At 51.0% G+C, this 139,618-nt stretch overlaps 6 protein-coding genes, 1 long non-coding RNA gene, 2 other non-coding genes and 1 pseudogene across 13 annotated transcripts; 5 read left to right on the top strand and 5 right to left on the bottom strand.

The window, feature by feature from the left end:
* The first annotated feature begins 6,359 nt into the window (after window positions 1-6,359).
* HAP1 (huntingtin associated protein 1) lies at window positions 6,360-16,425 on the top strand. Its single transcript, XM_059878542.1, is given in 12 exon segments — window positions 6,360-8,498; window positions 9,625-9,704; window positions 10,024-10,212; window positions 10,331-10,543; window positions 10,915-10,995; window positions 11,074-11,140; window positions 12,423-12,553; window positions 12,932-13,006; window positions 13,289-13,444; window positions 13,578-13,669; window positions 13,962-14,000; window positions 14,718-16,425. Coding segments are annotated over 12 exon segments (2,019 nt in total). The 5' UTR covers window positions 6,360-8,038; the 3' UTR covers window positions 15,154-16,425.
* Window positions 11,727-15,039, bottom strand: HAPP (huntingtin-associated-like protein pseudogene; annotated as a pseudogene).
* Window positions 16,426-24,477: 8,052 nt separating the features above from the next.
* On the bottom strand, window positions 24,478-26,790 carry GAST (gastrin). Its single transcript, NM_173915.2, is given in 3 exon segments — window positions 24,478-24,663; window positions 24,807-25,022; window positions 26,746-26,790. Coding segments are annotated over 2 exon segments (315 nt in total). The 5' UTR covers window positions 25,018-25,022; window positions 26,746-26,790; the 3' UTR covers window positions 24,478-24,559.
* Window positions 26,791-43,800: 17,010 nt separating this feature from the next.
* On the bottom strand, window positions 43,801-46,358 carry EIF1 (eukaryotic translation initiation factor 1). The gene is given in 4 exon segments (NM_001014884.1): window positions 43,801-44,649; window positions 45,081-45,182; window positions 45,327-45,490; window positions 46,195-46,358. Coding segments are annotated over 4 exon segments (342 nt in total). The 5' UTR covers window positions 46,226-46,358; the 3' UTR covers window positions 43,801-44,604.
* A 22,068-nt stretch (window positions 46,359-68,426) lies between these two features.
* Window positions 68,427-79,074, bottom strand: LOC104975084 (uncharacterized). The gene is made up of 3 exons (XR_813384.3): window positions 78,580-79,074; window positions 75,258-75,352; window positions 68,427-69,321 (listed from the first exon to the last, which is right to left on the bottom strand). It is a non-coding gene; the product is annotated as an uncharacterized lncRNA (long non-coding RNA).
* Window positions 74,363-74,482, bottom strand: LOC112442825 (small nucleolar RNA SNORA26). The gene has a single exon (XR_003031115.1). It is a non-coding gene; the product is annotated as a small nucleolar RNA SNORA26 (small nucleolar RNA).
* Window positions 79,075-93,497: 14,423 nt separating the features above from the next.
* Window positions 93,498-93,601, top strand: LOC112442771 (U6 spliceosomal RNA). The gene has a single exon (XR_003031066.1). It is a non-coding gene; the product is annotated as a U6 spliceosomal RNA (small nuclear RNA).
* A 6,277-nt stretch (window positions 93,602-99,878) lies between these two features.
* On the top strand, window positions 99,879-111,623 carry KRT42 (keratin 42). 4 transcript variants are annotated; one of them, XM_059878538.1, is made up of 10 exons: window positions 99,879-100,161; window positions 101,111-103,526; window positions 104,284-104,778; window positions 107,101-107,183; window positions 107,309-107,465; window positions 108,606-108,767; window positions 109,345-109,470; window positions 109,718-109,938; window positions 111,140-111,189; window positions 111,313-111,623. In XM_059878538.1, exons 3-10 carry the CDS (start codon window positions 104,314-104,316, stop codon window positions 111,408-111,410), a joined length of 1,362 nt encoding a protein of 453 aa, XP_059734521.1. In that variant the 5' UTR covers window positions 99,879-100,161; window positions 101,111-103,526; window positions 104,284-104,313; the 3' UTR covers window positions 111,411-111,623. The 4 variants fall into 4 exon arrangements, with proteins under 4 accessions (XP_059734521.1, XP_059734520.1, XP_024836640.1 ...); XM_059878537.1 differs by lacking the exon at window positions 99,879-100,161 and having other exon boundaries at window positions 100,918-101,370; window positions 101,541-103,526; XM_024980872.2 differs by lacking the exon at window positions 99,879-100,161 and having other exon boundaries at window positions 103,387-103,526; window positions 104,650-104,778.
* Window positions 107,417-118,963, top strand: KRT17 (keratin 17). Of its 2 annotated transcripts, NM_001105322.1 has the most exons (9): window positions 107,417-107,443; window positions 113,483-113,975; window positions 115,036-115,118; window positions 115,712-115,868; window positions 116,675-116,836; window positions 117,456-117,581; window positions 117,677-117,897; window positions 117,986-118,011; window positions 118,730-118,956. In NM_001105322.1, the coding sequence occupies exons 2-9, from the start codon at window positions 113,520-113,522 to the stop codon at window positions 118,822-118,824; spliced, it is 1,326 nt and encodes a 441-aa protein (NP_001098792.1). In that variant the 5' UTR covers window positions 107,417-107,443; window positions 113,483-113,519; the 3' UTR covers window positions 118,825-118,956. The 2 variants fall into 2 exon arrangements, with proteins under 2 accessions (NP_001098792.1, XP_005220728.1); XM_005220671.4 differs by lacking the exon at window positions 107,417-107,443 and having other exon boundaries at window positions 113,444-113,975; window positions 118,730-118,963.
* Window positions 118,964-125,616: 6,653 nt separating this feature from the next.
* KRT16 (keratin 16) lies at window positions 125,617-127,988 on the top strand. Its single transcript, XM_059878541.1, is given in 7 exon segments — window positions 125,617-126,031; window positions 126,034-126,125; window positions 126,596-126,696; window positions 126,785-126,941; window positions 127,044-127,205; window positions 127,295-127,420; window positions 127,736-127,988. Coding segments are annotated over 7 exon segments (1,263 nt in total). The 5' UTR covers window positions 125,617-125,631; the 3' UTR covers window positions 127,961-127,988.
* Window positions 127,989-139,618: the final 11,630 nt, after the last annotated feature.

Raw genomic sequence — 139,618 nt, 5'->3', positions numbered from 1 at the left:
ATGCAGGAGTCCTGGGCTCAATCTCTGGGTTAGGAAGATCCCCTGGAGGAGGGCATGGCAACCCACTCCAAGAATACTCCAGTATTCTTGCCTGGAGAATCTCCATGGACAGAGGAGCCTGATGGGTTGCAGTCCACGGGGTCGCAGAGTCGGACGCTACCGAGCAACTAAGCACACACGTGTACAATCTAAAGCACGACTTCCCAGGTGGCTCAGTGGTAAAGAATCCGCCTGCCAATGCAGGAGATGCAAGAGACATGGGTTTGATCCCTGGGTCAGGAAGATCCCCTGGAGTAGGAAGTCACCACCCGCTCCAGAATTCTTGCCAAGAGAATCCCATGGACGGGGAGTCTGGTGGGCAACAGTCTATGCAGAGTCTTGTCCACAGAGTCAGACAAGACTGAGCAACTGAGCACACAAAATATGACACAATTGAAGAAAAATAGGGAGCTTCCCTGGTGACTCAGTGGTAAAGAGTCTATGTCAGTGCAGGAGACACGCGTTCCGTCCCTGGTGCAGAAAGATCCCACACGCAGAGAGGCAACTAAGCCGGTGTGGCCCAACTGCTGAGCCTGCCTGCTGCAATTACTGAAGCCCACAGGCCCTAGAGCCCGCGCTCCTTAACAGGAGAAGCCCCTGCAATGAGAATCCTGAGCGCTGCAACTAGAATACAGCCTGTGCAACAACTGAGACCCAGCACAGCCAAAAATAAATCTTATTATTATTTTTTTTTAAATAAGGACTTTTCTGGCAGTTCAGTGGTTAAGACTCCATGCTTCCACTTGCAGGAGGCACAGATCTGGGGAACTGAGATCCCACATGCCTTGCGGTGCGGTAAAAAAAAAAAAAGAGAGACACAAATGGAGCTATTTACAAAATAGTAACAGACACACAGACATAGAAAACAAACTGAAGGTTATCAAAGAGGGTGTAAATTAGGAGTTTGGGATTCAGTTCAGTTCAGTCACTCAGTTGTGTCCGACTCTTTGCGATCCCATGAATCGCAGCATGCCAGGCCTCCCTGTCCATCACCAACTCCCGGAGTTCACTCAGACTCAAGTCCATCGAGTCAGTGATGCCATCCAGCCATCTCATCCTCTGTCGTCCCCTTCTCCTCCTGCCCCCAATCCCTCCCAGCATCAGAGTCTTTTCCAGTGAGTCAACTCTTCGCATGAGATGGCCAAAGTACTGGAGTTTCAACTTTAGCATCATTCCTTCCAAAGAAATCCCAGGGCTGATCTCCTTCAGAATGGACTGGTTGGATCTCCTTGCAGTCCAAGGGACTGTCAAGAGTCTTCTCCAACACCACAGTTCAAAAGCATAAATTCTTCGGCGCTCAGCTTTCTTCACAGTCCAACTCTCACATCCATACATTAGCAGAATCAAACTACCGTATATAAAATAGATAAACAACAAGGTCCTGCTGTATAGCACAGGGAACTATATTCAGTATATTATAATAATGTATAATTAAAGAACATGAAAAAGCATATATATATATACATATATACATATATAACTGAACAACTTTGGTGTACACCAGAATCTAACACAACATTGTAAAGTCAACTACACTTCAGAAATATTAATAAAACTTTTTGCTGACAAACCATAGGAAAAACACGCATGCTTTATGTACCCCTGTGTTCATAATAGCATTATTTACAGTGGCCAAGATATGGAAGCAAAATGTTTCATCAACAGATGAATGGATAGGGACTTCCCTGGTATTTCCAGTGACTAAGACTCTGCACTCCCAATGCAGGGGGCCTGGGTTCAATCCCTGGTCAGGGAGCTGGATCCCACATGCCACAGCTAAAAGTTTCTGCATGTCACAACGAAGATGGAAAAGCCCATGTGCCACAACGAAGTCAATTAAGTAAATAAGTAATTAAAAAACCCAGATGTCCTTCAATTAAAAATAAATTTTGAAAAAATAAAAAACCCAAGAATGGATATATATATATATATAGTTTCGTTGCTCAGTCAAGTCCAGCTCTTTGTGACCCCATGGACTGCAGCACACCAGGCTTCCCTGTCCTTTGCCATCTCTTGGAGTCTGCTCAAACTCATGTCCACCTAGCTGGTCATGCCATCTAACCGTCTCATCCTCTGTTGTCCCCTTCTCCTGCCCTCAATCTTTCCCAGCATTAGGGTCTTTTCCAATGAATTGGCTCTTTGCATCAGATGGCCAAAGTATTGGAGCTTCGGCTTCAGCATCAGTCCTTCTAGTGAATACTCAAGGTTGATTTCTTTTAGGATTGACTGGTTTGAACTTCTTGCTGTACAAGGGACTCTTAAGTCTTCTCCAACACCACAGTTTAAGGGCATAAATTCTTCAGCACTCAGCCTTCTTTATGGTCCAACTCTCACATCCATACATGACTACTGGAAAAACCATAGCTCTGACTATACAGACCTTTGTGGGCAAAGTGATGTTTCTGCTTTTTAATATGCTGTCTAGGTTTTTCATAGCTTTTCAGAGCAAGCATCTTTTAATTTCATGGCTGCAGTCACTGTCCAAAGTGATTTTGGAGCCCAAGAAAATAAAGTCTGCCACTGTTTCCATTGTTTTCCCATCTATTTGCCATGAAGTGATGGGACTGGATGCCATGATCTGAGTTTTTTGAATGTTGAGTTTTAAGCCAGGTTTTTCACTCTTCTCTTTCACCTTCATCAAGAGAATCTTTAGTTCCTCTTCCCTTTCTGCCATTAGGGTGGAATCATCTGCATATCTGAGATTATTGATATTTCTCCCAGCAATCTTGATTTCAACTTGTGATTCATCTAGCCTGGTATTTCGCGTGATGTACTCTGCATATAAGTTAAATAAGCAGGGTGACAATATATAGCCTTGACGTACTTGTTTCCCAATTTTGAACCAGTCCATTGTGCCACGTATGGTTCTAACTGTTGCTTCTTGACATGCATACAGATTTCTCCGGAGGCAGGTCAGGTGGTCTGGTATGCCCATCTCTTGAAGAATTTTCCACAGTTTGCTGTGATGCACATCATGGGGGTTGCGGGATCTCAGTTCCCTCCCTGACCAGGGACTGACCCTGGGCCAAGGCAGCGAAATCCTGGAATCCTAAACACTAGGCCATCAGGGAATTCCCATGGTGATCATTTTGAAATGTAGAGGAATATTGAGTCACTGTTGTACAACAGGAATTAACATAGTGTTGTAGGTCAATTTTACTTTAAAAACAAATAGATTTGTGGTTACCAGAGGTGGGGGGCAGGGGAAGGGGGAAGTGGGAGAAGGCAGTCAAAAGATAAAAGTATCAAGGATGTAACATATAACATGATAAATATAATTAACACTGCTGCATGTTATATATGAAAATCAGTAAGAGACTAAATCCTAAGAGTTTTCATCACAAGAAAAAAAAATTGTTTTTGTTTCTTAAAGAAGATCAGTGAACTTGAAGATAAACCAATAGAAACAGTGGAACTGAAGAGAAAAATGCTGAAAGAAGAAGACAAAGAACAGAGCCTCAGTGCCCTGTGGTTACTGTCAAGGGGTCTAACATACCACTAGAATTGAAATTCTAGAAGAGAGACTTAGAAAAAATATTTAAAGAAATAAAAGTTGAAAAGTGTCCAAATTCTGATGAAAGCTATACATCCACAAATCTAAGAAACTCAGTGAAGCCCAAGGAGAATAAAAGAAAACCCCACCAGAATACATCATAATCAAGTTGCTGAAAGCCAGTGATGAAGAGAAGACATTTTAAAGCATGTAGCAAAAAAAGACAGATTACATTTAGGGAAATAAAGACAAGAATGAATGCTAGTCCAAATTGAGATGTGTTGTAAGGTTATAGTCACACTGGATTTACTATAAAAATGTAATCTCATTAATAATTGTGTTGATTACATGTTTAAGTAATATTTTGGAGATTAATATTTTAGGTTAAATAAAATATATTATTAAAACTAATTTTGCCTGTTTTTTGGCTTAAAAAGTAAGCTTTTAAAATACAGCTGCTAGAATATTTAAAATTACATGTGTGAGGAAACAAAACAAACTCATGGACATAGAGAACAGATTTGTGGTTGCCAAGGGGTAGGGCGTGGGGGAGGGATGGATTGAGGAGTTTGGGGTTAGTAGATGCAACCTTGGGGCTCCCCTCGTGGCTCAGATGGTAAAGAATCCGCCTGCAATGCAGGAAACCCAGGTTTGATCCCACGGTTGAAAAGATCCCCTAGAAAAGGAAATGGCAACCCACTCCATTATTCTTGCCTGGAGAATCCATGGACAGAGGGGCCTGGTGGGCTACAGTCCACGGGGTCTGAAAAAGTTGGACATGACTGAGCAAATAACGCCGGATGCAAACTATTATATATAGGATGGATACACAACAAAGTCCTACTGCATAGCATAGGGAACTATATTCAACGCACTATGATTAATCACAATGGAAAAGAATCTGATAAAATTACATCTGTGGTTTGTGTTTATGGCTCCCATTCAATTTCTATTGGACAGCATTGCTCCAGAATCCCTGCTTTACTCAGCAGCCAAAGTAATCTTTTTATGAATGTAAGTAAGACCACGTTGCTCTCCTGCTGGAAAATCCTTGGTGGTGTCCTATCCCAGGAGCATCTAAGCATGCATGACTCTTGAGGTCTTTGTTCTTACTTTTCCCATGCCTGAACAGCTCTTCCCCCATATCAGTTCAGTTCAGTTTCTCAGTCATATCTGACTCTCTGTGACCCCATGGACTGCAGCATGCCATGCTTCCCTGTCTATCACCAACTCCCGGAGCTTGCTCAAACTCGTGTCCATCGGGTTGGTGATGCCATCCAACCATCTCGTCCTCTGTCATCCCCTTCTCCTCCTGCTTTCGATCTTTCCCAGCATCAGGGTCTTTTCCAATGAATCAGGTCTTTGCATCAGGTGGCCAAAGTATTGGAGCTTCAGCTTCAGCGTCAGTCCTTCAAATGAATATTCAAGACTGATTTCCTTTAGGATTGACTATAGGTGGGGCTTACTTGCTTAATTCACTTTGGTCTCTGTCCAAATGATACCTTCCAAATGAAGCCTTCCCAGAACACCCTTTCTGAAACAGTAGCATCTGTTCCTCTTTCTACTTATTTGGCTCTTTTTCTCTTCCACAATGCTTACCACCAGAGGATATCATAGGTGGTCCATCATGTGACATTATAGTTAGTGTTCAGTTCAGGACAGTTCAGTTCAGTTGCTCAGTCGTGTCTGACTCTTTGCAACCCCATGAACCGCAGCACGCCAGGCCTCCCTGTCCATCACCAACTCCCGGAGTCCACCCAAACCCATGTCCATTGAGTCGGTGACGCCATCCAACCATCTTATCTTCTGTTGTCCCCTTCGTCTCCTGCCCTCAACCTTTCCCAGCATCAGGGTCTTTTCAAATGAGTCAGCTCTTCGCATCGGGTGGCCAAAGTATTGGAGTTTCAGCTTCAACATCAGTGCTTCCAATGAACACACAGGACTGATCTCCTTTAGGATGGATTGGTTGCATAGATAGTGTTACCTCGTCTGTTTTCCTGGAGTGGAAGCTCCTGAGGGTAGGGACTTGTTTTGCTCATCGCTGTATCCCCAGTTCATGCCCTTGGCAGGAGCTCAGTGAAGATTTGTTGAGTGAATGAATGAAAGCATGACAGCTTCCAAGAGTCAGGAGAAATCCTGCTTGGCCAAATGGAGGCGATGACGGGGGATGGCAGAGGTGCAGATGGGTGAGATGGGAGCCCCAAACAGGGGTGAATGTGTTGCCAAAAAGTTGGACTCCTGTTGGCCAGGATGATAGTAAAACTATGCAAGGTTGGAATACTTTGGGTGACAAAGTAGGAGAGATGCCAGAAACTGATTTTCAGCACTCACCGTAGAGGACAGGGAGTTTTCAGGGGGTAATGTGTGTCTGGGTATTATTACTTTAAAAGTAAGATTTTGTTTATTTATTGGCTGCACCGTGGGGCTTGTGGGATCTTAGTTCCCTGACCAGGGATTGAACCCATGACCTGGTAATAAAAGTGCTGAATCCTAACCACTGGACTGCCAGGGAATTCCTTAAAAGCAAGATTTTATTAAGACACAGGCAATGTTCATAAAAGCACTATTTACAATAGCCAAGACACGGAAACAAGCTAAATGTCCACCAACAGATGAATGGATAAAGAGGATGTGGTGTGTATATAATGGAATACTACTCAGCCAGAAAAATGAAAAATGCCATTTACAGCAACGTAGATGGACCTAGAGATTATTACACTAAGTGAAGTCACACAGAAAGAGAAAATACCGTTGATATTACTCATATGCGGAATTCAAAATATGGCACTGCTGCTGCTCCAAGTCGCTTCAGTCGTGTCCGACTCTGTGCGACCCCATAGACGGCAGCTCATCAGGCTCCCCCGTCCCTGGGATTCTCCAGGCAAGAACACTGGAGTGGGTTGCCATTTCCTTCTCCAATGCATGAAAGTGAAAAGTGAAAGTGGAGTCGCTCAGTCGTGTCCAGCTCTTCTCGACCCCGTGGACTGCAGCCCACCAGGCTCCTCCGTCCATGGGATTTTCCAGGCAAGAGTATGGAGTGGGGTGCCATTGCCTTCTCCGAAAATATGGCACGAATGAACCTATTTACGCAACAAAAACAGACTCACAGGCATAGAGAACAGGCTTGTGGTTGCCAGGGGGAGCGGGAGGGATGGAGTGGGACTCTCTGATCCTCCTTTCTGGGTTGCGTACCTCTTGTTCCAGGCTGTGTCATAGATACCTGGCTCATGCTATCAGACACTAGGAGGCTCTGTCCCAGGCCTAGGCCTTGGGCACAGTCTCTGTCCTGGGCTCTGGCTTTGAGTGGTGGCTGTAGGAAAAGGGCTCCTTGAATAATCCTTAGCTTGGATAGGGGTGTGACTGAGAGGGGTGGGTTAGATTAGAGATGGATTCATGTGGATGGGAGTGGGGTGGATGGGAGCATAGGATTACAATTTAGAACAGAGAATGAGGAGAGAATCAGGCATCAACAGAAGGAGGGCTGAAAAGGAGGCGGCACATTAGGAGGGAAATTAACCAGGATTTGGTGACTGACAGTATTGAAGAGAAGGAAATTGGCGCACCAAGAATGATCCCGAGGCTTTAAAAGAATCAGTGATGTAGCCATCTTTTTTGGTCTGTAGGTTCCTTCAGTCCAATGGCACAGAAATGGCCTCTGAACTCCTCTGTTGCTCCACAGTTCATTCAGGGTTTACAGAGACCCCCACAGGGACCCGTCCTGCGCTGCGCTCTGAGGGACACGCTCCCTGTGCTGAGCGCAGGTCTTGTTTTGGAGACAGACACAGCGTGACCACTGCGGCCATCGCATAAAGGATGCTCCGGGGCCGAGGAGGACCGGGTCGGAGGAGTTTTTATGCGGAGACACCTAAGTGGGGTCTCCCGGAAGAATGGGTGTTTGCCAGAGTGGGCGAAGTCAATGAGGGCGGAGGTAAGGCACGAGGAGAGGCTATAAGACGACTTAAGAAATAAGAAAGAAGGTTGTCCAGCGGCTGGTGCACCGGGGGTGTTAGCGCCAGGATCAGAGTGTGACGCGCCAGACCTGGCAGCGCGTGGAGACCGTACTGGAGTTTGGATTTATCCCCCAATCAACGGGGGAAAGACTCAACTCAGAGATTAGCTCCCGGGAAGGCAGCCGAAAAGCCTCGGCTGGAGCGGAACTAGGGGCTGTCCCCCGGTTAAAGACCTCCAAGTCCGGGTACCCGAATGCCCGGCAAACTGCAGCTTTGGGTAAAACCATTCTCCGGAGTCGGAGAGGGGAGAAAAGCCCAGTACTCCGAGCCGAAGTCCGCGGAAACAGCGGCAACATCCACTCCTCTTCTCCTCGCTCTTCTCTTACTTTTTGTGCTCTGGCCCGCCCCCATAAACTTGTCCCGCCGCGCATCCCCTCGCCCCGGGCACCACCATTTGCTCCTCGGCCGCCCCCTCCCGCGCGTGGTACGGCCCCGCGGGCGCACATCCAGACACAGGTTGTAAAGCCCCAGCTGCGCGAGTCAACAGGGACTCAACATGCGCCCTAAAGTGTCGGGGCCGGGTTCTGCCGGGCACCGGCTGGGACCTGGGGATCCCGCGGCAGTAGCCATAACTCCTCTATCCGCAACCAATCCGACTCTGGAGCCCTCTGCCGTGCCTGAACCCGCCTCTGCGCAAGCACCCGCGGCCGGACAGAGAGCAGGATCCGGTTCCACAGCCGTCTCGGGACCCTCAGCCGGGGCTCGCCGGGCCTCCGTGGCTGGATCGGAGGCTGGAACCCAGCGCGCATCCGCATTCTCGGCGGTCCAGGGGAATGCCCAGTCCGTACCCAACAACTGGGATGCGTCGCGGACTCGCTTCATATTCCAAGGGCCGCCCACTGGCTTGGGGACTGGAAAGGTGACGAGCATCTTGAAGACACCGGCTGCCTACATCGGCCAGCGGCCTGGGGTGTCCGGCCCCGAGCGCGCCGCCTTTATTCGGGAGCTGGAGGAAGGTAAACTTGGTCCCCGGGCCCCCGGAGGAGGACCAGTCGGACTAGGGTAGCAGCAGGGAGGAGGAGGCCCCGTCGGATTCAGGCGCCCGCTGGCACTCAGTCCCACCCCTCCGCCCACCCTAGCGAAGTCACGGTCTGCGGCGCCTCTCGGGGCTCGTCTTCCCCGTATCCTTCCCCGCTTCTCTCGTTCCCAGACTTCCGTCGGTGGGTCGGGCCCCGGGGCCCCCTCTTCGCGCCTGTTGCTGCGGCAGACCTGCGCACTCTCAGTGCCCCCTCGCAAGGCTACCACAGTGCCAGGGGAGGGGCGGGGGGCTTCGGGTAGGCACTGCCGAGTGCCCTCGGAGCCTGCGCTGGTCCGTGGCGCCAGCGACCGGGAGGTGGGTGGACAGAGGGGGAGGTTTTGCCAACGCCGGGATCAAGATCCGGGTTCCCCCCCACAAAACAATCTTGGGGGTGGGCGGAGCCTCAGACAGAATCTGCCTCTCCTCCTCGCTCCGGAGAAGTCTCCTCCTCCTCGCCTTGCGCAACAGGCATGAGTGACTGCGTCTGTTTTTGTGACCCGTGAGGCTCCAGTGAGCTGGCCAGGGCTGCCCCGTGGGTAAGGGATGTTGAGTCAGTCGGTGCTGAACTTCCGCTGGCCACCTCCAATCTCCTAGGTTCCAGGGACTGTAGGACTGTGATCACAGTACCTCACTTAGTATCTTTCCCCCAAGGGGGAAAAATTGAGTCTAGTTGGCCCTGGGAGCAGGGAAGGGAGTGCTGACTACGCGGGGTATGGAGAGGATATTGGCGGCAGAAAGGGAATTCCATCTTCATCCTGTTTGCTGACCCTTGATGTTGAGGGCAGAGCACAGTAAGGTGCGTGCGTGCTCAGTCGCTTCAGTCGTGTCCGACTCTTTGCGACCCTATGGACTGTAGCCTGCCAGGCTCCTCTGTCCATGGGATTCTCCAGGCATGAATACTGCAGTGGGTTGCCTTTCCCTTCTCCAGGGGATCTTCCCAGGTCCCTTGCATTGTAGGCGGATTCTTTACCGCTGAGCCACCAGGGAAGCCCCGAATGCTACGGTGCCGCCGGGTATTATATGCTCCCTTTTTTCCTGACTCGGCTGCCCACTTTTTCTTGCAGTGCTGTGTCCTGACCTACGTCCGCCCGTCAAGAAGATCACCCAAGAAGAGGTCAAAATGATGTTAAGTTTGCTGGAGGAGGTGCGTGTTGCCCGCCCTACCTGGGCCAGCCCCAGTCTCAGCCAGGCTCCAGTTTTCACTATGTCTGTATGGGTAGGCGTCTTCCTGCCTGGCTGTCTCTCTAGGGGCCAAGCTGGAGGTCCCTCTTGTGGAAGACAGGTAGATGTGGAATGTTCAGGCTAGAGAGCTCTTAGCACCATCCGGTCTGATCTCTTTTTCCATAGGGGGAATCTGGGTCAGGTCCCACAGTGGGTTCATGGTAAGCTCTTGTCTGGTTCCTTGGAGAACTAGGGGATGGAGGGGATTTCCCTGAGTGGCCTTGCTTCTCTTTGACCCCTAGCTTCTCCCACGTGTCTGGGAGACCCCAGCAGCCAGGAACCCTGTTCCCCAATGGATGGGGGTCCTTCTGTAGAGAGAGCGGGACCTGAACACGGCAGCCTGCATTGGCCAGTCCCTGGTGAAACAAAACAGTGTTCTGTTGGAGGAGAACAGCAAGCTGGAAGCCATGCTGGATTCAGCCAAGGAGGAGGTACCTGGGTGGGGAGGAGCAGGGAGGGGTGAATCTCAGGCCTGCTGCCAACCCACTGTGCCAGGGTCTGTGCCTGCCTCTGCCTGCACCTGACCCTGGGCTCCTCTTCCCCTGCCAGATTTTACATCTCAGACAGCAGGTGAACCTGCGGGATGACCTCCTTCAGCTGTACTCAGACTCTGATGAGGAGAAGGATGAAGATGAAGAAGAGGAAGAGGAAGAGGAGGAAGAGGAAGAGGAGGAAGAGGAGGAGGGGGACGAAGAAGAAGAGCAGAGGCCTGAGCATCCCTGTGAAGCCTCAGAGCTGTGAGTGTCCTGCCCTTTTTTTTTTGTTTCAGTTTTCCCCATGCCTCATGGCTTTCAGGATCTCAGTTCCCGGACCAGAGATTGAGCCTAGGCCACAGCAGTGAAAACGCCGCATCCTAACCGCTGGACCGCCAGGGAATTCCCCATGAGTGTCCGGCCTTTGCACCAGGGCGGTCCCTTCTCTGAGCTTCAGTTTCCTTGTTTGGAAACAGGAACGCCATGTATCTGCCAATGGGGTAGCTGGGGCTAATTGAGGCCACCACATCAGCCTGGGATTGGTGGGGGTAGGGGTAGGGGGTAGGGAAGCCCTGGGTGGGCTGGGACCTGGGTTCTCCAAGCCCTTGTACCCTGACTTCCGTCCCTCCCTCTGCTAGGACTCCTGTGACTGAGTCAGAGTCGCACCACTGCCCGTAGCTGGAGGCCCTGCAGGAGCAGCTGCGGCTACTGGAGGAGGAGAATGAGCAGCTTCGGGAGGAGGTGAGGATGGGGGGAGAGGGCGTGCTCCTGGGCAGAGGGTGTAGACTCCCCGGCCCCTTCCTTTCTCCCTCCCTCCAGGTCTCTCAACTTGACAACCTTGAGGAGGAGGAACAGATATTCATCCTGGATTGTGTGGAGCAGTTTTGTACGTGAACTTGTAACCTGGGGTAGGGGCTTGTCCCAAGGCGCAGAGGGAAGAACCCAGGACTTCAAGTCATAGCTCTGACACTTCCTAGCTGTGTGAGCTTGGACAAGTTCGTTGACCTCTCTGAACCTTCATCTTTAGAATGGGGCTTAGTCTTCTTGGCCCTGCTGACCTCTCCAGGGGTTACAGTTGAGAAAGTGCTTTGTGCAAACAGTTAAGAGCTATACAGGCACTCTGGGGCTCCCTTAAGCCTACCTCCTCTTGTTATTTGGGGAGGGCGAGGGAGGGGGCCATGAGCTGCCAGAGACCAGGCCCCCCATCCCCCCAGGCACTCTATTAGGCAGGGGCTGTGCCTGGACCATGTGGTTATGACGATGAGTGAGACATAGTGTTTGTCCCCAAGGAGTTCAGGCCTAGCTGGGGAGACAGAGACTTGAGGTGGCAACAGCTGAACAACAGCTGGAGTGAGGGTGCAGTTGCCCTCACCCCAAATCTGGCCTTCCTTCCCTCAGGTTCCCTGAATGACCCCCTGGTCCCAGGCCCCTGGAGTAGGAGTCCTCACATTCTGTTGCTTCTGCCTCGTAGGAAAGGCTCAAGTCTCCTTCCTCTTCCCCATCCCAGCTACCTCTAGCGCTGGCCACCTGTTACATGGTCTCTCTGCCTCCTTCCCTGCTCTTCCAGGCCCTTCTGCACACAGCCCAAAGGAGTTTTCTAAAGCCAGACTATTGGTCCTCTGCCTAAACCGCCCAAGTAACTCCCTATTGGCCAAAGGATAAACCCTACCCTCCCTACCCCAGCCCTAGTCATCTGGACGCTGCCCACTGCTCCAGCACTCTCTCCTGGTGTCCGGTGGTTCCCTCTGGGCCCCTCCACACTCTGCCTGGGCTCTGTTGCCACTTCTGCCTGGTGAGACCTCCTTGCCCTGTGGAGGTCCTAGCTCCATAGATCTTGCCAGGCTGGACTGGGTGCGGCGGCTGGGACCCTGGATGCACTCTTTACACTCGCTGCACCTTAGTTCATAATTTGCACTGTTGTGATTTGTTTTTCCCTCAGTCTCCACACTCGCCTTGAGCTCAGTGTGGGCTGGGGCCGGTCTTGCTGACTGCTTGCCCAGCACCCTGCTCTGTGTCAGTCAGTAAACGTTTATTGAAAAGAAGACCCGAGTGAGGGATGTTAAGCCCTGTGGAACCTTGGGTACCTGGAGGGGTGCAGGCAGACAGGGGCATCTGGGAGACTGAGGGCCCTGGGGAGCCAGCGCTGACCTTGCCCCACTCCTCCCCAGCTGAGGCCAGCCAGCAGATGGCCAAGCTGTCAGAGGTGCTGGCGCTCAGGATGGAGAACTATGAACAGCAGCAGAGGGAGGTCGCCCAGCTGCAGGGCCAGGTCACGAAGCTACAGCGGTGTTGCCGATCGGTGAGTCGGGACATATGCGGGGCTTCCTCCTCCTGTCACAGCCCCCTGGAATCCATGCCCCCTTCTCTCTGCCCCCACCCCAGGAGACTCAGCTCAGAGGCCTCTCTCTTGTGTCAGAGTCAGAGTTGGAGGAGACATCAGGGAGCCTCTCATCCTGTCCCCTTGTCTCAAGTCGGGGGCTGAGCCTAAAGAGAGACACAGGGTGTTCCCAGGAAACAGGCCACATGACTCCACCTTCTTTGGCCTTTTCCCATGTGACTTCTGTTTTAAAGAGCTGCTGACACTCACTGACGTGTCTGGGGAGACTTGCTGGCAGCAGGGGCTGCAGGGATGTGGGGAGACCTGGGGTGGGGGTTCACTGGCCTTAGGTCCTTCCAGTATGGGGCTGAGACTGAGAAGTTGCAGAAGCAGCTGGCTTAGGAGAAAGAAATCTAGGTGAAGCTCCAGGATGAGGTGAGGCTTCCCCTGAGCTCCTAGGACCCTTGGGTGGCTGCCTGAGTCTAACCAGCTCCTTGAACAGGGGCTGACGCTGTCCTTTCCACATACTCAGGCTCTGGCACAGGGCCTGGCAGGTAGCAGTTCAGTTGGGGCCTGAATGGAGTAGAGTCCAGGGGTCACACTGTGTCATTATATGGGTCTAGAGTCTGGGCCCGTTGCCTCTTTGCCCAGGCTTCCCGGCGCCTTTGGGAGAGAGTGGGCAAGGCGTCCAGGCTGGGTGTGCCTGGGTCCCATCAGAGCCTGTGGGCGGGTTCCCAGCTGCAGGACCTGCAGGAGAAGTACTCAGAGTGTGGGGACATGCTGATGGAAGCCCAGGAGAAGGTGAAGACCCTCCGCCAGCAGGCCCCGGCATCTGCTGGCTCTGTCACCCACTACACATACACTGTACCTCTGGTGAGGCCCCCGGCTCCTGCCTGTTACCTCTGTGCGCCCTGTGTCTATCTGCAGTCCCTTCCTGGGTCTGGAGGTGTGTGTGTGGGGTCTTCTGCTGAGACCTTCTGGTAATGTCCCCCATCTCTGTCCATAGGAGGCACTTCCTGATTTCCAGGAGACCCTGACTGAGGAGCTCAGAATGTCTATAAGGAGAATTATCTCAGACCCTGTGTTTTTTATGGAAAGGTACGCACTGGGCCCCAGTCCCTTGGCTGCCCCACACTCACTCTTGCCTACCTGGTCAGCAGCAGCCTTTCTGGTAATGGGAGGGGTTTGCTCGATCAATCTTCTCCCCTGCCGTGGTGTCTTTCCTCCTGCCTCATCGGTCCCCGGCCCTTCCACTCAACACCAGTCCTGTGTCCACGTTCTGGGTCTGTCACTTCTCCCTGGGATTTTTCTGCACCGTGGGTCCCCAGGGATTTCACACTTTCAGCTTCCCATTGCCTTGGGACACCAAAGGCCCTTTTCTCTTTTGAAGGAATTATGAAGTGACTCCAGAGGAGACATCAGACCTGGGGTAAGCCGACCAGGGTCTCCCTCTTCACTTGCTCTCACTTTTAAGCATCCAGACAACCCCCTGCCACTGGCTTTGTGACCTGCAGCCCCGGAGAAGTTCTGGCTCTCGGGCTGACTGGGCTGAGATGTACTGGGAGGGATACTCTCTAACCCTTTGCCTTCAAATTTTGCCCCATGGGTGGCCCTCTGATTAGAGGCCTCTCCAAGCAGGTACTGAAGCCTTTGCTTCTCCCAACCAGTGCCTAAGAGGCAAATGGGTGCTGGCCTAGGAGCCAGGAATGCTGGGACTAAGTCCCAGCTTGAGCCCTTTACTGGCTGTGTGTCCTTGGACAAGTCACTTGACCTGTCTGAGCCTTACTAAAATGGATTTGTTCCTATGGCAACTAGACCTGGGATGGGTTATGAAAGTTGAATAATGAAGGAGTGGGGCAGAGGAGATGTTATTGCTAGTCTGTTCTATGAAGCAGAGTGAAGTTACTGGGGGAAGGTGGGGCTTGTGCAGTGTTGGTGACCGTTCTTCTTTTTGCCAGGGCCATGGGCTGGGTGTTTGAGGCCTTGAGACTTGTACCCAGCTGCCTCCTCCCCTGGCTGGGACAGAACTTGGGAGTAATCATCAGGTTGAGTGGGAGCCCTGGTGGCTGGAGCCCCGGGCTGCAGATGAAGGGAGAGGCTCTGGCTTAGAGCGGGTAGGAAAAGACTTTCCTGTCTGCCTGCCCAGATAGGAGCTTCGCTACAGAGAGGAGCGAGCACAGGAGCAGGGGCTCGAGGCTGGGGAGGGGCTGACGCCGACCGAGGATTTTGTGCCTGTGGAAGAGTTGGTGCCTGAGGAGCAGCTGGGGGTCATAGAAGAGGCAGTGCCAGCTGAGGAGAGGGTAACAGAAGAGGAGGAACTGGTGTCTGAGGAAGCTGAGGCCTGGGAGGACCTAGAGCCGGAGGTGGATGAAACAACTCAGATGAACGTGGTGACCTCAGCCCTGGAGGCCAGCGGCTTGGGCCCCTTGCGCCTGGACATAAAGTATGTCCTCCAGCAGCTGGCCAACTGGCAGGATGCCCGTTTCAGGCAGCAGCTGAGGCAGAAAATGCTCCAGAAAGGTGAGTGTTCCCGTGGGGGCCTCCCTCTGGCCAGCCTGACAAGCTGCAGATCATCAAGCTGATGAAAGGTGAGGGTAGGTGAGCCCTTCAAAGGCTCACTTACCCCAGCCCAGGCCCACCTAGCATGCTGATTTGCATGGACTTTGCATATTATTTACATAGATCCCTCAGATCTCCAGCAGTGGGAACTGTGGCCCTGATGCTTATTTTCATGGTATTTGCATAGGATTCTAGTTCTCCACCCTCTGGTCCTGGGGGCTGGGCTGGGAGTCAGGGCTTGGGCTGCAGCCTCCCGCTGTGCCTCAGCTTCCTGTCTCTGCCTGTCCCCTTCCCCTGTACTCCACCCTACCTCCCCGATTCCCAAGGCCCCCCAACCCTGCAGCAGTGGCAGCAGCAGGCCAAAACAAACATGGGGGCTGGGATTCTGGAACCCGGGGTGCCAAACCAGGACTTACGGAGGCTGGAGGAGGAAATGGCCAACCATACTCCGAAAGCCTGGGAGGAAGGGGGCCCTTCTTGGACCCCCCAGGCAATTGGGATTAAGGCCTCTGCCAGCAAGGGCCACAGTCGGAATGATCCCCTGGCTGAGTCTGAAGGTGCGCCAGGGTCTCCTACAAGGTGGGTCCAGTAAGGGTCTCCTCTCCCCAGCTGGAAGCCCCAGAGGTTGGTGTGGCATTTACTGAGCACAGGCCATGTCCTGGGCCGTGAGAACCCTGCCTTGAGGAGCTCATGGAAATAATCAAAGATGATTTAGTGACTAAATTACCTTCTTTAATCCTCACACCCCTGTAGGTAGTATTATCCCCATTTGGTGAGAAACTGAGGTTCAGAGAGCAGAGTGATTTGTTCGAGGTCACTGAAGCTCTTTTCTTCACTGCTATGCCATAATGCCTCCCCTTACCCATCCCTCCTCTCTGACCTGGTCTCTGTGCCTTCTTGGCCTGCTGGGTCTGCTGTGAAGTTTATAACCTGTTGGCAGCCTCATCATTCTATCTGGACTGCCCTGACTCGGATGGCCCTTTGCTCACTGCTGGGTGGCCTCATCAGGGTTGGCCCGTACGGTTGTGCAGGTTGTACACTGAATGGTGACCACTATGGCTGGGCAGTGGACAGCCTGCATAACTATCAACGGCTTCTGTCTCTTTCTGATGTAGCTGAGCAGGTCCAGCCCCTGCGTGCTGCCCAGGCCAAGCCTGTGGTCCTCAGGCCTCCAGTTCACATCCACTCCCTTCTCTTCCAGGCTTTGCTGTTCCCCAGTAGCCTGCAGAGGCCCCACAGACTGCCTGAGGCCCTTCCTTCTGCTGCCTGGCCAAGCCCCACTCTCCCCAGACGCCCCTTCCCATGCTCCAAAGCAGGACCCCTGATCTGTCACTAGCTCACCCCAGACAAGCCTGGACTGGAACTTGAGGGCCCAAGCCTCAAGCCTCTTCTGGGAGAGGCTGAAGGAACCCCGGCCCTTGTTCTGCAGCTGGTGCAAAAGCTGTGGCTGCTGGACCTGGGGCACGTGGTGGCTCTGGGGGTGAAGAAGCCCAGGGGGAGGCCCCACCAGCTACCAGACCCAGCTGGATCTCCTGTTCTTGGCTCTTTCTTCCCAGTTCCCACTCTTTGTAACCGGAAGTGTCTGTCTGTGTGGGTGAGGACTCCCTCTGCCTGGTGGGGGCCTCCCCTCCCCATCTCCTCTCCTCCCACCTGTGACCTGTGAGTATCCAGGCCCCCTCCCAAGGCCCTGTCACCCACCCACATCTTCTCCTCAGTGCTCCTTGTTTCCTTGTTCTAGGTTTTTTCCCTCTCCCCCTCTTTACTTTTAGTCAGTGGAGTCAGGGCCCAGGACCCCACTGCTGTCTGCCCTGATTCCCACAGTGCTTCTCCCGCTCCTGTTGCTTGTCAGTCTGTATGTGTACTGGTACAGGAAATAAAGGACCTGTGTGCTGCCTGGTCCAGCCTCTGCCGTCTTTCTCAGGGAGTGCACATGCGTGTGTGTGTGTGTGCATGTGCATGCGTGTGTGTGGATGTGCATGCATGTGCGTGTGTGTGTTCATGTGTGCATGCACTTTGGTGGGGCAAAGCTGTGGAGAGAGGATGGGCTCTAGTGTTGAATGATGTGCTGGGGGCTTTGATTAAATACATAATTATAGCCACAAATCCTCTGGCGTGGGTGATATGATAAATGATCGTCAGGTGATGAAGCTTGACGTCCAGGCAGGTAAAGTTACCCTCCCAAGGGTCAAACAGGGCCTTTGCTGGTGGCTCAGTGGTAAAGAATCTGCCTGCCAGGGTGGGAGACACAGGTTTGATCCCTGATCTGGGAAAATCTCACATGCTGAGGGGCAGCTAAGCCTGTGCACCACAGCTGTTGAGCCTGTGCTCTAGAGCCTGGGAGCTGCAACGACTGAAGCCCATGTGCCCTAGTGCTCTGCAATCAGAGAAACCTGTGCACCATAAGCAGAGAGTAGCCCCTGATCGCCACAACTAGAGAGAAGCCTGCGTAGCAGCGAGGACTCAGCACAGCCAAAGATAAATAAAAATTAAAAAGAGTTCAACTGCTGCTTGTAGAACTTTGAATGCAAGCCCTTGGGTCATCAGAGCCCGAGTTAGACGCCCTCCTTCCCTGATCCCTTCTGCTCCTGGGATCCTGCCCTGGTACCCAGCTGCGAAGGGTGAAGCAAGGAGAGTCACCTCTGTCTTAGGTAGAGGTCCCCCAGAATGGCATGTGAAAACGAGTCGTTTCTTCCATTAAAGAAGGCTGTTAGGCTGATTCTTGCCAGGGCAGGATTCTTAAACTTGGACTGATTCTTGCCAAGGCAGGATTCTCAAACATGGAAGCAGAGAGAGGCAGAAAACAAGGTGAAGTCAGAGTCCCAGAAATTTGGTAACGAGTCTGGCTTGAAATGTTCAATTTCCAGTTTAGAGTTTATCATTTCAGAAAGCAACAGCTCAGTTCTCAGAAAGGTTTAATCATGTTCTCATTTTTGGTGAAGGTGTTTCCAGAGCATTGATAATAAGGATTTTAATCATGAAGAAAAAAAACAAGTTGTTTATTTAGAAGATGATCCCAGGAAGCCCTCTTGGGGCAGAGTAGGAAATTGAGAACAGAAGGGAGCTAACGATCGTACTTACTTGGTGGTCCAGGGATTAAGACTCCAAACTTCCACTGCAGGGGGCATGGGTTCGAGCCCTGTTTTGGGAACCAAAATCACACTGGCTGTGCAGTGCTGCCAAAAAAAAAATGGAGGCTCAGTCATACTGGGGAACCCTGGAGGAAGAGCAGCCTGTTGCAGCCTTGAGTGTCATCTGTGGACCAGCATCATGAACATCTCCTGGAAGTTAATCAGAAATGCAGAATCTCGGGTCACACCCCATGCCTATATTGTCAGAATCTGCATGTTGACGAGGTCCCCAGGTAATGCACATGCATATTAAAGTTGGAAACACGGATCTAGAACCCATTTCAGTTATCCCATCCTAGGGGCATGGAAACTATGGCAGGCATCCGCCAAGACTCAGTCATCATTGGCTGAGGGCTGCTCCTGGGGGCATTAACTCGCTGGTGCTCTGGTCTCTCAGCACATGTGCTGGGGAAAAGCCCTCTGGCAAAGACTAGCTGTGTTTGTCATGGACCATGGTCAGCGTGTGCTAGAATGGCAAGTGCTGAGGGTGCAGGTGCGTCACTGACAGGGTCTGCTACAGTCCAGATCTTGTGCCTCTCAGATGCGCTCAAGCCCCATGTGGAGTTCACTCTGGCCTGGCAATGCTTGTTTAAGATGGTGGCTGATCACAGTATCTTATAAAGAAGAATTACATCTGGAAGATGAGTGGTATAAGCTGTGGTCCCCAGTGCTGCAATTGATCCCGAATCCCTAAATGATATTTCTCATCTCCTTCCTCTACCACCCTTCTTCTTTGGCCGGCACTTCAGCTGGTCCAGGTTGCTTTCCTGGTTGAAGTAATCTACATCTTCATTCCTGAGAGGTCTGAACACTAGGTCATTGGCCCTGGTCAGGCTATTGTTGGAGCAACTGCATGTTTATGGTTCTCACCAGGCAGGAAGCCCCAAGACACAGCTCAGTGAATCCCCCTGAGAGCCAGACCCTAAATACTCCTTCCTGCATCCAGCCTCCAGTGTACATCCCCAAGTTAGTGCCTTAATGGCACCTTTAATTCCAACCTTTTGGAGGTTCCTTAAAAAGCTAAAAATAGAGTTGCCATATGATTCAGCAATCCCACTCCTGGGCATGTATCAAGAGAAAACTCTAATTTGGAAAGATACATGCTGTGTTCATAGCTGCACTATTTACAACAGCCAAGACAGGGAAGCAACCTAAATGTCCATCAACTAATGAAAGAATAAAGAATATGTGATACGCATATACAATAGACTAGTACTCAGCCATCAAAAGGAATGAAACAATGCCATTTGCAACAACATGGACGAGTCCTAGAGATTATTAAGTGAAAGAAGTCAGAAAGAGAAAATCAAATACCACGTGATATCACTTCATGTGGAATCTAAAATATGGCACAAGTGAACCTATCTACAAGATAGAAACAGACTCACAGACGCAGAAAACAGACTCATGGGGGATTCCCAGTGGTCAGGACTCAGCGCTCTCAGTGCCATGTCCCAGGTTTGATCCCTGATCACAAGCCCCACAAGGCAAAGTAGTATCTCTGCTTTTCAATATGCTATCTAGGTTGGTCATAACTTTCCTTCAAAGTGAGGCCCAAACAAATAAATCCCCTACCTCATTAAAAAAAAAAAAAAACACAAACAACTTACGGTTATCAAAGGGGAAAAGGGTTGGGATAAATTAGGAGTTTGGGCCTAGCAGATACACACTGTCTGTGTGTGCGTGTGTGTGCTCAGTGATGTCCAACTCTTTGCAACCCCATGGCCCATGCCTGCCAGGCTCTTCTGCCCATGGAATTTCCTAGGCAAGAATACTGGGGTGTGTTGTCATTTCCCTTATTCTAGGAGATCTTCCTGACCCAGGGATGGAACCCATGTCTCTTGTGTCTCCTGCATTGGCAGGTGGCTTCTTTACCAGTGTGCCATCTACTATATAAAACATATATAAACAACAAGGGCCTGGATAGCACAGGGAAGTACATTCAATCAGTTCAGTTCAGTTCAGTCACTCAGTCGTGTCTGACTCCTTGCGATCCCATGAATTGCAGCATGCCAGGCCTCCCTGTCCATCACCAACTCCCGGAGTTCACCCAAACTCATGTGCATTGAGTTGGTGATGCCATCCATCCATCTCATCCTCTGTCGTCCCCTTCTCCTTCTGCCCCCAATCCCTCCCAGCATCAGGGTCTTTTCCAATGAGTCAGCTCTTCACATGAGGTGGCCAAAGTATTGGAGTCTCAGCCTCAGCATCAGTCCTTCCAATGAACATCCAGGATTGGTCTCCTTTAGGATGGACTGGTTGGATCTCCTTGCAGTCCAAGGGACTTGCAAGAGTCTTCTCCAGCACCACAGTTCAAAAGCATCAATTCTATGGCACTCAGCTTTCTTCACAGTCCAACTCTCTCATCCATACATGACCACTGAAAAACCATAGCCTTGACTAGACGGACCTTTGTTGGCAAAGTAGTATCTCTGCTTTTCAATATGCTATCTAGGTTGGTCATAACTTTCCTTCAAAGGAGTAAGCATCTTTTAATTTCATGGCTGCAATCACCATCTGCAGTGATTTTGGAGCCCCCCAAAATAAAGTCTGACACTGTTTCCACTGTTTCCCCATCTATTTCCTATGAAGTAATGGGACCAGATGCCATGATCTTAGTTTTTTGAATGTTCAGCTTGAAGCCAACTCTTTCACTCTCCTCTTTCACCTTCATCAAGAGGCTTTTTAGTTCCTCTTCACTTTCTGCTGTAAGGGTGGTGTCATCTGCATATCTGAGGTTATTGATATTTCTCTCGGCAATCTTGATTCCAGCTTGTGCTTCTTCCAGCCCAGCATTTCTCATCATGTACTCTGCATAGAAGTTAAACTGAAACTGAATTTGCTCAGTCGTGTCTGACTCTTTGTGACCCCATGGACTGTAGCCCACCAGGCTCCTCCATCCATGGAATTTTCTAGGCAAGAGTACTGGAGTGGGTTGCCATTTCCTTCTCCAGGGGATCTTCCTGACCCGGGGATCGAACCCTGGTCTCCCGCATTGCAGGCAGACGCTTTACCATCTGGGCCACCAGGGAATCCCGTATATAAGTTAAATGTCTTGTAATAAACCACAATGGAAAAGGATATGTGTACATGTGTATAATTGAATAATTTTGCTGTACACTAGAAGTGAACACAACAGTATCAATAAACAATACTTCAATTAAATAAAAAAGTAAAAGAATCTTGAAATCCAGGTTTCCAGGAATTCTCTGGGCTGGAAGAAGTACCTCTATCTTGTCAAACGGGAGCAGCTTACCTTTACCTGGAGAGTGCAAAGGCTTCCTTGAGGCTGATGCCTCCTATGATGATGCTTCTTGAGTTGTGCATCTGCCTCCCTTAAGGGCTTCTAAATCAAAAGCAACATCAGGTCCTAGAATGTGGACAAGTACTGCCCCACATAACAGAAGAAAGGGATTGTTCACCCCCAAATGCTGCAGAAGCTGAATAAACTGAATAGTATGTAGCAGCAGGAACCAGGACAACATACATGGAGTGGATTGTTGAGGTTGGTAGAACTAGGAGGATGAACTCCAGAATGGTAGAATGATTGGCTAGGGGAGTGTGAAAATGTTAGTTGCTCAATCGTGTCTGACTCTTTGTGACCCCGTGGACTGTAGCCTGCCAGGTTCCTCTGTCCATGGGATTTCCCAGGCAAGAATACTGGAGTAGGTTGCCATTTTCTTCTCCAGGGGACCTTCCCAACCCAGGGATCATAATCCCAGTCTCCTGAATTACAGGCAGATTCTTTACCATCTGAGCCACCAGGGGAAAGTTTATTTTACTTTATTTTGGCTGTGCCATGTGGCTTGTGGGATCTTAGTGCCCCCACCAGGGATCAGACCTGGACCACAGCAGTGAAAGCACCATGTCTTGACCACTGGATCACCAGGGGATTCCCAGGGGAGAGTTTATCGATATAAGCATCAAGGGTGCTCTCTTATGACTCAGGATTTAATTTCCTGGCAAAGGCACTTGAAGCCTAATGCCTTACTGGGAATGACTCCGTGAAGCTCAGACAAAACAACAGTCTAAAGCAATTGAGCTGAAGACTCCTGAATTGCCTCAGCAGAGTATTGAGGAAGGAGTCAAAAGGCTCAGAGAGGCAGGCTCACTAGAATGGAGTTGTGATGTAAGATGAGAAAACCCACAGATGATTGTGGACGTTTCAGGAGTTATGAGCACACCACTTAACACAGCAATGGAGTCTGACTGCTGCAGGACCCAATCTCAGAATCCCATCACAAGGGTTTGCTTCCTACAACTCCCCTAGTACCCACTGTCTTGGGATGAGTCCCCCCGGATGCAGACTGGGAGATAAGGATTTGAGAGCAAGTATTTATTTGAGTGGTCATCTCAAGAAACACCAGGAGCAGCCTGAGGATATGAGACAGGGAAGGGAAGGGAGCCAAGAAAGGACACTGCTGATCAGGTTACTGTTACGGGTAACTGGGGCTGAGTCCTGCTGAGGATCTCTGCAAGACAGAGTAGCATACATTTCAGAATTAACCACCCCAGAGGTGAGGGAGCTGGGGCATTTCTTTTTAAAGATTTTTTTTTTTTGATGTGGACCATTTTTGAAGTCTTTATTGAATTTGTTACAATATTGCCTCTGTTTTGGTTTCTTGGCCACAAGGCATGTGGGATCCTAGCTCCCCTACCAGGGACTGAGCCTGTAACCTTACACAGGAAGGTGAAGTCTTAACCACTGGACTGTCAGTGAAGTACCAGAGGTGGGGTATTTATCCTCCAACTTTCGATCTGTCATTGACTGAGAGATGCTTCCAGAGGCATTAACTCCCCAGAATTTCCAGGCTGCTTTACATTGCCAAAACCCTCAGGTGGAGAGTGGCAAGTGCCTATGGCAGGATGCTGTGACAGGCATAAGAGCAGTAAGGGAATATGGGTGAAATGCCAAGTGTGTGTGCCAGCACTTGCCTATCCATGTGATAAATATTTATGGGGTACCTCCTGTTCTGGCACTGGGATACAGCAGGGAAGAAGGACATATGGTACCCACTCTTACAGAGTTTCCCTTCTAACTGAGGAGGCAGACAATAAACTGGAAACAAAACAACTACAGATTGTGAAATGCACTCCGCAGACAATACTACGCTATGATGAGCGACTACTGGAGGCTGCGTGTGAAGGGTGAGGAGCAGAAAGGGCAAGCCTCTCGGGAAAAGGCCTTTCAACCAAGACCCAGGAGAAAGAGAGGAGCCAGGCATGTTCATGCCCAGGGAAAAGCATTCCAGGCACAGGGAACAACGAGAACAAAGGTTCGGAGCAGGAGAGAGCATGGTGTGTTTGAGTGGCAGAAAGGAAGAGGCGGGAGGAAGGCAATTTGGCATCCATGAGGGGGATGAAGACCGCAGGGCTAGATCTGAATGCTTTGCCAAGGAACCTAGGTTTCTTTTTTTGGCTGGACCACTCAGGATCTTAGTCCCCCAACCCAGGATTGAATTTGTGTCCCCTGCACCAAGGCAATGGCACCCCACTCCAGCACTCTTGCCTGGAAAATCCCATGGACAGAGGAGCCTGGTGGGCCGAAGTCCATGGGGTCGCTAAGAGTCGGACACGACTCAGCGACTTCACTTTCACTTTTCACTTTCATGCATTGGAGAAGGAAATGGCAACCCACTCCAGTGTTCTTGCCTGGAGAATCCCAGGGACGGGGGAGCCTGGTGGGCTGCTGTCTATGGGGTCGCACAGAGTCAGACACGACTGAAGCGACTTAGCAGCAGCAGCAGCAGCAGCAGTGGAAGCACAGAGTCTTAACCACAGGACTGCCGGGGAAGTCCCAACGAGCCTAGGTTGTATTCTAATTGCAATGGGAAGCGCTGGAGGGTTGACTGGAGTGGCGTGATTTGATTTCTCTTTTAGAAAAGCTCACTCTGGTTGTGACACTGCTGTCTATTCTCCCAAACACAATATAGAGTGTTTTTTTTTGTTGTTTGTTTTTGGGCTGCATGGCCTGTGGGATCATAGTTCCACAACCGGGGATTGAACCCACATCTCCCTTGCACTGGAAATGCAGAGTCTTAACCACTGGACCACCAGGGAAGTCCCCACACTACAGAGTCTTGTTCCATGTTAGGCTCTGGGGACACGGAGGAGATGTAGCCATGGTCTCTGCCCCTGGAGTAGTACTCAACCCTCCTTCCCAGCTCAGCCCTGCCCCAACCTGCATCCCCGGCCCTGTGACACTTGACACAACTTGATCCATTGGAAGCTAGTTTATTTTGATGTGTGTTTCATGGGGCTGGGCTGGGCTGGGAGGTGACTGGGCTCCAAAGCTTGGTTCTCAGGGATGTTGGTCCCCTTCCTCAGCACTGCGGCGGCCGAAGTCCATCCATCCATATGCTGCTTCCTCTTCCTCCACCCATGGCCCCTGCTTCTTGGACAGGTCTGAGGGTCAGAGGTGGGAGAGGAGGTGATGATGGGGGAAAGGACATCAAGGCTCTGGAGACCGTGGCCAGGGCCAGCCTGGGGGCACCTTGGCCAAACCAGGCAGGGAAAGGCAAGCAGGGACGGTTGTCAGCAGCTCCTACCTGCGACCATGTGTGGCGGATCCTGAAGCCCCAGCTGCCTCCGGGGGTTCGAGGCTGGGCCCAGCCGGTTCATCCTGAGCGGCTCCTGGCCCCTATTGGCCCCTGGAGCGACGGGCGCGTCTTGCAGGTGGGAGTGGGGCTTCCAAGAAGCTTCGCAGAAGGCGGCCAGAGCCAGCACCAAGATCAGCACATGTGCACACAGTCGCTGCATCTTGTCTGCAAAGGAGAGAGGGACTGAGCTTAAAGGTGGGGTTGTCCAGGCACCCAGAGGCAGGATGGACCCTCCTCCCTGCTGACAGGTTGGCAATTCTGCATGGGCTTGTGGCACTGTTCCTCCTGGTCCTACCATCTCCCCATCTGATCCTCCAATCTCAAGCTTTGCCTTTTTTAAAGGCAAGGAATTTATAACTCAGAGCAAGGCTTTCCAAACTGTTTTGTAGAATTTGAGGCCATGTGAGTGGCTCTATAAGGTTTAAGTCTTGCGATTTAAGTGAACTTTTAAATAGTAATATGGAGGGGATGCACGCAGCATCTCTTTGAAGCCCACAGCAACTTTACCGCATGGTGGGGGTCACACTGTGGTAGGGAAGTTTCTCCTGCCGTTTTCACTTAACTAAGGACTATCCTCTGATTCTTTTCAGGTGACGCTAGTGGTAAAGATCTCGCCTGCCAATGCAGGAGACATAAGAGACACGGGTTTGATCCCTGGGTCAGGAAGATCCCCTGGAAGAGGACACAGCTACCCACGCCAGTATTTTTGCCTGGAGAACTCCCATGGTCAGAGGAGCCTGGTGGGCTACAGTCCATGGGGTCGCAAAAAGTTGGACATGACCAAAGTGACTTAGCATGCACGTCTCCTCTGATTACAATCTACCAGTTGAAAAAAAAAGACCCTGAAACCATCACCATTTGTAGCTCTGTATCAAGGTGAGCCAAGTTTGGGAAAACCAGAATACAAAAATAAAATGGATGCTCAAACAAATCTAAAATTCTATTCTGAGGATTCAACAGTTTCATGTTCTTTCAGCCTCATTGTTCTGATTGGCTTTATTGAAAGCAAATGATACAAATATTGCCTTCAAAGAACACATTTGTATACATGAAATAGTTCTTTCATCTGTTTTCTCTGTTAAATTTCCTTTGGGAGAGAAAGGGTTCTTCTGCTAAAGAAACAAAGTTGAAAAATCCATGCTCTAGAGCACTGCTGTCCAATATGGCAGCCTCCAGGCACACGTGGCTCTTTACATTTAAATTAATGCAACATTAAAAATTCCTTGGGACTCCCCTGGTGGTCCAGTGGCTATAACTGAGTTCACAATGCACTGGGCCCAAGTTTGATCCCTGGTCAGGGAACTAGATCTCACATCCTGAGACTAAAAGTTCGCATGCCTCAACTAAGACCGGGGGCAGTCAAATAAATAAATGAAAATAAATATTAAAAAAATTCCTCCCTCACACATTAGCCATATTGCTAGTGCACATGTGGCTGGCCAGTACTGTACCTCACAGTGAGGCTATGGAACATTACCACCGTCATGGAAAGTTCCATGAGGCAGTGCTGGTCTATGAAAGAGCTTGAGATGAGTTCCACTTCCAATCCTGTCCAATTTGTATGACTTTGGGCAAGTCACGTCTCCTTCTGGGCCTCAGTTTTCTTACCTGAGAGATGGAAGGATAGCCTTCATCCTAACCCCTCAGGGCTGGAGTGAGCATGGAGTCAGAGAGTCAGGGCAGGGCCCTGGCTGAGGGAGTAGGGCAGCTCAAAGGCAAGGGTTGGGATGCCAGGGTGGATCCTAGAGCTGAGACCTAACCCAGCTCTGGGCTAAAGGAAGGGTCCCAGCCCTGGAGACACTGAGACGTGAGCCTGGTAACTTGATGAGGGCAGGGGTCCCATCAACCCTCGTCCCAGCCTCTCCCCACCCTTCCTGGGTGCTCTCACCTGTGGAGCTGGGAGGTGGGTGACGCTGCTGTTGGCCTGGAGCCTCACTCCTCTGCTCTGCTGGGTGTTCCAGCCCTGACTTATAAACCCTCAAGGCCCCTCCCAAACTCTCCTCCCCAAGGAGGGGAGGCTCCCCACTGCAGAGCAATGAGGGTGGGCACAGGTACCTTACCCCCGCCCCACCCTGTCCTCAATCGTCATCCGGATGTGGGGGAAGAGAAGGGGAGCTGACCTTCACGGTGAGGGGAAGGAGCAGGATGGGGGCAAGTTTTTCAGTTGGACATGAGGGCAGGTGGGAGACAGACACCCTGGGGTCAGGGGTAGAGTCCCCTGCCGTGTCCTTAAGGTCAGACACCTGCTGATCATCCCTTGGACCACATCCCATTTGGATGAACCAAATGACCTTAGATTCAGAGAAATTGTGTTTCACGACAGGCTGATGTTTGAAGAACAGGGAGTGTGTGAGTGTGGAGTGAGGTATTGATCCCCTGTCCCCTCTGTCAGGCTCTGCAAACAGATGTGTCACAGTTATCAGGAGCAATGGGCCGTGGGCTGATGGCCCCCTCTCTCTGCCTGGTGGCTGCATCCTGGTTGCCTCTGAAGCCCCTTCACCTGATTTACCTGGAAAATCCCGAGTGTCCCCCCTCCCGTGCCCTTGATGCTCTCTGCACTGAGCTGGATTTAGCTTGGGGCTCCCCATCATCTCTCAAGTCTGCCCCTCCTCCCCTACTCCTTCCTGCCCCCACCCTGCCCCCAGCCAGTTCCCTGAGGCTCGTACACTTCCAGGCTCCCTCCCTCATTTTGTTTTCAAAGTGAGATATTAATCTGCACCTTTCAATATAAAAATACATCTTAAAATGGTTAACAAACAGACTAAAGCGTTTGCCAGAAAACCAGAAAATCGAATGGTATGTTTAGTTGACTTATTTGATAAACTGCTGCATTGACCTGGTTTGGATGGATGTAACTAGCTCTAGGCTGTGTTCAATTTTTCCACAATTGAGACTAGAGATTTTGCTTTTGTTCATGCGTCAACAGGCCCCCTCCCTGTATGGGGGAGTTTTGATGTCCCTTGGGTCCTGTATGAGGGGCTATGGTACCCATGCTCACAGCCAGCCTTGCTGAGAATGAATAGGTGATGAGAGAAGAAGGCTGTGAGGTGTCCATGGCAACCAGTACCTAAATGTTCTGATAAATAACCAGTCTCATCCAGAGCAGGACTCAGTGACTCAGCAGATGGATTGCATGAAAATGACAAAAATGGGGCAGACTGTTGATAATTAATTGAATCACAGAATCTCAGAGATGGAAGGGACTTTGAGGGGGCTTGGGAGAAAAGGTGGGGTGGGGAGCAGCTCTGCTCACATCCTAGGGGAATAGAGATGTTCGAATTGCTATGGTAACGGGAAATTATAAGCTTTCATCAGAGCCCTGGTTGTACAGGAACTGAGACTTGATTTCTGCTGAGGAGGGGGTTATGCTCCCTTGGCTGTTCTGTAGGCTGGTTGCTGGAGGGGTGGCCACTGCACAGGATAGAAGCCAGTACTCTCATTCAAAGGGCTTCCTTTGTGGCTCAGTTGGTAAAGAATCCCCCCTCAATGCGGGAGACCTGGGTTCGATCCCTGGGTTGGGAAGATCCTCTGGAGAAGGGAAAGGCTACCCACTCCAGTATTCTGGCCTGGAGGGGTGGCCACTGCACAGAATAAAAGCCAGTACTCTCATTCAACAGGTGATGGTGGAGGGCTACTGCTAGCGGGCGTTCACTGGCATGCGGAGGTCGGGGCCGGGGCGGGGGTGTGTGGGGGGGGAGGTGTGTGTGTCTCGCAATCACAGAAACTGTATGTTCTCACAAGGGGAGTTTGTCCTATGGCAAAGGGAAGGGTTTTCTGGCACTGCCCTCTTCCAGCTTTGGGCAGATGGCTCCCTAGCTCTGAGCTGTTTTCTCCCCCTGGAAATGAAGGAAATAATTTAGAGAGGAGTCTTGAAGAAGATATACCTAAAGCACAAGGCATAGAACAATGTGGGCATCTAATCTGTTTGCATCTTCTCCCCTTAGCCTCTCTGGCCTCAGGTAGCCTCATCTGTGAAGTGGTTATCACTCATTCTTATCTCACACAGTGAAGGGCGAATGTGATAAGATCTTGTATACACAGGGTAGCTTCTTCCCTTCCAAGGACTGAAGAACGTCATTCCTAAAAAGCACTGTCTTTGAATCCAGGGTTTTCCCTCCTGCTTGCCATGGCTCAGAGGGACGCCTGCCCTGAGTTGCTATTGAAAGAGGAGGCAGGGAGGGAGGCTGTGGAGGCTGGGCCTCTCAGAGGCCGGCACCAACTGGTGTGCAGAGGGCTTTGGAATTTGTGAGGCCAGGTGTGGAATCCTGGTTCTTTAACACCAGAAAATCCAATTTCTGGGTCTACCAAGTTGAAGAGCAGGTCCCAAAACCTGGGGCCCAGCCCCCTCCCCTGTCCTCACTGTAACAACTGTGCAGAGTGCAGGCACTAAATCCTCTGCGAGAATGAATGTAGTTGCTCTTCTCCATAATCCTTGGACATAAGTGTGAGCATGTCCCCATTCTACAGATGAAGAAACTGAGGCTCAGACAAGCAAAGCAATCCCTGTCCTGAGTTTACACGACTGATCAAGGAAACCTGGGCCTGAAACTCAGGTCTCTATCTTCCTAGTTTTGGGATCTTTCTCCTCCCAGTGGGGATGTGGTGGGTAGAGTAATTGTTTCCCAAAGAGGCCCACAACCCCAATCTCTGGGACCTGAGAAGATGTGGCAAAAGAGACATTGCACATGTGATTAAGATTACTGACTTTAAAATAGGAAGTTCATCCTGGATGATTGGAGAGAGCCCCGTTTAATCAGATGAGCCCTTAAAAGCGGAAAGCATTCCTCGGCTGGAAGTGATGTGGCTGAAGGATGAAGCAAAAAAGTTGAAGAGTGTGAAGGACCAGCCCTTGCTGGTTGGACGATGGAGGGAGGATGAGACGAGGATGCAGGTGGCCTTAAGGACCTAAGTGGTCCCCGCTGACCTCTAGCAAGCAACAGGGACCTCAGCCCTCACAGCCGCAAAGAATTGAACTCGGCCAACAACTCAGATGAACTTGAACTCGGATTTATTCCTGGCCCCTCCAGAAAGGAAAGAGGCCCTGGTGACACCTTGTTTTGGCCCAGTGGGCCACGCTGTACCTGGGCTCCTGATCTGCAGAACTGTGGGGGATTGAATTTGTGTTGTTTCAAGCTTCTGAGCTTCTGTTCATTTATCACTGTCAACACTAGACAGTGAGTCCGAGGGGTTCCAGCCTTTTGAAGGTTTCTGTCAGTGAGAACAGGCTCTGCGTGAGTTGGTGGGTGATTTTCCCAACACAAGAGAGATATTCCTCAAAGCTTTTGGCTGTTCTAGTCCATTTTCCTTTCAGTTACTGAGTGTGTGCTGAAAACCAGGGTCTGGATGAGGCCCGGGGAATAAGAGGTGAGTATCACTGACCTTCTCACGACTTTGGTGGAGTTTAGATTCTTGGGGAGGGGGACACACAAAGCAGACCGTAACGATGGTTCCCCATCAAGGGGAGAAGCCTCCCTGGTGGGGGAGACTCTCCAGGGCAACATCCCCCCAACCTCTCTCCAGCGCCCCCAACTACACTTCCGCCTGCCAGGACCGGCCTTGGGGAATCTCTGATGAGCTGCTGTCTGGGAGGCCATGTTTGTCTTCCTAATCGGTTATTGATATGAAAAAAGAGGAGAGATTGATGATGACTCAGTCACCCGCCTCAGGTGACGGGGCCTTGGAGGGTGTGAAGGTGCTGGGACAGTGACACCTGGGTGCCACTCGTGTCCACTGGGCCATCCGCTGTCCCTCCCAGGGCAGGGGCTGGGGAGGGGGACGTGGGTTCACCACTTCTGGCCTCACTTGCTGTCTGAGGGTCGTGAGGTAGCAGGACCAAGAAAAGACAGCCCACACGATGCTCGGGCCGAGCTGTAGCCTCTGCCTTCGCTCCCTGAGCCTGCCTCTCACCTTCAGAAAGGCTGGGCAGGAGGAAGGAATTTGACACTCACGAAGGGGAAGAGGAGAGCAGGGCTAGGCTTTTTTAAAAAATACTTTAATTAATTAATTTATTTTTATAGCCGCGCTGGGTCTTGGTTGCTGCGCTTCTCACTGCGGTGGCCTCTTTAGTTGCAGAGTGCCGGCTCTAGGGCGCCTGGGCTTCAGTAGTTGTGGGTCCCGGGCTCTAGAGCACAGGCTTGCGGCACAGGGTCTCAGTTTCTCCGAGGCACGTGGGATCCTTCTGGATCAGGGGTTGAACCTGTGTCATCTGCATTGGCAGGCAGATTCCTTACTGCTGAGCCACAAGGGAAGCCCATGAACTAGTCTTAAGGATATGGCAAGGAGCCTATTTTTTTTGGCCGGACCATGCGGCATGCAGGATCATATAGTTCCCCAACCACGGATTGAACCCAAGCCACTAGAAGTCCTAACCTAGCCATTGGAGTCCTAACCACTGGACACTAGGGCAGTCCCTTGCCTTCTCACCTGATGCCCACCTGGGCCTGTACTGTGCTCAGTCCACACTTCACCTTAGGATCACCTGGGGAGCTCTAAACCCATCTCCCACACTAGGCTGCAGCCGGGTCCTCTGACATCAGAAGCTTGGGTGAGGCCCAGGCGGGAGCCTGTGTGGAGGACTGGCATTTGTTGAAAGAAAGGATGGGGTAAGGCGGCTCTGACCCTGAGCTCGAGTCCCAGCTGTGGCCCTTCCTGGATGCCATCTAAGGCGAGACACAGACTTGAGGGGACGCTAGCGGGGGGGCGGGGGGCTTACTTACATGGAGGGTAGTGGTGAGGGTTAAAGGAGATGCCCGTAGCCTTCACTTGGTCTCTGACCCATGGCAAATTCTAAGCTGTCGTTCGGTCGCTAAGTCCTGTCTGACTCTTTACGACCCCCATGGACTGTAGCCTATCAGGCTCCTCTGTTCGTGAGATTTCCCAGGCAAGAATACTGGAGTGGGTTGCCATTTCCTCCTCCAGGAGATCTTCCCGACCCAGGGATCCAACCCGTGTTTCTGCGTATCCTGCACTGTAGACAGATTCCTTATTGCTGAGGCACTGGGGAAGCCCCCAGTTCTAAATAAGAGCTGCTATTTTTATCATTGGTGCTTTCATTTCCACAGGCTTATCCTCAGCGCGGGGGCATCTGGCTGACTCCCAGAATATCCATTCCCCCCTTGTCCTTGGTGAGTTTCCTCCCCTGCGGGTGTGTGCCTCCTCCTGCAGGCAGGCCTCACACCAGATCCTCAGTTCTACCCACCTTTTCTGCTTCCCACAGCCCTGGTCACATCCTGGCCTCCACCCTGGGGCCTCTTTTGCCTCCCATATCTTAATATGAATGCCTCCCCCTGCTGAATAAGAGCATATTACCTCACTTAATACTCAAAATCAAGCCTGGAACCCTGTTTACAGACTGTCAAAACCCACTGAACTCACATTTTGGTCAAAATCCACTGAGTGCACACTTACAATTTGTGCATTTCATGATGTGCCAATTTTATTTTAAAAAACTATTGCAAATGCTGAACTCTAGTTAATGAAGTGCTTAGAGCAAAATGTACTGTGCATTTATTTTGAAATGCATGAAAAAACAAGATAGACAGCTGGATAGATATGAGATCAAGAACAGCAAAATATAAATGATAGAATCTAGGCGATGGGTGTATGAATGTTCACATTAAAATCCAACTTTTTGTGTATTTGAATTTTTTAATAATAAAATATTAGCAAGTGTTTCGGAGAAGGCAATGGCACCCCACTCCAGTACTCTTGCCTGGAGAATCCCATGGACGGAGGAGCCTGGTGGGCTGCAGTCCATGGGGTCGCTGAGGGTCGGACACGACTGAGCGACTTCACTTTCACTTTTATGCACTGGAGAAGGAAATGGCAACCCACCTCCAGTGTTCTTGCCTGGAGAATCCCAGGGACGGGGGGAGCCTGGTGGCTGCTGTCTCTGGGGTCGCACAGAGTCAGACACGACTGAAGTGACAAAGCAGCGCAGCAGCAGCAAGTGTTTTGTTTAGCAATGTCAAGTGGTGGTTTTATTTATTTGGCCATGCCTCGCAGCTTGCAGGATCTTAGTTCCCCAACCAGGGATTGAACCAGGGCCCCCAGTAGTGAAAGCTCTGAGTCCTAACCACTGGGCCGCCAGAGAATTCCCGAGAGTGGTTTTAAGTGGGAAAATAATTCTGAAAGTACCCGTGAGAGGACTCTGTACACAGCTGCATTTTAGAGGTGGTCAGCCAGGTGGACTTTTTGCCCCTGGTCCCACATGAAGGAGGTGAGGAGGCCGAGCTGTGAACCTAATCTCTCTTTTTGGTCTCTGGGTACCACTGCCTCTGCTTGCTCACAACCTCTGTTCCACCCTCTCTCCTTAAGCCTCCTGCTGAATCTACCATTGCTGGGCCCCCAGTTTCTCTCCCGTTTGAGTCCTCGCAAACCACCTACCCTTCCTGGCCTCACTTTCCTCCCCAGTCCGGGCCACGTGGTTGGTCACTTCAGTTGTGTGATGCTCCAGATTGCTGCCCTGGTCCTGCTTCAGAGCTCACCAGGCTGGTCCCCAGTTCCTGGCAGAGGATGCCATCACCCCTTCCTCAGTTCCTATCTCTTTCACATTGTCAACAGGAAAGTTCCTGAAACTGGCCAGTTGATTCGATTTCAGGTTAATATGCTGCAGCTACACTGTTGCCTGGCAACCTTGTGACTCATCTCTTTCCCTTCACTCTCAGGGTCATCTGATGTCAGCCCCCTTCTCTCTACCGTGACTGAGGGTGTTCAAGTCTGCCTTCCATCCTTTTCTCCTCTCCATACTGGGGGGTGCATAGTCCTGTTCAAGGTCAACCGCCACCAGGGTCCTTCATCCCAGGCCCTCCTGTCTGCTTAGAGTCTTTATGCCTTCACTTTTCCATTCATTCATTCATCTATTTATTCAACAACATTTTTCTAAGTTCTCCCTTCATGCCAGGCACTGTACTGACCCCGAGGACACAATGTTGATTGAGAGGGCCTTCTTGCCTTTTCTCTTGAAGGGGAAACAGTAAGATGCTCTGGCTGAAGGTTCCACAGGCAGCTGGCAGTGGGGAGGGAAGTAAGCAGGGAAACCTTGTCTATCCCCCTGGAGCTTGACGTTCTCCTCCATGGAAAGCCTTCTGACATCTACAACACATTTTCCCCTCTTCCTTCCCAAAACGATGGGATTAAAATTTAGGGAGCACTTCTATGGTCAGGCCTGCAGGGTAGGCACTTTGTGTGCTTTATGTCTTCTAATCCTCACCACCACCCTATGAGGAGGGTGACTGTCTTGCCCCTAGTTTATAGCCGAGAAAACGAAGGAACGGAGAGGCTGGTGATTCTTACGAGAAGTGATGAAGCAGTCCATGTGGATCTTGAGCATCTCTGAATGTTCTTGCTGAGGATGCCAAGCATGCAAGCTCAGGACCACTTCTTTACCTGGGCCATGTCTCAGGGTTGTGTTTGGAGTGAATAGCCTTGAAGGACATAGCTCTTTATCTCCCAATGGGAAAGGAGATTCCCCGAGCTCAGTGTTCCTCAGCGGCAACTACTGCCCACAAATCATCCACCTGGGTCCCTGCTGTGTCACCAACTGAGGAACTCAAGGCGCGAGGGAATGGATGCAAATGGTGCTGCTCGCTGGGTTATAAGTAATAAGGTTATTCATCTCTGACCCAGGAGTCTCGTGTCATCTGCCAGCATTGGTGAAAGGATAACAACTTGTGTGTGTGTGTGTGTGTTAGTCATTCAATGGTGTCCGACTCTTTGTAACCCCATGGACTGTAGCCTGCCAGGCTCCTCTGTCCATTAAATTCTCCAGGCAAGAATACTGGAATGGGTTACCATTTCCTCCTCCAGGGGCTGACCCAGGGATCAAACCCTAGTCTCCTGCATTGTGGGCAGATTCTTTACCATCCAAACCACTAACAGCTTGGTAAGTAGGGTAAAGTCAAATCAATCAAGTCCATCCCAAACCCAACACAGTGGTTTACCCAGGACACGGGGCTCATCACTGAGACGTGAACTTAGCAGTTTGATTTCCTAAGCCTGAAATAGAATCTTTCCTTGCTGCTTTCCTGCTGCCTGTATGGCAGTGTCTCTTCCCTTCACTCTACTATTTATTGAGCCAGTGTGAGGTTGGTTAGACAGACAGACAGCAGGGCTAAGGAGAAATGGGAGGTTTTGATGGTGGTTTCACCTGTGACCTCACTTGACTTCTGTGAAAAGCTATTTCAGGGAAGGGCGAGGGGGCAGTGCGTTTCTTCAGGCTGTACTGAAGTTCTTCTGCTCTTATAAACTCACCTCATTCTATTATTATCCCTGGCAGAAGGCAGAGGATATTTTCATTCACCAGCCAAAGTGGTGTGCCATGTGGCAAGGGCAAAATCCCTGTTCATAATCTGCCCACCGAACTTTGAAAGGATGTAGTTTAAAAAGTACAGGGGACCTCCCTGGCAGTGCAGTGGTTCAGACTGCTCACTCCCACCTCAGAGCACACGGGTTCGATCCCTGGACAGGAAACTAGATCCCACATTCCTCGAGGTGTGGCCAAACAAAACAAAACAAATCCCAACAACCATATAACCTGTTTTCTGAGAGATAGTTCACACATCACACCATTCAGTATTAAAGTATACAATCCAGGGGCTTTCATGACATTCACAAAGTTGCCCAAATGTTACCATTATTTAAACCATTTTCATCACCCCAAGCGGAAAGCCCTTACCCCCTTTGCAGTCCCTTCTCATTCCTCCTCTCTCCTGGCAACTACTCATTGACTTTCTGTCTCGAGATATGACTGGGCATTTCATATAAATGGGATCATACAAAATATGGCCTCTTGTGTCTGGCTTATTTCATTTAGCATTAGGTTTTCAAGATTTACTCATGTTACGGCATGCATTGGTACTTCGTTTTTTTTTTTTTCCCCAAATTATATTCCTTTGTATGGATCTACTACATTTTATTTATTCATTCATCAGTTCATGATCAAATGGCCAGTTGGGTTGTTTCCACTTTTTGTCTGTTGTGAACAATGCTGTTAGGAATATTTATATACGAGGTATTAGGTGACTATATGTCTTCAGTTCTCTTGGGTATATGTCTAGGAGTGGAATGGCTGGATCACTGGGTAAATCTGTTTAATTTTTTTAGGCAGTGATAGACTATTACTTTCAGAGGCCATACCATTTTACATTCTCACCAGCAATGTATGAGGGTTCTCGTTTTCCCCCATTCTCCACCAAAAATGGTTATTTGTCCTTTTGGCAGTAGCCATTCTACAGAGTGTGAGTGGAATCTCAAATCGTGTTTTTAAATTTTTATTGGAGTATAGTTGCTTTACAATGTTGTGTTAGCTTCTGCTGCACAGCAAACTGAATCAGTTACATATTTACACGTGTCCTCTCTTTTTTTGGATTTCCTTCCCATTTAGGTCACGGTGGAGCACTGAGTCCCGTGTGCTATACAGTAGGTTCTCGTTAGTTATCTGTTCACATCAGTGGTTTTGATTTGCGTTTCCCTGATGGCTCATGACACTGAACTTCTTTCACGAGTGTACTGGTCATTTGTGTATCTTCTTTGGAGGAATGTCTATTCAGATCCTCTACCCATTTTTCAGTGTTCTGTCTTTTTTAAAAAACTGCTTTCTAAGAGTTCTTATATATTCTAAATCCAAGTCCTTTATCAGATATATGATTTGTAAATATTTCCTCCCATTTGGTGGGTTGTCTTTTCACTGCCTTGACAGTATCCTTGGAAGCACAAAAGGTTGAAAATTTGATGAAGTCCAATTAATCTACTTTTTTCTTTTGTCACTTGCTGTTTTGCTATCATATCTAAGAAAGTTTTGCCTAATTTAAGGTCATGAAGGTCTTCTATTTACTCTGAAAAGTTCTATCTTTTTAGCTCTTATATTTAGGTCTGTGATGCACTTTGAGTTAATTTTTGCATATGGTGAAAAGTAGGGGTCCAGCTTCATTTTCTGCCTGTGGAGATACAATGGTCCTGGCACATTTATCGAAAAGACTACATTCTTCCTTCTTGAATTGTCTTGGCCCCTTTGTCAAAAGTCTTGTGGAAACTTTGACTGAAATGCAATGATTCTTGATAATTAAAAAAAACCAATGCCCTTTAATTGAAAACAAGGTATCTTTGGCTGCGCGGGGTCTTTGTTACTGCGAAAGGACTTTCTTGGACTTCCCTGGTGGCTCAGATGGTAAAGTGCCTGCAATACGGGAGACCCAGGTTCGATCCCTGGGTTGGGAGGATCTCCTGGAGAAGGAAATGGCAACCCACTCCAGTATTTCTGCCTAGAGAATCCCAGGGACGGAGGAGCCTGGTAGGCTACAGTCCATGGGATCGCAAAGAGTTGGACACGACTGAGTGACTTCACTGCACTTCACTTCAAGGACTTTCTTTAATTGCAGAAAGTGGGGGCTGCTCTCTGTTGCGGTGCATGGGCTTCTCATTGTGATGGTTTGTCCTGTTTGGAGCACAGACTCTAGGTGCCTGGGCTTCAGTAGTTTAGGCACTTAGTAGTCTCTGCCCTGGGGCTCTAGAGCCGGGGTTCAGTAGAGGAGTTGTGGTGCACGGGCTTAGCTGTCCCGCAGCATGTGGAATCTTCCCAGACCAGGGATTGAACCCGTGTCCCCTGTATTGGCAGGAGGATTCCTATTCACTGCGCCACCAGAAGTTCAGCAATTCTTAATTTGGGGGGTGGGGGGATTTGTGTTATTTCAAAAGCAGTGTGTAGAGGCTTCATTAATGGGTTTCCTAATAGTGCTTCTCAACTTTTAATGCCTATGAGACCCCCTGGGGGTCTTGTTAGGATGTAGATTCCAATTCAGTTGGTCTCATAGGGGGCCTCTGATTCTGCATTTCTGAAAAGCTCCCATGTCAGTCTGATATGTTGATTTGCAAATCACAGGGCTTTATCAAATGCAATTTCAAATGTCTACAATTGAAATCCGCAAGAAGAAAGTCCCAGTGTAGGGCTTCCCTGCTGGTTCAGTGGTTTAGAGTTCGCCTGCCAGTGCAGGGGACACCGGTTCCATCCCTGGTTGGGAAGGTCCCACATGCTGTGTGGCCAAAAAACAACAACAAACAAACAAACGGCACCTGAGATGGGGGCTGTCTTTGGTCCTAATAAGTGAAAAGCCAAATTTGATAGAGTCATTACTGTATTTTCCGCTGCAACATTGTTTTTACATCCTTAATCAGATGAGTGGGAGCTGCAGGCTTGGTAGGGTTCAGTGGTGGTGAATGGGGAGCTCATCACCACTCATGGGCCACCCCAGGGATTCTGGTGTGAGGCTGAGGGCTGAGCTCAGGCTTGATACCACTGGAGAGTCCCCAGTTGACTGCTGTGACAGCCAGGTTCCTGCACCTCTCAGCTAGTGCCAAGATACTAATTAATCCGTATTCAGCTCAAAACTGTTGCTTTCCATTCTTCCACTGTTTGTTTTTGTGCATTTCAATGCAGATCTAAAACTGCAATGGAAAATGCACTTATAAAAATATTTAAATTCATATGTTACTGTCTTTGCTTAACTAGCTTGCAGATCAATCTATGAAGTCTGCTAATTTTAATTGGGGAAATCTTTTTTGTTTTTTTTTGGCATGCAACTCACAGGATGTTCATTCCCAGACCAAGGATCAAACCCATATCTCCATCAGTGAAAGTGTGGAGTCCTAACCACAGGACCACCAGGGAAATCCCTGAAGGCTGCTACTTTTATGGTCCAAACCGGTGCTTCTTAAACTCTGTTAATGAAGACTGTAAAACTGAAGATGGACTTAATTTTAAGTCTGAAAGTCGCTCAGTCATGTCCAGCTCTTTGTGACCCCATGCACTATACACAATCCATGGAATTCTCCAGGCCAGGATACTGGAGTGGGTAGCCTTTCTCTTCTCCAGGGGATCTTCCCAACCCAGGGATCAAACCCAGGTCTCCCACATTGCAGGCAAATTCTTTACTATCTGAGCCACAAGGGAAGCCAAGAATACTGGAGTGGGTAGCCTATCCCTTCTCCAGGGGATCTTCCTGACCCTGGAATCAAACCGGGGTTCCCTGCATACAGGCAGATTCTTTAACTTTAGTAAGTCTGAAGTGGGCTTGAAATTCTGCATGTCTAACAAGCTCCCAGATGATGCTGAGCACTGGGGCTTTAGTTCTGTTTCCACAGTGGACCACGGAACTAAGGAAGTTGCAATCTCCCGGCCCCTGATTTGCTCTTGTGTTTGTTTTCTACTCTGTCACAGAAATGGAGTGAGAATCAATGACTTGACACCGGAACAGAATGACTATCGCATCCACGTTCCCACATTAGCATTTTTCAACCTCTGTGCTCCCTATGCTTCCTGTTTTCAACCAGTTGTCCATTCTGGGTATAAATTAAGCATAAAGGTCTAAAAGATTAATGGCAATTTGAACCTCGCAACCAACCAGATGACTACGGCTGGAGGATGGCTGGTGATAGTGACTGTGGAGTGAGTGAGTCACACGAGCTTCCAAGCGCCGTGCAGTCTGGCCGCTGTGCACGCCTTCTGCTCAAACTATACTCAGTTTTAGAGTTATTTTAAAATATTTATAATAGTCATTAATTTAAAAATCGATATTGAAATAGGCACTGTTACTGCTTGTAGGGATGTGCCTGGAAAACCTTTGATAATCCCTGGGGCTTTGCAAGCCTTAGAAAGAAATCATGGGCCAGTGATTCTTAACCATTTTGGGTAATGGCTTCCTTTAAAAGAATCTGATCAAAGCTATGAAGAAAATGCACTCATGTACATCATACACAAACTCTCAGGGTTTGGTTTCTCAGCTGCTGGTAATCCTTGGTCACCCCCTTTTCAACCATCTTAAGTAAAATATTCTTGATTTGCCCTCAAGTTTAGCTCTCATGATGTCTCTCTTCTGCTCAAAGTTCCTCAATTGTTGTTCAGTCGCTCAGTCATACCCAACTCTTTGTGACCCCATTTGCATCATGCCAGACTTCTCTGTCCTTCACCATCTCCTGGAGTTTGCTCAAATTCATGTCCATTGAGTCGGTGATGCCATCCAACCATCTCATCCTCTGTTGCCCTCTTCTCTTCCTGCCTTCAATCTTTCCTAGCATCAGGGTCTTTTCCAATGAGTTGGCTCTTAGCATCAGGTGATCAAAGTACTGGAGCTTCAGCTTCAGCATCAGTCCTTCCAATGAATATTCAGGGTTGATTTCTTTTAGGATTGACTGGTAAGATCTCCTTGCTGTCCAAGGGACTCTCAAGAGTCTTCTCCAGCATCACAGTTCGAAAGCATCTATTCGTTGGCACTCAGCCTTCTTTATGGTCCAACTCTCACATCCGTACATGACTACTGGAAAAACCATAGCTTTGACTATATGGACCTCTGTCAGCAAAGTGATGTTTCTGCTTTTTAATATGCTGCTTAGGTTTGTCATAGCTTTTCTTCCAAGGGCAAGCATCTTTTAATTTCATGGCTGCAGTCCCCATCTGCATTTTGGAGCCCAAGAAAATAAAGTCTGTCGCTGTCTCCACTTCTTTCCTCATCTGTTTGCCATGAAGTGATGGAACCAGATGCCATCATCTTAGTTTTTTGAATGTTGAGTTTTAAACCAACTTTTTCACTCTCCTCTTTCACCTTCATCAAGAGACTCTTTAGTTCTTCTTTGCTTTCTGCCATTAGGGTGGTGTTATCTGCATATCTGAGGTTATTGATATTTCTCTTGGCAATCTTGATTCTAGCTTGTGCTTCATCCAGCCTGGCATTTCGCATGATGTACTCTGCATATAAGTTAAATAAGCAGGGTGACAATATACAGCCTTGACGCACTCCTTTCCCAATCTGAACCAGTCCATTGTGCCATTTGTGGTTCTAGCTGTGCTTCTTCTAACCTGCATTCTCAGGTTCCTCAATAGCTTCCCATTAGCCACAGCAGTGCTTCCTCAAGTGGAGTTTGTGGCTCTCCCAATAGGAATTGGCTGATGCTGGTTAAAAGGCCAGTCCTTGGGCCCCCTATCAGAGCTTCTGGATCAGAATCTCTGGACCTAAAGGCAGGGCCATTTCCTGGAGTTTGTAGGCTTCTGTAACATCCTCAGAGGCTCCATCACACCTCATACCAAATGAATAAAAAGGTACCCATAGGCCAAAGAGACATACATTTTCTGTAACTTTTTTTTTGTTGTTGATATTAAAATAATATTTTTCTAACTTTTGAGGTGGAGGTATTTCTGTAACATTTAAAAAAAGATGTTTATAAATTTTACAATCTGCCTGGTGCCTACCTGCCCAATCTGTTCAACTCTTTGCAATCCCATGGACCATAGCCTGCCAGGCTCCTCTGTCCCCGGAATTTTTCAGGCAAGAACACTGAAGTGGGTTGCCATTTCCTTCTCCAGGGGATCTTCCTAATTCAGGGATCGAACCCATGTCTCCTGCAGATCCTACCCGCAAAGCAAGTTCTTTACCACTGGTGCCACGTGGACTCCTTTAAAAATCATTCTTTCATGAGAACCTTTATTATGCTTCCATGCATGCATGTTAAATCATTTCAGTCGTGTCCTACTCTGTGGCCCTATGGACTGTAGCCTGCCAGTCTCCTCTGCCCATGGGGTTCTGCAGGCAAAGATCCTGGAGTGGGTTGCTGTGCCCTCCTTCAGGGAGATCTTCCTGACCCAGGGATTGAGCCCTGATCTCTTAAATCTATGTGCACTGACAGGCAGATTCTTTACCACTAGCGCCACCTGGGAAGCCACAGAGGAATTACACTGTAGGTACCGACGCCGTTACCTTTTAGTGTTAAACAGTTAATCATTACGATTTTGCAGTTTTGGAGTCAAGTTTAGGAGATAATACATTTTCCCTTCAGTTCTTAGACCTTTTTTTAGGCCCTTGAAAAGTAGCTGGGACCTGGGCAATGTTTAGCTAATACCCAATACAGCCAAACTATCCTGGGAGAGGCTTAGAATCTGATTTTTCAATAGGTTCTCCCAAGAACAACGCATTTTATCAATCTAAATTGGAGATAAGAGAAGAAACTGCCGAAGTCTCAGTTTATGAGCTAATTTTGAAATAATGTCTTATCTCCTTAAAAGCTAAAATTAGTCAGGGAGCTCTTAATTTCAAAGTAATGGTGAACAGTCAATAGTAAAGTGTTGTTTTCTTTTTAAAAAAACCTTACTGAAAAAAAATAAAAATAAAAAATAAAAAAACCTTATTGGAATATAGTTGATTGACAATGTGCTCGTTCCAGGTATAGACATAGTGATTCAGTTACACATATACATATATTCAACCTTTTTCAGATTCTTTTCCTATATAGACTTAAAACTTTAATTCCTTTAAAAAAACTTTTATTGTAGTTGATTTACAATGTGTAAGTTTCAGGTGTACAGTATAGTGGTTCGGTTATACATACACTCTTTTTCAGATTAATAGTAAAGTTTTTGACCCTGATGCCACCACAAGGAGGAACTACCCAGGTTAGTAAACAAGGAAGGGCAATTCGAGAACCTTCTGGTACAATGTTTGTTCTGGAATATACTGGGTTTCTTTGACCTATTTATAGATTAAAAATACAACAGGCTTTCATTTTAGCTGACCAGTCTGTAGTCTTTGTCCCTGTTTCAGAGGGTTGGCACTGGGGGCTGATGCCTGGGACTGGGCAGGAGATGGGAGAGGGGAAAGAGGAGGCAGAGAATTAACTGGGGGTGGGAGAGAGGAACCAAGGAGCAGAGCTGGGAGACTTTTTGGCCATAAATTTCATTAACCATCTTGTTAATCACTCACTTTTGGGGCTGGGCCACACAGCATGCAGGACCTCAGTTCCCTGAAAGGGGATCAACTTGTGCTCCCTGCAGTGGGAGGGACTATTAACTACTGGAACATCAGCAAGATCCCTGGGAGACATTCTTTACTCTTGATTCTTTTGCATATTAGTATCAAAAAGCCTTGGCTTGTGGCTCAGGTCACGCAGCCCTTCCAACCAGCCCTCTTCTCCAATTCCCTCTTTCCCACCATGGGACTGAGTCCCCACTGTTAAATGAGTCACTTAGCACCAGTCTGACACATAGTAAGAAGTACTGCATCAGGGTCTATGCATGGGCTTTGTTCCAGTTAAATGGTCCTACTGTGGCTTCCTCACACACTTTGGGTCGTCACATCTGGGTCTTGACTCCTCCTTGCCTGGAATGCCCTGCTTCAGATGACACCTTTATGGAGCCTTCCCTAGCTTTATAGGGTCTGGATGGGGGTGGTGGGAAAGATTTCCAAATCCTGAGATGCTGCAGCTCTTCAGCCAAGCCACTGGTGGCCTGGACCTGTGCCTAGTGTCACAAGCTGTGTGGCTGTATGCCAGTCTCACACTCCTATCTGGGGTCGGCATTCAAGCACAGGTTGTCTGCCCAACTAGGATGAATCTTGAGTCCCATGATTCTTTACATATACTGAATAGGCAACCTCTGTAAAACATTTAGGTCATCTGGTGGGAAGAGCAGTGGAGCCCTGGGTCCTAGAAAACATGTTAGCACCTACTAGCCTTGCAAATTTCCACATCTCATTTCTCTTAAGCATCAAATAGATGCAATTATTCTGTTATCTCCTGAGATCTACCCAAGTCACGTTGGTTCCACAGACACATTCACTGTCATGGTTCCAAGGTGGCCTCTACTCCAATTCATCATACATCCAGGAGGCTAACAAGATGGTCTGGTGACTAAGTAGCCAAGAGTTGACTTTTCACGACCATTCTCAGCAGGTCTTTTCAGGACGCTGACTGAGACAACAGAGCGCTGACCAAATGTTTACACAACGGCTAACAAGGCGGGGTGGGGAGTGTGCTTGGAGGGACAAGCTCACTACTTTTTCTTGGCTAAGAGGGTCAGGCCCCAGTTAAGGAGCTGTGGGTCCAGATGTACCCTCTCTTGCCATTTCTGTGGTTCCTCCACATGCATAAGATTGATTATATATTAAACAGAATCTACAAATCAAATGTTTCTGAAAACAAGTTTTATTTAAATAAGGGTTTAAATACATTACATAACATTAAAACTGAAGAGGGGAAAAAACCAAAAAACCAGTTTACTTCACACGGCATTGGGCAGCTGTTGCCAGTAAGCTGCAAGCTCTACAGCTACGTGACTGGTAACATTGGTTTGAAATTTGTTCCCTTGTCAAAAGTTTAACTGATAGAAGGTTGGCCTCACATTCTAGTTTGGACATCAATTAGCTAGGACATGTCTGGTCATGAAGACCTTGGTGGCAAGCCAGATGTCCTATCACCTTCCTGGAGGGTGGCTGCTCTAAGTTCTGCCCACCCAGTCACATTGGAGACATCACGGGATCCTTCCCTGACCACCGAAGGCACCCTCTAGCAGCACAGCTGCCATACCCATCCTCCGCTCTCCGCTTCATCGGGGACTGTTCAGGTGGTGACACTTTCTCAGGGCAGGGAACTTTGCAGAGGGACTGCCGAGGAGCTTCTGGCCAGACATAGCCATCTGTGATCTTGGGGCTCTGGACTTGGCTGAAACATCACTGTTATTGCTTTGTTTCAGGCTGGACACTGCCAGGCGCCTACTGCTTGACCTCTGTTTAAATGAGGGACTTCAAGACTAGACAGCATGGCTCTTTTCAGTTTATTGCATGAAGGAGTTACACTAGTCCAAGTTAAAAGCAGACCCCAAATGGTTACATTATACAAGCTGTGAGGTTTTTAAACTTGTGACAAGGGACAGAAGGGAAATTCTACTCATTGCAAGGAAATCCTCACTTAAGCTTCAGTGAGCCAAAAGCACTTAAAACCCATGAACCTTCAGCTGGTCGTCCTTAGCCAGTCCAATCTGCAAAGGAAAAAAGGGCAGTTTTAAGAGGGAGCAGAGTAAAAGCCTCCATTTCTGATGACAACAATCCTCTCTCCCTACTTCTACACTTGGCCAAGAAAAGTCCCAGAGCCAAGGTGCACTGAACTCAGGGTACACTCAGTTTAGCATCAGTGGTGTAATAAGATTTTGCCACTTAAGAATAGCCAACCAGACATCCTGTTTTAGTGTCTATGTGCACAACGTCCTTAAACTAGATCCAAGCTAGTAAACTTTAAGGTGGACAAATCCCTCCTTTCCAGAAATACACTATGAACTTCAAAAACTGTTTGGCTTAGCCTTATAAAACAAACTTCTATGTCCCTAGAAAAAACTGAATAGACCAGGCAGATCTGAGATTAGTTAACCAGGGAAGAGGCACAAATATACCAACAAAAAGCAACAGAACTCACCTCTACCAGGAACTGGCATATGTTCTTGCGCTGGTCACCCTGTAGCTGAATTACTTCTCCATATTCTGGATGCTCAATTACAGTACCATTGCAGGCAAATTTCTGCAAGAACAATACAAGTAAAACAAGTCAGGCCAAGCAACAGTTTGAATGCCGTTAATACCCCTTTTCAGTAAATAATACAACTCAGCAGCTCCATGGAGGCAGGGTAAATATGACTTTCCTAAAATCTCATTAAAAACCTACCTTCTTAAACGCCTTCACTAGTTTCTTTTTATCGTAATCATCAGCGATCCCTTGGACAGTAGTAAGGGTCTTCCTGCCGTTTCTCTGTTGAATTCTTATATGGATATAATCCTCAGTGCCAGCAGGAAGCAGATCATCACCCTTACTTGCATCAGCAAAGGGGTCTGGGAAGAAAGGTGAAGCTTGTTTAGTGATGTTGAGCTCAGATGCCACTGCCACCCTTCCACTTGATCTCTTCTGCGTGCAGAAACTGATACTGAAATCGTCAAGGCTTGGTCGGATCAGACATGTTCTTTGTTGGCTCTCCTCGAACAGGTCAGTCCGGGACGGCCAGCTTTCCCAGCCTGGGAGAAAGCCTGGGCTTCCTGCCCCAGGCCCGCCCTGGGAAGCCGATCACGTGTCGGGGGAGCCAGGGCAGGCCGGCGGCGCCCCACCCAGCTGATGCAACCGGCCGGAACCCGAGCTCTAAGGCGGGGCCACACTTCCCGCCCCATTGGCGCGCGCGGGTGTCACTTAGGCTGGCACCGCCTCTCCCTCCCGACACCGTGACAACGGCGGTGACGTACCGGACGTGACGCAGGGGTGGCAGGAGGGGCGGGTGTGGCCCGAAGAGGCCCGGGAGCCATTAGTAAATGCGCCACCCGAGACGCGAAGCCCGCCCAAGGGCTGACCTCCCGCCCGCTCCTTCCGGTCGCGCTCAGGGGCCAACTCTAAGGCCCAGGCCGTGGCCCTACAGCCCGCGGGCCAAGACAGTTCCCCTCCGCCCAAGTTTACGAAGACCTACAACGTTTAGCAGCTTTCTTGGCCCTGTTTGAGACCGGAGCGCCCCACCGGGGCCTTCCTCCCCTCGGGACTTTCTGGGACTTACCGAAAGAGTGGAGGTTCTGGATAGCGGACATACGATACGATTCCTTTTCCTCGGTGGAAACGGCCTGCGGAAGGCGGCGGCGGGAGAAGGCGGGCAGGGGGGACGGAGCGTCGGGAAGCGAGGGGGCTCAAGGGGGAGGCTGCTGAGTCCTCGGCGGCGGCTCAGTGACTGGGGCGGAGGGGCGGCGCCTGTATTCACTTATATAGCCGCCCCTGTGACGCCAGCGCGCTGCCCTCACGTCCACGCCCCACCCACGGCGTTGTGCCCCCTGCGCCCAGCCGCCGCCGCTTCCAATTGGCCTTCGGGCAGGGACGCGAGACGGCGCTTGCGCAGGAACTGTGTTCTGCGGGAGGGCGTCCTCTCGACTAGGGGAGAGATGGAAGGGGGAGGGAAAGGTTGGTCTGTCTAAGCGCCTGCGCAGTGCTGGAGGAGGGTGACAGCGGCGCAGACAACTGGCGGATGTTTCGGTCACGCCTGCGTACTATGATCTGGAGGGTTCTGTCTTCTTGACCCTGTTGCCGGGCGGTCTTTTCGTGGGGGTAGATTTGGCACTCCTTAGAGAGGATTTAGATACTGACCGTCCCAAACACGACAAATTCCCACTATGTATGAACCCACCCAATTCCCTACTTTACAGATTTACTCTTTGACGGATTTAGGGCGGCATGTTAATGTACAGTAGTGTAACCAAAACCTTATTACTTAGATTAATGTATCATTTAGATGAATCTAATCTAAAAATGGATTAATCTACTTTAAGCTTATCATTTAGATCGTCCAAGGAAAGAATGTCCAGATCATCAGCAGGAGTTCAAGGGAGAGTAACGTTGGTTCTGGGGGCCAAGAAGAATTCACGCACTTAGAAGGGGGTCCTTGGTGTCATACAAATTGTGTGGGGTTGACCTTTCCCAGAGCTTAGTTGAATTATTGCCTTCAAAACAGTCAACCTGGGACTTCCCTTGAGGTCTAGTGGTTAAGACTTCACTGTTCTCAATGCAGGGGCCCAGGTTGGATCCTGTCAGAGATATAAGAGCCTGCATCCCACCGTCTCCAACTCCCCACCCCCCGGGGACCAAAAAAGAAAAAAAGGTCAACCTTTCTTGCACTTTTAGCTTATTAATTGAAATGTTCATAATTGCAGGGGGACATAGCGAGGTTTTAGACTCTAAAGGCGGCCAGAGGTCAGACAGGTAAGATAAAGGAGTGCAGACAGCCAAGTGTGATGTAATGGGGTGTGGTAGGGGCCAGGAGGTGAAAACCAGAGGCTGCACCGCCAGACACCTCTACCCTGTTGTGCTAGATCTTCTTCATGACAACTTGGAAATTCAGATGTTTATATAAAATCTCTTGATTTCTAAAGATTGCCAATAAATTTAATTTTGGGGAAAACTCTGCAAGCCAAATAAAATGTGTGCTAGTCCCAAGGGCTGCTGGTTTATGTCTCTTGATGCTCAGCTCCGTGGAGTCTAGTAGGGGGGAGAGAGACAATAAACAAATAAGATGACAGATTGTGACAGGTGCCAAGAAAGAATTAGGTGACATGAGAGAGTGACAAGGGCTTCAGAAGGCCTCTGAGGAGGTGACATCCCAGTTTATGTTTCAGTTCAGTTCAGATCAGTCGCTCAGTCGTGTCTGACTCTTTGTGACCCCGTGAATCGCAGCACGCCAGGCCTCCCTGTCCATCACCACCTCCCGGAGTTCACTCAGACTCATGTCCGTCGAGTCAGTGATGCCATCAGCCATCTCATCCTCTGTTGTCCCCTTCTCCTCCTGCCCCCAATCCCTCTCAGCATCAGAGTCTTTTCTAATGAGTCAACTCTTCGCATGAGGTGGCCAAAGTACTAGAGTTTCAGCTTTAGCATCATTCCTTCCAAAGAAATCCCAGGGCTGATCTCCTTTAGAGTGGACTGGTTGGATCTCCTTGAAGCTTAGAGGGTGGGAAAGAGTCCACTGTGGGGCAAGATGAGAGTCCAGAACATGGAAAGCCCTTGGGGAGGAAAAGCTGGGTTTACTTGATAGGTTTTTGATTCCGTATTTACGAAGTAATCTTTTAAATAATAATTTGGCTTTCTTGAAGTCAGGAGTTGGGTTACCATGGCAAGAAGTCAAGGGTGTCGCAGTCTCACACCCATCCCAGTCTGAGAAGCTAAGAGCACAACCTTCCTCCACGTGGGAACCTGTACTCAGAGACATGGCTCTGCTTGAAAGGGGTTTCGGGAGAGAAAGTGAAAGAGTCAGAACTGGCCTTCTCAGTGAGCATGTATATTTTGTAATATGAAATTTTAAAGTAGCAATGTGGTCCAGCTGATCTTTTCTGTCCTTTCTATGTTATAAAGAAGAAATTGTTTCTCTGCCTCCAGTTTATAAAGATAGATTCTGTTTCTTTTTTCCCCAAAAGTTTTAAAGCTTTGCCTTTTCACATTTAGGTCTTTAAACCACTTGGAATTTTGTGTGTGTGTGGTGTGAGACAGGGCTCTAGTATTTTTCCCTTTGTGGATAGCCAATTGTCCCAGCAACGTTCGTTGACTAATACCTGATTTGTCCTGCCTTCTCTATCATCATTGTATTTCCATTTATGCGTGGATTCATTTTTGGACTCTCGTCTGTTTCACTGGTCTATTTATCCCCAAGCCACAATCTCTCAATTATTGGAGTTTTACAAAAAGTCTTCGTGTCCAATAGACGCACCCCTGTTTTGTTTTTCATCAAGATTATCTTGACTTTTGTTGGTCTTAGTTCCCCTTTCGCCTCATGGTGTATCATCACGCCCCACATTCTACAGTGTTCTATGAGGCACCTGAACTTTCTTATCTCAGGGTCTGTACATGTGGTCCCTTCCCTTTTCTTCCCTCTACTTCTCTGTTTGGTGTCTCCCACTCATTCTCTAGGACTCAGCAGGGAGTTTACTCTGTGCCCCCACTTCCTCTATCTGGCATTAGCTAGTGCATTTTGCTTGCCTCTTCCTTGAACTGGCTACATAAATTGCTGAGCCCGGTACAAAATGACAGCGTGAGGCTTTTTGTTCCAAAACGGTTCAGAATTTCAAGACAGTGACAGCAAAGCCAAGCACAGGGCTCTCCTGAGTACGGGGCTCTGTGTGATGGCACAGGTGGCGTGCCCATGATCCGACTCTTCCTGTTCCCTTATTTATGTCCCTGCTAGACTGTGAGTTCAAAGGAGCTGGGTACATGCCTGTCTCCTTTTCTGTGTATGCACAGTAGGTGCCTTCACACAGTGGGTGCTCAGTGATCGTCGAACAAACAGGCATTGTAGGTGTCACTGATCACGGTTCTTGGCCCTCAGTAGAAACTGATAAGAGGCCAGATGAAAAATCTAGGCAAGGCTTTATTGGGGCCCCTGCTGCAGCATGGGAGAGCAAAAACAAGCAACAAGTTCTCTTCTTTGCTCCCCGAGGAGGGGTGAGTTGGTTCTTTGTGTGGACAGAGGGTAGTGGCATATCCATGGGTTGGGCCAGATGGGAGGCTTAGGTGGTTTGCCCACTTCATTGGTGGTGATGTGTGCCGGGCCTTGAGCACTACCCTGCTTTTGCTCCCAGCTCTTCAGAAGTGGCAGTTAGGTTTTTGGTCTTTTTGTATCTTGTTGTCCATAATTTGCCCCAGTTGTACTTGCATTCAGTTATTTTATTATTTTTTTACACAGTTATTTTTAGTTCCTTAGAGTTTCTTTGTGTTTTGTTGCTTGATATATTTGTGCAGGAGCAAGCACTTCAGCAAAGGGTCCCAGGTCCTGGCCTGTCTCACAGGTACTCAGTGGTAGGGATGACCGACCCCTGGCTCCAGGCTGTAGCCTCTGCTGCCCTTTTAGAGAGTCCTGGGGTGAAGCATTGGGAAAAGTTCTTCTCAGAGGCTGGGCTCCATGGCAAGCTGCTGGATCTGGCCTCCTGGTGCAGGGCAGGGAGGGTGGCCCTAGATAAGCACATTCCCCAGCTCTTGTTGCAGGGACCTGATGTCCAGTTGACTGTAAATAGTTATTGCCACAAACACACACAGGCTTCACTCTGGGCAGGCTGCAGTTCAGAGGCCAAGCCTGGAGCAGGTAGGACACCAAGTTCTTGGTTACTACCGACTTTCTAGGCCCTGCTCACCTCGCTGGGACTCCATTGTATCCCCCCGAAGGAGGACTCAGGAATTTCTAAGACCTTTGCCAGGTCTACAGTCCATAGCTCTGTGCTCCCTGCTGGGAACATTTCTAAGGAGAGGTCTATAAGAATCCACTGTCCAGTGTGGAGATTGCTTCCAGCCCGGAGAGCTTGTGGAGTACTGATGGAGCCAGGATGAATTTGTCTGAAAGTGACATCTGTGCCTGCTGACAATACTGGCTGATTTATTACCGTGCTCGTAGTTTTGAGTCCTGGCAGGACATGGAGCATGGGCTACCTGAATCTGAGTATCACCTCTACCTCTTCCTGCCTGCGTGACTCAGTCTCCCAGCCTCCATTTTTTTCCATCTGTACAGAGGGATACTCACACGTTTTCTCTTAAGTTTTTGAGGGGATTAATGGCACCCCACTCCAGTACTCTTGCCTGGAAAATCCCATGGATGGAGGAGCCTGGTAGGCTGCAGTCCATGGGGTCGCTAAGAGTCGGACACGGCTGAATGACTTCACTTTTACTTTTCACTTTTCATGCATTGGAGAAGGAAATGGCAACCCACTCCAGGGTTCTTGCCTGGAGAATCCCAGGGACGGGAGAGCCTGATGGGCTGCTGTCTATGGGGTCACACAGAGTCGGACACGACTGAAGTGACTTAGCAGCAGCAGCAGCAAAGAGAATATATGATAGGGTAAAAATGTTACATTATTAAATCACTAAGTAGATTATGCCAGATTCTCACCAAAGAAGGGAGAAAGAGCGAGCGAGCTCCTCAGAATGAGGCAAACATGGGCATCTCTCTGGGGTGAGCTCGGAATGTGGCAAGGGCATGGCTGTGTGGGACACCTGGGGACCCTCAGCCTCGATTAAAGTTCCCCAGGGCTCTGAACTTGGCATGCAAGCAGCAGACTCTCCCACCAGGAAAGGAGCACATCTTCTGGGGAAATAGGTGTCTCCATGGTAACCAGGGTAGATGGTTGATCTGGTCCAATGGACCTCCCCGTAGCTCTGGTGCTAAAGAAAACTCTGACCTAGAGGGAACCCCAGGGATCACTGGAGGCCCTGTCACACCCCAGGTCGGATTTCTGAGCAGCTGGTGGGATAACTGGCACAGGTTTTAACTTGCTTGAAAGTCAAATAAATGCTCTCTTTCTTGCTTTCCTTATTTGGGAGCTACCGGTTATGTATGTACATGTTGGGAATCATGCCCCCTCACCCTTCCTCAGTGAATGAAGTCTGCTGTTCTTGTCACTTGGAAAAGGAGGCAGACCTGGGCTTGCTGTGGCTCTGACCACCTAGATTGCACGGGATTGTTGTGAGATGTGCGTTTCCTCGATCATCTCTTCAGCCTCCCTGCACCCAGGGTTGGGTACTGGGAAGTGACACAAGGGACCCTTTATGGGGTATTGGAAACGATCTCGATCTTGAGACTGGTGGCAAAAATTCCTGGAGCCTAGTATGCTTTACTACCCTCCAACCAACCCGCCGCGCTGCCCCGCCCCGCCCCCGGCCCTCGCTGCCTCCCCCCGCCCCCTGCCCCACTGCCAGGCTGTTTTCTTCTTCTTTTTGGCTGCGCTGGATCTTTTTTTAAAATTTATTTTTAAAAAGTGTTTTATTTGTTTATTATTTTTGGCTGCGCGGGGTCTTCATTGCTTTTTGCTTGCAGGCTTTCTCTAGTCGCGGTGAGTGGGGGCTGCTGTTCGTTGCGGCACGGGGACTTCTCACTGTAGTGGCTTCTCTTGTTGCCGGAGCACGGGCTCTAGGCACACGGGTCAGTAGTTGTGGTGTATGGGCTTAGTTGCCACTAGGCATGTGGGGTCTCAGTTTCCCGACCAGCGATTGAACCCATGTCCCCTACACTGGAAGGCGGGTTCTTAACCACTGGACCACCAGGGAAGTCCCACCAGGCTTTCTTCTTGTCACGTTTCCTCTCATAGTCCCCCGAACTACGTCCCTTGCCAGGGACTCCTGCTCAGTTCTTCTTTGCTGGCAGAGCATCTGCCTTCCCCATCCTGCCTTCTGCTCCTTCCCCCTCCCCTGGGATCCTGCAGAGGATGGGATGGGATGAGGGGAGGCAGCTTTGCTTAGGGAGGGAGTTACAGGCCAGAGTCCCTGGCTCCCCTTCCCTGGGCAGGCCAACTGCAGACTTGCTTGTGGGGAGGATTAAGTGTAGCCTGGTCTCATGGAGGAAGCCAAGAAGGGCCAGGCCTGGTGCCCATTGTCAGAGAGTTCACAGCCTGCCAGGGTTCGGAAGATGTCCCCAAAGAGCCAGGGACCCAGGCAGAAGGGAGGAAGTGCCAGGCACAGGTGCACACAAGGTGGTGTGTCCTGAGTGTGGCAGTAGGAGTCCCCTGGCATGGGCGGGGCAGTGTGTATGTGGACATTTCAGATGGAGTAAAGACCATCAGATGTGTGGTGTGGAAATCAGTTCAGACCTGGCCTCTCTCTGGGAGAACTGCATGGGTGTGTCTGGCAGTCTGCCCTTTTATTTTTTAAAAAGCTAATGTAGGGATTTCCCTGCCAGTTCAGTGGTTAAGACTCTGCACTTCCAATGCACCAATGCAGGGGGCGTGTGTTTGATCCCTGGTTGGAGAACTAAGATCCCATGGGACCACATGTATACAAAAAAAATTAATGTAATTCACATAAGGGCCATCTTCAGGAAAACCTCTGTGTTCACCCAGCAGCAAGTCTTCCTTGGACTTCAAGTCCTTCCTATGGATGTGAGAAGATCTCTCCTACCAACTGGGAGAGAGTGGGTGGCTTGTACTTAAGATCCTGGGGAAGAAACACAGAGAGAGTTGACAGGGCACAGCTGGGTGTCCCCTGAACTAAGTCACATGACTCCACACCTCCGTACCCTACCCCAGGCACTCAGCTCCTGTGCAGATCTGCCTTGAGGCCGGGTCATCTGGAGGAACCAGGCCTCTCTGGGTGGCCTTTGTTCTCCTCTGCACCCACTCACCTTCCCACAGTAAATCCAACTCTTGAAGGGCCATGTGGGGCCCACTTGTGGCTCGTGAACCCTGGAAACAGGACCAGTCTGAATGCAGCTCCATTTTATACTTAATGTGCTATTAAATGTAAAACATGCATGGAGTTTTTAAAACTTAGCTGAAAAAAAAAGTAAAATATCTCAGTAACTTTTATATAAGTACTTATTGAAATAATAATATTTTGGATATATTGTGTTAAATAGATCATTAATTTCACCTGTTTCTAAAATGTGGCTATTAGGAAATTTAAAGTTACATGGGTGGCATGCATTATATTGCTCCTGGAAAGTACTGCTCTAGGTGATTCCAGACTGAAGAGAGGGTTCCTTGGCCCAGCAAGTGGCAAATCCATACTCATACAGTTGGCTGTTCCCCCCAGCTTTCTCCTTACCAACATTAGACTTCTCTCCTGGTCTTCTAGTCCCTCCTCAGTCTTCTCTGATGAGCTGACCAATTGCTTCCTGCTCCCAGTTTAGAAAACAGCTCAGGGACGGTCATGTGAAAAGTTGGTCACGGATCTTTTCCTTCCCCAAGTCCAAACTGGGTCTCCTCCTGGGCAGGGCTGAGGGTTCTATCACCCGGAAGGTGAAGGTCTCTCCTTTTGTCTCACACCCAAGCTCAGCCCAAGCTGACACTCCCACCAGTTAGTGACCAAGTATGGCCACCTGAGGGCTTCCCTGGAGGTTCAAACAGCAAGGAATCTGCCCGCAGTGTGGGAGACCCAGGTTCAGTCCCTGGGTTGGGAAGATTCTCCTGGAGAAGGGAATGGCAACCCACTCCAGTATTCTTGCTGGGAGAATTCCAGGGACAGAGGAGCCTGGCGGGCTACAGTCCACGGGGTCATAAAGAGTCAGACACTGAGTGACTAACACTTTCACTGTTTTCATGGCCACCTGACCATGCCCCAGGGGACTGGGGGCATTGGCCTTGTCTTTTGTCCCAAATAGCTTAGATGCTGTCCTCTTAACCCCTAATAACACTCTTCCTGAGAGGAATTCTAGGAAATAAGTAGAAAAAAAACACTTTATTCTTTATCACAGTTTCAGGTTTATAGCAAAATTGAGAGAAAGGTGCAGAGAATTCCCTCCTGCCCCCAGGCAGGCATGGCTGTCTTCTCCGCTATGGATATTCCCACTAGAGGGGTACATCTGTCATAATCAGTGAAGCTACACAGCACAATCACCCGGAATCCATGGTTTACGTTAGTGTTCATTCCTGGGCAATACATTTTTAATTTTGTGAAACTAACAATTACTGAGCACTCACGACCCACTAGGTGCTGTCCTGAGAGTTTCCCACTCCTGTCTCACAGGATTAAAGCAGGTGGTATTAGCTCTTTCGTAGGTAAGGCACCTGGGTTTGGACAAGATCGCTGGCCTGGGTGGCGGTGACCCTCTTCTTGCTGGGCAGCACGGCCATCAGAGGGGCCGGGTTTCCAGGCGAAGTCTTGGATGATTCTGCCCTTGTTAAGGGGGTTAGTCACTTCCTTGATGGGGCTAGTGCCTGGGAGTGCAACCCCAGGTCTTGGTGAGGGGGGATGTTACTTCATGCTTGAAGACTGAGTCTGGGTGGCCAGTACTGCTGTGGACAGGGCAGATATCACAGCACATAACTGACTTTACAAAACTTTTTTGACCCTTAATTCCTTTCTTTAAACAGTGTCTGAACTCCTACTTTGACCAGGATTGTGCTGGGCGCCTGTCCCCGAGGGGTCAGGGGAATCTCCAGAGTTCAGTTGTGGTTTAGAGATGAGTGGGATGACGTGTGTGTATGTGTGCATGCATGTGTGTATGTGAATAAATGGGGTGAGAGTGCATGTGCGTGCTATTGGTGTGTGCCTGTGGATGGGTATCTGAGTGTGAGTGTACACGTGAGTGTGTTCCTTTCTTTCTTCCCAGATGTTCCTGAGGAACTGAGAGCTTCCTGTATTGCAGCCCAAGCCTAGGGGAATCATTTCAGTCCCTACAGGAGGCCCTGCTGACAAGATTGTTGTTGTTTAAAATTTTTATTTATTTTTATCTTCGGCTGTGCTGTAAGACCATTTCTCTAGTTGTGGTGATTGAGGGCCACGCTCTAGTTGCGTTGCTCGGGCTTCTCATTGTGGTGGCTTCTCTTTGCAGAGCACAGGCTCTAGAGGGCAGGCTCAATAGTCGTGGTGCACGAGCTCAGTTGCTCTGCAGCATATGGGCTCTTCCTGGATCAGGGATCAGATCCACGTCTCCTGCATTGGCAGGCAGACTCTCCACCACCCACCCACCAGGGAAGTCCCAAGATTAGGGGTTTGAATCAAGGGACCATTTGAAAGGCTGTCCTGCTACCTGTCTATTCTGTATCTTCAGACTGTTACCAAGTCCAAGGTCATGCTGCTTACTACACAGCAGGCTAATAAATCAAGAGACCAGTTGCTGGCACAAGGAATAGCGACTTTATTTGGAAAGCCTGCAGACTGAAAAGATGGTGGACAAGTGTCCCAAAGTACCATCTTCCTGGAATTAGAATCCAGGCTTATGTTCAAAAGGGTGTGGTTAGTTGCTGCAGACTTCTTGTTGCCAGAATTCTTTGTTCCTGCAGCTGTCTGTGTAGGTCAGGTTTTGAAGTTCCTGTAAACCTTCAATAAGACAAATGTTATTCTCTGTTCTGAAACTTTTTATTTCTATATGAGTGGAAAATTGTTATACCTTTAAAGGTCAGAGCTTTGAGAATGGACTATTCTGTATATTTCAGGCTATAGGCAGCATTCTTGTAGCAAAAGCAATAGAATACAAAGGGTCAGTTCAGTCACTCAGTCGTGTCCAACTCTTTGTGGCCCCATGGACTGCAGCATGCAAACTTCCCTGTCCATCACCAACTCCTGGAGCTTGCTCAAATTCACGTCCATCAAGTCGGTGATGCCATCCAACCATCTCATCCTCTGTCATCCCCTTCTCCTCCTGCCTTCAATCTTTCCCAGCATCAGGGTCTTTTTCAGTGAATCAGTTCTTTGCATCAGGTGGCCAGAGTGTTGGAGCTTCAGCTTTAGCATCAGTCCTTCCAATGAATATTCAGGGTTGATTTCCTTTAGGACTGACTGGTTTGATCTCCTTGCTGTCCAAGGGACTCTCAAGAGTCTTCTCCAATACCAAAGTTCAAAAGTATCAATTCTTCAGCACTCAGCTTTCTTTAAAGTCCAACTCTCTCATCCATACATGACTACTGGAAAAACCATAGCTTTGACTATATGGACCTCTGTCAACAAAGTGATGTTTCTGCTTTTTAATATGCTGTCTAGGTTGGTCATAGCTTTTCTTCCAAGGAGTAAGCATCTTGGCTGTCAGTCACCATCTTCAGTGATTTTGGAGCCCAAGAAAATAGTCTCTCACTGTTTCCATTGTCCCCTTCTGTTTGCCATGAAGTGATGGGACCAGATGCCATGATCTTCGTTTTTTGAATGTTGAGTTTCAAGCTAGCTGTTTCACTTTCCTCTTTCACTTTCATCAAGAGGCTTTTTAGTTCCTCTTCACTTTCTGCCATAAGGGTGGTGTCATCTGCATATCTGAGGTTATTGATATTTCTCCCAGCAATCTTGATTCCAGCTTGTGCTTCATCCAGCTCGGCATTTCTCATGTTATACTCTGCATATAAGTTAAATAAGCAGGGTGACAATATACAGCCTTGATGTACTCCTTTTCCTATTTGAAACCAGTCTGTTGTTCCATGTCCGGTTCTAACTGTTGCTTCTTGACCTGCATACAGATTTCTCAGGGGGCAGGGAAAGCGGTCTGGTATTCTGAGCTCTTTAAGAATTTTTCACAGTTTGTTACAATCCACACAGTCAAAGGTTTAACATAGTCAATGAAGAAGAAGTAGATGTTAAACTGAAAGAAATAGACCCAGTATGGGATCAGATTTGTTCTTCCCTAATACAAGACGATTTGCATAATCTCTCTGAACCTCAGTGTTCTTTCCTATATGTACCAGGAAAAACCCACTGGCTTAAATCTATAACCCCCAGTTAACCTTCTAAGGAGAGCAATTTCAGATCCTTGAGGGACCTTAGGGGACAGGTGGAGGAACCTCATTGAGTTGAGATGTTGGGCTGAGGATGAAACCCCAGGGAAGGAGTAAGTGCGCCATCAAGGCTGGGGGCCATGCGTTCGGTGAGGAGAGGTGGAGAGGGAGGGGCTGGGAGAACCGATGGGTCTCAGGCGGCCTTTGGGAGGAAAACTTTGTGCATGGTGTGTGTCCCACCTGCCCCTCCTCACTGCAGAAGCAAATCCTTGGTAAAATAGTGATTGCTCATTGGTTGAGGAGAGGGCTTTCTTTAGGGGAGAGTGAGGTTTTGGGTTTGCTTCAAGACTGGCCTGAGCATCTGCATGGGAGAAACTGTGGCACTTTGGTTACTTTACAGGGAGGTCATGGCTCATTGCAGAAATATTTACTATCTGCTTCCAAGGGATGGGCATGGCATTAAGCACTTTATATTTGCTGTCTCGTTCAATCCTCCCAACATCTCACCCAGTGGGAATAGCTCTTCTCTTTTATAGATGAGTATGCTGAATGTATGGATGTGAAAGTTGGACTATAAAGAAAGTTGAGCACTGAAGAATTGATGCTTTTGAACTGTGGTGTTGAAGAAGACTCTTGAGAGTCCCTTGGACAGCAAGGAGATCCAACCAGTCCATCCTAAAGGAAATCAGTCTTGTATATTCATTGGAAGGACTGATGCTGAAGCTAAAACTCCAACACTTTGGCCATCTGATGAGAGGAACTGACTCATTGGAAAAGACCCTGATGCTGGGAATGACTGAAGGCAGGAGGAGAAGGGGACGACAGAGGATGAGATGGTTGTATGGCATCATCAACTCAATGGATGTGAGTTTGAGTAAGCTCTGGGAGTTGGTGATGGATAGGGAAGCCTGGTGTGCCACAGTCCATGGGGTTGCAAAGAGTTGGACACGACTGAACGACTGAACTGAACTGATGCCTAACTTAGAAGGCTGGAGGTATTTCTGCAAGCCCACAGCTGGTAAGTTGCAGGGCTGCATTCAAGTTCTGAACCTGTTCCCTTAACTGTGAGGGTACAGCTGCCCTGGCTATGCCCCCCACAGACTCCTTGAAGTCACTGCTGGCTTCTCTTCCCAGGGCTGGGGGAGGCATAGAACCCTTGCCCAGGGCAGGGTGGTGGCCCTTGAATGAACCCACTTCCTTCATTTCTTTGAGCATCTCTATGTTTTGTTTTGTTTTGTTTTAAAATAAAGATGATTTCCCCCTGAATTATAAAATAACATATTCTTATTGAATACAAATTTAAAAAGTAGAAAAATGACCCCCACTCTTAAAACACCTGTTAAATCAGTTACTGCCTGGGGATGACCAGGATCCATCTTGGCACATTTCCATCTGTTTGCATGGGTTTTTATGAATCTGTCCACTGCTCTGAGTGTCCCTCTGCCTTGGGCCCTGTTATTTTCTTCACAGCCTTCAACATAGCTTCAGATCTGCCCCAAAGAATCCATTCTTACTTAAAACACTAGTGAATGATGTAAGTTTTACCCCGTGACCCTTGACAAAAGTGCGTGAGGACAGTCTAGCTCGAAAGTCAGCTTGTGCAGGCCCCTCTTGGCCTGTCTTATGCAGCTCTTTCTGGCTCTTTCATCTCCCACTTTGAGCCATTCCCAGTTCCAGGCCTTAAACTCCTGCCCCCTTGATTTTGCAATTCAGCTCTGCCCCATGCTTGACATGAATGCAGTTAAGGCATAGCTCCACTTGGCAAAGCAAAGGGCGTGTGGGATTGCAGGGCTCCTAGAGAGCAGATATAGTTAGAAACATCAAAGATGTGTGTTTTTTTCCCATTATTATACATTTAAACACAATATTTTTGTTTGAGATCAAATTGTACAAACTCTTTTATAACTTGTTTTTGTCATATAATAGAGAAGGAGGTACCCTAGTCTTAGTAAGAAAAAGGATGTGTGTGTGCGTTGATCCTAAAAAAAAAAAAGAAGGTGACGTAAAGCTGGGAGGGATTAGGGGCAGGAGGAGAAGGGGACGATAGAGGATGAGATGGCTGGATGGCATCACTGACTCAATGGACGTGAGTCTGAGTGAACTCCAGGAGTTGGTGATGCACAGGGAGGCCTGGCGTGCTGCGATTCATGGGGTCGCAAACAATCGGACATGACTGAGCGACTGAACTGAACTGAACTGAAGGAAAATAGGATATAGAGTAGAGAAGATGGGAATATTAATAGAAACTGGATTTCCTTGACTTTTATCTTGTTTTGGATGTTTGATTTGGGAACCATGTTTATATTTTACATAATTATAAGAATAATAAATGCAATGCTGTTGTTGATACTTAGTCGCTTCAGTCGTGTCCGACTCTTTGTGACCCCATGGACTGTAGCCCACCAGGCTCCTCTGTCCATGGAATTCTCCAGAATACTGGAGTGGGTTGCCATGCCCTCCTTCAGGAGATCTTCCCAAACCAAGGACTGAATCCAAGTCTCCTGCATTGCAGGCAGATTCTTTACCACTGAGCTACCAGGGAAGCCCAATAAATGCAATAGATGGAAGCATATCGAATATGTTCATTTTAGATATATTTAAATTCACAAGTTTGTAATGATTAAAGAAAATCCTTAGTAGTCACCTTTGGAGGATGTTAGAAAATCATTACTTTGTGAGCTTGCCTTTCCTGGAAGAACTGTGCCTTCAGTGTGGAAACTGATTGTAGATGTAGGGGAGGGATGTAATTCTCTTTATAGAAGTATTCTAGGTAATAAGTGAAGAAGGCAGGCTTCCCTAGTGGCTCAGTGGTAAAGAATCCACCTGCTAATGCCGGAGACATGGGTTCAATCCCTGGTCTGGGAAGATCCCACATCCTGTGGAGCAACTAAGCCCATGTTCAACAGCTGTTGAGCCTGCGCTCTGGAGCCCGGGAGCTCAGCTACTGAAGCCCTCACACCCCAGAGCCTGTGCTCCCCAACAGGAGAAGCCACTGCAATGAGAAGCTCGCACACCACAACTAGAGAGTGGCCCCCACTCACTGAAATTAGAGAAAAACCCAGGCAACAACGAAGACCTAGCACAGCCAACCTAAATAAGTAAAGTTACTTACGAAAAAAAGGAATGATACAATTAGACTGTTGCTATTTTTCAGCTCTTAATGAATGAATAATAGATCTGGGCATTGATCATCCACAGTTGCTAAAGTTGCCAACAGAGAAACACATTTCTCCTGCACCACCTATAAATTGTCCCTGCTGAGAAGGAGACAACCTTAAATCTGATCAAGACTTTAGGTCAAACTAGCAAGTTTCAAGCAACACAGAGAACAGCAAGACATGTTAAATTATACCATGAGAATGCAATCAGCAAAGTCCAGACACTGGCTATCAGGTTGACCAACAGTCTGGATCTACAGGACAAATCATCTTTTCTACAACACTTTCGTTGGGAGCGGAAATAAAATACAGGGAGGAGGTTCCTATCATTTGAAAGACTTAAGATCTATACAACCAGTTGTTTTGTGTGTACCTTATATGGATCACAAATGCAAAAGAAAAAAAAGTGTCATTTATAATCATGTGTGCTAAGTCACTGCAGTTCAGTTCAGTTCAGTTCAGTTGCTCAGTCGTGTCCCACTCTTTGCGACCCCATGAATTGCAGCATGCCAGGCCTCCCTGTCCATCACCAACTCCTGGAGTTCACTCAGACTCACGTCCATCAAGTCGGTGATCCCTTCCAGCTATCTCATCCTCTGTCATCCCCTTCTCCTCCTGCCCCCAATCCCTCCCAGCATCAGAGTCTTTTCCAATGAGTCATCTCTTCACATGAGGTGGCCAAAGTACTGGAGTTTCAGCTTTAGCATCATTCCTTCCAAAGAACACCCAGGGCTGAGCTCCTTTAGAATGGACTGGTTGGATCTCCTTGCAGTCCAAGGGACTCTCAAGAGTCTTCTCCAACACCACAGTTCAAAAGCATCAATTCTTCAGCCCTCAGCTTTCATCACAGTCCAACTCTCACATCCATATTTGACTACTGGAAAAACCACAGCCTTGACTAGATGGACCTTTGTTGGCAAAGTAATATCTCTGCTTTTGGATATGCTATCTAGGTTGGTCATAACTTTCCTTCCAAGGAGTAAGCGTCTTTTAATTTCATGGCTGCAATCACCATCTACAGTGATTTTGAGCCCCCAAAAATAAAGTCTGACACTGTTTCCACTGTTTCCCCATCTATTTCCCATGAAGTGATGGGACCGGATGCCATGATCTAGTTTTCTGAATGTTGAGCTTTAAGCCAACTTTTTCACTCTCCTCTTTCACTTTCATCAAGAGGCTTTTGAGTTCCTCTTCACTTTCTGCCATAAGGGTGGTGTCATCTGCATATCTGAGGTTATTGATATTTCTCCCAGCAATCTTGATTCCAGCTTGTGCTTCTTCCAGCCCAGTGTGTCTCATGATGTACTCTGCATAGAAGTTAAATAAGCAGGGTGACAATATACAGCCTTGACGAACTCCTTTTCCTATTTGGAACCAGTCTGTTGTTCCATGTCTAGTTCTAACTGTTGCTTCCTGATCTGCATATAGGTTTCTCAAGAGGCAGGTCAGGTGGTCTGGTATTCCCATCTCTTGAAGAATTTCCCACAGTTTATTGTGATCCACGCAGTCAAAGGCTTTGGCATAGTCAATAAAGCAGAAATAGATGTTTTTCTGGAGCTCTCTTGCTTCTTTGATGATCCAGCAGATGTTGGCAATTTGATCTCTGGTTCCTCTGCCTTTTCTAAAACCAGCTTGAACATCTGGAAGTTCACGGTTCACGTATGGCTGAAGCCACTTCAGTTGTGTCCAACTCTTTGAGACCTCATGGACTGTAGCCTGCCAGGCTCCTCTGTCCATTGGATTCTCCAGGCAAGAATACTGGAGTGGGTTGCCATGCCCTTCTCCAGTGGATCTTCCCAACCCAGGGATTGAACCCTTGTCTCTTACACCTCCTGCATTGGCAGGTGGATTCTTTAGAGAGAAATTTAAACACTGACCAGATTTCTTTTATTTATTTATTTTTTTGACTGCACCATGTGGCTTGTGGGAAATTAGTTCCCTGACTAGGGATCGGACCTACGATTGGAAGTGTGGAGTCTTAACTGCTGGAGTGCCAGGGAAGTCCCTGACCAGATATTCTATTATGTTGTGTGGTACTGTGATGAAATAAATATATATTTGGTTTCTGCTCCTAGTTCCTGACACAGAGCTCCTAAAACCCTTGTAATTTCCTGAATGATAGGGGTGCTAGAATAATTTTTTTATTAGAATGTTTGGTCTTGGTCTCTGGTTCCTGACACAGGAGCTTCTAAGACTCAAGTCTTTGGAGCAATAAGTGTCTTTTTGTCTGTTAATGTGATGCCTGGTGGCTGTGGGCCCTAGATAACTTCCGGATGAGGGCTGGTTGCCAGAGGAACCAATCACATGATTAGAGAGTTAGAACATTCAGTCTCAATCTCTAGCCTCCTCTGGGGAAGGGGGAGGGGCTGGAGATGGAATTAGTCACCAGGGGCCAAAGGATTGAATCGATCAAACCTATGTAATGGAAGTTTCATAAAAACTTTAGGAAGCAGAGTGCAGGTTGCTGAACACCCCATGTGTTGGGACGGTGGTGCACTCATTCCTGGGAGTAGAAGGCCCTGAACTTGGGACTCTTCTGCACCTTGCTCTGTATTCCTCTTCATCTGTCTGTTCATCTCTGTCAGTTATACTATCCTGTATAATTAACCGGTAATAGTAAGGGCTTTCCTGGTGGCTCAGATGGTAAAGAATCTGCCTGCAATGTGGGAGACCCGGGGTCGACCCCTGGGTTGGGAAGATCCCGTGGACAAGGGAATGGCTACCCATTCCAGTATTCTTTTCTGGAGGATTCCACAGACAGAGGAGCCTGGTGGGCTACAGTCCATGGTGTTGCAAACTAAGTGACTTACACACACACACACACACACACATGAGTGAGTAGTAAACTGTTTTCCTGAGTTCTGTGGGCCATTATAAAAAATTATCGAACCCAAGGAGGAGGTTGAGGGAACCCCCAATTTGTAACCAGAGTTGGACAGAACTGTGGGTCCCTTAGGACCCACCACTTGTGATTGATGTCTGAAGAGGGGGACTGAACCTTTAATCTGTGAGGTCTGTACTAACTATGGGTAGTTAGTGTCAGAATTGCTTGGTATGGAAAATCCTCACATTTATTGTCAGAAGTCTTGTGAGTAGAGAAACCATGTTTCTTTATTAAGGAATTATTACTAATTATTTTAATAATTAAAATTAAGGTCAAGAAGCAACAGTTAGAACAACAGACTGGTTCCAAATTGGGAAAGGAGTACGTCAAGGCTGTATATTGTCACCCTGCTTATTTAACTTATTGCAAAGTATAACACGCGAAATGCCAGGCTGGATGAAGCACAAGCTGGAATCAAGATTGCTGGGAGAAATATCAATAACCTCAGATATGCAGATGACACCACTGTTATGGAAGAAAGTGAAGAGGAACTAAAAAGCCTCTTGATGAAAGTGAAAGAGGAGAGTGAAAAAGCTGGCTTGAAACTCAACATTCAAAAAACGAAGATCATGGCATCTGGTCCCATCACTTCATGGCAAATAGATGGGGAAACAATGGAAACAGTGAGAGATTTTATTTTCTTGGGCTCCAAAATCACTGCAGATGGTGATTGCAGCCATGAAATGAAAAGACACTTGCTCCTTGAAAGAAAAGCTATGACCAACCTAGACAGCATATTAAAAAGCAGAGACATTACTTTGCCAATAAAGGTCCATCTAATCAAAGCTATGGCTTTTCCAGTAGTCATGTATGGATGTGAGAGTTGGACCTTAAAGAAAGCTGAGTGCTGAAGAATTGATGCTTTTGAACTGTCGTGTTGGAGAAGACTCTTGAGAGTCCCTTGGACAGCAAGGAGATCAAACCAGTCAGTCCTAAAGGAAATCAACCCTGAATATTCATTGCAAGGACTGATGCTGAAGCAAAAACTCCAATACTTTGGCCACCTGCTTCGAAGAACTGACTCATTGGAAAAGATCCTGATGCTGGGAAAGATTGAAGGCAGGAAGAGAAGGGGACGACAGGATGAGATGGTTGGTTGGCATCACTGACTCAATGGACATGAGTTTGAGCAAGCTCCAGGAGTTGATGATGGACAGGGAGGCCTGCTGTGCTGCAATCCATGGGGTCGCAAAGAGTTGGACACGACTGAGCGACTGAACTGAACTGATTAATTATTTTAGGTGTGATAATTGTATGAGGTTATGTTAAATAAAAAGGGTTCTTAGCTGCTAGCTACATACTGAAATATTTAAGGGTGAAATGCTATGATTCCTGGAATTTATTTGAAATAATATGTAGTGAGGAGGGAGGAGGTGGGTGGGGATATAAATGAAGGTGGTTTGTGAATTGACAGTAGTTAACTTTGAGTGGTGGGTGCATGGGGATCTTTTATATAATTTTTTTCTACTTTGGTGCATGTTAAAAAACTCCTGTAATAAAACAGTTTTTGTTGTTCAGTTGCTCAGTTGTGTCTGACTCTTTGTGATGCCATGGGCTGTAGCACACCAGTCTCCTCTGTCCTCCACCATCTCCTGGAGTTTGCTCAAATTCATGTCCATTGAGTCAGTCATCCTTACCATCACCATCCATCTATCTAACCATTTCATCCTCTGCTGCCTCCTTCTCCTTTTGCTTCAAACTTTCCCAGCATCAGGGTGTTGTTTTCCAATGAGTCAACACTTTGTATCAGGTGGCCAAAGTATTGGAGCTTCAGCTTTAGCATCAGTCCTCCCAAAGAATATTCAGGGTTGATTTCCTTTAGGACTGACTGGTTTGATCTCCTTGCTATCTAAGGGACTCTCAAGAGTCTTCTCCAGCACCACAATTTGAAAGCATCAATTATTCAGTGCTTAGCCTTCTTTAACTTCTATGCAGAATACATCATGAGAAACACTGGGCTGGAAGAAGCACAAGCTGGAATCAAGATTGCCAGCAGAAATATCAATAACCTCAGATATGCAGATGACACCACCCTTATGGCAGAAAGTGAAGAGGAACTCAAAAGCCTCTTGATGAAAGTGAAAGAGGAGAGTGAAAAAGTTGGCTTAAAGCTCAACATTCAGAAAACTAGATCATGGCATCCGGTCCCATCACTTCATGGGAAATAGATGGGGAAACAGTGGAAACAGTGTCAGACTTTATTTTTTGGGCTCAAAACCACTGCAGATGGTGACTGCAGCCATGAAATTAAAAGATGCTTACTCCTTGGAAGGAAAGTTATGACCAAACTAGATAGCATATTCAAAAGCAGAGACATTACTTTGCCAACAAAGGTCCATCTAGTCAAGGCTGTGGTTTTTCCAGTAGTCAAATATGGATGTGAGAGTTGGACTGTGAAGAAAGCTGAGCACCGAAGAATTGATGCTTTTGAACTGTGGTGTTGGAGAAGACTCTTGAGAGTCCCTTGGACTGCAAGGAGATCCAACCAGTCCATTCTAAAGGAGCTCAGCCCTGGGTGTTCTTTGGAAGGAATGATGCTAAAGCTGAAACTCCAGTACTTTGGCCACCTCATGTGAAGAGATGACTCATTGGAAAAGACTCTGATGCTGGGAGGGATTGGGGGCAGGAGGAGAAGGGGATGACAAAGGATGAGATGGCTGGATGGCATCACTGACTCGATGGACGTGAGTCTGAGTGAACTCCGGGAGTTGGTGATGGACAGGGAGGCCTGGGGTGCTGCGATTCATGGGGTCACAAAGAGTCGGACATGACTGAGCGACTGAACTGAACTGAACTAGCCTTCTTTATGGACCAACTCTCACATCCATACACGACTACTGGAAAAACCATAGTTTTGACTATATGGACCTTTGTCACCAAAGTGATGTCACTGCTTTTTAATATGCTGTCTAGGTTTGTCATAGCTTTCCCTCCAAGGAGCAAGCATCTTTTAATTTCATGGTTGCAATCACTGTCTGCAGTGATTATGGAGCCCAAGAAAAGAAAGAAACTGTCGCTTTCACTTTTTCCCCTTCTGTTTGCCATGAAGTGATGGGGCTGGTTGCCATGATCTTAGTTTTTTTGAATGTTGAGTTTCAAGCCGGCTTTATCACTCTCCTCTTTTACCTTCATCAAGAGGCTCCTTAGTTCTTCTTCACTTTCTGCCATTAGAATGGTATCATCTGCAGATCTGAGGTTACTATTTCTCCTGGCAATCTTGCAATCTTGATTCTAGCTTGTGATTCGTTCAGCCTGGCATTTCACATGATGTACTCTGCACTTCCCTGGTGGCTCAGATGGTAAATTGTCTGTCTACAATGTGAGAGACTTGGGTTCGATCCCTGGGTTGGGAAAATTCCCTAGAGAAGGAAATGGCAACCCACTCCAGTAGTCTTGCCTTGAAAATCCCATGGACGGAGGAGCTTGGTGCAGGCTACTGTCCATGGGGTCGCAAAGAGTCGGGCACGACTGAGCAACTTCACTTTGCACTTCACTTTCACTCTGCATATAAGTTAAATAAGACAATAACCATATATATATATATATATATATATATATATATATATATATATAATAGTAACATATATACAGGCGCATACTTAGTTGCTCAGTTGTGTCTTGACTCTTGTGACCCCATAGACTGTAGCCTGCCAGGCTCCTCTGTCCATGGGATTCTCCAGGCAAGAATACTGGAGTGGGTTGCTATTTCCTTCTCCAGGGGCTCTTCCCAGCCTAGGGCTTGAACCCGAGTCTCCTGCATTGCAGTCAGACTCTTTAACCACTGAGCTACGAGGGAAGCCCACACATGTATGTGTATGCACATGAGCCTCTTTCTGGACTGATAAACAGAATTCTGATTCTACAACTACATCAACTGCATCTTTAGTGGCTATGTAATTTTTGTCTGCATGAAGCAGAAATAATGCTACCAGTTTCCTTTACTTGGACATTGACATCATCTCCAATCCTCTGTTCTCATCAACAGCACTGGATCAACATCCTTGCAGATAATTCAACTTGCATGTCTTTCAGGATTTCTGAGAATAAATTCCTCTAAGTGGATTTTCTGGGTGAACAGATCAGCATATCTTTAAGGTTTTTGCCAAACTGCCCTCCAGAGACAAATGGGTTCATGTTTCCTCCAGCAGCCCTTCTGAGGGCGGGCCTGTCCCCTTTCTCCCAGTGACTTCTCTAACTGTTCTCTCCCTGGGCTCTGTGACACTCTTTCATATCTTGGCCACAGGCTTTACAAATCCTGGTTCATCACATTTAGTTGTCACATAAACCCAATGGGGCAAGGACTTTTAGTACCACTGTTTTATAGGCAGGGAGACCAAGGCTTAGAAAGGGTGAGTAACCTGCCCAAGGTCACACAGCTGCTAGTAAGCTCTGATTGGAGGGCCTGGCTTGGAACTGTATTAAGGGGCAGCTCTCCCTTTGCTTTCTCTACTAGCTCCCCTTCCTTCTTTGGACTCATGCCCCATCCCAAACTCCTGCTTCCTGCTCTCTTGGGTCTCACATTCCTCTCTTCTACGGCAAACTCGTTCCCCACCCGCTCTATGAAGATGGCTTCCAAGTTTGCACCTTGGTTCAGTTCAGCTTCCATGAGTTTCTGTTTCCGAGTCTCTCTCTAGAAGGGGTGTTAGAATCACAGTAGTCAAGAGAACTTTGGCTCAGGGATCCCTACCTCCTGTAAGTCCCTTCCCTTCTCTGATTCTCAGTCCCTCCTGTGGATAAGTGGGAAACATCACACAAGATTGGGAAACAGGGTAGCAGTTCCTCTTAGCAGAAGCTAAACATAGACTCACCATATGACTCATAATTCCACTTCTGGGTACCAATCCACAAGCGTTAAAAGGAGAGTCACGAACAGATGTATACCAATGTTCATAGCAGCATTATTCACAATTAGCCAAAAGCTGAAAAAACCCCAAATGTTCATTGGTGGATGAATGGATAAACAAAATGTGGAATATCTATATAATAGAATATTACTCTGCCTTAAAAAAGGAGTGAAATTCTGACACATGTTACAACATGAATCAACCTTGAAGACATTATGCTAAATGAAATAAACCAGACACAAAAGAACAAATATTGGATGATTCCATGTATATGAAGTACACAGAATAGGCAAATTTGTAGAAATAGAATGGCCGTTGCCAGGGGCTGGGGGAAGGGAGAATGTGGAGTTATTTTTTAATGGGTACAGAGTTTCAGTTTGGGAAGATGAAAGTTACTGGAGATGGATTGTTATGAGGATAATGCTGATGAAAGATGGTTGTAAAACAACAATGTGAATCTATTTAATGCCATCAAACAATATATTTAAAAATGATTAAAATGATAAATTTTATGGTTTGCGTATCTTCCCAAAATAAAACACACACATATACAAATGCACACACACATGGTTACCCAGTGGATTGAAATTAATTCACTTGTTATCCTCCCTATGATGTTTCATAAACATCCCAACCTCAGCCTGCCCTAGATTGAGATCTCCCCTCACCACCAAAATTACCTCTGCCATAGCCACCCTATCTTGGCTGGTGGCAACTCCATCCCCATGGAGACAGCATCCTGACTAGTCTCCCCTCTCCCAGCCCACATCCAGTCTTTAGGAAACTCTGGGCTCTGTGCACATATCCCTGCTGTCTGGTCCCCACACAGCAGCCTGAGAAAGCTCCTGAAAATGCAAGTCCTGTTGCAATGCTCTTCTGCTCAAAAGTAAAAGCTGGTCTTCACATGTTCTATGAGGCTGCCTGTATCAACCCCGGTCACCTCTCCCAGCTCATATCAACTCCACGACCCTCGGCCCTCCACTCTAGCCACCCCAGCTCCCTTGCTGGGCTAGAACATGCCAGAAATGCTCCCACTTTGGGATCTGGAAGCTTCTCCCCAGACAGTCACATGGCTTTCTTCTCCAAAGTCTTGTAGGGGAAGAAAACATAATTTTCCCTCTGTCGTTCTGTTTCTGGTTGACATTCCTGTAATAAAAGACAGATTAAAGGAGAAAAACAAAATATTTATTAACATGTATAATTCCATACAGGGGAGGTAACCAGGAAAAAATGAGTGACTTCATGGTGGCTTAGAAGTGAAGTGAAGTGAAGTTGCTTAGTTGTGTCCAACTCTTTGCGACCCCATGAACCGTAGCCTACCAAGATCCTCTGTCCGTGGGATTTTCCAGGCAAGAGTACTGGAGTAGGTTGCCATTTCCTTCTCCAGGGGATCTTCCCAACCCAGAGATCAAACTCAGGTCTCCCGCATTGTAGACACTTTACCGTCTGAGCCACCAGGGAAGTACCATGGACTGTAGTACATGGAATTCTCCATGCCAGAATACTGGAGTGGGTAGCCTTTCCTTTCTCCAGGGGATCTTCCCAACGCAGGGATTGAACCCAGATCTACCACATTGGCGGATTCTTTACCAGCTGAGCCACAAGGGAAGCCCAAGAATACTGGAGTGGGTAGCCTATCCCTTCGCCAGGGGATCTTCCTGACCCAGGAATTGAACCAGGGTCTCCTGTAGGCAGATTCTTTACCAACTGAGCTATCAGGGAAGCCCGAGGTGGCTTAGAAGTCAGATTTAAATATCATTTTAATAGGAAAAAGGGAAGGGAGGGGGGATATAGCCCTTTTAAGGAGAAGTAAATTTAAAAAAAACTTCTCAAAAATTGAAGTATAGTTGGTTTAAAATATCTGTTAGTTTCAGGTGTACAGCACAGTGATTCAGTTATATAAATAAATTCTTCAGTTTCTCTTTCCTTATAGATTATGACAAAATACTGAGTAGAGTTCTCTGTGCTATGCCGTATGTCCTTCTTGCTTATCTATGGTAAATACAGTAGCGTGTGTATGTTAATTCCAACCTCCTAGTTCATCCCTCCCCCAACCCCCTTTCCCCTTTGGTAACCATAAATTTGTTTTATATCTGTGAGTCTGTTTTGAAAATAAGTTCATTTGTATCACATTTCTTCAAAACATTTCCTGCTCTCCTTCCTCTCAAGATTTAGCTTAAATGCCTCCTTTGTAACAGTATGAAAAGGCAAAATGATAGGATACTGAAAGAGAAACTCCCCAGGTCAGTAGGTGCCCAATATGCTACTGGAGATTAGTGGAGAAATAACTCCAGAAAGAATGAAGGGATGGAGCCAAAGCAAAAAGAATACCCAGCTGTGGATGTGACTGGTGATAGAAGCAAGGTCTGATGCTGTAAAGAGCAATATTGCATAGGAACCTGGAATGTCAGGTCCATGAATCAAGGCAAATTGGAAGTGGTCAAACAAGAGATGGCAAGAGTGAATGTCGACATTCTAGGAATCAGCAAACTGAAATGGACTGGAATGGGTGAATTTAACTCAGATGACCATTATATCTACTACTGCAGGCAGGAATGCCTCAGAAGAAATGGAGTAGCCATCATGGTCAACAAAACAGTCCGAAATGCAGTACTTGGATGCAATCTCAAAAATGACAGAATGATCTCTGTTCGTTTCCAAGGCAAACCATTCAATATCACAGTAATCCAAGTCTATGCCACAATCAGTAATGCTGAAGAAGCTAAAGTTGAATGGTTCTATGAAGACCTACAAGACCTTTTAGAACTAACACCCAAAAAAGATGTCCTTTTCATTATAGGGGACTGGAATGCAAAAGTAGGAAGTCAAGAAACACCTGGAGTAACAGGCAAATTTGGCCTTGGAATACGGAATGAAGCAGGGCAAAGACTAATAGAGTTTTGCCAAGAAAATGCACTGGTCATAACAAACACCCTCTTCCAACAACACAAGAGAAGACTCTATACATGGACATCACCAGATGGTCAACACTGAAATCAGATTGATTATATTCTTTGCAGCCAAAGATGGAGAAGCTCTATACAGTCAGCAAAAACAAGACCAGGAGCTGACTGTGGCTCAGACCATGAACTCCTTATTGCCAAATTCAGACTTAAATTGGAGAAAGTAGGGAAAACCACTAGACCATTGAGGTATGACCTAAATCAAATCCCTTATGATTATACAGTGGAAGTGAGAAATAGATTTAAGGGCCTAGATCTGATAGGTAGAGTGCCTGATGAACTATGGAATGAGGTTCATGACATTGTATAGGAGACAGGGATCAAGACCATCCCTATGAAAAGAAATGCAAAAAAGCAAAATGGCTGTCTGGGGAGGCCTTACAAATAGCTGTGAAAAGAAGAGAAACGAAAAGCAAAGGAGAAAAGGAAAGATATAAACATCTGAATGCAGAGTTCCAAAGAATAGCAAGAAGAGATAAGAAAGCCTTCCTCAGTGATCAATGCAAAGAAATAGAGGAAAACAACAGAATGGGAAAGACTAGGGATCTCTTCAAGAAAATTAGAGATACCAAAGGAACATTTCATGCAAAGATGGGCTCGATAAAGGACAGAAATGGTATGGACCTAACAGAAGCAGAAGATATTAAGAAGAGATGGCAAGAATACACAGAAGAACTGTACAAAAAAGATCTTCACGACCCAGATAATCACGATGGTGTGATCACTGACCTAGAGCCAGACATCCTGGAATGTGAAGTCAAGTGGGCCTTAGAAAGCATCACTATGAACAAAGCTAGTGGAGGTGATAGAATTCCAGTTGAGCTATTCCAAATCCTGAAAGATGATGCTGTGAAAGTGCTGCATTCAATATGCCAGCAAATTTGGAAAACTCAGCAGTGGCCACAGGACTGGAATAGGTCAGTTTTCATTCCAATCCCAAAGAAAGGCAATGCCAAAGAATGCTCAAACTACCGCACAATTGCACTCATCTCACACGCTAGTAAAGTAATGCTCAAAATTCTCCAAGCCAGGCTTCAGCAATATGTGAACCATGAACCTCCTGATGTTCAAGCTGGTTTTAGAAAAGGCAGAGGAACCAGAGATCAAATTGCCAACATCCGCTGGATCATCAAAGAAGCAAGAGAGCTCCAGAAAAACATCTATTTCTGCTTTATTGACTATGCCAAAGCCTTTGACTGTGTGGATCACAATAAACTGTGGAAAATTCTGAAAGAGAAGGGAATACCAGAACACCTGATCTGCCTCTTGAGAAATTTGTATGCAGGTCAGGAAGCAACAGTTAGAACTGGACATGGAACAACAGACTGGTTCCAAATAGGAAAAGGAGTTCGTCAAGGCTGTATATTGTCACCCTGTTTATTTAACTTCTATGCAGAGTACATCATGAGAAATGCTGGACTGGAAGAAACACAAGCTGGAATCAAGATTGCCAGGAGAAATATCAATAACCTCAGATATGCAGATGACACCACCTTTATGGCAGAAAGTGAAGAGGAACTAAAAAGCCTCTTGATGAAAGTGAAAGAGGAGAGTGAAAAAGTTGGCTTAAAGCTCAACATTCAGAAAATGAAGATCATGGCATCTGGTCCCATCACTTCATGGGAAATAGATGGGGAAACAGTGGAAACAGTGTCAGAGTTTATTTTTCTGGGCTCCAAAATCACTGTAGATGGTGACTGCAGCCATGAAATTAAAAGACGCTTACTTCTTGGAAGCAAAGTTATGACCAACCTAGACAGCATATCCAAAAGCAGAGACGTTACTTTGCCAAAAAAGGTTCGTCTAGTTAAGGCTATGGTTTTTCCTGTGGTCATGTATGGATGTGAGAGTTGGACTGTGAAGAAGGCTGAACACCGAAGAATTGATGCTTTTGAACTGTGGTGTTGGAGAAGACTCTTGAGAGTCCCTTGGACTGCGAGGAGATCCAACCAGTCCATTCTGAAGGAGATCAGCCCTGGGATTTCTTTGGAAGGAATGATGCTAAAGCTGAAACTCCAGTACTTCGGCCATCTCATGTGAAGAGTTGACTCATTGGAAAAGACTCTGATGCTGGGAGGGATTGGGGTCAGGAGGAGAAGGGGACAACAGAGGATGAGATGGCTGGATGGGATCACCGACTTGACGGACGTGAGTCTGAGTGAACTCCGGGAGTTGGTGATGGACAGGGAGGCCTGGGGTGCGGCGATTCATGGGGTCACAAAGAGTCAGACACGACTGAGCAACGGATCTGATCTGATCTCCTTTGTACAGAGGCCTCTCCCAGCCATGCTGTTTTATTTATTATTATTATTTATTTTGCTGTGCCAGGCCTCAGTTGCGGCACGCAGGATCCTCCATCTGCCTTGCGGCATGCGGTATCTTTTTAGCTGTGGCACATGACTTCCTTTAGTTGTGGCACGTGGGATCTAGTCCCTGACCAGGGATCGAACCCCTGCCCCCTGCGTTTTAGCCAGCGGACCACTAGGGGAGTCACATGATCACCCTGTTTTAAGCTGCAGCCCTCCACCCTTTCTTCTCATACTCCTTTTCCTGCATCACTGCTCTTTTTTTTTTTTCCCCTTAGCACCTTCTAGGACACGGTGTATTTTATCTATTTATCAGTGCTGTTAATGCCCACCTCCTCCACTGGAATCAACCATCAGTTACTGATAGATCGCAAGCCCTTTAGCACAGGGCCTGACACATAGTAGGCTCAGTAAACACTGGTCGAAGGCATGTATGAGTTAAAGTGCTTTGTTTACTATGTAGTCTCCTGTGTGACTGCTACTGCTTCCATTTTTACTGGTTTATTATTCCTAGTTGCGTGAAGGACATGTTCACGGAGAGCAACTCAAGCTGAAGCCCTCATCTCTCCCGGTGGCCCTGGCTCATCAGCGCTCCCAGGGGTACCACCCTCAGCACTGCACGTCCTTCAACCGTTTTCAGCTCTCCTGTTCACTCCCCTCCTCTGCAATTATACTGCTCTTTCCTGGAGACATACGTGCTGGAGCTTGCCCTTGCTCGAAGACCACTGCGTAAGGATTTAAGTACAAACTCAGCCTTGCCCATTAGGCTCCCAAATGATCTTGCCCTTAACGCCTTAACCCCTGACCTAGTCCTGGGACAAACTGGATTCCTTAGAAACGATGCTTTCCTGACTGTGCCTTTGCTCAGGCTAGTCTCTCTACCTGGAGTGACTACTTCTTCTTCTTTTTTTTCCCGTCAGCTGTGACTCCAGCCAGGATCCAAAGAGGAGTTCCACAGTCTCTTCTCTGGATTTTACGGAGACTGTCTTTACCCTTCTGTGTTAGCCTCCTAAGGCACTGCGAACCTTAAAAGGGCACAGGAAAAGGGTGTGGAGGGCCTTCTTTCATCTTCACTTGCCTCCAATTCTACCTGCCCACCCCACCTCTTTTTTTTTTTTTTTTAATTCAGAGAGTTTTCTTGTTTGTTTATAATTTTTTTGGCTGTTTCTGGGTCTTCGTTGCTGCGTCGGCTTTCTCTAGTTGCGGTGAGCGGGGTCCACTCTCCAATTGTGGTTTGTAGATTTCTCATTGCAGTGGCTCTAAGGTGCTCAAATTGCAGTGACTGTGGCACATGGGCTCAGTAGTTGAGGCTCCCGGGCTCTAGAGCACAGGCTCAATCCTCGTGGCATGTGGGATCCGCCAGGGATGGAACCCATGGCTCTTGCACTGGCAGGTCGATTCTTTACCACTGAGCCACCAGGGAAGTCCCTGTGCTGTGCTATGCTTAGTCGCTCAGTTGTGTTTGACTCTGTGACCCCATGGACCGTAGCCCGCCAGGCTCCTCTGTCTGTGGGGATTCTTCAGGCAAGAATACTGGAGTGGGTTGCCTCCTCCAGGGGATCTTCCTAACCCAGGGATCGAACCTGGGTCTTCCGCATTGCAGGCGGATTCTTTACCACCTGAGCCACCAGGGAAGCCCCTACCTGCCCAGCTTCAACATCACTTTCCTGATGCTTCTCTATCTTTTGGAAACTTTTGCTGACCTTCTATTTTGGTGAGTATTCGGTGCTGAGTTGAGTTTTGGGTCACCTCACTTGGAGGCCACGAGGCCAGACTGTAAGCTGTAAATGAACTGTAAAGGAATGGGCTGTACCTTGTTCCTTCCTGTGTCTGGAGGAGATGGAGCGCAGTGCTCAGCCCGGTCTACTCCGGAACTTGCTCCGAGCGGCGGAACGGGCGCACTTCCTTCTATGGACACAAGATGGCAACATAGACCAGGCTTCAGAACAGGTGAGGCTCCCTCCCCTCCCATGTTCCCCGGTCTTCCCTGCACTCAAGGCCCTAAAAAGTAACCCGGTTCCCTCGAAGTGTGTGGAGGAGAGTCGTCTCTCTAGGACTTGGGGCGTCTGTTCTGGGGTGGGGGCACCGGTGGGAGGCCTATAGGGAGGGTGTGCGTGGGTTTCCTGTACCTCCCCCTCCCAAGGTCCGTTTTCCAAGGGAGACCCAGGTAGGATGGAAGGAGCACCGGGGAGGGAGTGGTAGGTTTGGTCCTAGGTCTGCACTGCGGCCTCGGGCAAGTGTCTGTGTACTAGGAACGAACTGATCACAAAGTCCAGCTCGCGGCAAATGGCCACGGAGACTCCACTTTCGGCTCTCTCTCAGACCCCTTGCCCCAATTTTTCGGAAGGTGAAATGATGATTGCACTAATTATCTGACAGTCACCACATTCTCCGCTTTTCTTGATTCTGTGTGGCCCAGAAGAGGGGCAAGATGCCAGAAGAGGGACGATGTTGGAACAGAGGGGACTTTATTTTAAACTTTTGGCTGCACTCAAGGCTTGTGGGACCTTAGTTCCCCCACCAGGGATCCCACCCCCGCCCCCGCATTGAAAGGCAGAGTATTAACTGCTGGACAGCCAGGGAAGACCTCATTGCTGTTGCTGTTTATTACTGGACTCATTGGGAAAGACTCTGATGCTGGGAGGGATTGGGGGTAGGAGGAGAAGGGGACGACAGAGGATGAGATGGCTGGATGGCATCACCGACTCGATGGACGTGAGTTTGAGTGAACTCCGGGAGTTGGTGATGGACAGGGAGGCCTGGCGTGCTGCAATTCATGGGGTCGCAAAGAGTGGGACACGACTGAGCAACTGAACTGAATGAACTGAACTGATGGGAGTCCTTTCCGCTCCAACATTTGACCACTGAGACCAACTGAGAAAGCAAGGGCAGGACAGTGTAGTTTAGGGATGTCTGAAATGGGTCTGCCTGAGGGGAAGGGCAAAGATGTCTGGAGAGGGTCAGGGACAGCCTGGGGCTTCCCTGGGGCGAGGAGTTGTGTGGTAAAGGGGCGGGATTACCCCCAGCAGTTCTCAGGCAGAGCTGGGTTGGGTAGGGACTGCGTGTCCTTCCACCTCTTCCCGGGGCACGCAACGACGGGTCTGCCCAGCAGAGGGCGCCGCGAGCACGCGGAGCCCAGCCTTGAGCTTCCTCCAGCTTCGTAGTTCAGTTCAGTTCAGTCGCTCAGTTGTGTCCGACTCTGCGACTGCAGCACGCCAGGCTTCCCTGTTCATCACCAACTCCCGGAGCTTGCTCAAACTCATGTCCGTCGAGTCGGGGATGCCATCCAACCATCTCATCCTCTGTCATCCCCTTCTCTTGCCTTTAGTCTTTCCCAGCATCAAGGTCTTTTCCAATCAGTCAGTTCTTCACGTCAGGTGGCCGAAGTATTGGGGTTTCAGCTTCAGCGTCAGTCCTTCCAATGAATATTCAGGACTGATTTCCTAATGGATGTCTCCTGGGCCTCTGCACGTGAAGCCTGGCATGCTGCCGTCCATGGGGTCACAAAGAGTCGGACACGACTAAGTGACTGAACAACAACTGCAACCCTCACCTGGGATGTGATGGGAGTGAGGGTACTGCTGGCTAAGCTGGGGAGCTGTGGGCATTGTTACCATTTGTAATTGTGCTGGCTTATGTCCCAAGTGGCAATTGTGGGTTTGCCTGTAATCAGTAATCATTCATTCACTCATTTATTTATTCAGTTCACACTATTGCACACCCACTGAGTGGCAGGCACTGTAGTGGGAGTGAAGTGGCAAACAAGGAGTGTGCCCTGATGACCAACGCCAACCACCCATGTCACAGGTCAGCCCGGGGCGCTTGGGGAGCGCCCGGGAGGGGGAGCACGTCCTGCCTCCATTCCTGTAAGTGCGCCCACTCCGAGGTGAGCAAGGTTATGCCTCTTACACAGAGGAGAGAATTGAGGTTCAGAGAGGTTAGGTAAGGTGCCCAAAGTCACACAGCCTTTAAGGGGACGAGCTGGGGTTTGCACCTGGAGCCTTCCCCACCTGCCCTGTGAGGCTGCCTCCCTCAGGGAAGAGCCAGTGAGGGTGTGAGCGGGTGAGAGGCTGTTCTGGGGGCTCCGCCTATGCATGGCCTGAGCAGGACAGGAGCCTGTGGGCTGGGGAGCATACAGCTGGCTGATTCATCCCAGAATGAATGACTTTGCAGCAATCAGAACTGCCCAGTCATGGAAGGGTGAACCTGAGGAGCAGAAGTGATTTGCCTCTTTGCGGGCCTTGCAGGGGCTGCCGGCAGCCCCCGGCACATTCACACAGCATTGGAGGCTCAGCCTGGCACAGTTCCCTTCTCCCTCCAGCCTCGTCTTGCCTCCTCTCCCGGCTGTTCTCTGTGTTCCTGCCTTTCCGGCCTTCCTTCAGCAACTTGTTGGGCACACACACCTCTGGGCCTTTGCACATGCACACTCCCTCTTGTCTGGCTAACTCACCCACCTTCAGGCCGTTCCAAGCCTTCCCCAATGCGTTGAGTGCTGCTCTGCTGGTTTAAGCTTCTCCATTCCCCCTAAATATGCCTACTGATCTTTCCCAGGTAGCTCAGTAGTAAAGAATATGCCTGCCAATGCAGGAGACACAAGAGATGCAGGTTCAGTACCTGGGTTGGGATGATCTCCTGGAGGGGGAAATGGCAACCCACTCCAGTATTCTTGCCTGGACAGAGGAGCCTGGTGGGCTACAGCCATAGGGTTGCAGAGTCAGACACGACTGAAGTGACTTAGCACTTAGCACGCATGCCTTACAGAAATTAACGGGTAATACTCGTCCCCGCTGGACTGTCAGATATACCTGACAGAATGTCTTGTTCTCAGTGCAGCGGGGTGCCTCCTTTGGTGCTCAAGAAAGGTTTCTTGAAAGAATTAATGAAGAATGAATGAAGGTAAGAAAGAATGAAACAAACAAGCAAAGCCCAATGCATGGTCAGGAGATTTGGGTCAGTTGATGATCTTTCAAGTATCTTCCAGCCACCCTCTGGGTGCAGCTCTTGTTCCTTGCTCAGGGCACACCCCCCTCCCCCCAACGCCCGTCCCCCATCCCCGAGTCTCAAAGACACAATTAACACCTAACGTTTTTTAAGCATCTGGACACCCTGTTGGGCACTGCCATATGTATTCTCACCCATCAAATAATCAGGGACGACCGGAAACGTTGTCAGTGGACACAAGTTTGAAGACTTCAGTCGGCCTGGAAGAGTTTGCGGGCTGGCCTCGCTCGTTGCCATGAGTCCGCACGGCCCCGCCCTCCCTCGGACCCCACCCCTTGTATGCACGTCCAAAGACGGCCAGCAGGTGGCGGTAGACGACAAAGGTCGGGGCTCAGCTTGCTCCGTCCCATCCCCGACCGCCCGCAGGGGCGCTGAGGCTCTACTGGGTGCTCGGATGCGGAGGGTCGGGTTTACTAAGTAGGGCTAGGGAGACGGGGTCAGCCCTGCCTGGAGATGGCGTAGGTCAGAAGCTTAGCAAAGGAGGAAGGAAGGCTGTGTGGCACCTTCGTTCTTTCTCTTTCGTATAGTGCAGTATTGGAGAAGGAAATGGCAACCCACTCCAGTGTTCTTGCCTGGAGAATCCCAGGGACAGGGGAGCCTGGTGGGCTCCCGTCTATGGGGTCGCACAGAGTCGGACACGACTGAAGTGACTTAGCAGCAGCAGCAGCAGCAACCTCTACCTTATAGGCTTAAGAAGTAAACTTTTTTTTAGGTTTTACTGGCTATCTGGTCTCTTCCATAATCACTCAATTCTGGTCTCCAAGTGTGAAATAACCCTTGAACAAATGGGTGTGGCCGTGTTCCAATAAATACTTGTGGACATTAAAATTTGAATTTCATCCACTTTTCATATGTTGTTCTTTTATTGAAAAAAAAAAAAAGTCTGAAAAATGTAAAAAACCATTCTTAGCTCTTGGGCAGGGTGACCCCTGATCTAGGTAAAGTCCCAAACCAGTGCCTGGCATACAGTGGGTGCTCAGCAGCCCTGGGAGGACTTGGCAGGACACTCTCCTCCCGGTTTTGGTCCTGGGTCTCCTAAACCACTCGCAGAAGCGGTCGGTTAAGGGGATCCCTCTCCTCCCCTCCTCCCTGTGGCCCTGGCTGCATTTTCCCCACCTCCATGCCTCTACCTGGGCAGTTGCCTCCTTCTAATGAAATCTCTGTCTTTATCACCTTACAAGGCCCAATCTCATTGCTCTCTGTAAAAATTCAACTTTAATTGAGGTACTGAAGTATTCACCCATCTTAAGTGCAGAGTTAATGAGTTTTGATAAATGCATTTACCCAAGGGGCCACCACCCTATCAAGATAGAGAATATTTCCTTCACCCCCAAAAGCTTTCCTGGACACTTTCCTAGTCAACCTTGTATATTTTTTTAAATGTCTCCAGTTATCAAGCACTTGCAATGTGCCAGGCTTCAGGAACAAGTCCTGTCTCACTGAAGCCTCGGGAACCTGGTGGGGTGGTGGCAATTGTTCTATTTATTAGACCTCGTTGCAGTGAGTGGGCTTTTCTTGGGGGCACACAGCTTCTCTAGTTGCTGTATATGGGCTTTTAGTTCCCTGACCAGGACTTGAACCTGGTCCCCTGCCTTGGAAGTGTGGAGTCTTAACCACTGGACCACCAGGCAAGTCCCGTCAGTTGTTATATGTGGGCACCTTTCAGCTCAGGACCTTGAGCTCTGGGATGGGGAGACATGTGCTCACCGAGAGTCAGGTCAGGGCTGAGATTTGGTCCTGGCCTGCTGCTTCCTAACTGCTCTCCTGCCTGCGTTTCTCTGAGCCCTGCTTTGTGTTCCTGGGGGCAGCATGGCACACACTTCTATGCCACTGGCTGTTTGCAGTGTGTCTTGGGACCAGGAGCTTCAGCATCCCCTGGGAGCTGGCCAGAAATGCAGAGTCTCGGGCCACACCCAGAACTGCTGAGTTCCCCAGTCTCCAGGTGATTTCAAGGCTGAGAATCGCTGTCCCGAGGCCAGCTCTTGGTTGTGTTTGTGTCCTGGAAGGCAGGGGCTGAGCCCACCTCAGGGCCACCATACTGCAGTCCCCCATGACTCAGAGTTGAGTTAGGAGGTGAAGGGAAGAGCAGGAGACTGGAGCTTTGGGGTAAAGGTTTGGGGGTGGGGCTTGTGTATCCTAGGAGCTAGTGGGAAGACTGAGTCAGTGGTAGGGGTTGGTCTGTCCACTTGGAGTTTGGAGGTCTGGCTCTCCTGTTGGTCACTGTCCAGGTAGATACAGGGAGTCTAGTTCGTTTGCATATTACTTGCATATGATTATCTTGTCTCTGGTGCCTTTCGTCTTGCAGATTACACGGTGGAGGAGTGGGGGGCGGGGGTAGGTGGGGTTGGAGCAGGCTGGAATCTGGAGCAGTGGACAGGACACAGGGCCAGGATGCTGGGGAGGCCTTGGGCTGCAGACCCATGCCTAGCTCCTGTCTGAGGCACATCCTGGGAGCAGGTCTGGCATAAAGCACTGACCCTCTTTGGATCAGACAGGGTTGCCTGTGAGTTTCTCCAAGCTCTGGACACTTGCTGTGGGAGCAAGCCTGGGGGCCGGGCTGTTTCTCACCTCCCTGCCTTCATCCTCCCCCTCAAATTCCCCCAGGGCTGTTGCTCACCTCCTTACCTTCACCCCGCCTCCCCACCAGGTTCCCCCACTTTGAATGCCCGTTCCCATGCTCCGTCACAGTCCCACACATGTGTGTTCAGACAGCAGGATTCTCTCCAGCAGTGAGCAAGAAAACATAAAAGGAGCTGTATTATGAGCCCAATCATATGAAGTACAAAAGCAGTCCTATGAGTCTCTGCTGTTAGTAATGCTTACCCGGGGTGGGGGGTTAGTACTTGGAAGAGAGCATGGGATGGAGGGTGGGGGGCTCTGGGAGATGCTCAAATTGTTTTGTTATCTGGGTGCTGGTTATATAGGTGCTGGTTTCACTTTGTGAAAATTCACTGAGCTGCACAGAGATTGTACATGCATTTTTCTTTCTTTCATTTCTTTACTTTTTTTAATTTTTACTGATTTACTCAATATTTATTTTACATTTACCATGTAAGAAGTATGGCAATAATATAATTTAGAAAAGTTCACTTTTTGGACCAAGCATCTACACTATGTCTGTCCCTCAGATCATTTATATTAAAAATATGTCTAGAGTCTTCCCTGGAGGTTCAGGGGTTAAGACTTCACCTTCCAATGCAGAGGGTGCGGGTTCGATCCCTGGTCGAGGAACTAAGATCCCACATGCTCCATGGCCAAAAAACCAAAAGATAAAACAGAAGTGATATTGTAACAAATTCCACAAGGACTTAAAAAATGATCCACATTAAAAAAAAAGCCTTTAAGAAAGTCTGTATTTTGGGATCTCTAGCATTCTAAATCCTCTAGCTTTGCTTTTTACATGTCTTTAAGAAAAGAAAATTTTCGTTGAGTTCTCTTTGCATTTTATATATTAACAAGGTAATTTTAATGTGCAATAATACCACATGGAGGGATTATTTTATGAACTGCTCTGTATGTGCATTTTTTCCCTGTACATTAAGTTGAAAAAGACCAGATTGAATGTCCAGAAGAATCCTGTGCATATTAGCCTAGGAATGCTCCTCTTCCCATTGGCAGCTGATAAGGCCCTGGCTGCTCCGTGGGGTTTTGGTTTCCACTCTCCCTGTGGGCTGGGGCTCCCTGACATCAGGCCCATGGCCATGCATCCGTGTCTCCTGGCCTGGGACCTGCACAGAGCAGGCGCTGAGCATCTCGGCATGAACTTGACTCCTCATCGTCCTTGGGGTGACCTCCGAGGCCCTAGGGCACCAGACAATGTGTGTGGGGTGTGTTTCTTCTTACTGCTGCCCCCCAAGAAGGCCAGCATTAACACACCTGGCTGTGGCCCAGGGTTAGAAGTGGGCTAAGGGTGGGGAGGGCAGAAAGTGCCACAAGGGAGAGAGGGGTCTTTGGTGTGGGGGGCCGCTGACATTCTGGTCCTCAGAACCCCACTTGCTGCTGCTCCCACCAGCCGGGGTCGGCACCTCCTCCGGTCTGGTATGCTCACGCCTCGCCTTCAGGGTGTCCAGGCCCCTGCGGAACCCCCGTTTCAGGCACAGGGAGTCTCTGATTTCTCTGGACTTGGCAGTGTGCTCGGGCCACTCTGAACCTGCCCAGCGCTGCCTCTGACTCACCCCTGCTCTCCCCACCCTGCAAGTCAGCCCTCCCAGTGGGGCCCAAGTTACAGGTTCCTGCAGGCTGCCATAGAGCCCCCTCCCTACTGCCTGGGACTTGTCATTGAGGAAACCTGGGCAGTGGTCTGGCCTCTCTGGCTTCAGTTTCCCTTGTCTATAGGTGGGAGAACAATTCTGCAGCTCTGAGGTCTGAAGAGTATGGGACGCCTTGGGACCCAGCAGGGCAGGGTGCCAAGGCCGGCTCGGGGGTGGTTAGTGAGGGGCACAGCTCCTCCCCCTCAGGGGCATGGGGTCTGTGTGGTGGGGGAGGTGAGTGGTGGGAAGGTCTGTGCTGCTGTTCCTGGGAGGTGGCTGGGGGTGCCAGGGTGAGCTTGGGAGAGTCAGGGGCCTGGGTTTGGCCCAACTTGATCCTTGTCTGCAGGCCCATTCCCTCTCTGGGCCTCAGTGGACTCCTTGGTCAAGGAGGCCATTGGGTTCTATTGTCCTTCAGGCCCCTGGAACTCTCTCACATCCATGCTGTGTTTGATCTGCCCAGAATGTTATTTTGGAATAGTTTCTACATTTAAAAGATCGGGAGGCCTTTCAGTCAAATCCTAAGTTCCAGCTTCCTAAGTGGGCAGATGTCTGGCTTCTTTGGGATTCTTTGTGTCAGGAGCAAAGCAGAGCAGCTGCTGCTGGGGGCCTCCACTCCCTGGGGCCCTAGCCCCCCCGCACCGTCCACACCCCAGACCCTAGCCCTGGGGTGTCTGAGTGAGGCTCCCCCTCTAGCCTAGTGGGTATCCCTGCCCAGGACCCTCTGCCTCCAGCTAGGTCAGCCCTGTGTGTATGTCCCCCACTTCCCAGCAGCACTGCACCCAGCAGCTGGCACACTTGCATGAACAAGCCTCTTTTCTCTGTTTTGCAAACTACAGGCTTTGGAGGACAGGTCTGGATTAGATGGGCATTAGCTCATGTGTTTATCCAAAGCAAAGGCCTAGGTTTTGGGATTTCCGGGGCAGGGGAGTGTCCAGAGCCTGGGTCAGGGCCCCCAGAAGGTGTCAGCTTGTGGGGACATGGGTCCTTCCCTCCTGGGGTCAGGTCCTTCCCCTCCCCCTGCGATGCCCCCCACTCTCAGTATCTCAGCCTGGTCACAAGCCCTTGGAGACCGGCTCCTCACCTGCCTGCTGGTCTCCTGGCCTCACTTTCACACCCTCACCTCCAAATGCCACGCTCATTGTGTTCTTTTTGGCACGGCTGTCTATTCACGTCCTTAGGCCCCTTTCCCTCCCTCCCCATCCTCAGCTTCTCCTCCTGCTTCCCCCGAAACCTGCCCTGCCCTGGCCCTATGGGCTGTCCACGATGCCCACAGTCTCCTGCGCCAGGCTGTGGGGCCTCGGTCCAGCCTCCCAACCTCCAGCACAGAGCCAGGCACACAGTCATGCGCATCTGAGCATGGGTTTCAGGATTTCCAAAACCATGTGTCGTTCTGCTGCCCCGGAAATCCTGATGAGCACGTGGCCAGTGCTCAACCACGTTCTAATGGTCGAAGCTGCCCTTTGTCTGCGGGGCAGGGGCTGGGGAGGAGTCACCGAAGGTCAGGCCAGGATTCTTTGGGCTGTTGCTTGGCCATTGCTGGGAGAGGGAGAAAGGGTAGCCCCGGCCCTTGGACTAGAGGCCAGGGAGGCCCCCTCCCCTCTGACAGCGCTCCTGAGCACAGCCCTGGGCTTCTGTCCTCAGCCACCCGCTGGCACTCGGGGGTGCCAGCCCTGGGCCAGGCAGTGGCCTAAGCAGTTGTACAGGGAGCCCTGGGAAACAGGGCCTCCCAGCCAGCGGTGAGCCCCCTGCCCACAGCCCTGCTCCTGCACCCCTGGCTCAAGCCGGCTCAGCTCCTGGTGGGCAAACAGAGCGAGGGAGCCTTCTCAGGGACAACTCAGGCCCGCTTCTGACAGATGGGGAAACTGAGGTCCAAGAGAGGTGGTGACTTGACCCAGAGTCCTGAGACCCTCTCCCAGGGCTGGCCCGAGTGCTGGGTGGTACAGAGTCAGTCCTGGGCATCAGGACATGCCAGTGTCTGCGGTGCTGCTCCCATCTGAGCAGCAGGGGAGCCTGCCCTGCCCCCAGCTGGCTCCACCTGGCTGGCGTGTCCCAGAGCCAGCAGAAAGCTAGGGCGCGGGCAAGTCTGAATTGGCCCAGGTGGCTGCAAGTCCCAGCGGGCCCTCCCTGCCCGCAGGCGCTGGGAGCAGGGCCTGAGCTCCACACCCCAAATCCTCTGCCTTCCCTCCCCACCCACGCGTTCAGCCTGGGGCCCAAACATGGCATGGAGCCAGCCCAGCCTCCCTCCTTGGTAACCGAGGCACAACACCCAACAATAGAGACTCTTTGTCCTGCCAAGGCTGCACCCCAACCTGGGCCTGCATGCCTGGCTGGGGAGAAGCCTGTGGGGGGGAAGGTGGGAAGACAGGCAGGGGGAGGGGGCAGCAGGGCCCCTGAGCCTGGAGACCCTTCCCTCCCTTCTCAAGTTCAGGGGAGCCAGGGCTGTTGCCCAGCAGCCTTGGATGGTGTGGCCCCAGCCCCTTAGACTTGGTAGCAAGCAGAACGCGGAAACGGGCCAGGTGGATCACAGCAAAAAGTGTTATTGTTCAGTCACTAAGTCGGGTCTGACTCTTTGTGACCCCGTGGACTGCATGCAGTGCTCCAGGCTTCCCATGTCCTTCACCATCTCCCAGAGCTTGCTCAAACGCATGTCCATCGAGTCGGTGATGCCATCCAACTTTCTCATCCTCTGTCGTCCCCTTCTCCTCCTGCCTTCAATCTTTCGCAGCATCAGGGTCTTTTCCAGTGAATCAGCTCTTCCCATCAGGTGGCCAAAGTATTGGAGCTTTCAGCTTCAGCGTCAGTCCTTCCAATGAATATTCAGGACTGAGTTCCTTTAGGATTGACTGGTTTGATCTCTTTGCTGTCCAAGGGACTCTTAAGAGTGTGGGTCTGAGCAAGAAAGCCCTCCTGGGCCAGCTGGGCTGTGGGAAGGTTTCAGGGGGGTGGTTATGAGAAGGCCCTTCTGTCCTGGTAGGGAGGAGGGCAGCAGGGCGTCTTTCTTGGCAGGGGATGGATGGGAAGTTCACCAGCCCCCAAGGCTGGGGCAGGGGGCACTGGGAGGCTGTTCTAGCATCGTGTTTGGGGGCGACTGGGTGAGCAGAGGGGATCAGGACCTAGGAAGTTGGGTGGTACTGAAGAGGGAAGGACAGCTTTTCTGAACTTCACTGGCTTTTAGTTTCCATGGCCCAGGGCTTGGGACTGTGCGGTGATAGAGGCAGACAGGGTGTCCGCCCCTGGGGAGCCCCCAGTTAGGGGAGAAACAAGGCCCCAGCCCTTGAGGGCGCCTGGTCTGAGACGGGGGGCCCAGCTTCTGTTCTGGGGAATTTGGGAACATCTATGTTGGGTGACAGAGAATGGATGGAGTCTCTCAGCTCGAAGCATGGACCTCAGGAGGCCTCCTTGGTAAATGCCTCTGACACTCAGGGAGTGATGGAATCTGGGGCTCTTCTTGCTTCCCCTCCCTGGGTTGGGGCACCTTCCCAGAGCTGGTGAGCCCTTCCCCTGGTTACCAGGCCTGGTCAAAGTTGTGCTTAATTGAAACTGCTTTTCCAATGCCTGCAGGTTGAGCAGAAGCTTCTCCCCCCACCTCTGCCCGGCCCTGTGGGGGAGTAACCAGCCCTGGCCCCCTTCTGTGGACGTGGAGACTGAGGCTCAGTGACACGAGGGGGCCATGCTAGAGGGCTTGGGTCCTACGGGCCAGACTGTTGTTTTTAGAGTTCCCAGCTCTCGGACATCTTGGGGGAATCTGGTGTGGGCAGACCACGGGCAGAGCCGGGAGGGGGAAGTCCCACGGTATCCCTGCTGTCCCCCTCGTCCCGAGGCCCAGTGGGTGCTGTCCCAGCTCTCCACCCCTCTCTCAGGCCCTGTCCCTTGCTTCATTCCCCAGTGGGCCAGGTGAGGGAAGGGTGGGGCCGGAGAGCCTGGTTCCTGCTGAGACTGTATCTTCCCAGCCCACGGCCCACCCAGGCTTAGTCAGGGCCGGGCGGGAGCCAGGGGGGTGGCAGGTTTCCCAGGGCCAGCCCGGGCGGTGTCCACATTCCTCACAAGCAGGGTGCGTCGGGGTTTGGCCAAGCCAGGTGTTCTGGGCCCTGCCCCGGCCCCCGCCTGCCAGCTCAGCGCTGCGGCCTTGGCCTTGTATGGACCCTGCCTGGCAGCCGCCTAGAATGGGGCGTGGGAACTGCTTGCCTTGCATATCCCTGCTGGGAGGGGTGCAGGCTGGCTTGGGGGAAGCCTGCTGGAGCCCCAGCCCCCACCATGGCCTTGGCAGCTGGGGTGCCCACTGCTCGCCCCTCCTCACGCCCCCCTTGGCCTCTGCGCTTGGAGAGCTGGAGGCTGAGGCTCACACCGGTGTGTGGTTTGGGCCTTGGCTCTCTCATGGCTCAGCAAGCACTGGAGGGAAGAGCAAAGGGTGTTCTGACAGCTAGGGAGGTGGTGAGGGCCCCTTCAAGGCCAGGAGGCAGTGGGTGGGGGGGCACTTCCTGTTTGTAGCCCCCCAGTCTCTGGAGGAGGCCTTTGTCCTCACCAGCTTGGAGACCTGGGTGCCAGGTGGGGCCTGGGGCAGAGGCTCAGAGTGGGGCCCTGTGCCCATGGGGGCTGCCTCTGGGGCCTGCCAACAGCTTGCCACTTTCCCTGTTTCCTCCACAGCCTGGCTGGGCTCTCTGCATGACAGGGGGCTGAGAGGGATTCATGTGGGGGTCGGTCAAGGTCACTCTCTGTGAGATGCTCCCACAGTCCATTTCCTCTCTCTGGCTTCTCCTGTCACAGGAAGACAGAGCCCCCTACTCTATCGAGGCCCCTGGGCTCTTGGTGGGTGAACTGTGACCTTGAGACTAAGACCCGAGACGGGCTATCCTGGGACCCTACCCCTTCTGCGTGGGGGACCCTCCCCCCAAGCTCTGCAGCTTCCCATCAACCTCTGCGGGTCAGGCCTGGCTCCTGGCTGGGGCTGGCAGAGATAACCTTAAGTCTGGGATCTGGGGACCCTGACCGTAGTTGCCCCGTCTCCTTTGAGGGCGGCTGGTAGAGCTAGAGTTTCATGCACTCCGGAGAATGGCGGCCTGCCCGTCACCCAGTTCTGCGGCCTCAGCAGTTCCGTGGGGACTGGGCTGGCGCCCTCCGTCATGTCCCTGCAGCAAGCAGGGCCGGGCTGTTTCCCGGGCAGGCCCGGTGTAGCTTGGGCTGCAGAAACCACTTCCCAGGCTTTGGTGGGAACCAACAGCTCTGGCCCTGGGCCCAGGGTGGGCGTGGGAATTCTGTCCTGCACGAAAGGCCGGGGAGGGTGACACCAGGGCTGTGGGAGGAGAGGCAGGGGACGAGATGAGATGTCAACCGTGCCCCCAGAGAGGCAGCAGGCTGAGTGCCAGGCCGCCAGGGGCTGGGCCGTGGGAGGGAGAGCAGGTGGGCGCATGCAGCCCCCTCCCTAGCTAGCCCATTGCCGAGCACCTCTCAGGACTCGCCTTTCCAGCTGCCTTCGGCTGAGCCCTAGGGCTGGCTTTCTGGGTGCCTCTATTCCTGGGGACCCTCTAGGGACTTCAGCTGCTTTTCTTCCTCCCCTGCCCAGGGCCTTGTGGCCGGAGGGCAGCACTTTGCCCCAGGGTAAGAATAGGGTGCTGTTTGCAGTGGAAAGAAGTACCTCAGTTCCTGGAAGCCACTCTGAGTCCTGGTGTCTTTGAGCTAAGGATGGTTCAGTGTATGAGTGTGTGCACATGTGTGCATGCATGTGTGTGCATGTGTTTGTATCAGGGGGAGGCAGTTGTCCCAGTGGTGGTGGACTTGTGCACATTCAGACCAGGGTCCCTCTAGTTGGATTCTGAGCCCTGAAGGATTCTGGGAGTTGGCACTGAGAACTGGGCCCCAGCGCAGCCTGGGAAGTCATGGGAACAGGTGAGAACAGGTTGGGAGGGTGCGGCATCAGCTGGAATGTGCGGCCTGGAGTAGCCCCACCCTCCCTCATGCAGGAATGGGCATGAGCTGGGGAGCCGGGACCCCGTGCCTTCCCCGTGCTGTCCCCAGCTCTGCTCTGCTGGCCCCCAGCCTCTGTTCCCCCCATGGGGTGCCCCCAAACCCCCCACTCCAGGCTGCTTAGGAGAAGCTGAACTGCTCCTGAAGGTTCCTGGGTTTTTGGTTGGAGGGTTTGTTTCTGACCCTCTGACGGACAGACTTGTCACTCACGGGGGATGTGTTGTGATGACTTAGAAAAGCACAGTCGACCTGTGGAGGCTTCCCTGAGCCAGTGGATCGAGTTTCTTTTTCAAAAACTGTTTTGGCTGGGCCATACGGCACGTGGGATCTTGGTTCCCTGACCAGGGATTACACCCTCGCCCCCTGCATTGGAAGCTCGGAGTCTTAGCCACTGGGCTATCAGGGAAGTCCCTGGATGGGGTTTCCGCGCCGCTCTGCTGCTGGAATGGGGGCTGAGGGCACCAGCCACTCCCGGAGCTTCTGGACATACTGTCAGCCTCTGTGGAGTGGCCTTGTCCTCGCCTGTCCTGCACGGCTGATCAGGACACCCTGTGGCCATGCTCCCCAGCAGGGCACATCGGCCTGTTCCTTGTGGGCCCCTGCCAGCGTCTCCAAGCTCAGCTCCCATCTGTGCCTCCCCAGCTGACTCCCTCCATCTAGGACATCTCACTTCCCTGAGGGTACGAGGCCCCCGTGTGTCCTGGCCTTTGCGTGTGCCAGTCATCTCCTGGGAAGGCCAATGTCTACCTATGACCCTCATGTAGACAAGTCCCTGCTCAGACCCCTCCCCCGGCTGTCCTGCCTCTTGGGCCGATGGGAGGCCCCTCTGAGGTGTGTCCACAGCCCCAGCTGCTCAGCCAGCCTGTGATGTCCAGTGTCTCCCTCGGGACAGAGTTCCCTGAGACCAGGGGAATACGCTGTCACATGTGGCCCCTGGCATGTCCCCAGGCCCTCTCTCACGGGGGTGAGGGGGTAGAGAGTGGATACTGAAGGGTGCAGGCAGCTTGGGGAAGTCCTCTGAGGCCCTTGGACTTGCAAAGGGCTGTCACCAAGCCCTGCTTCTGCTCCCTCCAGTCTGAGGGGAAACATCCCTCTACCGTGACTGGGGCCTCCTGGGAAGATTCCAGAAATCTCTCTTGAGATCAAGGTGCAAGCTCCTGATCCCACCCAGGGTGGGGACTCAAGGTTAATGGGCAGTGTGCCTGGCAATGACTGCTTTATGTGAGTGGGTGAATACAGTACAAGCAGAGAGAGGCTGTGTGAGTGTGCACAAGTGTGAAAGCGTACATGAGTGTGTCCACAAGTGGGTAAAAATGTGAGCGTAAGTAGTGAATGTGAATCAGTGTGTGAGGCTGGGAGAGTCTGTATGCATGAGTGAGAGTGTGGATGTGAGTGAGTGTGCATGGGTGTGTTGGCATGAGGGTGTGTAAGTCTGTGAGTGTGAATGCATGTGAGTCTGTGAATGTGCATGTGAGCTGATTAAAAGTGTGGGGTCTATGAATGTGTATATATTGTGTGTGAGTGTGTATGGATCTATGAGTGTGTGAGTTCATGTGCATCTGTGGATCATGAATGTGTGAGTCTAGAGGTGTGAGTGTGACTATGTGAAAGCTGTGGGTAATGTGTGAAGGTGGGAGCCTGGGTGTGTGTCTGTGGATGTGCCTGAGTGTGTAGGAGTTTACGAACATGTGTGAGCGTGTGACTCTGTGGTGTGAAGTTGTGTGAGTGGGAGAGTGAATATGTGGGAGAGTGTAAATGTGTGAGTGCGTGAGCTTGTGACTATGTCAGTCTATGTGTGTCAGTCTGAGCCTGTGATACGGGTGTGTGAATGTGCGTGTGAACCGTGTGTGAGTGTGCAGTTTATCTCGGAGGATGGTGGCAGGGGATCTAGGGTGGTTGGTGGGAGAAGCTTGGCTCCTCTTGCCCAGGGTGGAGGTCAACCCCAGGGAACCCTCCCAGGAGTCTGGGGAAACCCCAAGAGCTGCCTGGCTCAAGTTTGCCTCCGAAGTTGACTCAGAGAGGGCAGGGCGTCTTCCCCTCTTCTAGAGAGAGCTCAGAGGCCAGTCTTTACTAAAAAGAAAAAAAAAATACTACCAAATAGATTCAAAATATAATCTATAAGACATAGGTAGGATTTAAAAATCAAAGCAAAAAAAAAAAAAAATTAAGGCAATAAACACCTGTGAATCCACCACCTGAGTTTAGAAACAGTGACGGCAGTCTCTCCGGTCCCACCCCGACCCGCACCGTGGATTTTGGGTTATTATTCCTTGGCTGGAGACACAGGCCTCTTCTCACCATCAAGTTTCTGGCAGGGCCAGAGCGGCTCAGTGCTGCCCCCTGGCGGCTAGGGACATCGGCCTCCCCCTGCTCCGCGCCGCCGCAGCCCGGGTTGGAGTCCCAGACAGGCCACCCTGCAGACCCCACGGAGGTGCACACACTCGCTGTGTTCGCACGCGCAGGACCCGTCCAGGCACAGATGCACACACCAGGCACTCAAAGCTTTGCACGGGGTCAACCTATTGTGAACGGAGCAGGTGCCATATGCCGTGTGGGGCGCTTCAGCAGGAGCCAGCCCACAGCAGCTGCTGTCTCCAGGGAGCTAGAGGCAGGAAGTGGGTAGTCCCTTCTGAGGGGACAGTGCCCTGCTTCAGGGACCCTCTCACTTGGCTGGGGGAGTCTGGAAAAGGAGTAACTTTGGGGTGAGCCATTTAATAGAACAACCTAAGGTGGAGGGATGTGAGAGTTGGACTGTGAATAAAGCTGAGCGCTGAAGAATTGATGTTTTTGAACTGTGGTGTTGGAGAAGACTCTTGAGAGTCCCTTGGACTGTAAGAAGATCCAACTAGTCCATTCTGAAGATCAGCCCTGGGATTTCTTTGGAAGAAATGATGCTAAAGCTGAAACTCCAGTACTTTGGCCACCTCATGCAAAGAGTTGACTCATTGGAAAAGACTCTGATGCTGGGAAGGATTGGGAGCAGGAGGAGAAGGGGACGACAGAGGATGAGATGGCTGGATGGTATCACTGACTTGATGGATGTGAGTCTGAGTAAACTCCAGGAGTTGGTGATGGACAGGGAGGCCTGGTGTGCTGCGATTCATGGGGTCGCAAAGAGTCGGACACGACTGAGGGACTGAACTGAACTGAACTGAAGGTGTAGGGAAGAGAGGAGAGCTTTGTGCCTGAGGCAGAGAAGGAATTTTTGGAGATGAAGAACTCAGGGACAGGCAGAGTGAAATGGACAGTTCAGCTTCAGCAAGGAATTTCGTGTCCACTGGCCTGGAAGGGATACAGTGGCCCAGCCTGGGCCCCTGGTTCTATGGGGTTCGTGGGACTAGAGGAGGAGGAGCTGAAGATGGTGAGGAGGGGCCAGGTCCCTGGAGAAGGCGCCGGGTGTGAAGTGCAGGTAGAGGATGTCTTGAGTTTCATGGTCTTTTCCGCAATTGCAGGCAGCAAGCACCTTTTGGGACTGTACGGCAGAGATGAGCGACCCAGGGTAGCCAGCAGAGGGCGCTCCTGCTATAGATTTGAGGCTCCAGTGGACGGGCTATTGAGCCTCGGGTTTAACCAGGATCGGATCATTCTTGGAAAGCGCCGGGGTCTGTAGTCCTAAAGGAAGCATTCTGGCTTCCCTCTTAGGGGTACGGAGCAGAGGGGTGAGAAGAGACAACCACGTGAGGTGGGAGCCCCACAAGTCCCCAGCTCCCTGGCCAGGTGCTGTCTCGTCAGTGTTTACATCTCTTGTCTCCAGGTGGCGACCTTGGAATCAATCCAGAAAGGCAACTTGGTCTCCCAGACTGCCCAGGAAGTCTTCCTTCAGGCCAGCCAGCTTTTCTAGAAGGTTCTCCAGGGAGTCAGTCCCAGGGCTCTGCCTCTGGAGTCTCTGCGCTTCCCTCACTTGCCTCTAGATGGAAGATTTCCTCACCTGGTGCCCAACAGGCTCCCCCTGCGGCCACATCCAGCAAACCTGTGGATGCTAGAATTCTCAGAACCAAATGCAGCCCTTATCTTCTGCCGCAAAGCGTGACAGGCTTGTGTGTGGCTGGTGAGTGGACACAGCCAGGTCCGGCTGGCTCAGACGAGGGGGCAACCCATCAGTCCCTTGGTGGTGGTGGTGCGCCTCCTTTCACCCCCTGGCATGTCCACTCAAGCAGAGGCACCTCGAGCTCAGGTCATTCACATATTCATTCATTTCTGCAGTTATCAAGCATCATTTGCTATGTCCGTTTTTGGGGACAGAGAGGAGGACACAGGGTCCCTGCCTGAGTCTAGAGGAGGAGACAGGAAATAGATGTGACCATGCAGGGTGGTAAGTACTCCGAGGAGAATTGTTTTCTTCCTCTGAGCCCTACTTTTCTGTCTGGCTTCTCTGACAGAGTCAGTGGCATCATTACCACCCATCTGCTCAACCCGAAAATGCAGAGTCATCTCCATGCCTCCCCCACTCAGCCCCATCTCCTTTTCAGCCACTGTGTCCCATCTCACCCTCCTCATCTCTCTCCCAGGCCATCCTTTCAGCCTGGGGGCCGGCCTTTGGCCCCCTTCCAGCTTTCACATCGCCACCAAAGTGAGCCCTTCTTCAAACTCCCTGATGCCCAGACTCATACGAGAAAAATTTTAGCGAATGTGACCTAGGGGAAATCATTTGTTTGGGGAAAAAACACTGTAAACAAGGTTGGAAGAACAATGGCCAACTGAGAAAAGACATTTGTAACTCATGTAGGAAAGGCCTTCTTCCCACGTTGACCAAAGCTCACACCAGTCAGCAAGGACAAGATCCCACAGTGGGGAAAAAGGTAAAGAGTAGCAACATCTAGCTCATAAAAAACAGGAAGGGAGCTCTCTTTGGCAGTGCTTATACTACAACTGGAATAATATGGAGAAGATCAGCATGGCTCCTGTGCAAGGATGCATGCAAATTCGTGAAGTGTTACATATTTTTTTTTAAAAAATTATACAAATGAACTTATTTAGAAAACAGACTCACAAACTTTGAAAACAAACTTACAGTTGCCAAAGGGAAAATGTGGTGGTAGGGGGAATAAAATAGGAATTTGGAATGAACATATACACACTACTATATATATGATAGAGCATCAAGAAGGACCTACTGTATAGGACTGGAAGCTCTACTCAATATTCTGTAATAACCTATATGGGAAAAGAATCTGAAAAAGAATGGATATGTGTATGTGTATAAATGGATCACTTTGCTGTACAACTGAAACTAACAGAACATTGTAAATCAACTATAGTCCAATATAAAATAAAAATTAAATAAAAAAACAAGAATAAAACAATTTAGGGAAGGATGTTCAGTCTCACTCAAGATTAAAGAAATGGAAATTGAAGCAACAGAGAGACCTTTTTCAACCATTGAAAGGACAAAACTTGAAAAATAGCAACAGACAAACTTCAAAGTTTGATGAGACCTAGTGCTGATGGACGTGGTGAGGGAAATATGCTCATTCATGGTTGGTGGAAGTGAAAATGTGTAGGACTTTTTAGGAAGACTTAGAGGTGAAGATCCATGATGTACAGGACACTGGGCCTGCCTGGGGCCTTTTTTAAACATTTCAAATTCAAATTTCAATTTCAAATATACATGAAAGTAGAGAGGATGGCAGAACAAAGTCCCATATGCCCATCAGTTCAGGTCAGTCGCTCAGTCGTGTCCGACTCTTTGCGACCCCATGGACTACAGCACGCCAGGCTTCCCTGTCCATCACCAGCTCCCTGAGCTTGCTCAAACTCATGTCCATCGAGTCAGTGATGCCATCCAACCATCTCATCCTCTGTCGTCCCCTTTTCCTCCCGCCTTCAATCTTTCCCAGCAGCAGGGTCTTTTCCAGTGAGTCAGTTCTTCCCATCAGGTGGCCAAAGTATTGGAGCTTCCAGCTTCAGCACCAGTCCTTCCAGTGAATTTTAAGGACTGAATATTCATATTCATAATATGCCCATCACTCAGCTTCAGTAATCGTCAACTTGCTGCCATTCCTTTTTTCTTTTTTCAATATTTTAAAATTGAAATATAATTGATTTATAATGTGTTTATTTTTGCTGTACAGCAAAGGATTCAGTTATACATGTATATACATTCTTTTTAAAATACTCTTTTCCATTATGGTTTATTATAGGATTTTTTTTTTTTTTGGCTGAACTGGGTCTTCCTTGCGGTTCATGGGCTTCTGTAGCTGCAGCACCCAGGCTTAGTTGCACTGTGACATGTGGAATGTTGGTTCCCCGATCAGGGATTGAACCCATGGTCCCTACGTTGGAAGGAGGATTCTTAACCACTGGCCTGCCAGAGAAGTTCCTATCGTAGGATATTGAATATAGTTCTCTCTGTTATGCAGTAGGACTTTGTTTATCCAATCTGTATATACGAGCTTACATCTGTGAACTCCAACCTCCTTCTTCATCCCTCCCCTAACCCACTCCTGCTTGGCAACCACCTGTCTATTTTCTGTGCCCACGAACATGCTGCCATTCTTGTTCCTTCTCTCTCCTCCATCACCTTTTGTTGGGCAGACTGGGGTATTTTAAAGCAAAGATATAATTTCATTCACCTTGAATGGAAATTTCGCAATAGCCATCAAAAGAAAAACATGGCTTTACCCCTTCATCCGATAATCCCACTGTTAAAATTCCCTTAAGGATATATTGGTAAAAGTTCACCAGGCTAGATGTTCAGGCAGGTTTATTATTATATCATTGTTCGTGAGAAGGAAAAAATTCCTGGATGCCTGAGCGGAGGTTGGGAGGGACAGGAGTGAATGAATTATAGCTCACGGTCACAATGGATTAAAGAGAGTGAGGTGGCTCTCCAGGAGATATTATTAACTGAAAGATTGTGGTATTATTAACTGGGAGATGGAGGCATTGAAGAGATCGATCATACCCCTTTGTATGATTAAAATCTCTATAAATTGACAAAAACAAAACGAAACGTCATAGCAACGCTTGGATGACTCTGTTGCTACAGAATCAAGTCCAAACTCTTGAGCACACCTTTCATGGTGGTCTCTCTTTCCAACCTTCGTTCTAGCCATTTCTCCCTCTAATAAGCCCTATGAGTTGGTCCACAGATTCCCAAAATGGGTTCCAAGGAACCCTACCTTCACCTGCTCCTCCTGGAAGGGGCTTCATGGGTGATTAGGTTTGCGAAATGCTGTCCTCTCCTTGGAGAGGAGCTTGTTGAAGGCTCTGGGAAGTTCACAGTCAAACAAACAAAAACTGCTTGACCGGGATGTACATGCCTTGCTCTGGTCCCCCAGACTCTGGAGCATGGTTCTCAGCCCTGGCTTTCATCAGGGCTTCCCTGGTGGCTCAGCTGGTAAAAGAATCTGCCTGCAATGCAGGAGACCTGGGTTTGATCCCTGGCTTGGGAAGATCCCCTGGAGAAGGGAATGGCTACCCAGTCCAGTATTCTGGCCTGGAGATTTCCATGGACAGAGGAGGCTGGAGGGTATAGTCCTTGGGGTTGGAAAGAGTCAGACATGACTGAGAGATTTCACTTCACTTTACTTCACCAGCCCTGTGAGTAAAGGAGGAGAACCACTATGCTGTGGGGGCTCCTGCCCTTTTCTGAGCTTACATAGTCCCACCTCTCCTCTGCTAACCGCCCCCACCCCAACCATGCTGAAAGGAGTGTCTTAGTTCAGCCCCAGGGCCTTTCCACCAGCTATTACCTTGGCCTGGAATGCCTTTGCCTGCATGTGCTGGCTCCTTCCTTAATTCAGTTTGCCTTTAAATGTCACCCGGGAGAGGCCTTCCTGCCCTGGCCCCCGGAAGCACTCAGTTTCCCTTTTCACGCTTCCACGGAGAACATCTCATTCTCTGGTTTGATTATTTTCCATCTTTCCCACTACAGTATCTGCTCCGTACAAGCAAAGACGACTTTTGTGTTCATCACCATATCCCCAGAGCCTAGGGATAGCTCAGCACACAGTAGATGCTCAACCAACAGTAGCCAATCAAATGTGTTTCCTTTGAGGTTTGCTTTCCTTTGGCATTCCTGTTGCTCCCAGTGAACAGTGATCCAGCTGCGAGTCTCCTGGTCCCCACCCACCTCTGCTCGGATGTGTTCTCACCTTGTCTCCTCTGCCTGGCAAAGCCCTGCCCTGGCTTCGAAACCCGGCTTTGTGGTCCCTCCCCGTGAAACCATCAGCAGCAGCCTGGTCTGAATGAGTCGCTCCCTCCTGCTCCTCCCAGGTGCCTGAACATACACACCTTCATCACCGCACAATAACTCGGCCCCGGGATGGACCGCGTGTCCATTTCTTGCTCACCTGCCTGTGCTCGTTAAGGGCAGGGCTTAGCTGACTCAGTGCTGAGTTCTTGGCACCCAGCCCAGTGATGGCCCCACCATGGATGCGATGAATGGGTGCTGAGGAAAAGCCCAGCACGGGCACTTACTGTCTGCATCCAGCAAGCCAACATCAATTGGGCACTTCCTGTGCATAAAGTGCCAAGTTAGACCTTAGAGTGGGTTCAGAGATGAACAGAAAGCTGTCTTTTGGCTGTGCATGCATGGTCAGTCGCTTCAGTTGTGTCTGACTCTTTGCGACCCTATGGACGGTAGCCTGCCAGGCTCCTCTGTCCATGGGATTCTCCAAGTGGGAATACTGGAGTAGGTTGCCACGCTCTTCTCAGGGGATCTTCTCCACTCAGGGACCGAACCCAAGTCTTCTGTGTCTCTTGCATTGCAGGCAGATTCTTTTACTGCTGAGCCACCGGGGAAGCCCTCATTTGGCTGTAACAGATTGTAATTCTAGAAGGGGAGCCGATCCACCTCCAAATAATAATTCTAACGTGAGTGACAGCGACTAGCACTCTGGCACTAAAAGAGGTGAGGGAGAGGGTATTATTTCCTATTGTTATTGGAAAAAAAGTACAGCTTTGTTTTTTAAATGATTATTTATTTATTTTATTTTCAGCTGCACTGGTCTTGGTTGCCATGCCCGGGTTTTCTCTAGTTGTGGCGAGTAGGGGCTACTCTTCGTTGTGGTGCGTGGGCTTCTCATTCTGGTCCCTTCTCTTGTTGCGGAACATGGGCTCTAGGGTGCCTGGGCTTCAGTGGTTGTGGCGCATGAACTTCGTTGCCCTGCGGCATGTAGAGTCCTCCTGGATCAGGGATCGAACCTGTGTGCCCTGCACTGGCAGGCAGATTCTCAACTGCTGGACCACCAGGGAAGTCCCAAACGACAACTTTAGGGGCTTAAAGCAACACTCACGTTATCTGACAATTCTGGAAGTCTGAGGTCTGAAGTGCATCTTGCAAGGTTAAATCAAGCTGTCAGCAGGGCTGAGCCCCTTCTGGAGGCACTCAGGGAGAACTGTTCCTTGCCTTTTCTGCTTCTAGAGAGTCTGCTTACATTCCTTCGCTCATGGCTTCTTCTCTCTGCCCTCCGCTTCTGTTGTCACATCTCCTTCTCTGGCTCTGAGCTTTCTCCCTGCCCCCACCCCTATTTAAGGACTCTTCCCAGGTGGTGCTAGTGGTAAAGAACCCTCCTGCCAACGCAGGAGATGTAAGACACGCAGGTTCGATCCCTGGGTCAGGGAAGACACCCTGAAGTAGGAAATAGTAACCCACTCTGGTATTCTTGCCTGGGAAATCCCATGGACAGAGGGGCCTGGCGGGCTATGGTCCATGGGATCGCAAAGAGTTGGACATGACTGAAGTGACTTAGCACTCATGCACATGGCTATATTGGGCTCAACCAGAAAATCCAGAAAATTCCAGTTAAGGAATGCAAATTCCTTAACTTAATCACACCTGCAAAGTCTCTTTTGCCATATAAGGTACACAGTTCTGGAGGTTAGGACGGGGACATCTGCCTAGCAGAGGGAAGGGTTACCTCTTACCCTGGGAGCCTTCACCCAGCCAGCTTGGGAGTCGCTGATTCTTCCAAATCCCTAGTGTGCACAAGGCCTGAGGCCAGCCACTGTCTCATGTCAGCCTCACCAAGAGTTTGTCATGGAAACCAAGTAGCCTCATTTTGCAGGTGAAGCTGAGAGAAGGGTTGTGACTTGTCCACAGCAGAGTCTGCATCGATCCAGGCCCTTGGAGTTGGCCTCCTGAGTGAGCTCTTTCCATAAGGGGCAGAATAGTGATCATGGGGGTTGAGAAGATTAGGGGCTGTGATTCCTCTCCAACAAAACCTTACTGGAGAAAGTGAATCACACCTGAAATGTTGAACAACAAGCCCAGGGCCTGGGTTTTGAGGCAGAGGCAGGACCAGGGGGCTGTGAAGCTGCCAGCTTCGGGCAGGTTTTAATGGGGAGGAGCAGCTGGGGGCCTCGTGTGGGACAGAGTAGTCCACGGGGCCCAGGCCTCTGCACAGGTGTGCTTCTCCCCTTTCTTGTTGGTCAGTCATGTGGATCGTCTTGTGGTGGGCTGGGTGATCAGAGGAGGCCCAGTGGTAAAGAATCTGCCTGCCAAGGAACTAGAGGCAGGAGACACGAGTTCGATCCCTGGGTTGGGAAGATCCCCTGGAGGCGGGGAGGAGGAAATGGCAACCCACTTCAGTATTCTTGCTTGGAGAATCCCATGAACAGAGGAGCCTGGTGGGCTGTAGTTCATGGGGTTGCAAAGAGTCAGATATGACTGAGCGACTGAGGATGCACGCGGCATAGGTGATCGAAGAGCCAAGAGACCCCCTTCCCGCTGGTGGTGTTAGGTGGGAGGAAGGAGACGCCAAGCTCAGAGCATCACACGGGCGAGACGCAGTGCCCACCCCGAGCGAGGTCCCAGTCTGAGTGGGGAGACAGAATGTGTACCCTAGGAAACATCCACTCTGATGGGAGAGATGAAGCCTCTTTCTCAGGGAGCCTGGGCCACACATCCCCTGGAGGAAATCACTTGAGAGTGTTGGAGAGCAGAGACCAGTGAGGGTGAATTAATCCAGGAGCAACCAGGCTCGCAGGGCACGGAGAGTCGAGTGGGCAGGTGGGCCAGGGCCTGGGGGCCTGGGAGGCTGGGGTCTTGAGGGTGGGCAGTCTGGAGTTCCTTTGGGATTTCTGAGTTGGTTCTCACAGGTCCTCAGGTCCCCTTCAGCCTGAGGGCAAAGGGAGAAGGGATGAGCCCCGGGCCTGAAAGGGGACACCCCTGACCTGTTGCCTTCTCATCCTCCCCGCTAGCTACCTCAGGCCAAAGAAGGGGAGGGGTGGATAGGGGAGAGAAAGGCGGGGCAGAGGGGAGAACCTGAAGCTGGTCCTCTCAAGCTGGACTCTTCCAGCCTCAGAAGCAGCAAGGGTTCCCACCTGTGCCCCACTCTGGCTACCCTTCCTGGACCTCCTCCCCATCCATTCCTGCTGGTTTGGGGCCTCCCTTGCCCTGTCCTCCTGCTCTGGGCGCTGAGGCCTCTGGCCCTTGCTGGGACGGGACTCTGGACAGCTGATGTGTCTTTGCCTAGAAAGATGTGGTATCCCGGGTGTCCACCCAGGGAGCATGTTTCCTGGAAACCAGTTATGGGAGAACGGAGCACTTGGGGCTCTCTGGTATGTGTGGGGGCACTGGAGGAACCCCCTGCCTCTGACTCTCCTAATTGGATGCCTCCTGAGGGCCCAGATTGTTTGCATCTCCCATGGCTGCCAGGGAGGCAGAGGGTGGGGCCTTCTTTGGAACCAGACACAAATCATTAGAGGGTGGATCTGGGCAGGGCAGGCCTGGGGCCTCAGGAGAGAGGCTGAGGAAATAGGAGAAGAGGATTATCCTCTTCTCCAGAATAGGGGAAGAGGATTCCACCTGAGGGCAAGCACGCAGGGCGAGGGTGCACTTACTGGCCAGGGGGTGGAGGTGCTCGGGGTGAGGTAAGGGGTAGGGCATCCTTGGTGACCCTGTGTAGCCCATCCTGGGCGAGGTCCCCGCAGGTGAGAGGGGCTCAGGGTCTTGAGGAAGCAAGCTGACAGGCCCTGGTGGCCGGGCTCTGGGGGTAGGGCAAGGGCTTTGAGAACCCTTAAGGATTTGGGGTGTTCTCTTCATCAGTCAAGCCAAGGTCCCAGCTGGGATTCACCCCCACATCCTGGGCCTCTCACTTTCCCAACCTCACTCTTTCCTTGGAGGGAGGGTAGGTGGCCATGTAGTCCCTTTCTGGGTCCCTGTCTTCCACCCTAGTCACAGTCTAGGGTCCTCGTTCCTAACAACTCAGCGAACACTTACAGAGCACCTGCTGCATACATGCTGTGTTCTGGGTTCTGGGTGGGTGGGCACTGTCCTAGGAGGGTGACAGTTAATGCTTGGGGGCCCTGTAGGAGCCAAGGTCAGGTGGGCTGTTGTGGCAAGATGTTTGTCAACATCAATATGCATCTACTTTTATTTTTAGAATTTATTTTTGGTTGTGCTGGGTCTTCATTGCTGTGCTCAGGTTTTCTCTAGTTGTGGCAAGCAGGGGCGACTCTCTAGTTACGGTGCGTGGGCTTCTCATTGCGGTGGCTTCTCTTGTTGCAGAGTACAGGCTCTAGAGCTCGAGCTCAGAAGTTGTGTCGTGCTGGCTTAGTTGCCCCATGGGATGGAGTTGGACACAACTTAGCAACTGAACCACAACATCAATGTGGGAACTTAGTTCCCAGACCAGGGATCGAACCTGTGTCCCCTGCATTGGAAGGTGGACCACTGGACCACCAGTGAAGTCCTGATATGCATCTATTGAACATCAACTGCATACGGGGCCCCCCAGATCACCTTGCACCTTCCATCAACACCATAGGGTGAGTGTAGTCCCAGGGACCCTCCCCGCATACCCTGCTGCTGCTGCTGCTAAGTCGCTTCAGTCGTGTCCAATTCTGTGCGACCCCATAGACGGCAGCCCACCAGGCTCCCCCGTCCCTGGCATTCTCCAGGCAAGAACACTGGAGTGGGTTGCCATTTCCTTCTCCAGTGCATGAAAGTGAAAAGTGAAAGTGAAGTCGCTCAGTCGTGTCCGACCCTTAGCATGGACTGCAGTCTACTAGGCTCCTCCGTCCAGGGGATTTTCAAGGCAAGAGTACTAGAGTGGGGTGCTATTGCCTTCTCCGGATACCCTAGTCCTGCTGAAGTCCGAGACAGGCCTGTTCTACTCATGCTGAGAACGCACGGGCTCTTCAGCAACCTTTGGAGAGGAAACCCAGGGCCTGGAGGTTTGGTCAAGCCCGGGGCTGGCGTGGGGACCCTGGGGGGATTCAGCCGTCTGCCCGGGGTCTCTTCCGGCGGTCCCCTCCCTGCTGTGCTGGACTCCCAGCGGCCTCTGGGGCTGGATGCCTCCTCCTGTTCCCTTCCTCTTCCTCCTTTGGGCCAAGCTGCTGACACCTGCGGGGGGTGTGGGCCTGGTGCTGCCCCTCCGGCTGTCAGGGGCCTCTCCCTGCTGGGGGTGGAGGACAGGCCCGGGCAGGAGGAGTCACGGCCGAGAGGACCTTGGCTCCTGCCAGGCCTTCCTTCCTTCCCTGGCACGGAGAGTGGGCACTGTTTGGGCCCTGGCTTCAGGCCCTGCCTACTGCCTGCTGGCTGCTCAGAAACCCTGGGCCTCGGCTTCCTCACAGCATCGTTGGGGAAATCCGGCAAGGGCTGTCCAGAGCCGTGAAGGAAGCATGTCTGGTCTTCTTAGGCCTTCCAAGGATGGCCACACTCTCCAGAGACCCAGGGAGACCTTCCTGGGGTCTGTCTCTGCCCCTCCATCTGGGGAGAGGAGCTGAGCTGGGCCTGTCCTTCCGCAAGTGAGGCCTTTCTGGGCTGAGGTGGGCACAGAAGTGGAGGGGGGCTCCAGAGGTGGCAGAGTCTCTAAAGACCAGAGGCACAGGGCCTGGGAGTCACTGGTGTGGGGAAACCTAGGCCCTGCCCTTGGCGCACAGCCTGATGTCAGCAGGGGAAAGGGTAGAGTGACGGGGTGATGGTGGGGCCTTGGTGATTTTCGAGAAAAGAAGGTTAGGAAACTCTCTGTCCCTTCAAACTGGGCTTCAAGACTAATGTCTGGGTAGTTTGGAGGTGGGGTGCAGGCTCTGGAGAGGCAGAGGGTGGGTGGCGGGTGCCCTGTGGCCTGCCCCTCTCCAGGCTGCTAGCTCTGCTTCATATTCACTTCTCTGAACTTAGGGAGGCCTGTCTGGACAGAGGAGGGCAGTCAGCTGCTGGGGGAAGGGGGTTCCTGGGAGGGTGGCTCCAGCGGAGGGGAAGCTCTTTCTCTGTGGGGGTGAGTGGCTGGTGCAAGGCTGGCCTCTGAGCCACTTAGGTGACCCCAGGTTCTGTTTGTTCCCTTCCCCAGCCTGTCCTGGAGTAGCAGGAAGTCCTCCCAGATATCGTGGAAGAACCCTGGTGTTCTGACCTTGCCCCCTAGTCTTGACCTTGAGACCCTGCTCCCCACTCCCAGGAACGCTGGGAACCCCCAGACTTTACAGTCAAGGTGGGAGCAGAATAAACTCTGGTTGTCTTCTCTCGGCAGCCCGTGCAGTCTCCACTCTCCAACAAGGAGACACCCTTGCGTGCGAGGCCACCCACTTTCTAGGCAGGAAGTCCTTCCAGCAGTCTGACCTCAGCACACCAGCTCTGATCTGCGTGGAACCCGGACTCCCTCCCTGTCCCCGTGTGTGTGGGCCCAGAGCCCAGGCCACCCATGTGCCTCTCTCCACCCCTGGAAGCTTCCCATTCAGACAGGCCCCTTGCAGACACAGACGCCAGGGTCCTGGCAGCACCTAAATCATTAGCACCGCCGAGATTAGGCTGCTAATCTCCTGGCTGGGAGCGGGCGGGTGCCAGCCGCCAGGATGTGGGCTTGTGCTTTTTCCTCGCAGGGGCCGCCCTTCCCCAGGGTGCGGCCTCCCGGCAGGTCTTGCCTCTCCTGCGCTCAGCGCCTTCTCTGGGGGCCCTTTGGGGGCGTCTTTCCACAGGTACTGGTAGGGTGAGTAGTGGCAGTCCCCCTAACCAACTCTCTGATTCCCTCTCTCCCTCAGTCCCCCGCTTGACTCATTCCCACAAAGACCCTGGGAGGCAGGAGTTACCCCATTTTGCAAATGAGGCAACCGAGGCAGTGAACTGACTTCCTGAAAGGCTTGAATCCAGGGTTCCCTCAGGTCAGCAGCTGGGACTGTTCCTCTCAGGGCAGCCCCCTGGCCAGGGACTGAGTCTTCTGCACAGGCTGGAAGTAATCTCAGGAGAGCTGGGGGCTCCCCTAAGCCAGAGGCTGACTCAGGCCCACTGTGAGAGGTAGGGGAGGGTGTCCCCCTGGATCTCTCCACCCTCTCCCTGGGATCCAAGGATGCTGGGTGGGGGGCCAGAGCAGCCCCAGGCTCCGGGCCTGTGGAGCCTTGTCCCAGGCCCTTTCTAGCTCCCAGGGTTGGGTTCTCCGGACTCCCCCAAGGATGAGCTCAGCTGCCTAATTGCGGCTGAGGATGGAGGATCACCCTACCCCCGGGGCTGCGGCTCCAACACCACCTTTGTTTCTAACAATGGCGGCTAAGAGGCTATCGTGCCCAGGCCAGGCTTGGGCAGGGGAGGGGGCCGGGGGAGGCACTCGGGTGTCCAGCCTGAGCCCCAGGCCCTGGGCGGCTTGTACAGAAGCAAATTACACGGCTGGGGTTTTGGCTCCGACTTCAAGGGCCAGGGGCCCAGCCCCCCTTTAGCCTGACTATAAAGGGCTGCCCGGGGTCTCTGTCCAGACCAGACCCTGCGCTTGACTTGTGGACATCATGGCCGCCACCACCACCAGCATCCGCCAGTTTTCCACCTCCGGCTCTGTCAAAGGCCTGTGTATGCCCAGTGGGGGTTTCTCTCGGATGTCTTCCATCCGTGTTGGGGGTGCTTGCCGGGCCCCCAGCCTCCTGGGAGTCGGCGGCTCTGGCAACATGTCCATGTCCTCGTCCCGCTTCTCCATGGGCTTGGGGGGCGGCTATGGCGGGGGCTATACCTGCAACCTGGGCGGGGGCTTCGGCTCCAGCTTTGGCACGGTCGACAACTTGCTGGGAGGCAGTGAGAAGGAGACCATGCAGAACCTCAACGACCGCCTGGCCTCCTACCTGGACAAGGTGCGCGCCCTGGAGGAGGCCAATGCCGACCTGGAGGTGAAGATCCATGACTGGTACAAGAAGCAGGGACCCGGGCCCGCCCGAGACTACAGCCACTACTTCAAGACCATTGAGGAGCTTCGGAGCAAGGTGGGCACTCCCTGCCCTCTGTCCTCAGTATCTACTTCCGACTCATGCATCCCAACTTTGGACCTTTGCCAACATCTCTCCTCCAGCCTAGGTTTCCATCATTCATTCATTCATTCATTCACTCACGCTCTCACTTGCCCTGGAACCCAGCTCTGGTCCCCAGGCCTGGAGGGCATCCTGTGAAGAGAGGCTGTTTGGAGTTCCTTCTTCCTGGGGGAGGGTATTTGGTGTGGGTGATGTAGGCATGGTCAGGGAAGTCTTCAGAACCTTGAGGGCAGCAGCAGATGTTCCAGGTATAGAGATCAGTGTGGGCAAAGGCATAGAAGTGGAACAAATTTGGTGTGGCTGCTGGGAGATGAGGCTGGAAGTCTCCTTCTCACTAGTCCATTCTCCTCTGAGTTTGCTCCCCTGCTACCCGCCTCACCTCCTCCAGGCAGTCCTCCTGGATGGACGGCACTTGACTTTTGTCCTCAGACCTTGGGGTCCTTTCTATACTTTGAGGTTCAGTGTATGCTTTGTTCATTGGGCTGATTTCACTGAGTTTGACATATTCTCACAGTTGTTTTCTCTGTGGGTCTTCCTCAGTCCTTCCATGATGGTCACTCTGGGGTTTCCTAAGGGCAGAATCTGTCTCTCCTTGCTGAGTTTGCGGAGGAGGGCAGGGTGGTCCCTGAGAAAAGGAGCTGTGTCTTCCCACTCAGACTGGAAGCTCCCAAGGGGAGAAATTTCTCTAACTTAGTCTGATGGAAGAGGCAACACACACACACACACACACACACACACACACACTATGATCTCTATGAACTCATGACCTTGGCATACTGTGAACGTTGCACCTGGGTCTTTTGCACAAAACTTCTAGCTGGAAGGACCTAAAGGGCTGCAGTTTCCAGAGGCAGCAGAGAGGTCAAAGAGGTTCAGGAGCCAGGCTTGGGGAGGTCTAGGCTGGGTGCTGGCTGACCTGGGCTCAGCCCGCTCAGTTTTCTGGTGGAGAACCAGGCCTGTGGCCCTGTGAGGGGCTTTGCCTGCTCCTGCCAAGGACCCAGGCCAGAAAGGGAACTCCTGCAGTTGCCCCCTGGAAGCCGCACCGATGGGCGTGCCAGATGAGATATTGGGCTTGGTCTGGGCAGCGGGGAACCCAGGGGAGCCCTGGTGAGTCAGTGTTCCCGGGCTCTGGGGTCAGCCAGATCTTCACCCCAGACCCCAGCACGCTGCGCACCAGGCTGCTGAGTCACTGCCCCTTGGCGGTTTGCACCACCACCCCCTCGCTGGGCCCCATCAGTCTCCTGAGTGGGAGGTGGGAGGTGGTAGGTGGGGCAGGTCTGCAGGCTGCAGACCAGCCCATTGAGGTCCTGGGGCGAGTTCAAACTGGCTCTTGGGTTCAGTCTGAAAACCGAGCCTGACCCAGGGAGCCTTTTCAGAACTTAGGGCCTCCAGTGGGCTCTGAGGTCCAGGCTGAGTTTCCTGGGGCTTCCCCCTCTCACAGCCGTACACTTCAACCCTCAGTCTTAAAAAACTCCAAAGTCGACCCAGCTCATCTGCCAAGACTTCCTCTCTGCTTCCTCTGGGCAGCATGCAGGGGCCTTGCCCTCCCCCATGGCCCTTGACGGGAGCCTCTCTCCTGTGTTTCTAGCAATAATGACAGCTCTGTTCCTTCCAGAGCCTCCCCCTTTCCCTGTGGTCATTTGAATCTCCCAGATAACCCTGCGGGAAAAGAAAACCTTGTCCTAAGGTTTGATGTGGGACCCATCATAGCTTTACTAACCATTTCATTAATTGTTTAATTAATGTTTCCTGGGGGTTGACTCTGGGCCAGGCACTGTGCCCAGGGCTGGGGATTCCAAACAGAATGAGACAGGCATGAGACAAGGCCATGTTCCTCTGGAGCACAGAGACCAGTGGAAGAGAAGAAAAATACACATAAAAAAGTCATGGGAAAAAATTGCATTTGTGAGAAGTACTGTGTAAGAGAGATGGGCCGAGGGGAGGAATGATGGGGAGGAAGGACTCAGGGAATGCAAAAGGGCTTCCTGGAGGAGGTGGCAACTGAGCCCAGAGGTGAGTTTAGTTGGGGAAGATGGAGTGAGGTCCAGGCAGCTTAGGCAGTGACTCCCATGGTGGGAGAGGATTGCATATGGGTCTTTCTACTGGCATCATGGTCTGCATGCCTGGGTATCATGCTTTCTCTCCTTGTGAGGAGACCACAGGGGCCCTCACCTCCCTCACTCCAGCCCACTATCCAAAGGGTTGTCAGAGGGGTGTTGCAAGGCCTTCCCAGGGCTGCCGAGCGTGTTTGCTCACTGGCCCCACCATGTCCCCCAGATCCTGGCGGCCACCATTGACAACGCCAGCTTGGTGCTGCAGATCGATAATGCCCGCCTGGCAGCTGATGACTTCCGCACCAAGTGAGTCGGGGCCTCCCGGGCGGCTCAGGGGGCTGGTGCGGTCTGGCTCTGCACCCCACAGAGCTCTCTGTGCGTATGAGGGTGTCCTCGCGGCACTCCATGGCTCATGCTTCCCCTCGCTCCAGGTACGAGACGGAGCTGAACCTGCGCATGAGCGTGGAGGCCGACATCAACGGCCTGCGCAGGGTGCTGGACGAGCTGACCCTGGCCAGAGCCGACCTGGAGATGCAGATCGAGAACCTCAAGGAGGAGCTGGCCTACCTCCGGAAGAACCACGAGGAGGTGAGGCTGGCTTGGGGATACGGGAAAGACTTGCCTGGAAACAGGCAAGGCTGGGCTCCCACATCTGCCTGGGCCAAGGCCACGTTCTCTGTCCAATTCCTGTCTCTGATGCGTTCCTGGCTCTGACCCTGGGAGACCCTCAGGGGGCCCTGGTTGAGGCCTGGAGGGCCCTCTCTCCGGAAAGATACTTCCCTGTCCCTCAGGGACAGCCTGCTATGTGGTGGCAGTTAACTATCTAATAGGCCAATCGGTCTAAGAACTCACCGGCTAATTATTATGATTAATTGTAATAGTGATAGTCATAACAACAAGGAACATCTGCCCAGCGCATTCCAAGTGATTCATGCGATTATCTCAGCTGATACCGACAGCGTCGCTGGGAGAAAGGAGCGAGTTCCTCCCTTTACCAGCGAGGGGACTGAGGTTCAGAGAGGTTAAGGAATTTAGCCAAGGCTGCACAGGGGTGGGTCTTCCCCAGGTCTCCCTGAGCCATTTCTGCAGCAGCTCTGACGTCACCACTCTGCCACTTCTCCCACCACCTAGGGACCCCAAGGCTTAACCCAAGGGTAGGGATCCAAGACCCTGCAGGGGGACTGATGAGCCGTGTGGCTTCCTTCTCACCAGACCTCTGGGGTGGCCTGAGCTGAGAGAACCTAATGCCCAAACAGCAGGAGTTCATCCAGTGGTTCTGCTTGATTTTGAGGCTGGTTTTGGGGATGCATCCCTGAGCAGATTCACATTTCCTAATGAGGTCTGACTCCCCCAGTGCCAGCAAGGGGCTGCTTTCCCTGTGCTCGTGCTGCGTGGTTGGTGGTAGGGCCCCGAAGTGAGGGGTCAGGGCAGGGAGTGAGGTTGTCCTGACTCATCCCCCAGCATAACCAGGAGTTGCCTTCTCTCCTGCCCCAGCATGCACTGGGGCTGGGCGAAGCCCACCATCCAAGTGTGTGTTGGGGGAGATTGTTGACATCCACAGCCATGCACGTTTGAGACATGACAACATCCATCTCCACCATCAGGGTGAGGAGCTGTTGGCCTGTCTGTGTCTGTCCTCTGCAATCATCTCTCCCAGAATGAGAAGGCAGCCCCAGGGACGCTCCCCAGGATGGCCCTGAGTGAGCCCCTGTACCCCTCTCTGTCCAGGAGATGAATGCTCTGCGAGGCCAGGTGGGCGGGGACGTCAACGTGGAGATGGACGCCGCCCCTGGCGTGGACCTGAGCCGCATCCTGAACGAGATGCGCGACCAGTATGAGAAGATGGCGGAGAAGAACCGCAAGGATGCCGAGGACTGGTTCTTCAGCAAGGTGGGTGGCCCGCGTGAGCAGGTGTGCACACGTGTGGGTGCTTGTGCTTTGTGCTGAGCACTGACTGGAAAATTTGCAGATGTGGATTCCCAGCTGGAAGGACCTTTGGAAACCAGTTGGGACCAAACCATCACGTTCAGGGGGAGACTATGAGGCTCAGAGAGGCCTCAAGCTCACATAGCCCTTCACGGGGGCAGGGGGAGCAGAGCCAGATCTCCTGACCCCACCAGACACTCTCCCAGCCCGGGAACTCATAGGCAGGTGTGTATTTGGATGCAGACTCCCCTGCCCCCAGTAAGAACAACACATTGAGCAGTGGCAGCACCCAGACTGTGATGGGCACACAGAGAGCAAAGGCCAGGGCCTGCCCTTACATGTGCCTGCAACCCAGTAAGGAAGAAGCAAAGGACCGCAGGACAAGATGAATCCTGCAAGCGCCAGTGTGCACCAGTGGGCCTGAGGCCCTCTAGGGCGGGGGAAGGGCAGGTCTGGGAGGTCAGGGCTCGGGGATGGCCCCTGCCCTCTGCCTCACCTCTGCCAGCTTCCTCAAGCCCCAGGGGCCCATCCTGCCTTCCAGACGGAGGAGCTGAACCGCGAGGTGGCCACCAACACCGAAGCCCTGCAGAGCAGCCGGACGGAGATCACGGAGCTGCGCCGCACGGTCCAGAACCTGGAGATTGAGCTGCAGTCCCAGCTCAGCATGGTAGGGCCGCTGTCCCCTCCCTGCCCTGTGCCCACCGCTCCAGGGTGGGCCCTGCCTCCTGGACCCCCACTGGGAGAACCAGAGGCTCCCTGCCCCGCCCTGCCTCTTCACACTCTGCCCCACCTCCTGCCCTGCCATGCTGGCAGCACCCACAGGCCTGCACCACCTGGGGACCCACTTCTGGGGGCTCCATCGTGGGGAAGGGCCCCAGCTCGGTTTCCCCAGTCACCTACACCTTGACCCCCAGAAAGCGTCGCTGGAGGGCAGCCTGGCAGAGACTGAGGCACGCTATGGAGCCCAGCTGGCCCAGCTGCAGGGACTCATCAGTAGCATTGAGGCTCAGCTGAGCGAGCTCCGCTGTGACATGGAGCGGCAGAACCATGAGTACCAAGTGCTGCTGGACGTGAAGACCCGGCTGGAGCAGGAGATTTCTACCTACCGCCGCCTGCTAGAGGGCGAGGACGCCCAGTGAGTGGAGGGCACCCTGCCTGTGCTTGGAGGGCTGGGGTGGCTTCACCCAGGGAGGGATGGCACCAGCTGAGGCAGGAGGAGGTGTGGAGGCTTGCAGGAGATGAAGCAGAGAACACTGGCTGGGGGCCCACTATATGGTATAGGCTCTGGGGAGCCAACGGGGCCCTTTTGTGTAGAGAGAATTATGGTTGTCAAGATGTCTTAAAACAGTCACTTGGGCTACAGAGAGAGAAATGTGTCTGAGGGTCCAGGGTGAGGTCAGGGAGACCTGTCAGGAGGCTGGAGCAGGGAGTAAGGCCAGGGAACGTGTTAGTCGCTCAGTCATGTCCAGACTCTTTGTGACTCTATGGACTAAAGCCCTCCAGGCTCCTCTGGCCATTGAATTCTCCAGGCAAAAATCCTGGAGTGGGTGGCCATGCCCTCCTCTAGGGGATTCCTGACCCAGGGATCGAACCCAGGTTTCCTGCATTGCAGGCAGATTCTTTACCATCTGAGTCACCGGGGAAGAAGCCCTGCTATAAGGCAGGTGGAGGACAGGGGAGGGGAGGTCGTGTACCCAGAGGATGTGTTAGCTAAAAACAGCAGGGCTGGATGCCTGAACACGGGGGTGAGCGTGGCTTGTAGGCGGAACTCAATAAATGTTTGAGTAAGTGCATAAAGGAATGGGTAACAATGGCACTGGGTTTCTGGTTCCAGTGACTGGTTGGTGATCCCATTGTCCAGGATGGGTGGCGCTCTGGTTTGGAGTTGGGAGGGTACTCAGGCCCTGGTGTAAAGGGGCCATGGATATCCTGGAGTCTCCATGCTTAGTCACTCATTCCAGCGTTTTGCTCTGTGCCAGTGGCCAAGTCCATCTGTAGTCTAACCGCAGTCTCTCCTGTTTTAATGAAGTTTATTTATTGGGCCCTTCAGGATACTGAAAAAAAAAAACCACTCTCTCAGCTTCTCCTTGTAAATCCTTGGTTGGCAGCAAAGTGCCTCTGGGCCTCCTGTTGGGGTATCCGCTTTCCTTATTCCTGCCCACTGGGCCTGTCCCTCTGACCCTGTGGTTGGCATTCTCTGCTGTGTACCCCACGCTGTGATTTCTCTCCGATTTCCTGGGACTTCGCTCCCCTCGGCCTCACCAGCTGCTACTCCTCCCAGGGGGCTGGACTCCCCACCGGCACCCCTGGGCTGACAGCTCCCCCTCTTCCTGCAGCCTGTCCACCCAGTACTCCTCGTCCCTGGCCTCTCAGCCCACCCGGGAAGGTAAGAGCCTGCCCCGTCCTGCCCAGGGTGGGTGGGGAGAGGCTGAGGCCCCTTCTGTGTGGGGGGCTCAGGGAGGGCCTCCAGCCTGAGGTTCTGTGTGTATCCCTCCCCCTCCGCCCGCAGGCACGGTGACCACCCGCCAGGTGCGGACCATCATGGAGGAAGTCCAGGACGGCAAGGTGGTCTCCTCCCGCGAGCAGGTCCATCGCTCCACCCACTGAGGCCCCTTTCCACCTGCAACAGCCCAGCCTCCAGGGCCCAGGGGCAGCCATCGCCTCCATCTCCCAGCACGCTACTGCCGCACCCCGAGAGCCCGTCTGGGCCACCACCCAAGAGCTGTTGCATTTCTCTGTCTGCTTCCTGCCTCCCCTCGCTGAGGGGGGTCTCCTGACTTTGTCCCAGTGACTGCAATTAAAGCTTTGCTTGAAGTTCAATGTCTCCTGTGATTTGGTCTGGTCATTGGTTTGGGCATTGTGGGCTGGCGATGGCGGGGTGAGGAGAGTTTGTTAAATGTTTGGGGCTGCTTGTCACCTGCCAATCTGTTCTCCCAGCCCATCTGGGCCTGGGGCCCAAAGGAGGGAGGCAGGATGCTTGAAGATGGAGGGATGGGACAGTCCACCAGGTTGGGGAAGTTTTTGAGAGTCAGTCCCTGGGTGCCCCATTATCTGTGGCTGGCCCCTGGAAGGGCCCCATAGACTTTCCAGGAGCCACACCTGGTATAGAGAGCGCCCTGCCTTAGCCTGGGGCGGGTACAAGGTCAAGATCAGAGGGAGAGGGGCTGGGCAGGGGGTTTCCTGGAGAAGTGGTCCAGGGCACTGAAGGGTGTGAGTGTGGCAGGGGCATGGCCAGCCCATGGAAGCAGACGGGCTCTGTTGGGCTTGGGGGTGTGTGGGGCGGGGTGGCCGCTCTGCGTGTGAGCGTGGGGGGCCGTCCTGTTTGCTTTGGTGGCTTGGCAGCCGCTGGGCTATTGGGGAATCTCTCTCAGCTGCTGGTGGGGGCTGTCTGGGCCTGTCTGGGAAGTGGAAGCCATCGGCAGTCTGAGACACGACCACATTCCGCCCAGCGGGCCCGCCGGGACCCTGGGACTGAGGGTGGTGGGCAGGGCAGGGTGGGGCTGTGGGGCGGGCACCCGGCCCATCCTGAGGGGCTAGCTCAGGGTATGGGGTGGGGCCTCTGGGGGTGGCTGCAGGGGACCCCTCCCAACTGGTGGGGGTTGAGGGTTCCCAGGAAGACCGTCTTCTTGGGCAGTGTCCTTTAGATTTCTAGCCAGCTGGGACCTGAAGCCACATACCCCCCATCCAAGGGTTCTTGGGGCACAGGAGGGGTAGGGAGGCTGTTCCTCTTATTTTGATGCCCCCTCCCAAACTGCCACTTCCCCAGCCTGCAGCTAAGCTCCTCTTTGCTCACTCCAGCCCAGAACTCCCCACTTGAGAAAGAGAAAATGGGGAAAGGTCAAGAAAGGATGCTAGGGTCCCAGGGGGTTCCAGGGCGAGAGACAGGAGCAGAAAACTGGCCAGATGGAATCATGGCCCCTACATGCTCCCCTGGCATCAGGGCTCTGCAGAGGGGGGGCCAGTGTGTCAGGGGCCCCCGGGGAGGCGGAAGGGTGCTGTGGCTGAGTGCAGTGAAGGATGAAGGATGAAACCCTGCCAGCCGGGTTCTGAGTCAGGTCGGGCAGAGGGACACCCTCCCCGTATAAGCCCCAGCTTCCTCTTCTGTAAATGGGATGGTAATCAACCTTGACCTAGCTGCTGCATGCTGAGCCCAGTGGGTTTGGGTCCAAGGCAAGATGGGGTCTCGGTGCTTGCTGCCTCCCCTGCCGCCCAGGGGTAGCACCAGGTGTGGCATGGTGTATGGCTGGGAACAGCCTGGGTTCCAAACCCATTTTCCCACCAGACACAGGGTCCAAGCAGGTGTGGCTGGGGTGGCAGCTGCCTGGGAGGGCCCGTGGCAGTGACGTCCTTCTTTTTCCTCTTCTCCGTATTAGGTCATGGGAAAGCGTAGCTGGAGGGCCCGCCTGAATCACAGGTGACGGGGCTGAGACCAGAGACACACACACGCAGACGCCCAGCGTGAGGGTTCAGAGAAATGATGCAAAGAGCTGACAGTGGGAGGGGAGGGGGCCCACATCCACCTGGGAGCTGGCGGGCAGCCAGCAGTGATGAAAGCCCAGGGGAATGGAAACAGAGGAGTGAGCCTGTTGTAATCGCTACGCCCACTTGTCAGGGCCTATAAAGGAGGCTGGTTAGCCCCGGCAGTAACAGCATCTTGGGCTTCTCTCCTCTCCAGCCTTCTCTCTCCGTGTCTGCCCGCCACCTGCTGCCACCACCATGACCACCACCATCCGCCACTTCTCCTCCGGCTCCATCAAGGGCTCCTCCGGCCTGGCGGGCGGCTCATCCCGCTCCTGCCGCGTGTCTGGCAGCCTGGGTGGTGGCTCCTGCAGGCTAGGGTCTGCCGGTGGCCTAGGCAGTGGCCTTGGAGGCAGCAGCTACTCTAGCTGCTACAGCTTTGGCTCTGGCGGTAGCTATGGCAGTGGTGGCTATGTCAGCGGTGGCTATGGAGGTGGCTTTGGAGGTGTTGACGGGCTGCTGGTGGGAGGCGAGAAAGCCACCATGCAGAACCTCAATGACCGCCTGGCCTCCTACCTGGACAAGGTGCGCGCCCTGGAGGAGGCCAACACGGAGCTGGAGCTGAAGATCCGTGATTGGTACCAGAAGCAGGCCCCGGGGCCAGCTCCTGACTACAGCTCCTACTTCAAGACCATCGAGGACCTGCGGAACAAGGTAGGAGCTGTGATGGGAGGGGTCCTGGGTGGGGCACAGCCTTTCCTCCCCTACCATCTGCCCTTGATCTAGGCCTGGAGCCCAGCCTGGGGGCTGTCACAGGGTCTCGGGGAGCCAGGCACAGCTTGGCTCCAGCTTGGCCTCTGGGAGCCCACCTTGGGGCCATTATGTGGCTTATGATTTCTTTTTCAGGACAGTAGCCTGGGCTAGGGACAAGTAGGTCTTGGGGGCTTCCTGGAGCCTGTTTCCCATCATGGAGCTTTTTACCACCTTATGTGGTTGTAGGATAAGAGGGATGGAGGCATGAGGAGGGCTGGGCTCCTGGGGCTGCCAGATACTCAGACACGGCTTTCCTTGGAACAAGAGGGGGATTTAGGGCTAAGGTGGTGTCAGGGGTCTGGTGAGCTCCTGCTGGCACCTGCTGGGAGGAGGAGGCAGGAGATAGTGGGTGGGACCTCAGGAGGCCACTTCTATGCCTTATTTGGGGATTTTTCTGGCTTCTCCATCTCTCCTGCTGTGCCCTCAAGATGGGCTCGGCAAACTTGGGGCAGGGCTGCCTGCTGGAGCCTGGGGTCAGGGCTTAGCAGGGGTCATGACTTCTGATTTGGAAGTACATTTTGGTGAGGGCGCCTTTAGTTTTCCTCTTGTGGGAAGCCTCTCAGGGGCACTGTATCCTGAATTGTAATAGGAGGGAGTTTCTCACATCCATCCTCTTTCCAGGATTAGGGAAGAGCTTCTGCCTGGGGCATCTTCCTACTCTTTTCTGGCTCTCCTGCATTCCCAGCCTGGCACTCCCAGCTGGCTGTCTGCTTTGGTTTAAGGCAGAGTCTGGCAAGGGGGTTCTGTGGGGGGAGGAGGAGAGTATCAGCCATCAGACTCCTGCTGGCCCCGCCTCTGTCACCAACTGTAGAGCAGTAAAGCAGGGAGACAGTCTGAGAAGGGAGCCTTCCTGGAGAAGGTAGCCACATCCTGGCCCCCAGATGGAGAGTCTCATCTCAGAATCCTGGTCTGGGTTAAGTTACTCCAACCCAGGGACCTGATCACTCTCCCATCTTCCCAGATCCACACGGCCACCGTGGACAATGCCAACCTCCTGCTTCAGATCGACAATGCCCGCCTGGCTGCTGATGACTTCCGCACCAAGTGAGCCCTGTTCAGGGTCTGGGGAGAAGCTGGGGGCAGCGCTCCCTACTGAGGAGCCCAGGCCTCCTCAGTTGCTGATGGCAAGGTCCAGAATCCGGGGGTTAAGGAGTTCACCTCTTAGCCCAGGATGCTGCAAAAGCAGCAAATTCTGAAGGTCACTGGGCTTAGTCAGGTGATGGAAGAGAGAGAGGGGAGGCAGGAGGCAGACAAGAGAGGAGTCAGGAAGCCGGGTGGGGTGGGGCCTTGCCCTGCGTGGTCCCAGAGCCCCAGGGCTGCGAATGGCTTCCACTCCACCCTGTCACTGGAAAAGACTCTGATGCTGGGAAAGATTTGAGGGCAGGAGAAGAAGGGGATGACTGAGGATGAGATGGTTGGAAGGTATCATTGACTCAATGGACATGAGTTTGAGGAAACTCCGGGAGATGGTGAAGGACATGGAAGCCTGGCATGCTGCAGTCCATGGGGTGGCAAAGAGTTGGACATGACTTAGCAACTGAACAAACACCCCCTCATCATTTAAGGGAAGGGTGCTGGCCAGAACCTGCACCGGCCAGTCCAAGCATCTTGACAGAAGTCTCTGGTTCCCTTGGCAGGTTTGAGACAGAGCAGGCCCTGCGTGTGAGCGTGGAGGCCGACATCAACGGCCTGCGCAGGGTGCTGGACGAGCTGACCCTGGCCAGAGCCGACCTGGAGATGCAGATCGAGAACCTCAAGGAGGAGCTGGCCTACCTCCGCAAGAATCACGAGGAGGTGAGGCAGCTGGGGCAGTAGGTCAAAGAGATGCTGAGGGGGTGGCAGGGCTCCATTGCCGTGCCAAGGCTGTGCCATTGCTGTGACTGGGGCGAGCACTCCTACTGTGTAGCAGATTCTGAAGGTCGCTGGGCTTAGTTAGGTGATGGAAGAGAGGGAGGGGAGGCAGGAGGCAGAGCGGAGAGGAGTCAGGACGATGGGCGGGGGTGGGGCCTTGCCCTTCGTGGTCTCAGGGCCCCAGGACTGGGATTGGCTTTCACTCCACACCCCTCATCATCTGAAGGCAGGGGGTGTCCAGGCTGGTTAGCTTAGAGTGTTGCCCTGTCTGCAGAGCCCAGTTCCCCATGCAGGGCAGCCTTCTCCATGTACCATCCTACTTTCCTGCATCTGGGGAGTCTCCCAGGGGCCCACAGAAGCCTCTTTTGCCTGTCCTGGCCTCCCTCACCAGACAGGAGATAATTGAGGAGGATTCCCAGCTCAAACCCTCCAATCTGGACCCTAGGTAGAAGTTTGGAAATTAGATAGGAGGTTTTGGGGGCTCAGGCCTAAGAATTAAGATTGTATTTTCAGAGAGCCCTCAGTCTAGTGGGGCAGCACAGAATCTATCCTGGGGGAACCCCTAGTCTGATATTGGAGGCAAAGCCCACACAGACCAGGTGAACAAAAGTCATTTGGAGGGTCAGAGGGTAGAGGGTGAGCAGAACAAAGGAGACGTTGTGGGAGGGGTCTGGAGAGCTTGCGTGGGAAGGTTGGGAGTGAGAGGTCAGAGCAGGGGATGCCCACACCCACCACGCCCTCCTCCACAGGAGATGAAAGCCCTGCGAGGCCAGGTGGGCGGCGAGATCAACGTGGAGATGGACGCTGCCCCCGGCGTGGACCTGAGCCGCATCCTGAACGAGATGCGCGACCAGTATGAGAAGATGGCGGAGAAGAACCGCAAGGATGCCGAGGACTGGTTCTTTAGCAAGGTGGGGGCTGCCGCAGACCAGAGGCCTCTCCCGGGGTATGGGGTGCAGGGCCTGAGTCTCCACAGTAAGCCCAGAGCCTGGCACCTTGGGTGACTTAACCCTGGTGAGCTGCACGGACCCTGGGCGTCAGGGTTGCCTGTTGCATTCACAGGCCTTCAGCTTGCCTGAAACTGGGATCTGAGGGGATCATGGGGAGGCCCCCTCAGGAATAAAGCCAGAGAGTCAAGACCCCAGGAGCTTCCATCTGTCCCTCAAGAAGTCAGGAACCAGTCCCATGGGCCTGGCTACTGTCCTGGCTGGTTCTCAAATTTCCTACTCTTGTACCTTCTTCTTGAAGGCATTAGAGATAAAACTTAACATCCTTTCAAAGTCTTCTGGGTTTGGGGAGGTGGCAGGCTGATGAGAAGGCATTGCTCCCACAGCCAGATTTGGAAGGAGGCCTGAGAGGCCTAGGTAGGTCAGGAAGGTAGCCATGGTGAGGGGAGTTGGGGGGATTGGGTGCTCCAGGTGTCTGTCTGGGTCCAGAGTGGGCCCTGGGCTGAGCATATGGAGACCATGGGGGTCGCCTTGGAGAAGGGAAGCCAGGCTCACGCTGCCCTGTCCTGTGTCCTGTCTGCAGACGGAGGAACTGAACCGCGAGGTGGCCACCAACAGCGAGCTGGTGCAGAGCGGCAAGAGCGAGATCTCGGAGCTCCGGCGCACCTTGCAGGCCCTGGAGATCGAACTGCAGTCCCAGCTCAGCATGGTAAAGGCGCTGCCGAGCCTGGTGGAGAGGTGCCCAGGGCTATGGAGGGGGCCCTGCACACCCTTGCTGATCCGGCCTCTCCTGCTCCCCTGCAGAAAGCATCCCTGGAGGGTAGCCTGGCTGAGACAGAGAACCGCTACTGCATGCAGCTGTCCCAGATCCAGGGGCTGATTGGCAGTGTGGAGGAGCAGCTGGCCCAGCTGCGCTGCGAGATGGAGCAGCAGAACCAGGAGTACAAGATCCTGCTGGACGTGAAGACCCGGCTGGAGCAGGAGATCGCCACCTACCGCCGCCTGCTGGAGGGCGAGGATGCCCAGTGAGCGGGGGAGCCGGGCCAGGGCTGGGGGCCTGGAGCAGAGCTGAGTCTCAGACCCACATCTAACCTTTTTTTTTTTTTTTTGCAGCCTGACCCAGTACAAGACCAAAGAACGTAAGCATTTTGGTTAACTGAGGGTGGGGCTTCACGGGGCAGGCGACCCACCTGCACCTTACTGGGGGAGTGTCCCCGGGGTGGGGCAGGAAAAGGCCCTTACCTTGGAGATCCTAGGCTGAGAAAAGAGATGTGGTCCCAGCTCTGAGACTCTCATCTGATGGGGAGATAGGCACATGGTCTCACTCTCTTTGCTCTTGGGACCTTACAGATGAGTAAAAGCAGTCTGGTGTCTGGAGTCTCTTGTCTGGTGGCAGAAAGGGACTTGATCCTTGTCCTCCAGATCCCAGTCTGATGAGGAAGATAAAGTCCCAGCCCTGGGGTCTCTAGTCTAAGGGAGGTGATGGGGACCAGGGTCTTGTCTTGGAGATCCTTGTCTGAAGGGGGCAAAATCCATGTCCTGGAGACTGCAGAGAAATGGAATCAGACTTCATTTCAGACTAGCATCTGGTCTGCGCAATCTTCCTCTTGCAGGAGGGTCAGAATCAAACCATTTATTTGGGAGGTGGGACCCACCCTGGGGCACCAGCAAGGAACAGGGTGGGAGGGAGGGAGTGGTAGGGTCAGAGGGGGCACGTGTGAGGGGTGTGATGTTGAGGGGCCAGCAGAGGCCTGGACACAGGTGGCCGTGGTGGGAAGAGCTGGCTCTGCTCAGGGGGTTGGGGGCTGAGCCAGGATCTCTGGGCCCCCACCCACCCCGAGTGTCTGTCTCCTGCAGCCGTGACCACCCGCCAGGTGCGCACCATTGTGGAGGAGGTGCAGGATGGCAGGGTCATCTCCAGCCGCGAGCAGGTCCACCAGACCAGCCACTGAGGACTGTCTCCCCCACCAGCCCCCTGGGGCTCCCCATTGGCTGCGCAGCCTCCAGCCTCCCCAGCCTCAGCCCCCCAGCTTCAGTCCCTTTCCTGTCCTCACTCCCTGACCAATAAAGCTTGTTGACTGAAATACAGAATGCTTCCTATTTGTGGCCAATGAGGACCCTAGTGAGGAAGGGGTAAAGGGTATGGGGGAAATGGGGGCTGGGGGAGCTGTCTGCAGACACCCACTGTTGTTGACTTGGAGGACAAAGGTCATCTTAGAACAGGGGTGAAGACTAGGTTTAGGCAGAGCTTGCGGGGGGGGGGGGGCGTTGCTTTGTGCCTCCCAAGTGCTGATGATCCCAGGGAGGGTGGTCCAGGCAGTGACCCCAGGGAGGGTGGTCCAGGCAGCGCCAGACCCAGAGTGAGGTCAGCATGTCAGGAGGACATCTTAGGTGTCCTCTTCTTGCCCCATAAGTGGGCCCATGACTTGGGCAGTGCCTTCCCCTCATGGAGCCTCATTTTCTCATCCCTAAATGGACAAGAAGATCTCAGGAGCCAGAGGCCCAAGGGATAACACGTCCAGCCAGTTGTTGGGGACAAGGTCGGGGGGCGGGGGCAGTTGGGGAAGAGAGGCAGGCCAGGACAGGAATCAGGATCCTCCTGAGAGACGCACCAGGACTGAAGGTGGGTGGGTGGAACCGGATGCTTCCATTGCCTCAACTCCAGGAATCTGAGACTTGCGCTTCCAGAAAAGGCAGGTGTGGGAGAGAGGGCGGGGCCTCTTCCAGGAACGTCTCCTCAAATGGTCAGCTGAGGATGGGGCGTTCAGGGGAGGTGGTACCCTGGGAGCAGCACCGCCTTCCCTGGCCCTTTGTCCCCTCCTGGTTCCAGCAGCTTGGAGGTCAGGGGAAGCTGCCTCCTGGGGAAGAGGGAAGGGCCGTCCTGCCTATCCGCTCTAACACCCTCCAGCCCAGCTCTTCTGGCTCAGCCAGCAGGGGAGGAGCCCCGGAAGTCTTCCTTTGAGTAAATCTGAAAACCACTGGGCTGGGTGGGTCTGATTTCCCGGTTTTCTTAAGAAGTCGGGGTGGGTGGAGGGATTAATGAGAGGAGGAATGCCCCCCTCCTAGTTCACAGACAGGCCTGGACTCTGCTGCTGCAGAGTCACACAGACCCCTCCAAACACCTGCTCTCCCAGATGCCTGGAGACTGAGGGCAGGCCCAGAGGCAGGGAGCGGGCAGGAGCAGCCAGAGCCCCCAGCAGTGGGGGTTTGGGACCAGAGGGAGAGGGGGCGGGAGGAGCAGGAGGGGCAGTGGCACGGGAGCTATCTATGAAGTGGGCAGCGGGGTGTGAGGACTTGGAGCAGATCCCAGGCACTCTCTGGATCTCAGAAGTAGCAGTGAAGGAGGGGCTAGATGAGCCCCCGGCCTGCGGCCCTTCTGGTCCTGACCCCGGAGGACAGTGAGTTCCCTTCCACGGGCTGGTGTCCAGGGCACGAGTCTGCAGAAGCAACCGCAGGACTCCAGCAGGCTCCGAGTGTGGGCTGGCGTCTGTCCGTTGCCCGGGCAGCAGTCCCGGTAGGGATGGAGGGCGGGAGGGAGGAGGCGCTGAACCCACCTGGCCCCCAACCATACATCCGGCCGCAGAAGAACCAGCCCTGGGCCGCGGAAGGCTCATCGAGGGGTGATCTCATTTACCTGAACAACAGTCTCAGGAAGCGCGAAGGGGCGCCCCATTGTGCGGATGGGGACACTGAGGTTCCGAGGAGCAGTGACTCAGCCCCTGTCCGCAGCCTGGTGTGTCAGGGGTGGAGCGGGCGCAGGAGGGGCGGGGCTGTGCTGGGAAGGGCGGCCAGAGCCCCACCCACTACCCAACGCCAGGCTCTTGGGCGGGGCCCCTGTCTCCCCGCAGACTCTGGAGGTCCACTCTTACTGATGGGCCAAGTGAGGAGGGGTCAGAGTGTGGGGCTGGCCAGAGGCAGCCCCTGACTTCACCCTTCTGCGGGGGAAGAAGCCCCTGCCCATATACTGAATGGGTGAACGGGTGGTCGGGAGGCCACAGTGAGGGAGCGGCCAGATGTTCCCGGCTGCCCCAGGAGGGCAGTGGCTGCAGTGCTGGGGTTGGGGGTCCTTGGGACAGAGTGCTGGGCCCAGAGAGGAAATGCCCAGCCCTTTCCAGGAGTGCTCAGCCCAGGCCTGGGCAGGAGGGGGCAGCAGGGAGGAGTGACTGGGGGTGAGGGCCCATGGTCCTGGGCACACTGTATGATTTTGTCCAGGCACGCCAAGCTGACCTAGGCTGCTGGGGCCTGTGCAGGCAGCGGGATCGGGGGACACAGCTGCGGGCTTCTCCTGAGGGACTCACAGTCCGTCCACACCCACACTCCCGCCCACTGCTGCACGGAATGTTTCACTGAGCCCAGCTGTACCCACCCTTGGTGCCGCCTCACCCACTTTCCTATGAGGGCCACATGCACGGGATTCCCAGGATGGGGCAGGGCCGGTGGTAGCCAGTCCCTGTGTCTCTGCCCTCACACACCCACACCTGGAAGGGTGACCTGGCAGCACTTCTGCTGAGAAATGACACGGCAATCACGCGGTCCGCAGCACTGTGTTGCTCTGTGCCAGGGTCTGCACTGGGCACGCGGGAAGGAAGAGACCCAGGCCCTGGCCTGGGAGGACCCTGAGCGACCTGGAGGGAGGTGGGTGGTGAGCCGGGCACAGCGGCAGGCCTGACACCTCCCTCAACCCTTGGGAACTGCTGTCTTCTGCACCACCCAGGCTGTCGGGGGCTGAGGGGAACAGAGGGACAGAGCCAGGACAGTTCTGCCTCTTGGCAGAGCGCAGGCAGTCACCCAGCCTGATCCAGCCACAGGCTCCCCTGAGGGCCTCTTGGTTGTGCAGCCATCCTGAGGGGCTGTGAGAACTGCCCCGGGGAAGGGGGCCATGAAACATGGGGGGATGACCACAAAAGGCAAATCAGTTGCTCACAGACTCACCCAGATCCTGGGACCAGTCATGGGGCCAGAGCCTGCATCCAGGCTATTTGTTCCCTCCCAGAGAGCTTGCTCCCTCCCTGCAGGCCCCCTGCACCCCATCGTGGCCTGAACACTCGGTGTTAGCATTGCCTCTAGCTTCTCCAGACGTCCTGCTTTGAGAGCCTCTCTGTCTTGTTCTTTGCATCTGAGTGTCCACACAGTGTGTGGCACATAGTATGTGTTTTATAAATACCTGTGGATAAATGCAGTGATAGCCACCACTCTGTGCAAGCTTCTTTATTTATTTCATCCCTATGTGCCTGGTAAGTAGTGCTGCTATTCCCATTTCCCAGAGAAGGAAACTGAGGCTCAGAGGGCAGGAGTGACTTGCCCAGTATCTGGCCCCTGCTTGCCCAGCTCCAGCCTGCTCTTGTTTGGGCTCCTGGCTTGTTTGGGCTACTCTCTTTCTTCATTCTGACCTGAAGCCTGTGGCTCTGGCTGCCAGCAGGGGCTGGGAGCTCTCTTCCTCTCCCCCCGTCCCCCGCGCCCGGAATCTCATCCCTCACTCCCCCAGCCGCCTCTTGCTCCCCAGCCTGGCTGGTCACTGGAATCCCCTGGGATCTTGTAAAAACGTCCTCATCATCAGGTTTATCCAGCCCAGTGCTGAAGTGGGTCAGAGCAGGGCCCGGGAATCTGTATGGGGACTCTCGTGATCAGTCAGATTTGGGAATCCCTGCAAGTTGAGTTGTGGCATTGTGTGCTAAGTTGCTTCAGTCCATTTCTGACTCTTTGTGACCCATTGGGCTGTAGCTCGCCTGGTTCCTCTGTCCATGGGATTCTCCAGGCACGGATATTGGAGTGGGTTGTCATGCCCTCCTCCTGGGGAATCTTCCCGACCCAGCGACTGAACCTGCGTCTCTTATGTCTTCTGCATTGGCAGGTGGGTTCTTTATCACTAACACCACCTGCGAAGCATGGCATTGCCAATGATATTCCCTGGCCAAGTCAGGTGTGTCTTGCTACCTGGGATGAGGCTGGACCGAGGAGAGAGGAAAGAGACCTGGGTGGAGGAAGGGATGGGAGTCTGTGCTCTGCACTGACCAGGCCTGTCAATTCTGGCTCTTGCCAACCTTGGGGCCGGTATGGCTCACTGGCACCAAGAAAATGCCAGCTGCATGCTACAGGCCCAGTGTCCCACGTTTCATGCTGTACCAGGCTGTATTCCTGACCTTAATTTTTCTCTCCAGGGTCAAATGATAAGTTCCCAGTTCAGAGACCATGATGACATCACTCTCCTCCCCTCCGCACCCCAAATGCGTGGTGGGTGCTCAGTCTGAGGTGTTGACTAAAGTGGTCTGATGGGTTGGTTGGCAGCTTCCTGAAGCTTCTCAGCCCACACAGGTCCCCAATCTCCAGGGCAGGACCTGGTGTGTAATCTCACCTCCGACTCATCCAGGATGGGGGTGGGAGGTGAGGGATGCTGGGGTGGAGGGGAGGGGCAGTGATCTGGTGAGAAGGGAGGTGGAGGTCATGCAGGGCAGGTTGGGGGGGCGGTGCAGAGAAGAAGAGACCACTGGGAGAGTCAGTGTGGGCCTGAGTCAGGGTGCCGAACCTGGGTCTAGTCTCTGCTTCTCTGCTCTTTCTGGTTGGCGCTTGGTGGTCTTTGGTGACCTCGAATGCTGTTTCCAGTTCTGAAGGTGATGAGTCTGATTGTACCTGAACTCCAGGCCCATGCTGATGCCTGTGATGGTGGGATATCTGTCCAAGATTCCAAAGTCCCTTTTGCCCATTTTGGGGGTTGGGGGAAAGGAACAGTAAGTTCCCTCTCCCAGGCCTGGCCCTGAAGGCGTGTGCTGGGTACCAGCTCTGCTCATCTCTCTGGGCCCTGTGCCTACAGGTGAGGGGAGTGATGTGGCAGAAGCAAAGCCCTGATTATGCTGAGACAGACTTTCCTGCCCCAAGGTTCATGGTGGTATCGCCCAGCAGGGCTCAGGCTGAGACAAGCCCTCTTTGCCTCTTCTCACCTCCACAGAGGCACTTCAGAGCAAGGACAGTGGCCACCCCCCAGGGCACCCCAGGGAGGCCTCTGTGTTGGAGTCCAGACTCCCAGTCTTGCCTTTAGCCCCCAGGCCAAGGTCATGCCCACCGGGCAGAGCTCATTCAAGGCACCTTGGGAAGGCAGATGATAGTGGACACACCTGGTCCCCACTCGCAGGGCATTTGTGGGAATGTGGAGACATTCCAAACACCAGGGTCTCATCCTGGCTCTGCAGCTCAGTGACTTTGGGCAAATCACCATTTATCTGGCTCTCCCCCTCTCCTCCTCACTTCACAGAGTTGACTCAAGACAATGGTGTTTATTGGAGGGGTATAGAGAGAGTGGTTTAGAATGGTGGAAAGGGTTTGGGCTGGGCGAGCAGACAGACAGGGTTTTGAGCTTTAGCTCCCCACTGACGGGGTCTTGAGAAGTCCACTTCCCCTTCCAGGTCCATCATCTGTGAACTGGTGGCAGGAATAGGGCTCCTCACAGGACTGTGTGGCATACGATACATACGATACCTCCATATGATACCGAGCCCTGGTCAATGTGGCAGGTGACCAGAGACCCACCTTCCCTGTCTCCTTTGACTGAGCGAATGGAATTGCCAAGTTAAACCTAGAATCTGGGCAGTCTGGAGAAAACTGTTGGAATCTGAGCCTCGGATGTAGTGTCGGGGCTTGGAAGCCTGTGGTGGGGGATTGGGGTCACAGGTGGGACCAGCAGCAGAGTGGGAACTCCTTCCCACTGCAGTTTTTGGTGGGTACCCACGATTAGGTGAAGCAAGGCATTGGTGGAGGGTGCTGCTCAAAGGGTGGGAGTGCGAGGGGGCAGAGGGGAGGGCCAGGGGGAGGGAGGGAGGCGCCGGAGCACAGAGGTAGGTGAGAAGGGGCAGGTGAGGGGTAGCTGGGCTTGAAAGGAAGGAAGGGGAGACTGGAGGGGGGCAAGGGTGGCCACTGGGGTCTTTCATGCATGTTCCTTTGTGGCTAGTGGTATGTCCTCCCCTTTCACAGATGAGCAAACTGAGGCCCAGAGGCTCATAGACCAAAGGATTGCCTATGCCATGTAGCTTGTCAGGGCAGGGATTCAAGCTGCCATGTACTGGTTTCATGGTACACACCACTTCCAGGAGGTCCTGGGGACTCAAAAGCAACCCCAAAACTGAAGTTGAATCCAGTAAGGGAAAGAGTCATAGAATTTTCAGAACTAGAACTGAGATTGCCCAGTCCAGCCTTATCACTTTACTGAGGCTCATAGAAGGAAGAAGCTCACACAGCGAGCACAGCAGAGCAGGGCCATGAACCCAGCTCTCCTGTCCACAGCCAGGATCCCACAGCTGTCTCCTGAGACAGCCCCTGGACAGCATCACTGAGGCCGTTCATCCAAGGCTGTCACCACGGGGCAGGGAGTCCTTCCATGGCCTGACTCACTACCCGGGGATGCAGTCACCCCAGAGTCGCCTGTGCCAGGGCACTGCTGGCCCCTCAGGCTCTAAGGACGGGAGCCAGATCCTTGTCGCCTAGCCTGAGTCACCACCAACTCGAGTTGGTGTGTTTTCTCTTGGCTCCACACCTCCCCCCACCCAAAAAAAAAAAAAAAAAAAAAGCTGGGTGGGAACTCAGCACAGAACAGAGTGAAGTGCATCGACCCTGGGCTGAATAATCCAGAGAGGGCGTTGGATGGGACCCGGTGTGATGAAATCCGGAGGGGAGCCCCGCCTTCCTCACATGCATGTAAATGTTCCTGTGTTCGAGGCCGCCTCAGCATCCTCTTGGCCTCCCTGAGCACCTTGCTCTTCTCGCTTCTCACCATGACCACCTGCAGCCGCCAGTTTACCTCCTCCAGCTCCGTGAAGGGCTCTAGCTTCATCGGTGGTGGCTCCAGCTTCGTGTCCTCTGTCCTATCCGGAAGCTCCTGCCGGGCCTCCAGCGCCTATGGGTGCCTGTCCGTATCCTGCTCCCCTCGCTACTCCTCCGGGGCTGTCTGCGGGCTGGGGGGCGGCTATGGTGGTGGCCTCAGCAGCAGCCTTGGAGGGGCTCTGTGTGGCAGCTTGGTTGGAAGATATGGGGGTGGCCTTGGTGTAGGGTACAGTGGTGGCGATGGTAGCCTCCTCCCTGGCAATGAGAAGATCACCATGCAGAGCCTGAATGACCGTCTGGCCTCCTACCTGGACAAGGTACACGCCCTGGAGGAGGCCAACAGGGAGCTGGAGACGAAATCCATGACTGGTACCAGAGTCAGGGGCCCAGGCCTGCCCGCGACTATAGCCCCTATTTCAAGACCATTGAGGATCTGAGGAACAAGGTGGGTTTGCCAGGTGGGTGGCTCTGGTGGTGGAGTGTTGATAGAGATCATGGCTGCAGTGGCCCTTAGAAAAACACTTGCTAGTGTCTCCATTTTACAAAGAGGGAGACTGAAGCCTGCTTTTGAGGAGTGACCACAGGCCACTTAGACTTGGTGGCAGAGGGTCCTTTTTCAGCATCAGGGTGTCTGAGCTGGGCTGGCACCCTGAGTCTCTTACTCCATGCAAGCATTTCTTTGGATTCAGCTTCTCTCAGGCTTGGGCCCAGGATGTGGTGGGGGATATGTGGTTGTATCACCCCCACACACTGAGCTCGGTGGAGAAGGCACCTGAGGCTGACTGGGGGTGTAAAGCCTGACCTACCAGCTAGACAGCTCTCAAGACTGGGGAGGCTTCTTTCTCTCATCTTTGCTGTTCACTTCTGAGAAGCAGGGCCTTGGCTAACCAGACCTGTCCTTCATCCCCTCTGCAGATTATCGAGGCCACCATAGAGAATGCACAGCCCCTTCTGTAGATTGACAATGCCAGGCTGGCGGTTGATGACTTCAGGACCAAGGGAGCAGAGGGCGAGCAGTGGGGTTGTCCAGCCAGGAGGATGAGCACGTCTTGAGCCTCAGAAGCCTCATGATGGACCTTGAGGCCTTGACCTTTGTCTTGCCAGGTATGAGCATGAGCTGACCCTGAGCCAGAGTGTGGAGGCTGACATCAATGGCCTGCTCGGGGTGCTGGACGAGCTGACCCTGGCCAGGACTGACCTGGAGATGCAGATCGAAGGCCTGAAGGAGGAGCTGGCCTACCTGAAGAAGAACCACGAGGAGGTAAGGTTGCTGCTGGTGCAGGGAGGCAGGTCCAGTGGGGTTGCAAATGCACCTGGGGCCAGGGAAGGGGTTAGCTGAGCACCTCCTCACATCCCTTCCTAGGAGATGCTTGCCTTGCGGAATCAGACTGGTGGGGACGTCAACGTGGAGATGGACACTGCCCCCAGTGTGGACCTGAGCCGCATCCTGAATGAGATGTGTGACCAGTATGAGCAGATAGCAGACAGGAACCCCAGGGACGCTGAGGCCTGGTTCCTGAGCAAGGTGGGACATGGGTCCTCAGCCCTCCTGCCAGACTTCCCAGCCAGGGGGCCTCTGGAGCACTCTACACCTTCTGTTCTTTCCTGTCTCAGTCTGAGGAGCTGAACAAAGAAGCGGCCTTTAACAGCGAACTGATGCAGAACAGCCGCAGTGAGCTGAATGAGCTCTGGCGGGTGCTCCAGGGCCTGGAGGTTGAGCTGCAGTCCCAGCTCTGCATGGTGAGAACGACCAGGAGGGCACAGCCCCAGTCTCCAAATCGCCAGCAATGGCACCACCCCCTGTAATGGAACCCTACCACCGCATGGTTCCTCCTCTTTTCCCAGGAGTGGGTTGGAGGGATCACTGCACCCGTTATATAGACAGAGAAATTAAAGCCCAGAACCAACCCTGGAATAACTTTTCTCCACGTTGTCTGGCTCATCAGCAGCCCAGCTGAAGTCAAAATCCATGCACCTCTCAGGACACATGCCCAGAGACCTAGGGGGTCAACAATGATCACCTCTGTTGACTCTCTCTCTCCCTCCCGTTCACAGAAAGCATTCCTGGAGAAAAGCCTGGAGGAGACCAAAAACCACTACTGCCTGCAGCTGGCCCAGATCCAGGAGCAGATCTGCAGCTTGGAGGAGCAGCTGGCCCAGCTGCGCTGCGAGATGGAGCAGCAGAACCAGGAGTACAAGATCCTGCTGGACGTGAAGACCCGGCTGGAGCAGGAGATCGCCACCTACCGCCGCCTGCTGGAGGGCGAGGACGCCCAGTGAGTGCCCGGACCCCCTGGGCACTTCAGCCCCGCCCCTGCTGCTCCCAGCACACCTGACTGCTCTGCTTTTTCTCCCGCACAGCCTCTCCTCCCAGAAACAATCTGGCCAAAACTGCTTCCTGAGAAGGTAAGGCTCCTGAGGGTCCCGGCCACCCTTGAGCCCTTGGCCCTCCCAGTGCCCTTCTCACTTCCTCTCCTCTCTCCCACACTCTTCACCTCCTCCTTCCCGTCCTCCTCTGGTCGGCTGACCCGGTCCATCCTCAAGGAGGAGGGCTCATCGGGCTTCTGCCCGGCCCAGAGCTCCAAGCCCTCAGCGGCTTCTGCTGGAGCCTCCCGCCTGCCCTCCCGCCTGCCCTCCCGCCAGGCTCACCGCCCGAAGGCCCGGGCTGGCTCCTGCTCCCCCTATGCGGCTCCCAGCTGCCTTCCCTCCCTCTTTGCTGGTGGTGGGCTAATAAAGCTGAATTTCTGGTTAATGCAACAATTCTGTGTGGACTCCATTCTTGAAGTGATGAGATGGGGTTGGAGGTGCCTCCGAGGAATCTTCTGGGACCGCACAGCCTGAGGGAGGAAGGAAAGAGCCAAGTGAAAGAGCTTGCATGGTGTTCCTAGACGACCTCCAGGCTGTTGTGGGGTAGGAGTGGGAGTTGGGACGCAGGCCGGGAGCTGGCTCGCTTATGTTGCTGGGTGCTGAGTGAGGGTTTTACAGCAGCCCTTTCCTCCCACTGTCTCCCAGCAACTCGGTGAGCTGGGTGTAGTCAGGCCCATCTTGGAGAGTAAAGTCACACAGACACTAAGTGGCATGACTGTGGCTCAGGTCTGTTGGACTGCCAAGACCGTCTTTCTTTTATACAGCTCTATCTTTTTAGGTATTTTAACCCAAAGACTCCCACGTATGAGCTCCTAACTCTACCTCTTGGCTCCTCACCTTTGCGCACCAGGATTTTGGTATTGGATGGTAGAAGATGAGACTTCTGTCTTGGGGGTGGTGTCCAAGGTTAGGACTGGATTTTTCTTCTTCCAATCTGCTTCCCCTCATCATTCCTATTAACTTTCTTCTCTTCCTCATTCCCCTCAGCTAGTGAATTGAGTGTCAATGAGTCCCCTAGAAGTATCTGTCACCCATGCCCTCCTCTTCATCCCCACAACCACCGCCACCTTCCTTTCTCCCTGGGACAGGCCTCTTGCTGTTCATCTCTCCCACTCTACCTAATGACCTTTTGTTCTTTTTTTTTTTTTAAAGTATTTATTTATTTGGGCTTCCCTGGTGGTTCAGATGGTAAAGATCTGCCTGCAATGCAGGGGACCTGAGTTCGATCCCTGGGTTGGGAAGATCCCCTGGAGAAGGGAATGGCTACCCACTCCAGTATTCCTGCCTGGAGAATTCCATGGACTGAGGAGTCTGTTGGGTTACAGTCCACGGGGTCGCAAAGAGTGGGACACGACTGATCGATGAACACTTTCACTTTCATTTATTTGGCTTTGTCGGGTCTTAGTTGTGCATGGGCTCACTTGCTCCTCTCTTGTGAGATCTTAGTTCCCTGTCCAGGGATTAAAGCCACATACCCCACACTGTAAGGCAGATTTCCAACCACTGGACCACCAGGGAAGTCCCCCCAGTGACCATTCTAATGAGAATGTGGGCAAGATAAAAGATGAGGATGTGATCAGGACCTCTCGTTCAACCATGCTGGATGTTCCCTCTCCCCTGGGACACTTGGCCCTCCTGTCTCAACCCACCGAGGTGTCTCCCTCACCCCCTATACTTACCCCTTGAATCCACCCTACCTGGCTGTTGAGGTGTGCCATCCTCTCACTTGCCATGGATGCCTCTCATATTTTAAAATTTTAATGAAAAAAATCAAACATGGGAATTCCCTGGCGGCCCAGTGGTTAGCACTCAGTACTTTCACTGCTGGGGCCTGGGCCTTCAATCCCTGGTTGGGGAACTAAGATCCCACAGGCCATGAGATGTGGCCAACCCCCCACCCAAAACTAACCAAAAAAAATCACAGTTATGTCTGCATATCATCATTAGATTTTTTATGAAAAGAGCGGTCCCCAGGCTGACATCCCCAGGTGTCACATACCTCCTTTCCCACCTCCCACTTTCAAGTTTTAGCTCTTAACTTGTCATTTGCCTCCTTATGTCTAAATAACAGGTTATACTACAATTCCTTGATCTTTCTGTTTTAGATTTCTTTTTTAAAAAGTTGAAGGATAGTTGATTTACAATGTTGTGTTAGTTTCTGGTGTACAGTAAAGAGATTCATATCTACATACCCATATATGTATTGATATATTCTTTTCATATGCTTTTCCATCATTGCTTAGTACAGGTTATTGAATACAGTTCCCTGTGCTGTAAGAACGACCTCGTTGTTTATCTATGTTATAGGCAGTGGCTTGTATTTACGAATTTCATACTCCTCCACCCTGCTCCCCTTTGGTGACCATAAGTTTGTTCCCTATGTCTGTGAGTCTGTTTCTGGTTTGTAAATAAGTTCGTTTGTGTCGTCTTTTAGAGTCCACATATAGGTGATATCATATGGTACTTGTCTTTATTTATCTGACTTACTTCACTAGTATGATAATCTCTATGTCCATCCATCTTTCTGCAAATAGCATTATTTCATTCTTTTTTATGGCCGAGTAGTGTTCCATCATATATATGCACCAAATCTTCTTCCATTCATCTGCTGATGAACATTTAGGTTGATTCCATGCCATGGCTGTTGTGAATAGCGCTGCTATGAACATAGAGGTGCATCTATCTTTTTGAATTACAGTTTTCTCCGGATATATGCCCAGGAATGGGATTGCTGGAGCATGTGACAATTATATTTTTAGTTTTTTAAGAAACATCCATACTATTTTCCATAGTGGTTGCACCAATTTGCACTCCCACCAACATTGTGGGGGGTTCCTCTTTCTCCACACTTTCTCCAGCATTTATTATTTGTAGATTTTTAAAAAATTTTATTTTATTTTTAAATTTTACAATATTGTATTAGTTTTGCCAAACATCGAAATGAAAATTATTTGTAGATTTTTAAATGATGGACATTCTGACTGGTGTGAGGTGATACCTCATTGTAGTTTTGATTTGCATTCCTCTAAGAATTAGTAACGTTGAGCATCTACTTCTATGTCTGTTGGCCATCTGTATGTCTTCTTTAGAAAATTATACATGTAGGTCTTCTGCCCATTTTTTGATTGGTTTGTTTGTTTTTTTGATATTGGGTTGTATGAGCTGTTTATATATTTTAGAAATTAAGCCCTTGTTAGTCACATCATTTGTAAATGTTTTTTCCCATTCCATAGGTTGCTTTTTAATTTTGTTTGTGGTTTTCTTTGCCATGCAAAGCTTACAAGTTTGATTGGGTGCCATTTGTTTATTTTTGTTTTTATTTCTATTGCCTAAGAAAACATTACTATCATATATGTCAGAGAATGTTTTCGTTTATTTTCTGTTCTAGGGATTTTATAATGTTTTGTCTTATATTTAAGTCAATAAAGCCTTTTGAGTTTATTTTTGTGTGTGATATGAGGGAGTTTTCTAACTTCATTGATTTACACATGGTTGTCCAGCTTTCCTAACACCACTTGCTGAAGAGACTGTCTTTTCTCCATTGTATATTGTTTCCTCTTTTGTCGAAGATTAATTGATGGTAGGTGTGTGGCTTTATTACTGGGCTCTCTATTCTGTTCCATGGATCCATATGTCTGTTTTTGTGCCAATACCACACTATTTTTAAAAATAAATTAATTTATTTATTTTACTTGAAGGCTAATTACTTTACAACATTGTTATGGTTTTTGTCATACACTGACATGAATCAGCTATGGGTGTACATGTGTCCCCCATCCTGAACCCCCTCCCACCTCTCTCCCCATCCCATCCCTCAGGGTTGTCCCGGTGCAATTACCATAAGCTTTGTAACATTGTCTGAGATTTGGGAGGGCTATGCCTCCAGTTTTATTCTTTTTCCTCAGGATTGCTTTGGAAATTCTGGATCTTTCTTGTTCAGTCACTCAGTCATGTTTGACTCTTTCCAGGTCTTTGTTACTTCCATATAAATTTTAGAATTATTTGTTCTTTTTGTGTGTGTGTGTGTTCCAATAAAACTTTATTTATTGACACTGAAATCTGATTATTTGTTCTAATTCTGTGGAAAATGTCACAAGTAATTTGATAGGGATCCTATTAAATCTGTAGATTGCTTTGGGTGGTATGGCCGTTTCTCAAATTTAGTTGTTTTTTTTTTAATGTTTATTTGGCTGTGCCGGGTCTTAGTTGCAGCATGCAGGATCTTCAGTCATTGTTGTGGCATTCAGGATCTTTAGTTGCAGCATGCAAACACATATTTGCAGCATGTAGGATCTAGTTCCTTAACCAGGAACCAGTTCCCAAACCCAGGCCCCCTCCATTGGGAGTATGGAGTCTTAACCACTGGACCAGGGAAGTCCCTCAAGTTTAGTTTTTAATTGCTGCTATAAAGGAAGGGGACTCAGCTTTCTATACAGCATTTTTCCTCTCCACACTTTTCTACCCTCTCAATAAATTTTAACTAGATAAATGTTTAATGCTTACTTTGTGAAGTGAAGCTGCTCAGTCGTGTCCGACTCTTTGTGACCCCATGGACTGTAGCCTACCAGGTTCCTCCATCCATGGGATTTTCCAGGCAAGAGTACTGGAGTGGGTTGCCATTGCCTTCTCCAGGAGATCTTCCTGACAGTCAAATCATGTTTTATACCATATTAAATTTCCTCAGAATAAGTATCTTTTTTCAGTTTGCTTAAGTTTTCTTTGTACCTGTGACTAATTCATTGCCAAAACTATGAAAGTGAAAAAAGTGGGAGTGTTAGTCACTCCGTCGTGTCTGACTCTTTGTGACCCCCATACCTCTGGGAGGTATATATACACACACACAAGGCTACAATCATACCAAATACATTTTAATGCTGTCTCCATTTTTTTTTGACTTGTTTACTCTTCAAAATCTTCTTTTAGAGTTAATTTATTTTCATTTTGGCTGTGCTGGGTCTTCACTGCTGTGCCCGGGCCTTCTTTAGTTGTGAGTGGAGGCTGCTCACTGCAGTGGCTCTTTTGTTGCGGAGCACAGACTCCAGGCTCCTGGGCTTCATGTGGCTCACCAGCTCTGGAGCTCAGGCTCAGAAGTTGTGGCACACGGGCTTAGTTGCCCTGCAGCTTGTGTTTCCACTTTTCTTTCTGGTTGGCATTTAATATAATGCAGCAATGAACGTCTTTCTGCATAAATCTTTGCTTTCCTATCTGTTTTTGCAGTATTTCTTTAGGCTAGATTCCCAGAAGTATAATTACTAGGTGAGAAGGTAGTGGATATTTTAAGGGTCTGTCACTTTTAAAACTGTTGTTATGGAAGGACTCTGACCCAGAGATGTAGTCCTGGCCTGGGTTGTTAAAAACAGAGCTGGAGCACATGGTCACGAGTTGTTCAGTAATGAGATGTCAGAACAGAGCGTGCAGAACACCCTCTACCTGGGTGTGGGGAGCAATTTTAACAAAGCTGTTTGTGTTGGTGTCTTCAGAATGAATACCACCCGTCTGTGGACCCTCGGGAGGCTCCCTGAGAAAGTCCCCCATTTGACAGACGGAAAACTGAGATGTCAACTAACCAAGGTGCAGGGGGGAAACTTTCTTAGGATCTCCTAGCTAGTTAGTAAAACTGCCTAAGAGCAGGAGGCATGTGTCTCCTGTTCATTGCTGTGTCCAGTGTAAACAAAACGTGAGCCCCTGTTTTAATTTATATTTTTATTTTTTTGAGGTACAATGGATTTTCAGCATTATATTAGTTTTAGGTGTACAACATGGTGATTAAATATTTTTATAGGTACACTCCATTTAGAGTTATAAAATATTGGCTATATTCCCTGTGCTGTACAATATGTCCCTGTAGCCTGTTTATTTTATACATAGTAGTTTGTACCTCTTTAATGCATTTTCATGTATTTATTTCTTTTATTTTCAGCTTGCTGCTGTCTGCAGGCTTTCTCTAGCTGCAGGGAGTGGGGGCTACTCTCTAGTCGCAGTGCCCGCGCTTCTCATTGCAGTGGCTTCTCTTACTGTAGAGCGTGGGCTCAGTAGGTGTGGGGCACTGGCTTAACTGCCCTGAGGCATGTGAGATGTCCCCAGACCAGGGATTGAACTCGTGTCCTCTGCATTGGTAATCAGATTCTTTACCACTGGATCACCCCAGGGAAGTCCTAGTTTGTAACTCTTAATCCCCTACTCCTATCTTGCCCTTTCTCCCTTCCCTCTCTCCCCTGCCCTGAAACCACTATATATATCTGTGAGTCTATTTCTGTTTTGTTATATTCATCATGAGCCCCTTTTACAGAAAGACATTATCAAAGCAGAAATGTGAATTTCCCCTTCAATAAAGGAAGCAGCTTTTCCACCTGGAAATGCCTGGATTTCTCAAGCTAAGAGTCAAGTCCCAAATTGGACTGCATTTTTTATTTTATAAAATTTTGTTGCGGTATAGTTGATTTGCTGCTGCTGCTGCTGCTAAGTCGATTCAGTCGTGTCCGACTCTGTGCGACCCCATAGACCGCGGCCCACCAGGCTCCCCCGTCCCTGGGATTCTCCAGGCAAGAACACTGGAGTGGGTTGCCATTTCCTTCTCCAATGCATGAAAGGGAAAAGTGAAAGTGAAGTCGCTCAGTCATGTCCGACTCTTCGTGACCCCATGGTCTGCAGCCTACCAGGCTCCCCTGTCAGTGGGATTTTCCAGGCAAGAGTACTGGAGTGGGGTGCCAATAGTTGATTTACAATGTGATAATTTCTGCTGTACAGCAAAGTGACTCAGTTACACACATATATGGGGCTTCCATGGTGGTTCAGATGGTAAAAAAATCTGCCTGAAATGTGGAAGAGAAGATCCCCTGGAGAAGGGAATGACCACCTACTTCAGTATTCTTGCCTGGAGAATTCCCTGAACAGAGGAATCTGGCCGGCTACCGCTGCAAAGAGTCAGACATGAGTGAGTGAATAACACACTGCTCCTTACATCATATATTCTTTTTCATATTATTTTCCATTATGGTTTATCATAGGACATTGAATATAGTTCCTTGTGCTATACAGTAGGTCCTTGTTGTTTATCCATCTTATATACACCAGTTTACATCTGCTAACCCCAAACTCCCGATCCTTCTCTCCCCCTCCTCTCCTCCTGCTTTGCAACCAGCAGTCTGTTCTCTATGTCAAGTGAAGTGGAATAAAGTGAGAATTGCTCAGTCGTGTTCAGCTCTCTGCGACCCCATGGACTAAGCAGTCCATGGAATTCTGCAGGCCAGAATACCGGTGTGGATAGCCTTTCCCTTCTCCAGGGGATCCTCCCAACCCAGGGATTGAGCCCAGGTCTCCTGCATCACAGACGGATTGTTTACCAGCTGAGCCATGAGGGAAGCCCAAGAATACTGGAGTGGGTAGTCTATCTCTTCTCCAACGGATCTTCCCGACCCAGGAATCAACCTGGGGTCTCCTGATTGCAGGTGGATTCTTCACCAACTGAGCTAATAGGGAAGCCCTCTCTATGTCAAATCTGACTGCATTTTGCTCTTGCCTGGTCTTCCCGCTTCCTAAGATCCTGGCACCTGAGGTGAGGAGGTTGAGCGCTCTTGAATGCTCCTTGGAACCTGTCTATTCCGAACACACCCTCAGATTCTTTTTTTATCTTTTATTAAAACTTCTTTTATATTGGAGTATAGCCTCCATATAGCCTATTAACAATGTTGTGATAGTTTCAGGTTAACAACAAAGAGACTCAGCCACACACATACATGTATCCCTTCTCCCCCGAACTCCCCTCCCATCCAGGCTGCCATATAACATTGAACAGAGTCCTTATGCTATACAGTAAGTCCTTGTTGGTTATCCATTTTAAGTATAGCAGTATGTACCTGTCCATTCCAAACTCCATAAATATCCCTTCCCCCCATCCTTCCCCTTTGGCAACTGTAAATTCCTTCTGTAAGTCTGTGAATCTGTTTCTATTTTGCAAATTAGTTCATTTGTATCATTTCTTTTCAGATTTCGAATGTAACAGATGTCATATGATATTTTTCCTCACACCCTCAGATTATTAATGCTTGAGTTAGAGTCAAAGTTGGTGAAATATTGTTTTAGATAATTGTGCAAAGTGCTAAAAACAATGACTGGTGTGAGAATTAATGATAGCCCATAAAGTGGATCTGCTGATGTCAATGGCTTAGTGGTAAGCTCATAAGGGTTTGCTTTCTTTGGGCCCATTGTTTCTGAGAGCTCTTAAAAGCTCTGCGTCACTCCTGATATCTGAGATAAGTGATTTCTTCTGTTTGCCTTCCCATTGCGTAGCTTGCTATTTAAGATCTTCTGGCAGCTTCCTGAAACATAAACACAAATGAAGCTTTTGGTTTTGCCCATCCCCTACAAACTTAGATCGCACCTAGCATGTAAGGGACACTCAAGATTTGTGGAGTTGAGCTGGGGGTTTAGTGTACAAGCCTCTGCCCTCTCTGGTCTCCATGGAACCTTCTCAAAAGCAAAATTCTTGGGGACCGGCTTTTCCAGACTCCACATGCCTTTCATCACGTTGGTCCGAGGCTGTCATGGAAGAGAGAGCAAGTATCTTTTTGAGTCATGGAGAGGTGGAGTTAGGTCTGTGAGAGCTGAGGCACCAAGCAAGTGCAGCTTTTTATCTGGTCTCTCTCTGATGTGCTGTCCCTTCTGGTGATGAGCTGTGTGGTCACTGTAAGGGCAGATACAACTCTGTCCCCATTTCCCCAACTGTCCAGGACTCCGGAAAGGCTTTGAGCAGATCAAGGTGTGTTAAAGAATAAAGAGCTATTTAGAAGGAGAGTCCGTTTCTGACTTGGTTCCCTGTTATCTTGTTGCTGGGGCCCAAAGGTCCCTTTCTTTCCTACAATTATAGGATTTTTACACATAAGTCAGATATGTTTGTTTCCTTCCAATTGTAACTGGGCAAACCCTAATAGGGCCTTCTTGGGAGAGACTCCCCCTTCATCTCCTCTGCTGTAGCTTCTCTCTGAAGTATCCACATAATAGTATCTCATGCATATTTCCTGAGTTTTTCTTTAAAAATGCTTTGCTGAGACCCATCAGAGTTTGGGTTCCTTTTGGGCATGAGCCACCCATTAGCCTTGTGTGACCCTGCAACGAACCTTTTTCTGCTCCAAAACTCAGTGTTTTGGTTTGTTTTGTCTTCACTTTGTGTAGGGCAAGTGAACTTGTGTTCAGTAACACAGTTTTTATCTGCCCTATGAATAATGTGACAACATAAATGGAAATATAAAAAATGAAACATTTGTCCATTGTTCTGTTCCCAGGGTTTTTATTCTCCTGGGTGCCTTTCTGGTCTCCTTATGTATGTGTGTGTGTTTGCACTTAGTCACTTGGTTGTGTCTGATTCTTGTGACCCCATAGACTGTAGCCTGCCAGGTTCCTCTGTCCATGGGATTCTCCAGGCAAGAATACTGGTGTAGGTTGCCATTTCCTTCTCTAGGGGATCTTCCCGATCCATGAATCGAACCCAGGTCTCCTGCATTGCAGGCAGACTGTTTACCAACTGAGCTACGAGGGAAGCCCTTATATGTGAATACATGGCAAAGATGATTTTCAAATATTTTAGGGTCTTCATTATTAAATAAATAAGTTAATAGAAATAAAAGTATAAAAGGACATATGTGCAAGCTATTTACTGCTGCATTATTTACAGTGACTGAAAATGGAAAACCAACCGGCAGACACTGGTAGTGTGCAGTAAAGGAGACAGTGACGTGACCAAGCAGGACCTCATGGGGCCTTCCTGGGACAGATCCCCTCCCCCACATCCTCTTTTTGTTCTTGTTCAAGTCATATCTGATTCTTTGTGACCCCATGGACTGCAGCACACCAGGCTTCCCTGTCCTTCACTAATATCCCCTTTAGCTCCTCTCTGAAGTAGTAGTAGATAGATAGCAGATGCACATTTCCTGTGTTGTCTTATAGATATGAAAACCCCCACCAAATGGAAGAAATTAACTACTTGATGATCAGGAGCACCTCCTGGAGCCTAGTGTTAGTCTCTCAGTCTTATCTGACTCTTTGTGATTCCATGGACTGCAACCTGCTACACTCCTCTGTCCACGGGATTCTTCAGGCCAGAATACTGGAGTGAGCAGCCATACCCTTCTCCAAGGGATCTTCCCAATCCAGGGATCGAATCTGGGGGTCCTGCATTGCAGGCAGATTCTTTATCATCTGAGCCATCAGGGAAGCCCTACTGGAGCCTAAGGATTGATAATTTTAACCCCAGTGACACCACTCTGTTACTTCACCATCAACCCAGTTAGAGAACTGTGCACTAGATCACATACCCTGAGACTCCCTTCCCTCACCTGGTCTTTAAAAATGTTTTGCTGAAACCCATTGGGGAGTTCAGGCTTTTTGAGCATTAGCTAGCTCAAAAGCGTTAGCTAGGTGTCCCAGATGCCTTGAACGGTGCCCTGCAATGAATCTGTGCTTTCCTTCACCAAAGCCTGGGGTCAGTAGCTTGACTCTACTGTGCTCAGGGGATCAGAGTCTGGTTCTGTAACAGTGCTCCACTCACACTATGGGGTATTCAGCAGCCATCACGATCGATAACTTGGAGCTTTGTCAGATGGCAGAGGAGCATTCGTGCTTAGTCGCTTCAGTTGTGTCCGACTCTTCGTGACCCCACGGACTGTAGCCTGCCAGGCTCCTCCGTCCGTGGAATTCTCCAGGCAAGAATATGGGCGTGGGTTGCCATTTCCACCTCCAGGGGATCTTCCCAACCCAGTGACCAAACTTACATCTTTTTACGTCTCCTACCTTGGCAGGTGGGTTCAGATGTCGGATGGCAAGGGAGATTCCTCAAATGTAGAAAAGCGTATATAGGATATTAATCTCACTTGTGTGAATAAACAAAAGCCAGTCCCCCATTTATTTAATACACACGTGTATGTGTACAATTATATGAGCACCAAAAATACTTGAACAGGAACATATGCTGTGATTAACATGTTTACCCTGGGGGTAGGGTGGGAGGCTGATGTGGGTGGAGGGGAAGAGTAGAAGGGAAAAGGGGATCTAAGAAAAACAAGAAAGGAGAAAAAGAATGCAGACATTTATATATATGTATATATATACATAAAATTGTGTATGTGTGCCTATTAACAAAGAAAATAAACAAAATTTAAAAACCAAAAAATCAGTTAATTTGTTGAATACCACATCAAATTCCATGGGCTTCCTTGGTGGCCTAGACAGTAAAGAATCTTCCTGCAATGCAGGAGACCCAGGTTTAATTCCTGTCTTGGGAAGATCCCCTAGAGAAAGGAATGGATACTCACTCCAGTATTCTTGCCTGGATAATTCCATGGTTAGAAGAGCTTGGCAGACTACAGTCCACGGGATCACAAACAGCTGGACATGACTGAGCGACTAACACTTTCACATTAAATTCCTAGTTAAAAACTGATTGCACACGCTAATATCCTGGACTGTCAATTTTGTATTGCTATATGAAAGTGTTTTTGTTATTTTATTGAAGTATAGTTGATCTACAATGTGGGGTTAATTTCTACTGTACAACAAAGTGATTCAGTTATAATATAC

The sequence above is a fragment of the Bos taurus genome, chromosome 19 (genome assembly GCF_002263795.3).
Source record: "Bos taurus isolate L1 Dominette 01449 registration number 42190680 breed Hereford chromosome 19, ARS-UCD2.0, whole genome shotgun sequence".
NCBI lineage: Eukaryota > Metazoa > Chordata > Mammalia > Artiodactyla > Bovidae > Bos > Bos taurus.
This window is presented reverse-complemented; position numbering and strand designations above follow the sequence as displayed.

Excerpts from the sequence above, each read along its gene's own strand:
- KRT42 (XM_059878538.1), top strand. The coding sequence starts at position 104,314 with ATGGCCGCCACCACCACCAGCATCCGCCAGTTTTCCACCTCCGGCTCT. Across the intron at positions 104,779-107,100 it reads TTGAGGAGCTTCGGAGCAAG|ATCCTGGCGGCCACCATTGA; the intron begins GTGGGCACTCCC and ends CATGTCCCCCAG. Across the intron at positions 111,190-111,312 it reads CTCTCAGCCCACCCGGGAAG|GCACGGTGACCACCCGCCAG; the intron begins GTAAGAGCCTGC and ends CTCCGCCCGCAG.
- KRT17 (XM_005220671.4), top strand. The coding sequence starts at position 113,520 with ATGACCACCACCATCCGCCACTTCTCCTCCGGCTCCATCAAGGGCTCC. Across the intron at positions 115,869-116,674 it reads TCCGCAAGAATCACGAGGAG|GAGATGAAAGCCCTGCGAGG; the intron begins GTGAGGCAGCTG and ends CCTCCTCCACAG. Across the intron at positions 118,012-118,729 it reads CCAGTACAAGACCAAAGAAC|CCGTGACCACCCGCCAGGTG; the intron begins GTAAGCATTTTG and ends TGTCTCCTGCAG.